At 34.1% G+C, this 144,179-nt stretch overlaps 6 protein-coding genes and 1 long non-coding RNA gene across 14 annotated transcripts in view; 3 read left to right on the forward strand and 4 right to left on the reverse strand.

Annotated features, from left to right (window-relative positions):
* Positions 1-12,984: 12,984 nt before the first annotated feature.
* On the forward strand, positions 12,985-32,864 carry LOC126734808 (peroxiredoxin-like). Of its 2 annotated transcripts, none has more exons than XM_050438559.1 (5): positions 12,985-13,136; positions 22,532-22,638; positions 22,760-22,877; positions 28,433-28,617; positions 32,278-32,864. In XM_050438559.1, exons 1-5 carry the CDS (start codon positions 13,057-13,059, stop codon positions 32,463-32,465), a joined length of 678 nt encoding a protein of 225 aa, XP_050294516.1. In that variant the 5' UTR covers positions 12,985-13,056; the 3' UTR covers positions 32,466-32,864. The 2 variants fall into 2 exon arrangements, with proteins under 2 accessions (XP_050294516.1, XP_050294517.1); XM_050438560.1 differs by lacking the exon at positions 12,985-13,136 and adding an exon at positions 17,878-17,900.
* A 4,493-nt stretch (positions 32,865-37,357) lies between these two features.
* LOC126734807 (pickpocket protein 28-like) lies at positions 37,358-86,546 on the reverse strand. 7 transcript variants are annotated; one of them, XM_050438558.1, is made up of 10 exons: positions 69,385-69,534; positions 64,987-65,269; positions 64,787-64,929; positions 59,698-59,800; positions 58,552-58,651; positions 58,335-58,486; positions 55,928-56,129; positions 52,688-52,958; positions 52,397-52,456; positions 37,358-38,636 (listed from the first exon to the last, which is right to left on the reverse strand). In XM_050438558.1, exons 2-10 carry the CDS (start codon positions 65,259-65,261, stop codon positions 38,209-38,211), a joined length of 1,734 nt encoding a protein of 577 aa, XP_050294515.1. In that variant the 5' UTR covers positions 65,262-65,269; positions 69,385-69,534; the 3' UTR covers positions 37,358-38,208. The 7 variants fall into 7 exon arrangements, with proteins under 7 accessions (XP_050294515.1, XP_050294511.1, XP_050294512.1 ...); XM_050438554.1 differs by lacking the exons at positions 37,358-38,636; positions 69,385-69,534 and adding exons at positions 39,210-43,673; positions 86,387-86,546; XM_050438555.1 differs by lacking the exons at positions 37,358-38,636; positions 69,385-69,534 and adding exons at positions 39,210-43,673; positions 77,959-77,991.
* LOC126734810 (uncharacterized) lies at positions 60,897-63,268 on the forward strand. The gene is made up of 2 exons (XR_007660181.1): positions 60,897-61,125; positions 62,434-63,268. It is a non-coding gene; the product is annotated as an uncharacterized LOC126734810 (long non-coding RNA).
* A 5,354-nt stretch (positions 86,547-91,900) lies between the features above and the next one.
* Positions 91,901-105,022, reverse strand: LOC126734877 (uncharacterized). Its single transcript, XM_050438696.1, has 9 exons — positions 104,782-105,022; positions 103,072-103,283; positions 102,848-103,012; positions 102,516-102,790; positions 102,358-102,464; positions 96,308-96,436; positions 96,124-96,248; positions 94,718-94,872; positions 91,901-92,124 (listed from the first exon to the last, which is right to left on the reverse strand). Exons 2-9 carry the CDS (start codon positions 103,268-103,270, stop codon positions 91,984-91,986), a joined length of 1,296 nt encoding a protein of 431 aa, XP_050294653.1. The 5' UTR covers positions 103,271-103,283; positions 104,782-105,022; the 3' UTR covers positions 91,901-91,983.
* Positions 105,023-111,655: 6,633 nt separating this feature from the next.
* On the forward strand, positions 111,656-112,473 carry LOC126734879 (centrosomal protein 20). Its single transcript, XM_050438699.1, has 3 exons — positions 111,656-111,804; positions 111,856-112,059; positions 112,275-112,473. Exons 1-3 carry the CDS (start codon positions 111,771-111,773, stop codon positions 112,412-112,414), a joined length of 378 nt encoding a protein of 125 aa, XP_050294656.1. The 5' UTR covers positions 111,656-111,770; the 3' UTR covers positions 112,415-112,473.
* Positions 112,474-116,306: 3,833 nt separating this feature from the next.
* LOC126734878 (zinc finger protein OZF-like) lies at positions 116,307-134,673 on the reverse strand. Its single transcript, XM_050438697.1, has 4 exons — positions 133,783-134,673; positions 130,760-130,912; positions 124,994-125,172; positions 116,307-124,938 (listed from the first exon to the last, which is right to left on the reverse strand). The coding sequence occupies exons 1-4, from the start codon at positions 134,374-134,376 to the stop codon at positions 124,611-124,613; spliced, it is 1,254 nt and encodes a 417-aa protein (XP_050294654.1). The 5' UTR covers positions 134,377-134,673; the 3' UTR covers positions 116,307-124,610.
* A 5,530-nt stretch (positions 134,674-140,203) lies between these two features.
* Positions 140,204-144,179, reverse strand: part of LOC126735576 (protein bicaudal C-like) — a 17,725-nt gene continuing 13,749 nt past the window's right edge. The window contains exon 12 of the mRNA XM_050439605.1: positions 140,204-141,123. Coding sequence (XP_050295562.1) covers positions 141,029-141,123 — 95 coding nt within the window. The 3' untranslated portion in view covers positions 140,204-141,028. The remainder of the gene's footprint in view (positions 141,124-144,179) is intronic.

Here is a 144,179-nt window from a genome sequence, read left to right on the forward strand (position 1 = left end):
TTAGAGGAGGACTCGGGAGGCTTGTTTTATTTTCAGTATTACCAACAAAAAATATATTAAGTCACGGTAATAAAGTTGACGACGTTTGACGTGTGATCTGTCATGAACTAAATTAATTTTTTTCATTGTTTTTAAACCAGAATTTGGATTCTAAAATCAGGATCAACATGTTCACTCGATATGATTATTTCTAAATAACATTTTCAATTGTGAGTACAGCAGCGGATTGCCTAGCTTTTGGCGATTTGTAAACGACATGCTTGGGTACACAGAACACAAATATATAGAGGTTGAGGTGGTTGCATACAAAGTGAAAGAAATTCCTCTGACAAATCAGCTAGCGTCCTGTCGCTTGGCAACGGAAAAGCAGCTCTTGTAACTAACTTGACAGTTTGACGTGCCTAATTGAACCAACCTATGTCTCGTCTCAGCGAACACAGGAATTGGTATGATACAAGCATGAAATAAAATTTAAAAAATAGGCAGTGCAAACCTTATGAATCAATTTACTAAATGATTCATGAGGAAAAAAGACAAAATAAATGTTTAAATAAATATGTATTGTAGTGTAAATCCAGTAGTATCAGCATTATTAAAATTTGTGGAGAGAACTGATCAGAAGAAATTCTATAGCTCAAAGTCTTTTAATAAAATTTACATGGCATACCGCTCTCCATGTTTTTCTTGTAATAGGAACTGAAGGAAATTAAAAAAATCTTTTATTACTATGTTTATCAGAACCATTTAAAATATACATACTCTTACATCAAGGAAATTGTTAGGAAAATGTTTAATTGTTGAAGAGAAAATGAGAGGCCAGACATTTTATAATATGTATTTATAATAATCAAGTTAAAAATTAAATACTTGAAAAGTGAAACTTCTTCATTGAAATCAACAGAATTTGATTTTATTAAAGACTAAAGATTGACTGAATACAAAAACATAATAGTAATAAATTTGCATTGCATTGAATTGCTTGTTTTTTAAAATAACATCCTTAAAACAAATAGCAAACGCAACCCACGCTTGTATTCATTAAAATCAAAAACAAACTCAAATGGTATGACAATGACAAATGATGTTCTATCAGTCAATGGCAACAACTGTCTGTCAGCTCCCTTTCAATTTTGCCAAGCAAGACGGCCGAGATGCGATTTCTATTTTCACTTTTCACCATACAAGCTTCATACAATGTATGAAGCTGTATGAAGGAATGTAATGAAATACGTAAAAGTACGAAAGAAGATTTTTTAATAGTAATGTTAAATAGAATTTGTTCTTCATCTGATGTTTTAAAAAATTTAATTCAAAATCATGTTGATACAAACACTTTAGTGATGACAAGCCCTTATACTTATTTAAACCATAATGTTATCTATAATAGTAATAAGGCCCTTTATCGTATTTTTCATGAGAATAATATTAATCTGTGTGGGATTTTGGAGTCTAATCACGCCAGTAACTTTGGTTCAGACTTGGCATCATTATTACATGCACATATTTTCAAATATTTTAAAATTAATATTTCATCGAATAAATTGTCTTTGAATCATCAAATTAATGAGTCTGAACTAGTTACTGATCGTGAATTGGATTCTTCTTTTTTATAGACATGTCCACGAAAGTTGAGTCTCATTCATGTTTATATTCTACTAGTAAAATTGAAATTAACTCTTCGAAAAACTTAAGTATCTTTATTCTTAATATACAATCCCTAAGAAACAAGATGGATGAGCTTCATCTTTTGCTGGACACATGTAATTTTCCTGATATTGTACTTCTGACTGAGCACTGGTTGAGGCCTAGTGAATGTTTTTTAATATCTGACTATCTTCCTATATCAAATTTTTGTCGTCAACAATCTATACATGGAGGAACCATGATCTTGGCTAGGCAAACAATTGAAACGATTTTTTGTAATATTGATAAGTATGATAATCCTCTGTTAGAGAATGTTTTTGAATTCTCTCTTTCTTTTTGTAAGCGTTTTAATTTATATATTCTTTGTGTTTATAGGCCACCTACAGGAGATATTGCTATGTTTCTGGACAAACTTGATTCTATTTTATCCCAGTTGTCCCTACACTCTAAGGTTGTATTGGCTGGTGACTTTAATATCAACTACACTGATAAAACCTTGCCACGTACTTCTCTTTTAAGTATTTTAAATTCTTACGACTTGAAAATGCACGTTCTTTCTCCCACACGAATAACTTCTTCATCTGCAACTACAATTGACTATTTCTGTACAAATTTTGATGACGTTTTATGCACAGTACTCCCATCTGGTATTTCCGACCATGAAGCTATTCTTGCTAAAATGCCATATAATACTGTATCATCTTCATCTCATTATATGGGAAGAATTTTCAGCAGGAGAAATTTCAATGCTTTTTCTGCTGCTACAGCTTCGGTAAATTGGAATGCACTTGAAACGGCTTCTGATTCACTTACTTTATTTTTTCAAGTTCTGTGTGATAAGATCAATCAGTGCTTTCCTAAAATGAGGCTTAAAACCAAGAAACGAAAACCATGGGTTACAAGAGGCCTTAGAATTTCTGCTAAAAACCTCCGTTTTTTGACTAAATTGTGCAAATATACCACAAATGAAAATATCCTTGTATATCATCAGAAATACCGTAGTCTGTACAGAAAGACAATTAAAGCAGCAAAATCTAATTATTATAGGGATCGCTTAAATATGTCATCAAATAGGCAAAGAGAGTGTTGGTCGATTATTAATGATTTTAGACATTGCCATAGAAAAGTATCGGAACCGGAGTTAAGACCTGACATTTTAAACGACTATTATTGTGATATACCTAATATCTTGCTCAAGGGCATTCGTAGTAACATTGATCCCTTACACTATCTTCAACAAGTGTCGGTTGAGCATTCATTTTTCTTTCATCCTGTCGAACTTACCGAAGTAAAAAATGAAATCAAACGCCTAAAGAACCATAAATCATCTGGAGCTGATGGGATATCTTCGAGGTTGTTACTCTTTTTGCCTGATTCAGCCTTAAATGCTTTAGTTTCTGCCATAAACAATTCTTTACATAATGGCATTTTTCCTTCATGTTTAAAAGAGGCAGTGGTTATCCCTCTTCATAAGGGTGGAGATTTGGATCAGCCTTGTAATTTCCGTCCCATTTCTATTTTGTCTACTCTCTCTAAGATAGTTGAAAAACTTGCAAAAAGCAGAATTTTGTCCTTTTTACATCATCATTTTGTCTGCAAATCAGTTTGGATTTCAAGCCGGTAAAGGGACTCATGATGCTGTTTTTAGCTTTTTGGAGAGCGTCTATGTGTCCTTGAATTCTGGAAAGTCATCGGCGGCAGTGTTTTGTGATCTATCCAAAGCATTTGACTGTGTGGATCATGGAATACTGTTATCTAAACTCGATAAATATGGTTTTAGAGGCGTAGCATTGCGATGGCTTGAGTCCTATCTATCAAATCGTACTCAGAAGGTTTCAGTGTCTGGGCGTTTGTCTGCCTCTAGATCCCTAAAATGCGGCGTTCCCCAGGGTTCAGTGTTGGGACCACCGTTATTTTTACTGTATGTGGATGACTTGAGTTCATTGAAACTGCAAGGTGGTTCAGTTTGCTGATGATACCACCATACTATGGAGCCATAAAAATTCTGACTATATTAAGACTTGTATCCTTAAAGACCTTCAGATTTTATCAGAGTGGTGTGCTTCCAACAGGCTCGTGTTTAATGTAAGAAAGACGTCTATTATGGGGTTTAAGTGCGATGTTCAGGGTCTGATGTTTGACGAAAATTCCCTCTTGCAGAATAAAGAGTGCTGCAAGTTCCTAGGAATTACCATTGATGGTGGCCTTCGGTTTGAAGATCATATTTTACATTTAGCTGGGAAATTATCTTCTGGATGTTTCGCAGTAAGAATGGCAAAACAAGAGCTGGGAGGGTTGGTTGCACGTTCAGTGTACTTTTCACTTATTGAATCTCATATTCGGTATGGCTTGCCTTTTTGGGGTTTAACCAATAAGGGGCTACTTAACATTATCTTTGTTATTCAAAAAAAAGCAGTTAGATACCTGTGTTCTGCTAAGTTAAGAGATTCTTGCAAACCCCTCTTCATTTCTGAAAAAATCCTAACTCTTTTTTCACTCTTTATCTTAGAAACAGCTGCTCTTATTTACAAAATTCCCAAACTACCCTCTGACACTGGCCATTTGACTCGTCGTGTAAATGATGTTCCCCTACCTATTCCTACGTCTTCCCTTACCAAAAACTCATTAATTTACATAAGTAAAAAAATTTACAATCATGTTCCTCTGTGTGTTAGACATATATCGGATGTTAAGAAATTTAAGAGAGAATTAAAGTCGCTTTTATTGGCTAAGGCATATTATAACCTGGATGACTTTTTTAATGATAGGTTTTAACCTTGGACATGTTGGAAAGTTTTCTTTTTTTCCTTTTTTCTTCTCTAGTTTTGTCAACAAGTTTACCTTTACTTAGTAATTGATTGTTTTATTTAGTTATCTTTAATTTAAGTATGTTCAAAAAGTTTTGTCTTCTTGTGTTTAATTTTGTTCATTGTTTTGTCAATTTTTGAAATTGTATTTGTGTTTTGTTTTTTTAGCTTGTAGGATGCTTGTACACAAGATTATTCTTACGTAATATAGCACATTTTCTTTCTTTCTTTCTTTCTATGAAGGAATGATATACCCAAGTACATGTCATATGCTTGGGTATATTATCTGCATTGGGCGATATAACTTCCTCCTTATTTAATACACAAATAATGTATCAGCATTCTTATTTAAATGTATTTGGTTCGCTGTTTCTCAAAACCGAATTATTGTTAATTGTCTGTCTGTGTTGTTTATCATAGAATAATATATATAATTATTTACGTTTACTAGAAAAACCCTTGTTAATTACAAACCCTTATAAAATCATCTATATATCTATATTTTACCTTGATTTTTGTAGATGGTTGTACCTATTAACTTTTATAAAAGGTAAAAACACAAAATCTACAGCATTACAAATACATTATTAAAATTATAATTTTATATATATTTAAAATTATAAAGGTTACATGCTTCGCTCGACTAGAGCATCATCAGACCCAAACAATAATTAAAATAATGTAACCCGAAAAAAGGAAAATTCAACAAAAACTTACCATAACATACACAAAACACCTAACATATAAGTAAACAAAGCTTACAATAAAGTGGCACTATCTATGTACAAAGAACTCAAGTAAACAATCAAATGACCTTATACATTTTAGAAATCTAACAATCATTTTGAGAGTCTAGAACTATTTAAGGTTATTAAAAGCTAGGTGGCCATCAAAATCAAACCTTTCATTAACACAGGACAGATCTGGGCTTTTAAAAGCTTTAGTAATTTCCATTGTCTCCAACAAGTCTAGTTTTTTACTTTTGTTGCACTGATGAAGTATGCTAGAAAATCATGGCTGAAACAACAAATCAAATACCACTACAGGAACTTAAACAACGTCAATGTAAAATTAAAGTTTCTATTTTTCAAACTTAACAACGTATTACATTATGCAGAATTTAGGTATTTATTTGGATTGTAAATTTAGAGATAAAGTAACAACTTTCGGCTCTAATACTTTTAATAGATTACACAAGAAACTTAGTAACCTTAAAAAGAAATATATAACTTCACTTAATGATTTCCACGAATATCGAAGTAATTTTAATCATGTTTTTCACGATAGATTTATGAACCTTAGTGGTGTTTCTTTTTCTGAAGTCGAATTAAAATTTCTTAACAACAATTTAAAATTTAGTCTTCTTACTAGAACCGACCGATGTGTTAGGGAAACATTGGCTGTAGAGGCTGAAAATGCTCTACAGTCAACGGATATATTAAATAAGAACATTTTAAGAGCAAGAATAATTTCCTTTTTAAATCAAAATTGTTTCCTTAACAATAAACAGAGAATAAATCAAAATCACAACAAAATATTAAGATCAATAAAAAAGAAAATGAGGGACAACGATATAGTTTTCACAAAAGCCGATAAGGGATCATGCTTACTTGCCTTAAAAAGAGACGATTACATAAATAAAGTAATGGATTTTCTAAACACAGATGACTTTGAAAATGTCGACAGTGATCCGACAGGTCCATTCTTTAATAAAATAAAAAAGTCTTAGACATGACCTTGGTAACCTTAGAATATTTTAATTCCACAAAACAAAAACTATATCCCATACAACCCTAAAACACCTCTATTATATGGGTTGCCAAAAGTCCATAAAACTAGCATGCCAATTAGACCTGTGGTTTCCTTTGTTGACTCCCCTTGTTAAAGTCCAGTGCAACGATATATTAGAATGGCCACCCATCAAAACACCTTACCTTATAAATCATAGTACATATACCTTATAAATCATAAGAATTAATTTAAAGCTTAAAATATAGAAAGTATGAATTAGGAATCTAATTTTTTTATTGAGTCCCACTTCTGACGCTTGTCGATAACAATGCCCAAGTATTTAATATGGGATACCTCTTGCAGAGCTTTACTTATATTTTCAGACTTAATTTGATCAAATATAGGTCTATTTACCATTGTTATGGAAAATGCTATATATTGCGATTTTTAATTTAAGGTTAATTTAAAAGTATCTAAAAAGTTCTTAATCATGGTAAAACCGTTCTTTAGTTTTAGACGCGGTAGTTCCCAGCTTCTTGCATGAAATATCACCACAGTGTCATCAGCATATGAAATGAGTTTTCCATCAAATTCAAGTTTACAGCGATGATTTACATAGACATTGAAAAGGACAGGTCCAAGCACGGTACCATGTGAAACGCCACGTTGAACTGTTTTGGCTTTACTTAGGATAACTGTCACCCTGAAATACTGTATCCTATCTTTCAGATAATTGTATTAGGATTATAAGCTTCAAGTTTAACAGAATAATAAAACAAATATTTTTTTAAGTGCATGCATCTATCCCAAGTTAATTGAAACTTCGTCTCATTTTAGGTAAGGATAACTTTCTTACATACACGAAATTCGTAAAGAAATACATTAAAAATCTTAGATCTAATGCAACTATTTTAAATTCTTAAGTAAATGTCATAGAGTAATTAAAAGTATTTAATATTCATTTCTCTATGCTAAATGTAAATTTCTATTTGGTTTTTGTAAACATAACCTCTCAAAAACTTTAATTGTTTTGTTTCCCTACAATTGGCACAACTGAAATTTGTCAGATTGACCAACATCGAAAGGACACAATCACGCAAAATGGCGGTCCCCTAGTTGTAGTGGTCATTTACTTTTCATTAAATTGGCAGTCCAGGTATAATTATTAAGTTCGTAACTCAATGACACCTGCAAAAATAACGAAGAATCAGGAAAAAGAATGAGAATTGTGTTGACAGTATGCCTCGTCGTATAACAGCCGTGTATAGGAGATTTTTCAGTATATGTCTAATAATATGGCCAGGGACTAAAAGATTACAGAGTAACTTATCGCTTAATCGGATCGGACATGTGGCGAGACAGGAACCAGACACTCTAGAGACTAAGAGGAACAACAAGAAATGTGTGACGATCAGTGTTGCCACAAAAATGTTCTAGTATACTGACCCAAAATTTACTAAATCAATACATTTTGTACCAAAATTTAGAAAACTTTGATTGAAGCAAATTTCTTACTGCACAAGTTTTTATAGTTTTATACAAGTAATAAATCTTGTGTACATAATAATAATATTTACATATCAAAAACAAATATTTCTAAATTGATTATTTATTCTATGATAAAACAAAAATTGCTTAATTTAAATAAAACAACAAAAAATTTACAATTGTATCTATTATTTGTATATAATGCTTAACAAACTAGACACAGAAGAAAATTAACTAATAAGTAACATGCGGGAGATTGGATGATTTTTTCATTTATATGAAAAGAATACATACTAAATACTACCTACTTGTATTTAATATTTTTATTTAAAAGTGCATTTGTTGGTTCCCATTGATAGCAGCTGTTTTTCCCAATAAAGTTTTTGCAACCTTAAAAGGGAGTTATGTGCATGTTTCGGGAATGAATCTGTTTCGAGTTTTACTTTTCATTAGTTTAAGTTGTAAAAATATCCATTTAGCTGTTGCCCTACTGTGCGGTAAAGATAAAATATTAAACACAATAAAAATATTGAATATAAAGTTGTTTATTTTTACTATATCGATGACCCAGTTCCGAATTTTGGCATTTTCGGATTATTACGGAAATAAGTTCTCATTGCAACAACTCAATATTTAATTTTTTGCCTATTCTAATCGACATGTTTCTTTTTTTACTTACAACCAATTTAGTATTTCTGCAATATTTCGAGTTGTTTCTCTATGAAATTGGCTTTTTTGCGTTTTCTTCTTGAGGTTATGTACTCATAATTTTTCAGTCAGGTCTGTCACATTGACAACAATTTTTAATAATAGTATTTTTAAACGCATTTTTTGTGATTTTTCTTTATATAAAGTGATTGATAACTCAAAGGATGGATGAGAATACAAAAAAGGGTCTCCGGGAAACACGTGCACAATATGTTTTACCTTTAGCTACTCAAAAAAATAAGGTAAGTATTTGTTTATTAAGTTGGTGCTTTAGGTGTTATTTTTTAAGGGATAAACAACTCCACAGCCTAATTTAGTTTTTTACCTTATATTAGCTTTCTACTGGAAAATAAAATAATGTGATAGAAGTCAAATATGTTTTTCTTTTTAAATTTTAGTTAGCACCAAAAGCGAGTGAACCAAACATGTTAACAAATATAAATACCGATAACGATGCTTTTGATATTCAAAATAATATTATAATATTATCACCTACGAATGTGGATTTTTCGAGCAATAACCATCCAAATAATATTATTATTGAAGAAATAAGTCAGATGGATCCTGGGCCTGATGGGCATGAATATGTGAAAAGAATATTGGATGGCAATGATTTACAGGTATATTCATTACGTGTACAATGTAATAGAATTAAAATGTTATTTACATTATTTCTTATCATTTTAGGCAGAGTTGCAGTCTAACGGTGAACTATTGATAATTAATAAATATTGTGAGGGCCAAAATTGTTCTTTGGAGCAAAATGTTATAATAGAGGTAGTAACTAATATTGCTTTAGTTAAAATTTTGTGGTAATAATAAATTATTATTTATTTGTAGGAACCACTACATACATTGTTAAACTTGGATGTTCAGAAAATGGATAATATAGAACTTAGTGCTGATAATAATATTATTATGATTGAAAGAAATTCATTTCAAAATTTTGTTGAGATTCAAATTGAAGATTCTTTTGAACAGGTTTGTAAACCATTTTAAATGTGTGTTTTAGTGTTTGACTTATTACACAAAAACAGTAAGTTTCTTACGAAACACTATATTATTATCTTTTATAGGGAACCAACAAGAATTTTTCCAACACACAAGAACAAGAGGTGACACCTGATATTGACGATGATCATTTTATCTCTAACGATTCAGATCAAGGCTCCAATTATGATCCTGAAAATGAAACTTCTGGGTCCAGTGAGTATTCATCTGAAAACGGCGAGGAAGTAAGAGGTGAAAGTGAAGTAGATAGAGACAATGAAGATTCTGCGAAGAAACGAACTAGGGAAGTTTTAAGATACCCAAAAACATGGAAAAGATTCATCGCCAAAAAAAGAAGAAACGAGGGGTTAGAATATGTTAATGTAAAGAATAAACTAGTTAAAAGTCGAAAAGTCGGATTACCTTGCGCGGATAAATGCAGATTGTAATGCAGATATCGGATAAGTCAAGAACAACGTAAGGCAATCCATAAAAGGTTTTGGAAAATTGGAGATATTCATCGCCAGAGAGATTATTTTTTACAATGTATGGACCCAATAACTCGTAAGTATAGAATGCACACCCCTAATAGCAACCGGCCAAAAATTATGCATACCATTTTGAGATCGAAGGGGAAAGAACCAGGGTATGCAAGTCATTTTATCTGAGCACTTTCGATATCAGCAATAAGCTTATTTTCACAGCAACAAAAAAAAGATGGGAGCGGTATTCTGATGCCAGACATGCGCGGAAAGTATAAAAAGGGTGGTAAAAAGGTAACCGACGAAATAAAAGATGAAATCCGAAATCATATAAAATCTTTTCCAACAATGCCATCGCATTACTGCAGAGCCCAAACAAATAAGAGTTACATAGATGGAAGCCTTAATATTGCGTCAATGTACAGACTTTATAAGGCAAACTGCGAAGAACTTAATAAACCGTTTGCCAAGCAAAACATGTACGAAACCATCTTCAACACGGAATTTAATATTGCCTTTTACATCCCCAAAAAAGACCAGTGTATTTAGACTTGTGAATCACTAAACAATTGTACTGAGACAGAAAAGGAACTAAAACAAGCAAATTATGATAAGCACATAAAGGAGAAAAAGCTATGTCGGCAAGAGAAAAAAAACGATATAAATAAAGCAAAGTTAGATAACACTAAACAGGTAGCCTGTTTTGATCTACAGGGTGTTTTGTCTGTTCCCTGTGGAGATATTAGTGCCTTTTTCTATAAAAGACGACTTGCTACATACAATTTCACCATTTATGATGTAGTTGGTAATCAAGGTTTCTGTTTTACGTGGCATGAAGGCCTCGGTAAACGTGGCGCCAATGAAATTGGAAGCTGCCTTTATATTTTCTTAAAACATCATGCAAAGGGTACAAATATTACACTTTACTCTGACAATTGCGCCAGTCAGAACAAAAATAAATGTGTTGTTAGTCTCCTGTTACACTGTGTAAATTCAATTCAAAGTATTGAGGAAACCACATACAAATTTCTAGTGGTCGGCCATACTTAAAATGACGGTGATGCAATGCATGCCTTAATTGAGAGGGAAAAAAAAACGTTGTCTTCGAAGTGGGGCCATTTATACCCCCGACCAATTAATTCCCATAATACGACTTGCAAAAAAAAGGGCAATGCTTATAAATGCATTGAAATGAACTACACTGACTTCTTGGATGTAAAACATTTGCAATCAGAAATTGGTAAAAATTTTAATCAAAACGTTATTGGCGAGAAAGTCCAGTGGCAGGAAATTTGTGCGATAAATGTTATGAAAAGTAACCATTTTAGCATTTTTTATAAAATCTCGTACATAGAAGATGACTACAAGGAAATTGATGTTCGTTATAAGATTAGGGGTAAATGTATAATTCTAGTAATAAGAATAATCTAAAGAAGCTTTACTTTAATCCAATAAAAATACCACAGGCCAAAAAAATGACCTTATAAGCCTATGTGATTCTAATGCTATATCAAGTCAGTACTGAAGCTTTTACAAACATTTGCCAGCTACTTGAAAAGTTTGTAATAATGACCCAGCAGATAGTGATTCTGAATAAATTAGATTTTGTAAATAATAATGGATACTGTTAAACCTGTTTTGTAATAAAAAAAAATCTCTTTTCTAATAATTTTTTTTTGATACAAAACCAATCCTATATTATTATTTACATTATAATAACTGAAATTAAATCATAGAAGTTAATACATTATCAGTGTCATAAAGCAACAAGTCATCAAAATTGCTTGTAATACCATAATTAAGAAAAAAATATTATTTATTGTATCTGACTCCTATTGCTCAGAGTGTCTTCAATAAATCTCATCACCTACAATTTAAAATATACCCATAAAAAACTTTTTATGGAACAATTAAATGTGCTCATTATGTTTAAGAGCCAATAAATAAAAAACATGCATTTTGGACTTGGTGCTTTATGGAACTGGACCATCGATATAAACCCTTGGTAAAGTCAAGTGCAACGATACATTAGAATGGTCATCTACCAAACAATGTCATCCACCTATTTACATTGTTTGAGAAGTAAAATGCTGATGTTTTGACGGGTGACCATTCTAATATATCGTTGCACTGGACTTTAATTACAAACCCTCATAAAATCATCTATATCTTGATTTTTATAGATGGTTGTACCTATTATAAGGTAGAAACACTGGACATAGAAGGAAAGTAAAAGTCGTAAAGTAATAGAAAGAAAATAAAAGTGTTTTTAACTAAATGTAACTTTCTATTTTTTTTTTTGTAAACATAACCTCTCAAAAACTTTAATTGTCTTGTTTCCCTACAATTGGCACAACTGTAATTTGTCAGGGTGACCAACATCGAAAGGACACAATCACGCAAAATGGCGGCCCTCTAGTAGTGGTCATTTACTTTTCATTGAATTGGCAGTCCAGGTATATTTATTAAGTTCGTGGCGTAGGTCTTGGCCCATTCTACCCTTTCTCTATTTCTATGACTGCACAACGCCAGAACTTTTAAATAAACTACATGTCGAAGAAGACCCAAACTGTATTTGTGGCCAAGAAGGAACACTAAATCATCTCATCTTCAACTGTACCTTCAGAGAAAATCAATGCAAGGAAAACTAATCGTAAGCCACACAGGAACTATTAGGACCAGTAGACATCAAGAACATTCTAACAAAACCAGCGTCAATGACCATGCACAAAATCATAGAATACCTAAGAAAAGAAAACATCAACCTTCAAGAAAAGGAAAAAAAAAACAGAAAAAATTGGAAGAGACTACTGCATAAAAAGAATGGAGAGATCCAGACGTACCTCTAAACTACGCCTTTCATGAGTAAGCAGAATATAGGTGGCTATCTGCAAGGACGCGGGCTTAACAAGAAAGAAGAAGAAGAAGAAAAGAGTGAGGTGAGAGAGAAGTGAGGAAGATACAGTTGAAATGTTTTTCTAAAGTCTTTAGTATCTGAAAACCACCATTATTATACATCCTGTATATATTTTAAGCAATTTGAATTTCGGTACGTTTACTATGAATAAACTTTAGTGGTCTTAAGTTTACGTGACAATCTTTCTACTTCATCTCCCTATTAACAAACTCGCGATGCTTGACGCTCTCATGAAATTCTACCTTAATTCATTTCTTCTTATTCACGTTTTCCATTTTTGACGACTCCGATGATTTTTCATTCGTTTGCCGAACCAGAGAGCGAGCGGACCGTAGCGAGTTTCTTAGATTTCAGTCGGCTTTTTTACTGGTAAGTTCTCTTGCTTTCTCAATTACGTTATTACGTATTAATATTCGTAAGCATTTATACTGATAATATAGAGTTAAAATAATTGGCATGCCGATGCCACCATGCCACGTTTAACTACAGAGCATCCGTTCTTTGATAAGTTTAACCGGTTTGTGAGATTGTAACTGCCATTAACATTCACCTTTGTCCCTTAGCATGAAGTAACTGTACTAGGAAAGGTACTCTTTAGAGTTAAATTATTAGTCACGTCTTGCACAACTTGCAATTTTATTACGACTTTTAGGATGTTAATGGTGTGTCAATTAAAGTCAAAAGTTATCCTCTCAATCCAATTAATTATTTAATAATTTTACCCTGGTCGATTTCAGTTGCAATTCTTCATATTCAATATCTGCTATTAAACACAGAGTAGAAAAAAAGGTGACATGAGCAGATCCTTCATGATAAGTACTTTTAACACATTTCATGGCAATATAAATTATACCTATACAATATTAAGCATGTTAACCAACAAGGTATAATAAAACTGTCTTATTGGGTTCATGACATACAGACCTTGAAACTATCAATTTAGCAAGTTTTACTTTGATGGGTGATTTCACTGGTTAGAACATTTATTTATTTATTGTTTTTCCCACTATATCAATTGATACAATAGTGACAACATAATTGCAGCTTTAAAATTCTAGATGATTCTTTTTTTTTACTTAACAAATGATAAGCAATTTGTTTGGCTAAAGTATTTTTATCATGGTATGCAATAATATTTTAGTTCTGGATAAGACAAAATTTGTGGTATTTTTGTTTAAAGATAAAAAATTATTTTAGTGCTAGTAACTGAAACAGTTGTTTTGCTTTAAATTCATTTGAGTTTTAATAAACAAATGTTTGAATGAAAAATGTTTTACAGTTCTATTAGTAATTAGAAATATTATGCATCCATGAGCTGAGTTCTTTTTTTTTAATAAATGAAAATCATAGGACATAATCCTACATGTGATCATTCATAATGATCATACATGTATCATCTTTATTAGGTGCCAAGCTATTTAGCCTATTATTTTTTTAACCTATTAAAAATTAGAAAATTGTATAAATTAATTACCATAAAATGTGGGTGAATAGGAACTGCTTTTCACTTTTAATGACATGTATAATATGCAAAAGTCCGAACTAGTTTAGGACTTTATAATGGTAAGGTATTTTTTTTTCTAATAAATATTACTATGGTAAAAAAAATAATCCAGTATGTTCCTATTCACTTGCCATTGTGGTGAGTTAGAACCACTATTTTGTCAGTTTATTTGTATTTAATATATCGCCAGGAGAATAAGAACAAACATAAAGTGATTTATAATTTATATTTTCAAATAATGCATGTAAAAAAATTAAAAAACATATCAGAAACAAATCTTAACTTATAAAAACAAACATAAAAATGTATTGCTTTAAACAAAAACCAGCTAAATAAAATAAGATTTTTTTTAAATTTACATTTTAGCAAAAAGTCTTATGTTTACCCTTTAGGAGACTAAATTGTTAATTCGAAAATATATATACAGGGTATCCGGAAAGTCAACGATAATACTGAAGGGGCTGATGGAGCAACTCATAAGCACCCAGAAAAACATAAAATGACCTTAGTAAAAAATTGATGGTTTTCGAGATATTGGCACTTTAGTGGAAGTCACCAAAATCCTACTCTTGGATCAGATTTTCGATTGTCACGCCTTAAAAATAGATGTTTTTTAGAATCTCTTTTTAGCTATGCAAAATGGCTATTCAGTGTTGCATAGCTAAAAAGAGATTCTAAAAAACATCTATTTTTAAGGCGTGACAATCGAAAATCTGATCCAAGAGTAGGATTTTGGTGACTTCCACTAAAGTGCCAATATCTCGAAAACCATCGATTTTTACTAAGGTTATTTTATGTTTTTCTGGGTGCTTATGAGTTGCTCCATCAGCCCCTTCAGTATTACCGTTGACTTTCCGGACACCCTGTATATGAGAGTTTTATTTACTTAAGATTTTGTACTCTCTCAACCAAAAGTTTGACAGGTACAAAATTCACTGGTTCTTCAAGAGAAACTTTGAGGTTATGTATCAAAGTTGTTTTTGTTGTTGAATAAATGCCAGGGCTTCTATCTCATAGTCGCAACAGTCAGTTTCATTCAACCAACACAAATGTTTCTGTATATTAATTTATTTAATGAATATGAAAAGGAATACAAATTTAAAAAGTTTTGTTCCTATTACCTTTAAAATTCCCATTCACCCCATTTTATTGTATTTAAAACTTAAAAGTTTCTAAATTTGTGTTCCTTTTAGAAACAACCAAAAATAATATTATATAAAAATTCTCCTAAAAATAATGGTTCTCTTCCTATTGGTCAAATCTCTTCTAAAATAATAAAAATTTTATATTCAAACATACCTTGAAAAGCTGTCCTTATACCTCAAAAAATCTTAACTGTATTTTCTCTTTTTATCTTGGAAATGGCTCCTCTTATTTATAAATATCCTGAATCTTTACACTGGTCATATGAATCATCATGTAGATGATTTTGCTCTACCAATCCCTACATTCTCGTCGCTCATATATACCTTACAATGAAAAAATTTACATCTATTTCAATCATTTTCCTCTACCTATTAGACAAGTATGAAATAGTAAAAAGTTTAAAAGCAAGTTAAAATCACTTTTACTAACTAAAGCATAATATAGCCTTGATGAATTGTTTAACAATACATTTTAACATGTGCTCTAACATAATTTCCATATGATGTAATACCTGTTGTTTTGTTCTATTATTGTTTAATTTCCTTATTTTAACTTCTATTTTTGACAGCAGTTTTACTTATTTTGTTATTTTTTGATAATGTGTTTTTTTTTTATTTTATAATTAAAAAATATGTATGGGTTCTTCTGTGAATTTGTAATTTTTTAGTTTTTAGGATGCTTGTACACAAGGTTTTGTCTTACATAATATAGAATATTTTCTTTATTTCTTTCTAAACCAAAATCCATTTACACATAATTAACCAAAATTTAAAAACAGGCATTGTACCTTCTTACTTGAAAACTTTTATTTTCACATCCATTCATAAATCTGAAGTTAATCTGAATATAGGAAATTACAGACCAATAAATGTAATTTCAAATTTTGCTGAAATCTTTGAAAAATGTCTCAAATCTCAACTTATTGATTTCTCAAAAGCAAGAGTACAACTAATACAATGTATAAACTGGTAAAAAAAACATTTTTAAAAACTATATTATGATTCGTACCCAATTTGTTAAAATCAGCAATACAGGGTGATTTTCAACCTATGAGCATAAACTTGGGAAATGATAGCTGATGAGTAATAATGAGTAATAATGAAATAAAAATGTAGTAAAATATTTTTAGTTTTATAATTTATATAAATGATCTGGAGAGCTGTAACCCTAGTTCTGATCCAGATCAAAGTTTTGTAGTTTTTGCAGATGACACTACAGTATTAAAGAGGACCTTATCAAACTTATCAAAAATACACATTGTGGATGTTATGGAGAAGACACATTATTAGTCACTAAATGGTTTAATTGTAACCAAATGACATTAAACGAGTCTAAAACAGAAAAACTTTATTTTTCAATACAGCCTTCTTCTAGACTGTATGAGTAATCAAAGTCCAAAGCTGAGTACTAATTGGAAAATTCCAAACAGCTTGTGACAGATTTTTGACATCACGTTTTCCCCTACTTTGGTTAAAACTAGAATCGCAGAAACGCATTGGATATGATTAAATATTGTATTTCCAAACTTCTATAGTATACTTCAATTATTCATAAGAAATCCTTTAGAAAAAAAAATTATGTACTCAATGGATTGGTAATGAATAATAAATTAGTAAATCAATGAGTGGAACAATTAGGTAGTGTCAAGTGCATGAAGTAAAACATTCAAGGTTTTATTACTCACAAATTCCATTATTAACTGAATTTTTTAAGATGTAATTATTGAAATGGCCTACAAATTAAATTTAAATCATTTATTTTTAATTTTTGTGATTATGCATGCAAGAATTTTTTTATGAATATTAGGTACCCACAATAAACCAACAATCAATTTATTATGCATGTAAGGTTAATTTACCAATACAGTTTAATTTTTTTATTCTGGGAGCATTAACCTTGATAATGAATTTGAATCTTACATCTTGTTGCTGGCTTACATTGCTCACTGCTATTAATAGCAATAAAGCCATCTTGACTGATAAGTATAAAGTTATTAATCCTGAGTAATTCTTAATTAAAACTAAATTGATAGAAATATATCATGTCATAATCTCTTATGAATGATCAAATAATGACTTGCAATTGTGAGATGACTATGCAAAAGTGTAAGAGTTATCAAAAGCTGTAAAAGCTGTAAAATATATAACCCTATCATGTAAAAATTGTTACAGAACTGTATATATTATCACATTTTTTAGGTTTTATTGATAACTAACATGTGCCTTGTGGTTTACAACTGCCACATTTTCAATTGTATTTAAATCAATAATCACTAGCAACATAATTTTGCCACATTTAATAAGTAATTGTCAAATATATAATAAAATCAATTAGTTAAAAGATTAGATTAATCAGTACACTTAAACTGTAAGTCATGACAATTATTTGTAGTTAGATTATGATGCTTTGATGGAATTATGAAGAGTATAAATGTGCTTGTCTTGTTATGTAAAGGATGCCTATTTATTTTTACTCATGTACAGGTATGAATATATTTTTGGATGTATTCAATTTTAGTTTACTAATGCAATCTTTAATAACTATCTAATTGTTCATGAATTTTAAGATATAAACTTTGTTTAATATGAGACTAGAGGTGGGAATTGACTGAATTAATGAAAATGAAGATTTTCAATCATTGTAAAGTATAAAACCATTTTCTGGGATAAGAGCAGTGGCACTCAAAAACTGCTTGTGGCACAAACAAGAATTATTAGATCCATAAAAAACTCTTTAAACAGATGTAGAGGATCTGAGTTAATAGTCTATTCTCTATAGTTTTCAGACTTGCCAATACGAGACTAAAACAAAGAATTATCTATCATTTAAGGAAATTACAGTTCTCAAACTAATTGGCAGATATAAGAAGTCTGTTTGGATTAAACTAGACTTTCACCTTCTAACAAATGCCTTTGTTGTGCAAGTTTGTGCATCAATGATAATACTTTGTTTCTTTTGATTTTTTTGCACCTAGTTTCCAATTCAGATAATAAATCGTATTTGGCATTGAATATTTTTGCACTGAATCCAACTTTGCCAATTTGGCTAATAAATACAAAGGACTGACAACTGATGCTGAAGAATTTTCATTTACAAAATGAAATAGAAATAATTTTGGCATGTTTGTTTGATATTGTTCTCAGTCTATTTACAATTTCTTATAAACAAATTAGCATTAAAACAAATTTTTTGTGACTAAAAACACTAGCAATTTATTAAACAAATATCTAACCTTAAATAAAAAATCAAAATGGCCAGCATTTAACTTAATTATTAGACAATTATGTTTAAAATATAACAGTTCTTTAAAACCTAAAGTATAAGGGATTCAATTTTAATATAATGTATTTTTTTTTCAAATGGAGGAGGGCTGGCTGGCAACCCTTGGACATCTGTTTACATTTCCCATGACATATATCAAACCATTGAGAAGGCCATTTAACAATCCCGGGGCTTTTCAGTTCTTTTATTCAGAAACAGGTTTCACATACCTAAAGGAGTATATAAAGCATATTTTTATTGTTCAGGAAATATTTTTGTTTAAGGGTTAAATTGGAGATACTTAACAAAAACTGATATATTAATTGCTGTAAATTAAAAGGTGGGTATTAACGGCTATGGCAAGGTTCACCCTTGTGTGATCTAAACTGTACACACTACTGAATATATTCGGTATTCGTAAGAAAGAAATACTTAGACGTTTTCTAACTTTAAAAATCCATTGAGTCTGGTTATACTATTAAGTACTTCTATTGAATGTTGTTGTTAATATATCTCTAAATCTTTAACATTAATAATCTCTTTTATTTATAATAATAATATTTAAAACAAATATTGTTAGTACATGACTGGTTAATTCTTTTAAAAATAGACTCTTTGATAACTGATTATGAAGCTTAAAAAAAAATTTTCTTTATATGGAAGAGGATTTTCACACAATAAATTCGAATTGATCATTGGATAGCCCTTTCAATTTTAGACCAGTTTCTTCTTTATCAACACTTTCAAAGGTTATTAAAGTAGCGATGAAATCGAGAATGATAAGATTTTTAAATCAGTATGAGAATTTGTTAAAGGCTCAGTATATTATTATGAACCCTATTTTCCAAGTTTTGGAATTGATTATCTTTGAGCGCCTATTTGGTGAAATAGCTGGTCGCATTATTTCATGTCCATATTAATCAACTTTCACTAATCTTACCTCATTCTGACAATATGTCCATTAATGGAAAATCCCAGGTTGATGTTATCTATATGGATATGGAGAAAGCATTTAATAGAGTGAGACACTGTATAATCCTGAAGACTTAGTTGTGTCTCCTTCTATTACTTGCCTAATTCATATCGCAGTTGTAGGTTTCAATATGTTGAAATTAAAAATTCCAAGCCGTGTATCTTTAAAAGTACTTCTAGTGTTCAACAAGTCTCCAATTTTGGACCTAATCTGACTTTCAATATTAAAAATGCAACGGAACAATTGTTTGCTGTCGATTTTAAGTGTTTCCTTCAGATTCATTCAGATAATCATTAATTTGTTCATCATTAAAGGTTAAAGAAGAAACTTTAAAGAGTACCCCAGCAGAGGGATCTAGGAGTCATTTTTGACCCAACTCTTTCATTTTTTCAACACATTTTATCTTAAGTAGAAAATGCCCAAAAAAATTCTGGATTTATTGAACCACCAAGGAGCTAAGTGTTAAAGTTAGTCTCAAGTTGTCAATCTTGAAATATGGGTGGTTCCCCCAGTACAGTATCTGGATGGTAATGGTTGAAGGTCTTCAGAGGACCCTTTTGAAGTATGTATGTATTTTGAATTTTTCCTAAATGTATTTTAGGAAATTTTGCATATATCCTCAAAGAGGCTGTCATAATGATCATTTGTTGCAGGTTTATGATAGACTGTCTCTGAGTAAGAGAGGAATTAGAATATTTTTTTGCATTCTTTTCAAAATACTGCAAAAGAAAATAGATGGTCCTGAGATTCTTAGTCAGTTACCTTTTGCTCTAAACAAAATTAACACTCGCCATCCATTAGTACTTTATCTGGCTTCTCCATGAATCAACCTTTATAAAAAAAATCCATTTACAAACTTTGTGAATATTTTTACTTATACGCTTCTGATATTAACATTGATTCAACTAGTCTCAATCAGTTTAAAAAAATATTACTAAATAAATTAAAACAGAACTGAACTGATCCAATGGGTATTTGTAATTGCATTTAATTAGTGTTGGTCATTTCTGGGTTATTATGCGCATTGGGTACTTGTTCATTTTTGTATTTCCTTTTATTATTTATTACGGTACTTTTATGATATATTAAGTTAGTATCTGTAAGTGGCCTTCTAGCAGTTGATACTTGTAACAAATAAATAATTACCTGGAATTGCTTCGGCGGCGTATTTTGTGACTTAACTATGGCATTTGATTGCCTTAGTCATGAAGTACTCCTGAAGCATTATGGATTTAGGGGAATGGCTCATGACTTTGCTCATATCTCTCTGCTCAAAGAAAAATTGCAGAAGCTTCCAATATAAAGCATGCAGTCCCTCAGGGGTCAGTCTTAGGTTGTCTACTATTCCTCCTGTACATAAATGACATAGCCAGATTGAGTATGCGTGGTAAATTCACGATCTTTGCGGACGATACCACAATCACAAAGCATGCAAGCAATGATGTGGAACTTTCGGAGATGGTTTGTGAAGATTTGACTGAAATCAGGTGATGGATTTGACTTCAACAGTTTTTTGTTGAATATTTCGAACACGTTCGTGTTGGAGTTTCATTGCTCCCTGAATATCTTGTTAGGCATACACATTGATTTTAACCTACAGTTAAACACACAGTTTGTTTTGCAAATGAAAGCAGTGAGATATTTGGTGAGAGTGGTATCAGAAGAACACTGCAAGCCATTGTTTATTTCTCATGGTATTTTTACTCCTTCAATTATAATTTTAGAATCCCTGTGCTTAACTTATAAACCCAATAAAAAAATTATTGTCTAATTCAAATCCACACAGTCAAAACAACAGATAAACAAATTCGGGCAATATTCTTTTACCTTTCCTGAGATCAGAAATGAAAAAAAAATCTTTTTGGTACATGGGGAAGGAAATCTTATTGTATTTTAAGATAAAATGAAAGAGCATAAAAATTGATAGCCATCCAATTGCTCAATATGTTAAGTCAACCTACTTTGCTGTGATTGAGTCATACCTGGGGAAATACAGGCAACTAGTTTTTGGGCACCTTGATAATCCAAGATTTTGTTCTGTAGTTCAGCTATTATTTAAAATTTTGTAAGGTAAAAGAAAGAGTGTGTAAGGCCATAACATGTAGAAAAAAAAACAGAAATTTGTGGCAATAACATTTGTCAGTACTGTAACATGAATTATTATAACCATCCTTTTCAGTTTTTTAAGGATTAATTAACAAACAAAAATTGGTGCCGCTGGTCCTTTGACTTATAATTATTAATTTTATTAGTCAAATATGTGTACCTACTTATCAAACTGTATTACTGTAAGGTCTAATTATCTGTAAATTGTTATTTGTCTTTAAGCTGTAATAGTGGCAATATAGAACGCCCAATATTATATTCTAAGGCTTTACCTGCATGCTATACCAAAAAAGGTTATTTAATTAAACAGCAAATTATGTATGTATTTGCTTGCTCTGATATATTGGGTATGGTGTATTTAACACACATTTATTTACTATGTACACCTGCATTCTGCTTTTGTATTGGTAATTAGAAAGGTTTTGTTTAACCTTCAATACACTGAAATTCATTAATGAGTATGGGTAAACGTTAACATTTCAAATTGTAAGGCACAAGCTATTACTGAATAAGTCGACACCCGGATTTTTGTTGCAGGCCTCAATTTTTGAAGTAAATAATTAAGTTTAAAATAAAATCGCTTTTATTTATTTAGCAGAATAAAATTATCCTTTAATTTCGTTATTCTATGATGACTCAAGACCAAGGTTTCGCAAATTATCTTGTATGATAAAAAATGATTCTCATCTCTTGGCAGACTGATTTTAACTGTTGAAGCTTATACTTTTATTATTACTGTAATTTCACTTAATTTTATAAAGGAATCTTTTATAGCAAAATCAACATGTCTGGACTACAACCTCAACAACCAGCCCCTGTTTTCAAGGGAACTGCCGTCGTTAACGGAGAATTCAAGGATATTAGCTTGGAGGACTACAAAGGTAAATATGGCTAATATTTGTGATTCCTCTAAATTTTTTAAGTTTATGCGGAGGTTTATTTTTTGCTAAAAAATGATTAAGTGGGATTTTAAGATGACCTATAGATTCTATTTTTTTTCAGGAAAATATGTAGTATTTTTCTTCTACCCTCTGGATTTTACTTTCGTCTGTCCAACTGAAATCGTTGCTTTCTCAGACAGGATTGAAGAATTCAAGAAAATTAACACCGTAGTTGTGGGGTAAGTTATCAGCTTTAAAAATAATTTTTATGGAACATTTTTCTTTGCTGCAATGTTTGAACTAATAAAAAATTTAATTAAAAGTAATAAATAAAACAGTGGTGGAAAAAGGTATAAAATCTTTTTAGGAACACAAGTAGATTTGCTTTTATAAATTGACTTTTAATATCGGAATGCGTTAAATTACTGCGATAGTAAATAGGTGGATTGTGATTGTGCCACTTAACTACAGTTATGTTTGTTATCAGCAAACTAATCTTTTACTATCTTGGTATAAGTTTCAGATTATTAAACTGCTAAAAGATCTATCTTAATAGCATCATATTTTCTGCAAATGGTCTCTGCTTGAATTATATTATACCTTGCACGTTATTGATTATGACTGTTCATTGTCAAAAAGACAACTTCAAATCAATAAATACTTTCTTTCTGCCTTCCCAGTAGTGCAATCCTGCTATAAGAACCAAATAGTGAAAGTTTCTTTTCTTCAATCTACCGAAGGCAGTTAATTTTTTTTTGTGATCAAGAGAGTTTAGTGAAGTTCATTCGGTCCTATCCTTTTTCAGCAACTCTTCCAAAAAGACCTATATCAGAAGATGGATTATTATAGTTCTACCTGTCACGTCAATGTTAAATTAGTCGATACTTTATTGCCAAGAAAACACCTAGACAAATCCAACTTTTTGAATCAAATTTTGATATTCTTCAAATAATTTCATTAATTTGAAAAAAAGTTTTATAAGATTTTCGCGAATTTGGTGCATTCGTTATATCACCAAGACTTATATTTTTGTTACCACACTTTTAATAATATTTAACCACTTTAGAAGTAACGAATTTTGTTCTCTCAATTTTAAATAAATACTTAATTTTTTTGTTTAAAATGAGATAAAAAATAATGTTGTCTTACCATCAAAAATTAATATTTGGCTTTAAGAATAAGTCCCTTTGGATAGATAAGTCCCATACAAAATTTACTAAATACGTGAATAAATGTGTATGGTTTTCTGAATTTTAGCAATATTTACAAGGCTCCCTTTGAGAGCATATTCATTTCTATTTAGACGTGATTCGAGTACTGCGGATTGAAAGTCGTGTTTGTCTTGAAGCAACCAGATGCTTAATAACACCCATAGCCTTAACAGACGACTTCCAAAATAAAGTTCCATAATTCAATATTGACTGAATGCAAGACACATAGTATAATTTAATAGTATCAATGAATAAATTGTATCTATGTCTGTGGACCAAAGCACAGTTACTATTATGGAAATTAGTGTCTTGCAATGCTGACTCCAATTTAGCAATGGATCAACATGCATCCCAAGAAACTTAAATAATTCCACTATTGGAATTGTTTTATTAACTCCCTTGACATATAAGGATTCATTAGATTGGACTTTATTAAAGTGTATTATTGCAGTTTTATCGGTATTAAGTTACCCATGCACAAATTCTCTATTTCATTCACCATTCCTGAACAAGCATCTGTTAGACCAGCCACAGAGCCACTTGATAGTATAACTGATGTGTCATCTCCATGCTGGCAGATATGTCTCCCTGACAGATCCCCGAGAGCCCATTCACATACAATATAAATAGAAGTGGTCCCAAAATAGATCATTGAGGAACACCCTGTTCCACTGCTGTTGGTTCTGAAAAGTATTTTGTACTATAAAAGTTTTCCCATTCTGGGTGATATTTACTCCATGTAACTGTCTAATAGGGATAGGCAGGTACCTCTCAAACCAACCAAACTGAGCCAAACAGCCCGTTATTTATCATATCAAATGCTTTTGACAGATCAAAATAAAGATCTCAAATCAAATCATTTATTTCCATCGACATCATAACAATGTATAGGAATTGTCAATAAAAAACTATAATGCTAATAAAAATAGTATAAAATTACAAAGATATTTAACTAAATGTTTAAATTTATTATTTTTAAATTTAATTAAATTTAGTTAATAAATCTACAAAGAACTCTGTTAACGAGTAATAAGGACAGTCAGCTAACATGGTCCTAAGAGCTCTCTTAAAAGTTGGAAAAGTCTTAAATCTCTTTATTCTACATGGGAGATGATTAAAAATTTTGAGAGATGTAATTTCCGGACCATCCTGTACCTGTGACAACTGGGTAAAAGGGATACATAATTTATCTGCATTTCGAGTTTTATAAAAATTAAGATCTCTTTTTTTATTTTATATTTAAGATTTTTATGTACTTGACATGCGTACTTCAAGATATAGATGTTAATTACAGTTAGGATTTTTTCTTTTTTAAAAGTACCACGACAAGTTTCTCTGAAGGAAAGTCTAAACATCGTACGTACAATGCGCTTTTGATTTATTAGCACTCTCCCAATACTGGAGGAATTACCCCAAGCTAATAAGGCATATGATAGAGTGGAATGCACTGAGGCATAATAAAAGCTTTTAAGTGTATATGCATCCACATGCTCGAAGTTGCAAGATAGCATAATTGCTGCGGGATAATCTATTGCACACAGATTCCGCCTGAGGATCCCACGATAGATGTCAATCAATTACAATTCCCAAGAACTTGGTGGGGTGTTGTTGGATGAGGCTACTTGATGACTGCTCTCTAAGGCGAGTAAGCTCCGGTCCTGAATAGCTCGAATCGGAGTGAAAAAAATGAAATTGGTTTTCAAACTATTCAAACAAAGATCATTTTTCTGGCACCATCGCGCAATATACACTTGGTGTCTTTTAAATGGATAGGCTGGTAGTCAGTACCCGAGACAACTGCTGATGTATCGTCGGCAAAAAGTGTTATCTAACTGTCATTAACCAGGAGAGGCAAGTCATTAATAAAAAGTAAAAATAAAATGGGCCAAGAACACTACCCTGTGGAACCCCAGTGACGACAGTTGCCCAATCAGATATGGTCACCTGACCACTAACTCTCAATCTAACAGCCTGGGTTCTACCTGTCAAATATGATTCAAGCCATTTATAAGCCGGACCTCTTATACCATAATAAAAGATCTTATTTAATAGTAAAGCATGATTAATGGTATCAAATGATTTAGTAAGATCAAAAAAGATACCAATAGATTTTAATTTCAATGCAAAATTATTCAATATATGACCTGCAACTTTATAGTTGTTTTGTCTATAAGTTAATGATATGGTTTATTGCCCCATAAATTGCTAGCTCCGTTGATAACAAAACTGTACTGACTTTCCGATAAGATATTATGAAATTTTAAAAAATTAAAAATTCTATTGTATAAGGCCCTCTCAATTATTTTGGAAATTGATGATAATAAAGATACAGGTTTATAGTTTTCTGCATTATTGGGGTCCTCCTTTTTATAAACTGGGACAATTTTCCCTTTTTTAAGTTTATTCGAGAAAACACCTGTAGAGAAAATTTCATTTATGTTGTAACTTAATGATACAGATAAGACCAGCAACATATTTAAGAATTTTTATAGGAATCTCATCAAGACCACATGAGAATTTGTTAGGCAGAGTCATCAAGACGTCTAGCAGTAACAAATTCAGCTGTATTTTAACCTTTACGCAAGCGCAGAAGTAGTTTTACATAAGGGGAATTTAAATAACGATACTGCTAGGCTTTAATTGCAGCGAAATTGCGCCATAATCAATGGTTTAGTGTTTTTGCTTCCTTATTTTGACAGTTTTGACATTTAAAGAAATAATCATGACACATGACCTGAGGAAATGAGAGAATGAGGTTATTTTATTTGTTAAAAAAGTGGATGTCTGAGAAGACACGAACAATAATTGTTCATTATAGTGTTAGTCCCAATTTACGTTTAAAATAGACGAAATTTTACCTAGCTCCGTTTTACCTTCGAGGACGATTTGATCTAATTGAAAGAATTTATTAACAATAATTTATTACAATAAAAATTTATAACAATAATAATAATAAGAATTTATTAACCATTAGAAATGAAATAAACAGCTGCAAATAAATAGTAGTTAGAGTTTGACGTCGTCAAAAGCACTAACTTAACGCGCCAATAACACTTCCCATACCCGAGTTTAGGTTTAGCAATAATAAAATACGTTTTACGGTTTTTTTCTTTAAATACTGCTAGCACTATTTGACTGTTATAATACAGAAGACTGAATAATTTCCTATTATACCATATAGCAATTATAACAATTGCACTAGACTAAGCATTTATTTATGTAAACCATTTAACTGGGTCGAACCATGGATTCAATTTTTTTTTAATGGTAAACACAAGCACAAGAGGAAAGTCCTATGTCACTCTTGGAGTGGTGCTTGCGCGAATATATTTGTGGGCATTTATCTTAAATCGCTGCAGGTTGTATGCGTCGGGAAATATGTGAGGTGGAAGCCCGTTCCACAAAGAAGATGTTCTCCAGATGAATGAGTCCCGATACAGCGACGTCCTTGGGGTAGGCAGGTGGACTCGATGTTGATGAGCCGCAACTGCTAGACGCGTCCTTCTTGTCGGAACGGCCCTGGGTGGAATCGGGCCTGCCAGCTCAGAGGAGCACTTACCGTGATAATAACGGTAGAATAAACAGAGATCAGCCACCTTTCTCCTGTGCTCCAGACTATCCAGACTCTTTGTCAGTTCTGGTTTGTCGATAAGACGAATAGCTCTCTTCTGTATAGAATCCAGCAGGTTTAAACTATGCTTGGGTGCAGAGCTCCAGACATGCGAGCAATACTCGAGGGAAGGGCGTATTTGAGCCTTATAAAGAGTCAGCAGCTGTTCTGGTGTATACAGTTTTTTCGTTTTGAAAAGCACTCCGAGTTTTTTGGAAGCCGCCCTGGCGACCTCGGCAACGTGGTCATGCCAGGACACACTGTTGGTGACCTCGACTCCTAAAAGATGTAAAGATGATTTCATTGGCAATGTTTTCCCTGCCATAACCAGCTCCGGGCCACCAAGGTTAGTCTACATCGTAAATACTGCAGCCTGCGTTTTTTTAGCGTTAAAATTGACCAGATTGTTACCGCCCCACTCCAAGCTTGCTGTAATATCGTTGTTGGTTGAAGCTACTTGTTGCTGCCTAAGATTCTGAGAACTTGCGGCCGTCGTTGGTTTGGCGGACTTAAATGTGGAAATAAGAGTGCTATCGTCCGCAAAGCTGTAGATTGAATTGACAGTGGTTCATAGCAAATCGTTGATATATATCAAGAAAAGGGTGGGGGATAGAATGCATCCTTGAGGGACTCCAGCGTTAATGTTAAATTTGTCGGAGAGGTATCCATCGACGGCTACTTGGATTGTTCGTTGTTCAAGAAAACTTTTGATCCAATTCAATAATGAGTTTTGTATGCCGATTGAGGAGAGCTTGGTTAGTAGTCCCTCATGCCACAGTCAAATGCCTTGGAAATGTCAAGAGTGACTGAGCGGGACTCGCCGTGCTTCTCCATGGCCTCCGTCCACAAGTTTGTGACGAAAGCCAGAAGATCCCAAATCATTACACACCTCCCAAGTTAAAAATCCACGAACCGCCACTGCATTTTTCCAATACTAACCGAATTTATTTTTCATTTTTATTTTTGTTTGCAGATGCTCGACCGACTCTCATTTCTCCCACTTGGCCTGGATTCAGACGCCCCGCAAATCTGGCGGTCTTGGAGACATGAAAATTCCTCTGTTAGCCGACAAAAATCTTTCCATTGCTAAAGCCTATGGTGTATTGCACGAGGCCAGTGGTGTCGCATTCCGCGGTTTATTTATCATTGACGGAAATGGTAAGCATATTAAAAACATATTAAAACGTCTAAATTTAAATTTTTAATTTACATTTTTCTGGAAAGCTTTTTTACGATCATTTTTCATAAAGAAAGAAAGAAATCCTTCTTAAACTTTTTCCTATGACCGTGACTACGACACGGGCACACTTTCTCCAACAATTCAATTCAATTCGTCAACCTTGTACTGCAACTATTGGACCTGTAATTGTTCATTAAGAGACCCATATTAGGATTTCATGAATAAAGGAGAATAGGAGTAACCTATATACACTACCGCTCAAAAGTATTTGCCCACATATGACTGTTTTAAAGTTATAACTAAAGATAATAAACCCATCAGTTATTCTTATGAAACGGTTTATTTATAACAAAATAAATATAAACAATACATTTTTCAATTAATTAAATTTAAGAAAATCAAATTTTGGATTCATCTACATGTCCGCCTCGATTTTTAATAACAGCTTCACAGAGTTTCAGTAGTCTTCGAATTAATTTGTCCAAAGTTTCCTGAGGTATCTTGTGCCACTCTTCTTGGATGATCCTCCAGAAGTCTTCTTTTGATGTGGGGCATGATTTTCGCACTTGTCTATTCAGTTCATCCCACAGTAATATCGATAGGATTGAGGTCCGGTGATTGGGGGGGCTATACCATAACTTTCAGAAGATGTTGCCTTTGTAATTGACCTAAATATTGCTTGCACAATTTCGACCTGTGCTTGAGGTCATTGTCATGTTGAAAGATGAAGTTTTCCCCAATTATTCGAGTACCAGAAGGAAGTACATTGTCACTTAAAATTGTTTTGTAACCCTCTTTTCGAAGAACTCCCTCTATTCTAATTAGATCGCCCACTACAGATCCTCCGAAACAACCGTACAGCTCTCAGCGACCCTTTCATTGGTATAACGGCGAACAAAAACTCGCCTCTTCGTTCCAAAAACCTCGAATTTCGACTCGTCACTCCAGAGAACTTTCTTCCAGTCATCAATGTTCTATTCTTTGTGTGATTGGGCCCACTCAAGTCTTTTCTTCTTATTAACATCCTTCAGTAGCGGTTTTGGTCCAGCTAAACGTCGCCGTTTTACTGTCGAAACACTGAGCGCTTTTTTACGCTCCTTGTTGATTTTTTCTGTGATTTCAGGGGCCATATCAGGGTCTATTGCGTTTGCTTGTAATTATCATATTTATCTCCTCCTTTGAACTTGTTGCCTTTGGCCTTCCCGATCGAGGTTTGTTGCTAATAGTCCCTTCTCTGGTGAATTTCCTAACATTATAATCAGACAGTCCGCCTTGGAATTACCAAATTCTTTGAAATTTGACGGTTAGTCTTTCCAGCCTTATGAAGTCCAATACCAAGTACCTTTTGTTTCTACCGATAACTCTTTTGTTTTAGCCATTTTAAAGAGTGTTGAAAAAAAAACAAGCAAAGAAACGGTGAAAATCGTCAATAAGCAAGCGAAATTTTTTACCAATGTTACATAAAATCAATTCTTGAAGACTAAACACCTTAAATGTTTCAAATTTCATCGAACTGTAAACAGATTAGTTTTTTAGAAGAAATGCATATTTTCACTACATTGTTTGTTATTTGCAAGACTATTTTTAAATACTCAGTGTTTTTCAACGAACCTATCAACTATAGGTATGCTGTTTAAGCATATATGCAATTTACAAAAGAGATACAATCTAAATATAGGTATAAAGATAAGATTTTTGTATCTAATTTAAAATATTAAAAAGAATACATGGTGGGCAAATACTTTTGAGCGGTAGTGTATATATATAATTATAATATATATATTATTATATTATAATTATATATATAAAAATTATACTATATCTCTAAAATTGTTCATAACATCACGGAGCATCTGCTGAGGGATTTTTTCGATTTTCTGACGGATTCTCGCGTTCAGTTCTTCAAGAGTACAGGGCCGGGGTTTTTTCGAAAACTTTGCTTTTTAGGTAGCCCCACAAAGTAAGGTCAGGTGAATGGGGGGTCAAGGAATGAATCCGTTCCGGAATATTACTCGATTTGAGAAAACTTCGTTAAACTGTTACCTTGGCCGAATCGAGAGGTTTCTGATGGATTTCTTGAGGACTTTCATCGCTCCAATATCTAAAATTTTGCTTTTATTTATTTTTTTTTGTAGGGGTGATAGTGTTAAACTAACTTTAAGATTTTTTGGAGACTTCTGTCTGAAATTCTAAGGCCAGTACTGTGTTTACGGGCTGATGTCGGAGGACTTCATGTCATAGCGATTCTTGCACGTTCAATATTAGCAGGAGTTCTCACTGATCTCGCACTGCCACCTCTTCTGTTTCCCGTTTCACCGATGTTTTCAAAGTTTTTTAACCATAAATTTATTGAGTTAACAGAAGGCACGGGCCGGTTACGTTTAATTTGGACATGAACATGGAAGCGGCATTGAGCGGCTGAATAACTACCGCTTTGATAAGTGCCTTTACAGCGAAGGAGCGCTCTTGCTTAGACCACTGTTTCATAAAATGCTTTTAACGGGCAAACACAACGGTAACGTTGACAACTCATCCCACTCACTTCTTTGGATCACGCGCTTATTTTAAAATTGCAGGTTTGGCTGCCGCACCCTGTATATGCAGCCTGTTTTTTTTTTAATTGTGAGCGTTTGCCATGTAAATTTAACACTTGAGCCAAGGAATTATTATTCAAATTCAAATTCAAATATGCTTTATTGTTTGAACAAAATATTGTTATAAACAAAGCTTCACCTAATCCTTAAGAGACAGAGTTACAGGGTTAAAATTATATTTAAAAATACAAGTTACAATGACGAATCAAAGTTAAACAGTTAAAATTTACATTTCTTTTTTTTTTTTTCTTTCTCCCCCCTTTCTTTCCTTTTTTTGTTGTTCCTTCCTTTTCTCTTCTTGAATCAATAAAATCAAATATATCTAACTTTTCTTAACTAAGTACAGTTCAACATTTAGGGATAAACAAAAAAAGAAAAACATTTAAAACAAACAGGTTAGGAAAAGAGCTAGGTCTCCCTTAATTAATTAAAATCTGATTGTCGTTGAAATATTCAGCCACAGAGTAATAAGCTCGAGCACTCAGAAATCTCCTCAAGAGAAACTTAAATTCGATGCGAGATTTTGCCCCTCTAATGTCCTCTGGTAGGTGGTTAAAGATTTTTATACCTTCATAAAAAATTGATCTCTTTACCAAGGTAGATGTTGGAATGGGAAGCCGCAAATTATTCCGCTGGCGGGTGACATATCGTGGAATCTGTAGGACAAACCTGTATTGATGGGAGAAAATAAGGCATGCCACCTCCTGTATGTATAGGCAGTAGATTGTAAGAATGCCCTCCCTGATAAGATATGGTCGGCATGATTCCCTAGGTGATATCCCGCATATATAACGCACAGCACGTTTCTGTAGAACAAACAACATCTGTAGAAGATAGTTGCTTGCACTACCCCAAAAGCAGACACCTTATTATTATTTCAAGTGCAATCAACTACACGTGCTTTTCATTTTTTCGCATTTAACTAAATTTAGTAATTAGTCTTAAGCTATTTTAAAAACAATTTGTTGTCTCCTAAATCAAGTTTATACTATAAATAAAAAAAACAATGATGTGGTTATAAAAGAGCTTCGATATTTCTTTCAGGAATTATTCGTCAAATGACCATAAACGATCTGCCCGTCGGACGTTCGGTAGACGAGACCCTCCGTCTGGTTCAAGCTTTCCAATTCACCGATGAACACGGCGAAGTATGCCCGGCCGGCTGGACTCCCGGCAAGAAAACCATTAAGCCTTCAACAGAGGAAAGCAAAGATTATTTCAAAGAGCAGTAAATCGGAGCACCATTGCTCGCCGAAATACATAAACTTAAGTTTAATTTAAATATTAAGGATTAATTCTTCATATCCGAATCATAAAGTAGCGATTCATAAATCATACTCTTGTAAAAGTTGATTTTTGTTCATTCGCAAAACTGAGGTTAAATTTTTTTGTTCTTTGAAGTTTATATGTTCGAAACTAAACACAGTGTGATAGATGGTCCCCTAGTAGACAGGTTAGAATTAAGAATCAAATGTTGTGTCCATTATTCTTTATTTAAAAGTAATTTTCTCATTTAGATTACAATACTATGTCAAGTTAGTTATCACTGTTTTGTTTATTTCCACTAAAATGTATGAATATTGTTGTTAAGTAAACTTTTGTGTTGGAATAAACCAAATATTTAAAAGAAATACGAAGAGATTTTTGTTCTTGCGTAATTACTTGCCAACAAAGGGGAATATTTAAAAAGCTAAAGTCGTCAAAACGTTAAAATCGTTATTTTATTTATTAGAAAACCGTCGATAAATATTTACTTATTTAAGTACGGGAAAACCCCATTAGCTGTTACGAAAATTACAAGTTTAATTTATATTTAAATAACGATCTAAAAAAGCAAATAACAAAAAATAAATTGATATACTAATGAGAAAACTACTAGAGGTAGCATAAGCCCTACAAATAAATAAATCCTTGACAATAAAACATATCGATGGTTTGGTTCGAAATGTGGCTATCTTCAAAAATTGTATTTTTGAGCTATTTACATAGCCTTGTTGAAAATAAGGATTTCTAATAGTTCCAAAAGGGGCTATATCGATAAATTTAAATTTGGCGCCAAAATTGGCAATTTGAAGTGTCTATCTACTCTTCAAATTATTTTATGAGGTCCAAATATGTTTAAAATCACATAGCTACTTTTGGAACTGTGAAAATATATTTCTGTGAATTCCATATCTCTCCAAAATCACATAGCCTGTTTTGGAAATCATTATTTTAAGTAAAATTTTGGTGCGCTTTGCAGTTATACTCTATTTCAGAAGTGTGTGCAATAAAACCTCATTAGGTATGCAAAAGTGGTATCTGGTGATCCACCAATATTTAATGCCACTACCTTAGTTGGGTATTAGTTTCAATGTAAAATTCTTTCTTTTCGTTGATTGCAGGTAGTGCCACCCGGTTTTGGGTCAATTTATGAGTTTTGCCCATTGTTACCCACTGATAAACATTGAAAACGGTTCGCCAAAGGCGTGCAACTGGGACTTGTTTTTTACCTTATAATTAATGTACTTAAATGCTATTTTATTTTAGAAAGTTACTTTTGTTTAAATGGAATAATATATTTTTTTCACAAATTTATTGAAAATGTCACTTTTGGATCTGGCACTTTTTGAACAGTGTATAACAATTTTAAATTATAATAGATTGTAGTCTTCTTCGTCATCTGACGAACTGTCATCACCTCTTGACATTATAATTTAAGGATCGACTGTCTGATCGATGAGGTTGTCAAGATCCCACATTTTGTTCTCTTGCTTAATTACATGCTGGACTGCTTTACGCCAATTCTCTGGTGTCGCTTCCGTAATGGCTTGATCAAACAGTAGCTTAACATCTTTCATTTTAAAAGTCGTGTTTTGTCTTGCTACAAATCCTTTTACCTGCGCCCATATCAGTTCTATAGGATTTAGTTCGCAATGATATGGCGGTAAGCGCAGTACAGTTATATTATATTTTTCGGCTATATCTTCCACGGCGTATTTCATGAAACGAGTTTTGTGTAAGTTTGCTATTGCCAGCAGTTCTTTTTTTATCAAATTTGCTTCAAACGCAATACCTTTTGCAGTCAGCCAATCGATAATTTCTTGGTTTCTCCAACTTGAAGTTGGCGTCTTCTCTATTCGCCGTGAATGATAGCTTGCGTTATCCATAACCACCACCGAATTAGCCGGAAGAAATTTTATCATTTCACCAAAATAGTCCTCGAAAACGTCTGAGTTCATGTCTTCATGGTAATCTCCTGTGCGAGTCGACTCAAAGGTTAGCAGACCTTCTTTTAAAAATCCCTCTTCGCTTCCAATATGTGTGATTATAAGTCTTTTTCCTTTTCCCGAAGGTACTTTAATACCCGTAGACAGGCCTTCTATGAAAGCTTGGCGAGCACTGGTTATATTTTTGTCTTGCCACATTTTTTGGACTATATAACCTTCGTTAATCCACGTCTCATCAAGATAAAAAACTTTCTTTTGCTCCCTGCGGTACTGCTTGATACTTCTCAAGTATTGTTGTCTCCAACAAACAATTTCGTCGCTCTCCAGTAAAAGTGCTTTGCGGTTATGCTTTTCCCAGGCAAAATCCATATTTTTTAAAGTTTTCCATAAAAGTTTTCTACTTATCAACGGAATACTGTCATCTCGGCCAAGCTCCATTAAAATTTTGTCTAGGGTGGGTATTTCCTTTTTAAAATAAAAAGAGTGAACTTTTCTTCGAATTATACATTTAGCATTTTCATCAAGGACTTTTGTAAGTCGTCCTGGCTTTTGCTTGGGAGATTCCACTTGACCTGCTACTTTTCTTTCCGGCAACAATTTGAAAATGGTGGACTTTCCAATTCCACTCATTCGAGAACATTTTTCAACAATTTCTTGCACAGTAAAACTAGGGTAATCGTGTTTTATGCAATCATGTACATTTAAAATAATAACTTTTTCACTCAGCGATAGTGGAGAATTTTTAGTACATCTTTTCGTTGGACTGAATACCTCCATTTTTTAAATATTGGGATTATAATATTGTGATTACACTACAGCGTAGCAGTGACTAATAACGTTTAAAATATGATTTAAAAGTATTTATAGTCTGTATATATTACCTGACCCCATTTTTGCATGTTACAAAGCGTTAAAAGATAGGTACCTATACAAAAGGATTAAGAGTATTTATTTAGTATTTAATCTCTTTCATAATAAAGGCATTTAATCCGTGAAAATTAAATTCATAAATATTATAAGTACCTGCGCCTATGAACTACCACGAAATGTAGCCAAACAGAACGGAATTCCCCAGTTTATTGCTCTATACACTTCTGAAATAGAGTATAGCTACTTGTTTGGACGTGTCAGCTGATTTAGAACGCTTCATTTACGTTTTTTAGTTCGTTTTTTTAAGCGGTCAGTTGTGTTTTGATAAGCATTGCGTTCGTGTGTAAACTTTTTTCGTGCAAAATGAGTTGAGGCAAAAAAGTATTAATGATGCTGCCCAAACAACCATCTTTAGAAAATATTCCTGACGTCATTAACTTTTAGGATAGCTTAAGTTCGTATCTAAAGTTATTCTCAGAAGTACCTAATTATGGCTGTTTCTGTAAATTATTTAGTATTACATTAATTATTTATAGCAATACAAAACGTGTAAAAAAAACTGTGGATGGTTTTTGCGTAAAAATCAATCGTAAATCTATATCTATCTATTTTATGAGTGTGTGTGATGGTGCTAAAGCGATTTTAGAGTTTTGTTTGTCAATATCAATTGTTATTAACGTAATAGTATTATTTTTACAATACGTAGGTACAACAGTACAACTACCTTTTCCTAAGAAATTAAAATTTTCGTTAAAAGATATAGTTTTTTGAGTTTTAATTATAAAAATGTCTTTTTAGAAAATCTTAATCAGGCACCATTTTGTTCGGCCCACTCTGATTCAAATACAGTCTTTGCTGAAGAACCCGAATCCACCAGCCAATCAGTTAACGGTAAATAAGATTAGTAATAATATGAGAATTATCTATATAAATAATAGTAATATTATTCTTTAATTTTCTTTATTCTTCATAAATTCTTTTATTCTATTATTATTCTTATTTATGATTTTTTAGCAGAACTTGACGAAGAACCTTTTGGTTCAGATGACTCCATTAAACATGCAGACTATCTTCCCAGACCAATTGGTAAGTTAATAAAAACACTAATGACTCTTGGTGTTAATTATAATTTTTTTAGATGATGGTGGCTTAGACAATCACGTAGTACTTAGAAATACTAATCAAATACCAAGAGATACATCAGTTGAACCAAAAAATAAAAAGAAAAGATGTCCCACTTTTTGGAAAAAAAAATGTTCGCAGAGACAATAAGAATTCGGGGATTCCATATATAAACTCAAAAGGAAATCACGTTCCAGGCAGGTTCTTAGGTGAACCATGCAACAATTCTTGCAGGTAGGAATAAGATTGACACTTCTTTAAACGTAGATCATAATTTTTTTTCAATTTCGGATTAAATGCAAAACTCGTATTAGCCAGGAAGAAAGGATAAATATTTTTACATCATTTTGGAATCTTGCAAATGTTGATAGGCAACGAGATTTCCTAAATAATTTGCTAGAGGTTATCGATTGTAAAAGAAGAACAACTGGCACTAACAACTTAAGAAGACTCAAATCTATGACATTTTATCTGTGCATTAAGGATTCTAGAATAAATGTATGTAGAACAATGCTACTTAATACCCTTGGTAATAAAAAGGGATTTTTGAATTTTGCCATTAAAAAACGTGTCCCAAATAGTAACACCACAGAAAAAGATAAGAGAGGCGGTTATGGTAACTCTAAAATATCAGATGATGCAGTAAATTTTTTAAAACAACATATTCAGAAACTTCCTACAGTCTCTTCTCATTACTGCATAAAATCCAAAATTGAACCTAAAGCAGATGCACATAGTTATACCAAGAAGTGCCAAAGAAAATATGGAATGTTTAAAGGAGTCATTCTATCCCCATATTTTTAATTCTCATTTTAATCTATCATTCCATAAGCCTCGAAAGGATAATGCCTATGAATCTGCTAACACGGAAATCAAAGTAAATTTGCTGCAAAACTATGAAGATCACAAATAAATATAAATAATATTTTTAAAATATTATTTATTTTATATTTTTTTATTATATTTGATCCGTTATTAAACCACAACGCGGTATATAAGAGCACCCACACTGATAGATTTTGTATTATTTGCTATGAAGTTTGATGTTCCAGAATGGGTCTATGATTTTGTTTTCCGATTTGAGGGATCTTGCTGTGGTATTTTTTGGCAATGGCTTTGACTTTCTCCATGTTTCTATATGGGATTGTGTGACATCCTGCACATTTGTTCGGTATTCCTGGGTTACACAGCTGCAATTCTGAAATAAACTGTTGGCAAATAATCTTTCACTTTATTTGAGTAACATCGCATCCTATATATTTTCCAAGATCCTTTGTTTCAGTTCCCTATACAACTCAATATTTAAAAGTAGGTGAAATGTATCAATATAAACTATTTAAGAGTGCAAATACAATTATAATTATTAGAACCATATCATTACTTCAAAAACATCTGACATTATCATGTAACGGCTTAGGCAACGAAGGTGTTGGGTGCGGAAATTAATGTATTAACTTACTTAATAACTATAGTATAAGTCACAGGTTAAAAGGAAAACGATGGCATTTCTCTTATATCTTCTTTACAACAGTCCGATATAAATGGAACAATATTTACGCGAAGACGTGCGACGTATTATACTGCATTTCCCCTTTCAACGGCAAGCGCAAGTTCGCAAATTCTAATTCCTGCTAAAATATCAGTACCCCAGCAAGAATTCGGCGGGCCGTTATATCATTTTGGTTAAACCTAATAATTATTCATCCTAAATATGTCTATATTTATTTTTAAATGTTATATTAACTAGGAAAATCATAATTTTCCCTTCAGCCAATTAGCCTGACCAATTGTGCACTCCAAACTTTCTAACGTTACAAATAAGTTTTAAACTTAAAAAGTAAAGAACTTCAACGATTGACAAGAACGAAAATCCGGTAAATAACCCCAAAATGCCGCCACAATTGGCAAGAAAATCAACCCTGCCATACAACTCGTTTCGTTCAGATGTAATAAATTGTTGCTCTTTAAAGAATATAGTGATCCTGGTGAGCGCTACGTTGGGAAACTCGGATTTATTGGCCTTAAATGCGTCGAACAGATCAGGCCACATAAAGTCTGCTTGCGATGTTTCTGCGTTGTACACGAGCGACATGCAACCAGGCAAGCAGTCACAGTCTGAGCTTGGAACATCTTTGACTGATGAGGCCGCGTAGTTTTCATACCGGTGCATTGATAATTCGACGGCTCTTTGACGAAGTTCCTCTGGAATTAAAATAGTTCATATAGTAAACAAAAATATAGAGATGCAACTGTCGATTCTAAAGTACACCTATCACAACAGAAGGATTAGTATTATTACAGTCGATTCTAATGTACACCTATCACAACAGAAGGATTAGTATAACGTTATAACAGTAAAACGCACGGCTTTCAAATTAGGGTATGGTGAACATACTGCAACTACCCATTGACATAAATACCTCGTACCTTGGACTCCCGTTTATTGTCAGACAAAGAAGGTAGTAGGTAAGTTATGCCCGAATGACATGGAAAGGGCGAACATAAAAGAATCAGCCCAGGCGCTGAGTTTGAATTCTGTTTCATCGGCCCATGCAATACTATAACATTCAAGCAAACAAAGATATTTATCGATTTTAATCTTAACACATTTTTTTTGTATAGAAACGAAATCATTAATGAAAAGCTTGTGAAGTAATGCTCGTAGAACATTGTGGTTGATTAAAAATCAATTATCTGCTAGTTTTAATGCCGTTCATCAGTTATTGTGGTCATCTACGTACCTAAAATTAAAGAACATGAGATTAAAACAACATGTTTAAAACTGGCTAAGTATTTTCCTTTATTAAGGTCCATCACTTGTGTCATGTCACAGGTTATAATGGAATTAACACTACAATTTTTTCTAAACTATTTCCTACTTAATCTAGTGCTAGTACAAATATAATTCACTTAAAATTAGAAGGTTATAATATCTGCCTACCTCTTACTAATAAATATATCCAATATTTGTTAGGACTAGTCCACGAACTTAATAAATATACCTGGACTGCCAATTCAATGAAAAGTAAATGACCACTACTAAGTGGCCGCCATTTTGCGTGATTGTGTCCTTTCGATGTTGGTCACTCTGACAAATTTCAGTTGTGCCAATTGTAGGGGAACAAAACAACTAAAGTTTTTGAGAGGTTATGTTTACAAATACAAATTAGAAAGTTACATTTAGTAGAGATGTTGATTTTCGTTACTTTTGATTACTCGTTACTAATCGTTACTCGACTATTAAGTAATCATTTAAACTATTCGTTACTTTGATTACTATGATTACTGTACTGATTGTGTTACTTTTATTGGTATTTGCAAGTAAAATATCGGTATCGATTGACAATAATCATGCACAAAAATTAATAATAAATATTAAAAAAAATTAACATTTAATTAAAAATAAAAATGCTGATTTGGTATTTACCTATTAATTAAAATGTATTGTTTTAAAAAAAATTTATTATTATAAAAAAAAACAACAAAATGTGACGTTTAGAAAAATAAAACTTATAAATGTTGGTTATTATGTAAAAAAATGATCATTTCCACGTTTTTACCTTTTAGGCTGTTTCTCCTTTCTGACAATATCTGTCCTGCGGTGGAAAATGTCCTTTCAGATGGGACTGATGTTGCTACTATGCATAAGTATTTTTTTGCTAATTTACAAAGATGAGGATATATTGCCGTTCTAGCTTTCCAGCAGTCTAATGGATTATCTTTTCTGTTCAAAAGATCCTCAGCTATATAAGAGCGACATTCTAAAATAGCTGCTATTTTTGCATCAATTTCTTTTCGCGCAGTTGCAATTTTATCCAAATCTACCCAAATCAAATTTTTCTGTCGTTCCGTTTCGGAATCTGCTTCTTCTAGTAGATGCTCAGTTTCACGTGGTAAATCCCGGCGTTCTGCACCTATCAACCGAGCTACTTCTGTTTCAAAGTGTTCTTTGGCCAAATTGAAATTATGTTCTGATAAAAAAACTTTAAAACGTGCATACATACGTACGGTGGTCTGCGCTTGATGCTGTATAAATAGTATAGAGTATAGGTATTAGGTAGTAATCAAAGTAATCATATGTTTTTGAATTCGGTATTCGTTACTTCGGGTATCAATGTGTAACGAGTACTCCTGTAACGAATAGTTACTTTTTCAACATCTCTAACATTTAGTTAAGAATTTAAGAGAATTGCCTTAGATCTGTGATTTTTCTTGTATTTCTATAACAATTTCGTTAATATTTATTTAAGGAAGTAATCCTCACCTAAAATGAGATAAAGTTTCAATTAACTTAAGATAGATGCATGGACTTTAAAATATTTGTTTAATTATTCTGATAATCTTGAATCTTATAAATCCTAATACCATGAAAATGATGATCTTCATTAAAATTTTTGCTTGTATTTACTTTCTTTACTTTCGTTTCTTTTAATTTTTACTATTACGACTTTTACTTTCCTATTTACAGTGTTTCCACATTAATAGGTACAACCATCCGTAGAAATTAAAATATAGATGATTTTATGAGGGTTTGTAATTAGCAAGGGTTTATATAGTAAAAATATACAACTCTTTATATTACTCTCATCATAAACACAGACAGACAATTTACAATAATTCGGTTTTGAGAAACAGTGAACCAAATATGTTTAAACAAGGATGGTGATCTATTATCCACATCATATATCCATCCCATGTTTGCATCGATATTTAGAGTCGACGATGTATCGATATATCATTGAAAAACTTAACCATTAGCATACTAATGCCGCCTTGCAGAAATACGATAAAATCAAGGATAATCAAAAAGTATGAGGCAATTTCTACTGTTTATAAGGAAAAGTTGGCGAAAATTGATAATTTAGTTTTAACTACAAATATTTGGACCAAGACGATGCAGATGAAAAGTTTTCTGGGCATAACTGTTCATTTTTTGGAAGGCATAAATATGACGTCTAGTTCATTGGATGTCATCGAGCTATCGGAATCCCATACCGCTGATTATATTAGTGACATATTAAATAAGGTTTTACAAGACTGGAATATAAAAAATGACTCGATCACAGCTATAGTCACTGACAATGATGCCAAAATGTTGAACGCAATTGGAAATTTTTTTGGCATGAACAGGCACTTAAGTTGTTTTACTTACACATTGAATTTGACTGTAGAAAATGCATTGCAACGCTCGCGACTTGAAGTTGTTTATGAACCCCAAATCAATAGTATATGTTTAGTTAAAAGAGCTAAAACTATATTTATGGCACTAATTAAAGAAATACAATAAAATACAAAGAGAGTAGAAATCCGACTGCAATGTATATCCAACATTGAACATTGCCCGAATTGGAAAGAAAACAGCCATATTGTACATGAATTTGGTAATCTTCTTAAATTATTATTAATTTTATCAAATTATGGCTAATTTTTTAATCCTTTTTACTTTCTGAGCTTAGAATTAAATATTATGATTATATCACACTGGATTCCAAGTAAACCTGGTACAATCACGCAGATATCAGTATGAAGGACACCTACAAGCTTACGGGCTGTTCCAAAATCATTGCTACCCCTGAACAGAGAAAGCAAAAAGTGGAGTCCAATGCCTCGGATGCCTAAGCATCACAGGAGCTGTGTAAGCGGTATTAACCAGAGCCCGTAAAACTATATTGAACCTTCCGACCTTGAACCTGTGGAATACTAATCGAGATTATGAACTACAGACACTCGCTATGCTAAGATCTGGTCGCAGGAATTACTCTCGTTGTGATGGGGGGTGACGATATATGGAACGTGTGATTGTCTGAGAATTTGTAACGATTAAGGCATGCAGAGAGGATTAGCAGAGCTCTAGTAGGCCTACATTAGTAAATAGGAGACCATGTTATACATAAACGATTTCAGAATGAACTACATAGCTGGTGAATGCTTCTGTTTGCTAAAACTACTGGCTGTGATAGTTTTTTAAGTTGAAGTATTCAGTATATTTAAATGCGGACAGGAAATTTTAAACTGTGGATACCGCAACACAGTCGTCTTTAATTCTATTACAGCAAAAAAGACTAGATCCAAGTTTGTTCTGGAATATTTAAAGGTTCCACACGAATTAGTGACGTGGGGTTAAGAGTTCCTGGCCATCAGGTAATGCTGGTAATAAAGAGATAGACTTGCTAGAACCGGATTTTCAAAACTGCCGGTAACTGCCCTGAACATATAATCGGTATAGCCCAATGTGTATAGCTATCTTGTCAATTAAAAACAATAAACTCCGAAGATATGCGGCTTCCGGTATAAGCCTCCTACTCTGTTAGTCTCACCAGTCAATTATCTCTTTTAAGTCGATCAAAAATCTCGTTTAAATACATCCTAGCACTTGAAAGGCAATCACCACACCCAGGTATTTCGGATAGTCCGGAGTGCCTTTGGGGTTGATAGAAAAAAGAAACTGCTAATTATGTTGTTGGGGAGTGGCCAGTAATTACGCTAGATTCAAATATCTAGGCATTACTTACACTGCTTTACTAACATTACTTACACTTAAATAGCTCAGACCAGAGTAGCTTTTCCAAAATTATTGACGTCTTTGGTAACCCTCAGTGGGGGTAACATAACGAACCTATCAGGAAGTTGACTATATGCTTCCCACTATCCCCACCAAACTTAAATTCAATTTTATAATATGAGATAGTATGCTATAAGTAAAAAGCGTTTAGTTATAAAAACTATAAGTTGGGTGATTTATTTCTCTATTAATCTTTTTAACAAAACCTGCTTAGGTGTTTTGGTTTCCATTTTTGTTATCATGTTTATGGATATAGGAATCATCATTTAGAAGGTCTGGAGATCCAGACCAATAGTGAGGTCCATATTTTTTTACGTTACATATAAGTTTAAGGCTCAAAAAGTAAAGAACTTCCACTATCGACAAAAATGAAAACCCAAGGAAAAGGCCGAGAATGCCGCCACAGTTGGCCAGAAAATCGACTCTACCATACAGCTCGTTTCTTTCTGATGTGATGAATTGTTGTTCTTTAAAAAAAATAGACACTTTAGATATCATCAGGTCAGGTTCCGTCACGTTTCTTTTAAGTGCTTGAAACCACTTTTGCCACATAAAATCTGCCTGGGACGTCTCTGCGTTGTATACCAATGATGTACAGCTAGGGAGGCAATCACAGTCAGGACTCGAGTCTTTTTTTTCTTGATCTGATAGTTTGATGGCTTCGGTACGAATTTCACCTGAGGAAAAAAAATACATTAAATATAATGTAAATACATTTTGCAATTTTGATTTATCTGTAGGAACTTCAGTGATTAATACGATAAGATGAAAACAGTGGGCGAGAAACATTTAAATTACACTATTCTCCTCTGAAAATAGCACCCCTTTAAGAGCGAGAGCGTTATAACCACACTGTCAAGATTATAAAAGACTATGAATTAGAATAAGAGTTAAATAAAAGAGAAAAGAAGCTAAAACAACTCAATTAACAAACTACTTCGGAATAAGGATAAGCGTATGGGACATAACCAATGAGCTGGCTACTTGCGCCAAATCGGAACAGAAGCCAGTAATCCAAACAAGAAGTAGAGACTAGAATAAGGAGATTGATAGACGCTATACGAATTGATAGATGATATCTGGAACTGTTTATGGTTGCAGACTGTTAATTACCAAAGAGAAACTCTACATTTGCAGCATTAAATCTTGCCGGAGTGAAACGATGCTCTAGAATAACAGACGGATATACCCCTAAGCAAGTAGAAAGCTTTGTAAAAACGTTAAAGAGTGTCCAAAAAAAAACAGATGTTGATATGTAGTTCCTACCTCAACTTAATTACCTGACTATCAAATCCCTAAAAATGCGTAAAACAACAAGATTAAATAAAATCTATGCTAGCAGTATAAATACAGGGTGCTCATTTGAAAACTTCCCACCACGGATTTATCGAAAACCACTGTTTAAAAAAAACGCCGAAATACGTCAAAAGGTTTGTCAAGGGGGACAACTTTCTAACCTAAAATTACTTCACCCCCTTTCACCCATTGCCTCCCAGGGTCATTCCCTTAAATGTTCCCTTTAGATTTTACTTCTAAAATGGTTTACACACTAGCCGAAAGAGTGGAAATTATTCTAATTTATGGTGCCCAAAATCAATGTGCTCGGCAAACTGCCGTCACGCTTAACGCCAGACATCCGGAGAAGATAACTTTGCATAGGTATGTTTTGGACCTTGTTATTAAGTTTACTGAAACTGGATCTGTTGCAAATAAAAAACGTGATCATCGGCGAATTTTGGATGAAGCCGCTCAAGTTGAAGTTTTGGGTTATTTTGGAATAAATCCTAATACTTCATTACGCAAAATTGTTGCTGCCACTGGTATTTCATTAGGCTCTGTTCACACAGTTACCAAACTTCATAAATTTCATCCATTCAAAATGAAAATATTGCAAGAGTTAACCGAAGACGATTTCGATAGGCGGGTTGAGTTTTGTGAAAAAATGACTGAAGCGATTAATGATAATACTATTCATGTAAAGAATATCTGCTTCAGCGATGAGTGCACATTTTATCTGAATGAATTTGTTAATAAGCATAACTGTAGATATTGGAGCAATGAAAATCCTCATGCATTTGTAGAAGGGCATACCCAGTACCCTCAAAAAATTAATGTATGGGCAGGCATTTTAGGAAATAAAGTGATTGGGCCATTATTTATTAACGGAATGGAGACATTTATTTGGATATGTTGGAAAATACCATCAATCCGCTTATCACTGAATCCATTGAAAACCAAATCGATGATGATCATGGAAACCCTATACTTGATGAGGCTGAAATATATTTCCAGCAAGACGGCGCTCCTCCTCACTATGTTCTTCCCGTTCGGCAATGGCTAGACGACGAGTTTCCAGATAAATGGATAGGGCGAAGGGGGCCTATAGAATGGCCTGCTAGATCTCCTGATATAACGCCGTTAGACTTTTTTCTATGGGGTCATTTGAAATCTATTGTGTTTACTCCCCAACTTGAAAGTTTGGATGAACTTCGTCAACGCATCAACGACAGCTGCCATGATATTCCACAACATGTTTTTGAAAATGTCCGTCAAGAATTTGAACATCGCCTATATCATTGTTTGGCCAAACACGGGCAACATTTTGAACACTTATTGAAATAAAAAGTGATATTTTCATGTTTTTGTTTTCTATCTGAACAAATTAAGATAAACAAAGATTTTTCTAATTTTCTCGAAAACGAATCGACCGATTTAAAAAAATCAAACGTCAAAATAAAAGACTTCGAAAGACCTTTTAGACAAGCTATTACTCGATACCTCTTGCCATTTAAAATTTTTGAGGGGATGACCCTGGGTGGGGGGGGGGCAGAGGGTGAAAGGGGGTGAAGTAATTTTAGGTTAGAAAGTTGTCGCCCTTGACAAACCTTTTGACGAATTTTTTTTTTTTTTTTTAACAGTGGTTTTTGATAAATCCGTGGTGGGAAGTTTTCAAATGTTCAAAACACCCTGTATATGAGGTGTGTTCAGAAAATAATGGGAATGTTTATTATTTCCCGGGTTTAGAGAGTCACATTCTCATTTTTTTTGTAATGTTGATACACTTGTCTTAAAACATGATAAAATTTGTAGCTGGATTCATTGTTTACTCTGTCAGTGCCAGCTGCTAAGCTTCGATGTGTTCTTATGAACTCGGCGATTTTCGTTTGTTAACAAAAAATGAATCATAAAATTTGTATCAAATTTTGCGTAAAAAATTTATTAAAGTATAAGAAAGTGTGTGAAAGCTTAACAAAGGTTTATGATAAGTCTGCAATGAGTAAAACAAGAGCCTATGAGTTTCCGAGATGGCCGTGAAGACGTTGAAGATGATGAATGCCCCGGACGCCCCAGTACTTCAACAACCGATGGAAACGTGGAAGAAGTCAAAGAAATGGTTATGAACGATCGCCAACTTTCTTTCACTTCTTTCACGTTTCCATCGGTTGTTGACGTACAGGGACGTTCGGCGCACCATGAAATTTTTTCGAATGTTTTGGGGATGAAATCCGTCGGAAGCAAAATTTCTTCCAAAATTGTTGGATTTTCAACAAAAACGAAAATGCTCAGGAGTCACTTAATGAAATAAAAGACGATGCAGAAATACTGAAACGTATTATAACAGATGACGAAACATAGGTTTATGGATATGACGTAAAGGTTATGCTCACTGTGTTCTTCGATTTTAATGGCATAGTGCATCAGGTATTCTTGCCACGAGGTCAAACGGTTAATAAGGAGTACTACCTACAAGTTCAACGTTTACGTTTATATTACGTTATATGACGAAGCAATCCGAAAAAACACCCGGATTTGTGGCAAAACAATCTATGGCTTTTGCACCACGATAATGCATTCTTCATTGCTTGTTCGTGCATTCTTGGCCAAATACAAGACTGCAACGATGCCTAAGCATATTTGCTAGTCATGGCTCCATGTAACTTTTTATATTTCTAAAAATAAAGGGCATCTTAAAGAGTCGTTCTTTTACAAGCATAGATGATATTAAAAGCGCATCGCTGAAACAGATGAAGGCATCCCAAAGATCGATTAATGTAGACGAATAAATATGTTTTTTTCCAAAAAACTAAAATTTCCTTTATTTTCTGAACACATCTAATAGATATATATGTACATGGATAATTATAAGTATGAAAGAAGATATTGCAAAACGACAATAATACGGAAAAATGCGCTGATTTTAAACTTCGTGAAAGCAGTACATATCAAAGGAATGTATGCGAGAGTAACTGAGGATAAAATCAAAACACATAATAAATGCTGAATTCGCATAAATTTATAGAGTTGATAGTCTTAGGTTCATATGCTTACAGTAACAATCATGGTCACATTCAATGTTGCTCCACCCAATGACCAGCCAGCCAAAATGTTTGTTCGTGTTAGTATTTTTTGGTCTTAAAAGTGAATTGAAGCTTCTCGTCTCCTGGTTCCAAAAGTTTTGGGATTACTTACAAAACTTTAGATCTCCGAATTAAGAATTTTATAGTCAATTTAAAATTACATCCGAAAAAGTGATAACTTATTGATACTATAAAGATCTTAACAGCCGCAAATGTACCAACTGCTTTACTGCATTCGGCAATTATCTTGATGGAGCGAGCGAGAGATACAACTTGCGACATCTCGGGACGTACCTAAAAAGATAGTGAATATCTCGGAACATGAGGCAAGTTCAAGTCTGAATATTGGCGCGACATTTAAATTGAGATAAATAATAGGAAAATGAAGTGTAAATAAGTGTTTCTTACTAAAAACACTGGAATAATACTTAGACTACTGTCTTAAGTCATTGTATTTAGTATTTAGTAATCTGTAACGAGCCAAAAGGTTGAACGATGCCTGACCAATTCTAAAGCCAAGATATCTATTTTTAACACAAAAATACTGAAAGACTAGACACTAATAATGACCTTGGATTTCTATCAAAATATTTTAGCTGTGAAATGGAGAAATGCAAAGTTTTAAATTAGGAAAAGCTTCACTGAAGGTGTAACTTCTGCTAAATAAATAATAACAGGTCTGTAATCAACCTCTATACAAACGATTTATCAAAAATCAAACCCTTTAAGTAGCTAGTTGTTTCTTAGTGATATGTGAGTACTGTATCACCTTTGGTAAAGATTATGTCATACTTTACAAAATAGGCACTTTAATTTTGTATCAAGAGTGTTGTGGTTTAAAAAAAATTAAAATAAGAAAGTGCAAAACGTTCTGCTTCATCTTGGCGTCAATTATTGTGGGTGACGCCTGCATGGCTTAATTTTAAAATATCAATATCTCAGAAATATTTAAAAATGTGCACGGTATTGAAACCAAAATTAAAGAGGAACTGTTCTATATTTTTAGTTTATATTATCTATGGTTACGAAACCAGGAATGCAACAAGTCCTTGTACATTTACTTACCTTGCTTTCAATACTTTATAATAAAAAAAATTGTAGATACTTACTTTATTGTGATAAACGATGTAATTTAGAATTCACCAGATTTAAATCATAGAAAATTTCCTCTAAATGTTTAATTTCGCGGTTTATTTGTCAAAGGTGCCGCTCAAAGGCTCCGCCATTGGCACATTTGAAAATAAAGTCAATTGTAAAATAAATTATCACTGTTGCAACTACAACAATGTTGCTAAGTCTCATACGAAAAAATGTAAAGGTCGGAATAAGTTAATTTAAAATATGTAGGTTAGTTTGCAGCAGAGCATTTTTCCAGTTAATTTAGCAGTTGAAAATTAAGTTACACTCTAAACTTTTGTTCAAAACCAAGACCTTGATATTGAAAAAAGTAAGTAAGTAAAAAAAAATTGAAAACTATTAAAATACACTGCATGCCACTTTCAATTGCTTCTGAGATATTGATAATTAAAAACAAACGGATTTGTACATCTAAAGCCATTCAGATAATATGACGAACATGAAACAACATTGGCATTCGGTAATTTGCCATATCGTATGGTTTAAGTACAAATATTAACATTGATACATGATTAACATTGGCTAAGCTTTTCTCCAAAGTTGCCCCCCGAGTGCGATTTAACGCTTGCCAAAATGCAAGCGGTAAACCAAAAGAGTTTGCACTTACCTATCTTAACTTTTTTAAAGCCTCTGTACTGTTATTAATACAATTACAAACATAAGTATAATTAAGGAGGTATTAAAAATAAAAACGACGGCTCCGAGCATTTTTTAAAAAAAGGAACAGCGGAATTTTAAATTAAATTATTACAACCTTTACGTTTATTAAATAAATAGATAAATAAAACGAAAAAATATATGAGCGACTCATTATTTATTATTCAGGAAAAGATTTTTATCTTAAGCACAAACACTCAAATAATTATAAACGTTTTCACTGCATATCACAACTATACTAAAGTGATCGGTCACGAGTGGTAACTAGTTCTTCCGATGCCTAACCTTTGCTATGATACGCACAAATCGGTTTTGCCGTTTGGCACTTATTTATCTCGTAAAGCTCGATAAATAATGAAAAGATATGAGAATACCAGCTATTCTCCATCATTCCGTAATGACAATCTTCCGCCGAGTATATAAGGAGTCGCGTCGCCTCTGAGAGAGTTGACAGCTCAAGTTCAAGTTCAGTTCGGAATATTAGCGCGATACTTAAATTGCACAAAAATGGACTTAACGAACAATAAAAACGCTACATTGGTGTCGGATGCGGCGTATGAATTGGATGTCAGTCAACTGAACATTGGTGAGGAATAAATATTAGTAATAATTATTATAAATCGTACTAAAGTGTGTAATAATGCCAAAGCTGGTGGATTTAAAAGTTGCTGAGCTAAAAAAGGCGCTGGAGGAAAGGAACTGCGATACCATGGGAAATAAAAAAGCCTTGCAGAAGCGCCTTTGGAGAATTATTTGAGGAAGGCGATGACACGGACAACTTTATTTTTGTTATTGTTAGCGATATCGGTCAATTGTTGCAAGGTTCGAAAAAAAATTTATTTGCTGGAAAATTCTGCCAATCTGGAAGAAGGCTCTTCCACAATAAGAGAGAATTAGGCCAGGTTGGAAAAAAGATTTTGGAAGACAAGAAAGAATTAAAAGAAGAAATTTTGGAAAAATATTTTTCACTGGAAAAGCGAATACTTTCATTGAATGATCCAAGATGTTCAAACAAAATTGCAACATAAGACGTCATTATTATCGATGAGCTGCCATGTAGACCTTCAGCAGTGGACAACAAGAACGAAGCTTGTGGCAATTCCGTATTGCCATAAGTGTCGTTCTTGTTGTCCGTTACTATTGGACTGATACGCCTTAAACCGCCTCAATTTAATAATAGTACATTATGGAATATTTGTCAGAGAAGGCTACTGCCCTTTGATTTTTAGAGGAGGTGAACAAGGACTAGGCTCGTATTCAGCAATTGATTCCAGGACAGGACGACTTGACTGGTCATCAGCAAGCCCTAGCAAGAAGATCCTGTTCGGAGATGAGGAAAGAAAGATGCTAAAATGCTTAGAACCACCATCGTATTCAACGAACTAGCAAGCCTCTACAGTCCCAGACGCGTTAATAAAAGACTCGATCTACTATTTGGTGTACCTTTGGAGTTACATTCAGACCAAAGAAAATGTTTAATCAGAACATTTGTGAAACGCTTGGAATGCAGAAAACGAGCATTACTGCATTATGCCCGCAGTCAGATGGCATGATAGGACGAACAAATAGAACCATTAATCGATTTTTGACCAAAGTAGTCTTTAGCTACCAAAGAGATTGAGAGAGGTGTCATCATTTGTTCCTGCTGGCTTATCGGTCAGCCATCTGTGAAAGCATAGTGGTAGAAAGAAAACTCCGTCTCCCATTGGTACAACAACGATGACTTGGTTTGGCTCTATGATCCTAAGAGACAAAAGGGCGGCCTATCACTGCAACTTCAAACATCTTGGGATGGGTCTTACATCAATGTTGTTCTTTCCAGTGTTAAAAGGCCGGCGAGGTGTAAATCTTGAGTCATTCACTTTAACATACTGGCTCCTTATTATGGAAACCATGAAGACGCTAAGCTGTGGCAAATCCATCTAGAGTTGGTGAGTTGACCTTTGATCATCAGTCGACTATCAGTCTAATGGTCGAAAGAGTCCGTACGGCATGACCTTGTGCAGCAAGACCTTGAAAAGTTCGGAAAAATTCAAGAGTTGGGTCTGTCTAACTCAGAGTGGGGCCTCAAGATAACCGAAGAGACTGGTAGAAAGTCACATCAGAAGACAACCTATAAGGACACTTGGTACGCTTTGTGTTCTCTAAAGGAGGAGTTGCTTGCCGATAGTCTGAGAAGCCTAGCAATTTCCAAACTCGCATGTGGATTCGAAAACTTGGACTAGAGGATAATTCGCAGCATGTTAAAAGCGGTCTTCAAGTACGCCCGTAAGGCGTGCGAGTTCTGGTGTGCTGTTTAAACCAAACCCTAAAGTCGTTTTCGAGAAAAAAGCTTTGATTTTTATTTCTACAAGAGGTATAGTTGGAAGAGGGGAACCTTTTGCAGATATCGACATCCATCATCGGGACGAAATAAGCTTAGGAAGGGGAAAGTGTAACGATTTTGAAAGCGCCGAGAATACCAGCTGTGCTTCGTTATTTCGGAATTACTTAGTTAGGTACACCGCACGACGTATCTGGAGACGCATTGAAAATCAGCGAATCTCCCGGAATCATGGTCAGATATTTAAATCGGACATTACTAGTAGTAAATAAAAACGATGTAAATAAATATTTGTAATTGTCGTAAGTGGTCGTGTTTAGTACCCTTATAATGGTTGATCTTGGATGCAGACATCAATGTATTAACTGCTACTTATCTTCTACTATTTGAAACACAAATTAAATTTAAAGCAGGCCTAAACGTGCGCAAGTAGGAAATGTTCTGGTCATTCTCTCTCAAACATTCTCATTTTCTATTTAACTTAGAGCATTGTCGATGTTTTTCTGTTGCATATTAATACTTGGGTATATCGACACCCAACAACGAAATTTGCCGGGCATTTATATGAACTGTTTACGTAACCAAAACCACAAATTACTCTAACCCAAATGCTAGAGACTATTAAAGACGCGAATCGATTTCTTTTTTTCTCGAGAAAGTGTAAATAAACCGCATAGATGTTGAAAAATTGAATAAGGTTAACGTTAATGTAATTCGCGTAATAGCACAAACATATGTTGTTTAATTAATTATATCAATAAATTAAAACATCAGTTCTCGGTTTATGATAAATCATTCGATAGTATATATTACTTAAAGCGAACATTTAATTAGTAAAAAAAGCTAAAATAGGCTACTTTTATCTTTAAATCATTTATATATTTTAGCCATGTGAATATATAGAACACAAAATTATTTTACTTACCGTTGGCATGAAATGCGCATATAATATTTCCAGAGCCGCATATTGGCGTTCCTTTTTCATCTGTAAAAAAAATATAGTTTTAATAATTGTATATTCTACGACATAAATTTCAATGCCGCTTATTATTAGAGTGCCCTAATATTAGGGTGTATTGATACAAACTGGTGATAAACGAGGACATTTCGAAAAAGGAAAAAAAAAAACCATTTTCTTGTAAAACTTCAAATAAATTTGAAAAAAGAAAAATGCACCCTTCTTGTATCAAGAACCCTAATTCTTAAGATTACTTACGTGGCATGTAGTAGGACACACATCCGCATTTCTTTAAAGTGTAGTTCGTCAGGCATTCAATCTCGCAATTTTGCTGAGTGTAGGTTTGGAAGAACGCAAGATTTCGTTCGGTTGGAAAATAACACTGCCTCATATGAGGCTCGTAGCTTTTTAAATTTTCGGATGTAGTCATCATGTCTGGTTTTATCGCTACTACTACTTCCTGATTAAGTGGGGCACGGAAATATTGCAAGCTAACACGAGGTGTTTCAGCTGGATTATGAAGAAGAATCTAAAAAAGGAGATTACCATGAGAGAAACAAATTCTGTTATTATTTATAGTATCCGTTCGTGTAAACGATATGACTTTTATTAGTCTTAAGAGTCAAACTAATGAGAAGGCGGTGGTCTTGGTTTTCTAATTTTAATATTATTGACTCACTGTCAGTGGATTTATTTCCATAAAACGTTTGAAGAAATTCAACAAAAAAGTCAACATTCAAAAATAGTTATAAGATGAAGGGTACACGGGAAAAAGGGGGAATGTCAATTTTCTCCATTTTTCAGTTTTGCATCGCTGGATGCACCTTTCAATATGATCTTTTTTACAGCCTAAATTGCACTGCAATAACGAGGATGGTCAAGATTTTATCGCGGTTTAAAAATATAGCATACACGTAAAAAAGGGGGAATGTCAATTGGCAACATTGGAATTTATGATTGGAATCTGTAGTCTGTACGATACTATGCAGCGTAAAACGTTTTGTTTCGTCAGTACACCTTTGTTTTTAACCTTGCTGTTACTATGGCATTTTTTTCTGAGTTTTCGTGATTTAATTATTGAAATAATGGAAGAAACAGATATGAATAGTGAAGTGGACCATAAACAAGCAAAGACAAGTAAGAAAAAGAAAATATTTGGGAGAATGAGTAACAAATAAAAAAATTGCTGGCATCAACCCACGAAATTGGACCTGATTGTAAGTGTGTACGATTACATTGTTTCCAAATTGTAACAGAAAGAGCTAGGATTGATATAATAACAAAATTTAATAAAATGACGGTAAATGAACAGAACAGTTATTTAAGTAGGCTTATACAAGTGAGTACAGTTTTTCAACATAGGCCCAGACAAGCTGAAGAAAATGCTTTGTTACATGACTGTTCATATTTATATCGTGTGCGAGTAAATAGTGAAGGAGGTATCATCGAGGTTCCGGTATGTTATAAGGCGTTCCGTTCTTTACATGGAATTTCAAAGAAAAAAATTGAACTTATTCAACGATACATTAAAAGAGGTGTCCAGCCTAAAGACGGTCGTGGTCAACATCAAAACCGGAGAAATCGTATAACTAAAGACACCTTTGACGCAGTTTGCACCCACATTGGGTCTTTTTAAAGGTCGAATGAGTCATTACAGTCTTAAAGACTCAAAGAGGACCTATTTGCCACCTGAGTTGAATGTCCCAAAAATGTACAATATGTACAAAATAAAGTAACCGGATAATAAAGTGTTGTACAAAAAATACCGCAAAATTTTTACTGAAAATTTTAATATAAGTTTTGGGTGTCCTAGACAAGATACGTGCAGCACTTGTGACCAACTGAAAATGAACTCAAAAGTTATCCCGATGGTAGCTGAAAGGAGAAACTGAAGCTGAGGGAAAATTAGGAAAGCTATCAACAGAAAACAAACTAAACCTGATAAAGGCCAAGACGTTCTATGCTCGAAAACGCCAGTCACGGCTAGACAGTCAGAAGTCAATTAGTCGAGAATCTATTGCAATGGACTTCCAAAAGAACTTACCTGTGCCGAATAATTGACGTTTTGTATGTTTAACATCCATGTCCTTTCTAATGGCGAGTCGTACTTTTATGCCTATGACGAAACGGTTGCTTGCAAAGGAGCAAATGAAGTTTCTTCTTTTCTTTTGTAATGGTGCAACTGGATCCCGACTTTAAAGAACTGGATATTTTTTGCGACTCCTGCTGTGGCCAGAATAAAAATTGGACGATTTTTCGGATTGTTCATTATTGGGTTCACCATGCCAAACGATTGAAAAAGATTAAAATGCACTTTCCAATAAGAGGACACTCATACCTGGAGTGCGATCGTAATATGGCTAACATTAACCGAAATAAATGGGTTGAGTTACCTAAAGAATGGGTCGAAGGATTTGAAGGTGCTCGCTTAAAGCCATCGCCTTTTCGTGTAACTGAAGTTGAAAGTAATTTTGTTCGTGGATGGACTCAGTTCTTAGACCAACACTACTTGAAGAAATGTCTATTTCAGTCTAGGCCTATAAAGGAGTTAATTGCTGAAAAGGAGCATCCACGCATGTTGAAACACAGACTTACGTACAATAGGTATTGGGATGGTTCTGTGATTAATAAACCAGGTTCAGTTCTACGCTCATCCTGAAGTACAATCAGGACAATTTATTCTTCCTGACGTTGCATACCAAGGTGAGCTATATTATTATTTTTGATTAGTTTTACGAACATTAAATACCTACCATTTCTTTGTCAGGGCAACATACAGTCTTTAAGTTAATTGAAATTTGTTTTGTTTCGAAACTTCATAGATCCTTTCTCTTTCTTTATAGAACCGTTGCCAAAAACGTTTGAAAAGTATAAGGACCTTCAAGATCTTAAAAAATTCTGTGGGGAGGAAGCTCAAAAGTTTTATTCCCATCTTCCATGCAAGGCTCCAAAATCAAAAGCTAGGAGGATGCAAAAGGCTACTCCGAAACCAGAATCTACAAAGCAGCGGCCTAAACAAAGCAAACCCACGGTTGCAAAAGGGGCATCAATACGAAAATCTAGAAAATAGGCCATTCATTTTCTTTTCCAAACGGACATCGGACGGTGGCAATTTGTTGTTTTTTCATATTTTTCATTTTTTCTGTAATAACTTATATTTTCGTTAGTTTCGTTGCTTTTTTTTAAACATAAATACCAACTTGTTGAGTTATTGACATTCCCTCTTTTTACATTAAATAATTAGTAAGTATAAACGTATTTTTAAACAATCAAAACAATAATTACTTTAATAAAAATACTTTTTTAGTAGCATTAGATTGAAAGTTTAAAAACCTCTTTTCTCAAATAAGTTAAAAATTGACTGTCCCGCTTTTTTCCGTGTACCCTTCAGATAATAACGTTCTTACTGTAATAATTGATAAGTGGAAAAAAGTTTTTTTTTATATTAGAAAAATTAACCTCAGATTTCTAAGACTAAGAGAATTTGAAATATCTTACTTTGAACCCTTGCACAGGACCTCTGCAGATGAAATCCAAATCGGTTTCATAAGCACGTAAAAGTAAAAGAAATCCAGAATTAAATCCCGCCGATAAAGCACGTCTAGGATATGTTTCCAAAGAAGCCCCGGGAGGATATCCGTTCTCTAGATTCCAACCATCTGATTTTTTATCATGAGACATGTAGTCGCCGTGTGTATATCTAAAATAAGTGATATATCTATAACGGTATAAAAATCCAAGACGGTTAAAAAATGGTGAATCATTCAGAGGCAATTTTGTTCTTGGTTTTAATCAACAATATCACGATCACATACACCACTTAAGATAAGTAATGTTTCTTGATGATCTGATGCTGAAGGTATTTTTTTGTGAGGTTGATTCTCATTTGGCCTCATTCTTCAAGCAGACTTAAACGCTCTATGGCAATGATTCGCAAGTAGATACTCTATTGCTTATTCTTTGGATCGAATGTTTTTGTATTATTCTAATAAAACTAAGTACCTTGGTGTTTTATTTGATAAACAACTTACCTTCTCGGATCATTTTACAAAGATTAGTCTGAGGGAGGTTGCCGGGCGTTAGTTTATAGAATTTGTATTATTTTTTATTGACAAGAACTAATTTAGAAATAATTTATACAGGTCCGGACAACAAGATTCTTAGGAGCGAAAGTAACCATTTAAAAAGAAACAAAAAGCGATTCTCTTATTCCCTCCCTACTAACTACAGTCCGGCTCATATTAAACGTAGAGATGGCTAAGATTCTGAATCCACATTGATACGTAATTACGGATCCGTTGGGACCACGTGATTGATATCAGCCAATGAGAGACCCAAAAGGTTTCACGTACCTACGTGAAGGAAAACACGGATAGAAGTTGGATAATTCGAACTTCATTTCGTATTTTTGGTCCATTGTACTATTTGTTTTTTATTGTTATTTATGAATTTTTACCTAATTCTTTTTACTAGTTGTTATTTTGTACCATTGTTTTTAGAATATCGAGTTTGGATTCGACCCCGGGTTCCACATATTTTAAGTGTAACTATTGCGGCGTTTTAATGAATAGTCAGTGCCAAAATTATTTGGAACACCAAGGTTTCCTAGTATATATGGAGGAGAACTAGGAGGAGTCATTTTACGGATACGCTTATCTCTATTGGATGGGATAAAAGTCAAGGATACGCTTGACAGCCTCACGTATCCGTAATTACGTACCAATGTGGATTTAAGATGAATCCACATTTATACGTAATTACGGATCCGTTGGGACCACGTGAATGCTATCAGCCAATAACAGACCCGAAAAGTTTCACGTACCTACGTGAAGGAAAATACGGATAGAGCCCAAAATCGAGCTTGCTATTGGCTGATAGCAATCACGTGGTCCCACGGATCCGTAATTACGTAACAATGTGGATTTAGGCAGAAGTTGGTTTTGAATGTCAGTCCGTATTTTTGGTCCGTTCTACTATTTGTTTTTTATTGTTATTTTTGAATTTTTACCAAATTTATTTTTATTAGTTATTTTGTACCATTTTTTTTTAAATGTCGAGTTTGGGTTCGACCCCGGGTTCCACAAAGCACTGCAATAGTCACATTTTATCATTTTAAATGTGACTATTGCGGCTTTTTAATTAATAGTCAGCGCCGAAATTATTTGGAACACCAAGGTTTCCTATTCCTTTCATACGAGGACAATATTTTAGCTTTAGCTTTTAACTTTAATGGCCTCTATGGGATCCGAGAAACCCTTTACAATCAAGGCACAAAAATAAGTTGAAGCAATTGCGGGAGGTCAAAACCGAAAACACCAAAAACACCACTAAAAATATAACGTCATTTTACGGATACGCTTATCTCTAGTAGATGGACTAAAAGTCACACATAGATAGGCTTGACAGTCTCACGTATCCGTAATTACGTCCCAATGTGAGTTCAGGCTGAGACGTATTGCATTTGCTCGTCATCGGTAAGTGCAAGTGGAGAGTAATAGATGAAGCACTGTGGTTTTTTCTTAAAGCTTTGTCTTTGAATTTTTGTTGCATGTTAAAGCATAAGTATTTTTTAAGTACCCAAGAAAGGAATGTGTCAGGCCGGTATACTTCCATTGTTAGATGATTTCTCGAGTATAAACTAGTTATTTGGTCATCCTTTGACCCAGTCTTACGATAAGATAAAGAGAGTGTGCTTACATATTACAAATTTTCCTAAAATCATAAACAAATACATGATAAAATATAATTTTACAAAAAAAAAATATATAAATTCGATTCCAATTACTAACGCACGAATATATGGACTAAGGCAGTTAATAATGATTACATTAAGAGGTTCACAAATTTTAAATAATACAGATTTTTTTAACAAGTACTCTTTGGGTAATCATTTGTTTTGACTTACACATTTTCTTTTAATAGTTCCGATCTATCGAGCATGTTGAATGTATAGCAAAGTCCTTCTTCAGTTAGTATAGGTGTAAAAAAGTCTGCACACGATCCATTTATAAGATTATGTTTACACGACCATAACATCTCGTCAAATTGTGGAGCAATCTACAAAAAAAACCAAAAGTAAACGGTTAATATGAAGTGTATTCCCAGGTGGTTTAAGCACTTACACCCATTAAAAATTCAATAGTATCATAGTTAGTAGTCTTCTTTCCTTTATTAAAAAGATGACTTTCACAGACTAGAGCCAAATCAGCAAATTTTTTTAGTCTGAAAAATATAGACGAATAGTTTATTTTTTAGTATTTAAGTCTAATATATCTTTGCTTATTTTGTGTTTAGCACATTTTAAATGAATATACTTGATTAGGTATTTTCCATAATTATCACAGATACTTTGACAGAGAATACTCTGACCGTCGAGGATATGTGGAATGGCCAGCTCGCTCGCCAGATTTGACACTTCTAGACTTTTTTTTTGGGGCTATTTGAAGCAAAAGGTGTACGAAACTGAACCTGCTTCAATATTGGATTTACCACAGACAATAACAAATATTTGTAGAGATATCGATGTTAGTGTATTTGAAAATGTTCGGTAAGAAATTTCGGACCGACTGTTCTTGTGTCAAGAAGTTCAAGGCAACCATTTCCAGTACCTTCTCAATTAAACTCAATGTATTTACTCGATATATCAAGTTAAATGCTAATGTATTCAGGGGATTATTAAATGTACCACCAGTTTGTAGTAGGTAAAGATATCGAATTTTTATTCTAGGGTTATAAAGTACTCGTCAGAAGGTTCAAAATGATGTGCCACAATACTACCCTTTCCGTAAAAATTTTTTTTTCAAGATGACGCCCAGCAGTTATCTTGAAATTTTTATCTGTAAATTTTCCTTTAAAACATAGTATTCATTCGTCAATTGCATTACGTTAAGTTTCAATATTTTGAATTGATCCGTTCAAAATATAAAAAGGGGGGAGGGGCATTAAAGAAAAGCACTGTATAGATATTTAGGCTGTATATAGTATGGTACTTTTACAAGATGATAAGTGATTATTAGGCAAACGTACAACAGTGCTTAATTGCTTTAAACGTGAAATTAAAATTTTATATTTGGCATCATTCTCCTAACCCAAAATACGACATAATAAATAAACTGTATTTTACATTGCTTAATACCTATACTTTATAATATTATGTAGTATAGTATGATGTAGAATGGTAAACATTAAAAAACATAAGTTGGTAATGATTGGTTTGTCCTTTAAAGAGAGTACTTTAGTTTCTCAACTCTTAAGTTGATAATACTTACTCGTCTTCAGTCATGTTATTTTCTGCACTTTGCATCCGATGGTAATATTCGGTGAAATTGTAAGCTCTTTGTCTAGCCTTTGTTTCTGAACATACTGTTATAGCTAAAATGAGACATAAATTGTTTTAAAAAAATCATTCATTATTCTTATTATGTTTTAACTTATTAAAATAAAAAATAGTAAAACATCGTTTATGCCATCGTATTTATGAATGCAAGCAAAAATTTGTTCGGAAAAATTTATTTGGAATTAAAATATATCATATAGTGGGAAATGTGAATTTGCAATGTGAAGAGGATGAAACGAGGTTTCTGTGAACTTCTCAAACTGACTTCTGACTGAACGTCTCAAATAGAATGGTTTACTGTTAGCACCGAAAAGTTTATTGCTACACGCTTAAAAATTAATCACTCAAATAATAAAAATCCTTAAAGTGCTCCCATAAAAACTGATAGTCAATCAATCAAAAATTAAAACTCTACACATCGACAATAGGTTAACAGCTTATCAGCAATAAATTGAAATCAAATAAATAATAGTTTTACAAAAACTAAAACTGCACGCTTTTATTGCTAATCGAACTAAAAAGTAGAAAATAATTTTGAATTACAAAGAGTTTTTATTACAGTAGTAGAAAGTCGGACAATTAATCATAATTAATTTCCTCAAATAAAAATCATCATAAAATTTATGTTATTAACAGAACAATTCAAATCAGACTAAAAAGCGTGCTTTTTAAGTCGATTAGCGATAAAAGCGTGTTTTTTTTGTTTTTTTTTAACTATTAGTTATTTTAATTAATATTCGTTTATTGTACTTTATTCAATAAAACTTTATAAATTAAAATATTTTGATCACGATAAATTCCTTATTTACTTGACAAATTTTGTTCCGTAAAATAATTTCGAAATTTATATTCTGATTATTTTGTTGTAATTAAGCCTTTGTAAATCACGGTTATTATATTACATCTTATATGAATATTAATTAGAGTAATCTGCGTTTATGAGACTTATTTGTACCCACGTATGTGTTAAGCACTGTTCAGAGTGGGAGCGACGAGCGTCGCGTCGAGCGACGCGACGAAAGTAAAATAATCTAATCAGAGAAAAACAAACCACCTGTGGTTGTTGGCACCAGGTGGTTTGTTTTTCTCTGATCTAATGTTACTAAATAGAAGCATTCAGAGTGAGAGCGATTAGCGCGGCGACGAGACGCGACTGCGACGAAAACAAACGAAATTGTTTTTCTATTGCGATTTGCGATTAGTCGTCAATATGGCTTCAACAGAGGAGGACGTTTCTGAGGTTTTAATTGCAGAAATTCAAGCAAGACCTGCAGTTTGGAACACAAAACTGACGTCATATAAGAATAGACATTTAAGGGACAAACTTTATATAGAGGTAGGAGAGATTTTGGGATTAAAAGTAAGTAAAAAAAACACTAGTATAACATAGAAATTATTTTATTAATTTTAAGTTACAAAACTTATAAATTCTCCTCGGCAAAATACTGTTTAAATTTATTTCGAATGTTGATCGCCGTATTAGCTTCTCTATTATTTCGAACTGTCATTCTTCGGTTTAAGTTTATATTGTTTTGTTTATTCTCTAGAACATTAACGTAATGCAAATCGCGACCTCCATCCTAGTGTCTAATGAAATTGTGAAGTATACATGCGGATTTATTAACATTAATAGCGGTTTGTTCTTTAAGTAAAGTACTTGTATCAAAAATTCTAAATTTTTGATATAATATACCAAATGCATTTTCGTGCACATGAAAGACGGTCATTGAAACGTTGCTTTTCATTATCTAAAATTCCATTTCTTGGTCTTGGATACGGCCTCATTAGATAGGTTTTTAGCGGATATGCTTCATCACCTGTCAGGACATTTGGCATAATAGTATTAGAATTTGGTAATGCTCGATCTAGAGGTACATTTAGTCCATTTGTCTTTAACAAATTGTAAAGTGTCAAAGACTGAAAAACACCACCGTCACTTCAGATCTTTTTGCACCCACTTCTATAGTGATAAATTTTTTGTTAGCATCGGCAACCTCTTGTAGTCCGAGAGAATAATATTTCAAGTAATTAAAATATGTCATTCCACTTTTGGGAGGACATTTTATTTGGCAGTGCTTTCCGTCAATAGATCCAAAACAGTTTGGAAAATTCCACAATGCATTGTATTCTTCGATTATTGTTGCCAACTGCTCTTGACTAGGAAATGACATGTAAACTTCTTGTAATTTTCCTCAAATAATGGCACTTGTTTCCTTTACGATCTCAGAAACTATGGAATATCCCACTCTGAATTCATGTCCCAAATGTTTATAGGTGGTTCCCGTGACAAGAAATCTGTAATAAAAAATTAAAGCTGAGTGAGATGCAAATTATATTTTTATACTAGCGCCTAGTTAATATGCGACAAAGATGCTTATATGTTTTTATTTTTTTTCTTAGTTTCACTTATTCTTGTTGTTTAAAGAAAGCATTTTTCTTTTATGTATCTACAATTTTATCTATTTTTTCACCCAATTTATTTTTATGTAGTATATCGATAAAATGTTTTAATACTTTTTGTTTTGTACATTTTCAGTCTAAGAAAGATCTAATAAAAACATCGCAAAACAAATAAGAACTTCTATTTATTTTGCTGTCCGAATTCCCATTATTTCATTTACTATAGAATGGTAATGCTTAAGAACTAATGGACGTAAAATTATTTTAGACGAAACTGTAGCCGCTCGTTGGAACAATAAAAAGAATACGTATCGCCGTGAGTTGAAAAAAATTCCAAAATCTCGTTCTGGAGATGGAGCCAGCAACTTTTCATCTTCTTGACCATATTTTCATATGATGTCGTTTTTAAAAGATATTATGACTCCGGCCACCAAATATGGGAACTTATCTTCTGCCCAGCATGAAGATAAGGATAATTCTGAAGATGACAATGATGAGGAATCCAATCCAATGTTGATCCAAGATCTCGGGATCCGGTATCAGAATCATCAGCGTCGCAACCTGTGACCAGACCATCATCTTCGGCTTCTTCTAGAACGACCAAGACGAATAGAAAAGAACTGCACCAAAAGAGACCGTTTTTTTGAACTTGAAAACAAGAAGCTGCAGCTCTTATCCCAAACCTTGGTTCAAGATCCACCTGTAGCAGCTCCAGAATGTGATGATTTAATTTTTTAAAAGTCTGATACCATATATGAACAAATTTCAACCGATTCAAAAAATCCAGCAAGTCATTATAGACGAAATGTCGCGCACTGAAACCTGGAGACCTGAACCACTACAAACCCATTCTGCCAAAAAATTTAACACCACTGCAGCCACTATATCCTAATAATAGCATTATTCAAGAGAGTACCATATCAGCATTTCCACCGGGATTTTACCCATATACATAATCAATAAGTAAGTTCCCGATATATGTATCTATATAGGTAATACATGTATATTATGTATATTACGTATATTTTGTTTTTTGAGTTGTTTTTTTATTACTTAATAAGAATTCATGTTTTTTTTGTTAAATATATTTTTATATACGAGTATGTACATTTAAATGTTTTTTCACTTACCTTATAGTAATGACAAGTCGTTCTGCAGGTGATATGTAGCGGCTTCTGACGAAGTTTGTTTGTGTCTTCTCCAGATAAGGACCAACGTTTTTCAGCAAATTATCAAACGTTTCGATGGACATTCTCAGGTAGTTCCAAAATCGGTCTGGATATTTTCCTAATTTAGGGTACAGATGGTGAAATACACCAAACCTATATCTTTCCCTATTTATGGGGTGAATTCCTACTTTTTCGTTTAATCGTTTAAACTTATAAGAGGGCGTGTCCACTAACAAAAACAAACGAACTGCTTTCGTTGGAGCCATTTTATGAACTGATGAAAATAAATTTGTAATTTTATTAAATTTTCGACGCGTCGCTCCGTCACTCTGAATTACTAACCGCGATGCTCGTCGCAACGCTATCGCGACGCGACGCTCGTCGCTCCCACTCTGAACAGTACTTAAGGAATAAACAAGGCGAGAATGCAACTACCGTAAAGACATTTTGGTCTCCAAAATATACCCGATTCTTAAAATAACGATTTTATCGAAAAAATGCTCCGCAACTTCGGGTATTCTGGCTACTTTATCCTCATCGAATCACAGTGCCGTGTTCGTTGTGGAGGAATAAACTTACCTTACTTCTTTGAAGTCGCTGCAGTTGTTAGGACATGTTAGTACGGGTATACACGATCCCATTTCAAAGTATGCTGTAGAAACAAATCCGTTTCTACCGCACTGCGTTGAAAATGGATAAATTCCGAAAACTGTGTTTAAGCAAGATATTTAATGTAATAATTTGGGTGAAAATAGCTAAAAAGGCGCGTTATAATCGTAACGTGTATTGCGACACATTTAAGTGCGTATGTTGGCTAGAGATCATCCCGTCGTCCGTTGCTACCATTGGTCTTCCGTCGATGCGGTGCTAACGTATCATGTATCGCCTCCTATTTAAACCTATGTGTTGTCGTACCAATGCGGTACCGCTCCGTTCCTACCGCATCCATTGAAACCAGATCGTGTATACCCGCCTTTAGTTGTCCATTTTAAAATATTCGTTGTTCACATACACCACTGTATGCGCTTAGGGTACAGCGCTGCACCTGCGAGTTTTTTGACCATAAGAGTTACAGCATCATCCAAGTCAAAAGAATTTAAACATGCAAAACATGTCATTCCACAGTACGTAATAACTTGTCAAACATCTAGGCAAACCACGATTTTTTATCAAAAAATATTTCCAAAAGGCTTAATCTCTCGATTTAGTAATTTCATTTGGCTTTAAAAGTCGCCTGACTTAACGGTTCATGGCTTAGTCAAATACTATAGAACAGCTAAATATTAGTATAAAGGACGCGATTCAAATAATTTCCTTCGAAACTAGTCAAACTATAGAGAAAAGATCAAACTATTATATATTAATTTGCATAAAAATGAATATATGAAAAAATGATAAAAGTATGTTTACTTTGTTATTTTTTCAATCTATATATGGCTTTAAACTATTTACCTGGAAAAGGTACCTGCCAGACAGGCGTGGGGCTTCTAGCAAAACTCACAAGTACAGGTGCAGTGTCCCACTTAATGTAAGTCTGTATTATCAAGTTAATACAAATATATAAGGATACACAGAAAAGTGCAAACCACCAAAGCCTGCAACGATGAACATTTTTTGTGAATTATTAAATTTTATATCATTAATGTGCTTACCTTTCTGCAACAGTCATGTTTGGATCTCCCATATATTTGAAACCATGTATGCCAGTATTATTAGAATATTCAGCAAAATACTTGTAAAAATTCTTGCGGAAGCCTGGGTAAGGTCTCTTATTTCTTTTAAAAATTGACGCATATTTTGCAACAGGATCTGCTGGTTGCGAATTTTGGTCTGGATGCCTATGTTTAAGTTCGGTTGCGCCCATCTCAGAATCGCTATACCTAATTTGTTCCAATGGAATCGTTTTTTCTTCTGGAGCTATTGACATGGTTACTTCTGAAATTAAACGTTTAAACTGGTTACTCTTTTATTAAATTTAATTATTTAAGTTTTTGAATGACTTTTAATTTTATTGGTGCCTTTTACTTAAAGTAAATTTCTTTAATAAAATGAGTGTAATAAAAGACTTAATGATCTGGTACATTTTTAAGCAATACTAGTTGAGAATAAACAACTGGTGGTGCCTTTTATTTCCTACATTGATTAGAGAGTTTTTTTATTCCAGCAGAAGTGCTCGATGTTCATGTTGCTTGGATTCATCATATCATCATTCATAGAAAAGGTGGAATAAAAACCATGAATTGGTTAGCGTATAGTTTTAATCTAAGTAGCTTGCAAAAGTCATGGTTCAAATATGAGATAATTTATACCATATCCTGGCTATGGGAACTAAACACTTTTCAACCGTACAAGTTACCGGGAGTGGATGGAATTTTTCCTGTTCTCCAACAAAACGTACAAGAGAAAATGTTTTCTCACCTGACAAGAGTCACTTTCATACCGAAAATAGGAAAAAAGGATGGGACTGACGATTTTTATAGATCCATCAGTCTTTGTGTCAACAGAACGGGCAGATTTACAGAACCGCACTATATCAACTAACCCAAATCATCAAGAAAAGCCTGAACGAGAAAGAAATAGCCATCTGCGGCATTTAATAACACGTCACATTTAGCGGTAAAAAATGCTCTAGAGAAGAGAAATTTGAACTAAATACATAATTCGACGGATTTGTCAAATGTTTGTCATACGTACACCTTAGATAACTGTGGGTGGATAGACCACAAGCATCAGAACTCGTGTCACCCTTCTCAAGGACGGATAACCTTTCCTTCAGAGTCTAGTAGTCGATGGAACTATTCAAATATTGACAAACCATGGAGAATGACCTGCATAGGGTATGCTGATGACATCATCAATATATCGAGATAGGTACGATCTTATACAAAGAAGTACTTATGCAAGTCTTATACAAGAAATACCTAAGTATTACGGAAGAACTGAGCATCATTCTGCAAAACCTACCATTATACCATTCACTCGTAATAGAAAAATGCAAGGGATGGACAACCGGTAAATACATCAAATAAAGTAAAATATATGGGAGTGACACTGGATAGCAAACTTAGTTGGAATAAACTTGGAGAAATTACAGTAAATAAAGCCAATTATGTTCTGTAGAAATCATCGGTTAAAAACTGGAAATGTTCCCTTAAAATACTGCAATGGATGGAAAACCCTTAATTACTTACGGGGCAATGGTGTGGCACGACTCAATAAAGTTAAGCACATTAAGGCGTAAACTTAACAAAGTGCAAAGACTCGCATGCATATGTACCACAGGAGCTATGAAAACATGACCCACAGCAGGACTGTAAGTTATAGTTGACGTAAAACCTCTTCATCTGGCGGTAGAGGACGCTGCTAAAAGGGCCATATTTAGATTAGTCAGGGATAGAACGAACAGCAAGTATATCAATCAGAGAGCCTGGACTTCTCAAACAAGATCTATTTTCCTGTTTGATCTTCCCAAGAGCCAAGGAATTTCACTACAAAAATGGATAGCAAAAGTGACTGGAAAAAATGAAAAAGTCACCCAGTCGCTTAAATCGAACCATCAAATACCATCTGTGTACCAAGCTAAAAAAAGAACAGAAGATGAAGTATCCGAGCCTGGTACTAAATACTCATAGTCGCTGGGTAAACGCAGCAGCGTGTTTTAAACAGAAATACACGTTATAGATAGAGGCGCTCAATTAATCCTGTACAGACACTATCTCAAGTTGAGCACATCGCAATCTTCACCGACAGCCAATATTTTGGCAAAAAAGGATTCCGGCTCTCAGTGTGTGATACTGGAGCATTTCTGCGATATAGGCAAAAGTACTTACCTATATGAGCTTTTAAAAATTTAAAAAGAATTCAAAAAACGCCTCTGAGATGATCATTCAGGGTTGTTGGCAATCCAAAATGTTTCTTCCAACCATCGATTCAAAAATATCTAAAGCTCTAATACATTTAACCAAAAGTAAAAACTACGTATTCTCACAAGCTTTTAACGGGGCATTATCACCTTCGAGAACACCGCAGGAAATTAAAACTAGAACAGACAAGTGAATGCAGCTTCTGCGGGGAACAGGAAGAGACCTCAGAATACCTAGTAGCTGTAAACGAAACCGTTGTGCCATAAATCTTGGTAGCTATGTTTAGCTAGTAGTAAGTTTTAGAAGGAATATCCACTAAAGCCGTCTGAATTACCAGCCTTTATCAGAGCAATAGGATTGTACAAAGTAATTTGACTTCAGACTACCAAGGAGTAATTAGAAAGGGGTACACAATAGATATTATGGGTGGCAGTGTCACTTTATTCTTAATTTAATCTAATCTAATCTAACTTATTATCCTTTCTTTAACCTTATCAACTATATTATTAGAAGTTTATTAATCTTCTTCTACCATATTCCAGATGATCTAGTCATATTATCCTTAACGTCATTCCTAATTCTGATCCTACAGTTCATTTAAATAAACCCGTTCTGTAATTTCGCATTCATGGTAGAGAACCGTACACAAATCGGAAATGTTAAAAACCTTCGTTGGCTAATTTTAAAAAGTAGAACCTATGATTCGGTCGACTGTTGATTACTATGTAATTTTCAAAAGTACTGTGAAGTTCAACCCTAGCCTATGCAGGTACTTTTGAATGTTTATATTAACAGTATTAACAGAGTTTTTTGTACAAAAGCAAGAAAGTTGTATTTCGCCATGAGTTATAAATGAAGTCGTTCAATTTAAATGTTTAGATTTTAATATTGCTGCTACAACTAGCTCTATTAAATTACTACTTTACAAATAGCATCGTTAGAAATTTACAATATGTCAAGAGCGAACTGAAGCTGATTTTGATAAGAGAGTTTTCTTTTGTGACCAAATAAAGTCATAATTATGAATAAAAAAGTACGTGTAAAGAAGGATTACACTACGGCCTGTAACACACTTATGCTAGTAACACATTTATTACAAACTTCAAAATATAACACTTTCACCTGACTCGCGTTGACTGTCTAATTAAAATGGTCAAAAAACGTGGTCTCTTTTGAAGACCCATGGAACAATTTGGAAACTTCTACATTGCTTCTACCTATTTGGATAATTTCCATAGAACACTGATAGTTAAAACAATCAAGTACATAAAATCTAGAAAATTTAAAATGCTAAATGATTTTTCAATAAAATAACCTAAATTGGGACCCTCAAATAAGTTGAACTACTAAAAACTAAGTCCCATTTATATAGTAAAAAATTTCTATTTGAAGACGTCACCAACAAGATTCTCCTGGAGCTTCTTCTTGGTATTGGACAATAAATTTCTTTCTTTTGAGTTATGTAAAGTCTACTGCTTACACTTCTGAACCTCAAAATTTAAAAGAATTTTTTTACATATTTCGTCAATCAGCAGCAGTTTCAAACCTTCAACTAGAACCAGATTTTAAGAAATTGTAACAATATTGGCAACGCCGCGAATATAAGCTGTTTTCCGTAATTCTCGAATGACACAAGTGGGCACACCGCACGACGTTTTTGGAGACGCGTGAAATCTTTCAGCGGAATCATAGTCAGCCGAGTATATAAAGAACCGCGTCGCCGCTAGGAGGCAATTTTATTGACAGTTCAGTTGAAGTTTGGTTTGGAATATTGGCGCGATATTTAAATCGGACATAATTAGTAGTAAATAAATATTTCTAGTAGCCGTAAGTGATCGTGTTTAGTAGTTTAAGTGTGTAAATAAATCAAACGAGTATTTTAATTCACACCTTAACAAATGGTAAAAATACTACAATATTTAAAGTGGTTTATTCTTGGTTCTCAGAATATTCCAATTTCCGATGATAAGCACGTTGAAAATGACGATGATATTAATGCTCTCAAGAAATACCGTAAAGTTTCATGATTTTAGTCACAGATATAAAGAGATAAATTGTCTCGTGTATATTATCGATTTAATTTGTGAAACAGTCTCGTTCTTAATCTGTAATTTAGTATAACCTGGAGGCTTAATAAAAGCCTAAAATTAGAATTTAGTTATTATATTTGATACACATAAGCAATACCTGTTTTTAGTACTTTCTTCCTGATAGATACGAATAATACGGATACTATAGTCCTAAATTATTAAAAAACGAACATAAACATTCTAACCTTGTGATTTAACACTACTGCACAATACAACACACACATAAAATTACGGACCTGATAATAACAGGGAGTTAATAATATGGTATAATTTAATTAATACGATTATGGGTGCATTTTTATTTATGTATATATACGAGTATAACTAAATTAACCTCTGATCTTTAAGTTATCTTATTTTTCTTACAATATTTATTATTTTTGTCAAAATGTACGAAATGTTTTTTCAAATAAATAAATAATTCAATCATATTTTCAGGGAATATCAGTTCAAGGGTTAAATTTTTGATGCCGGATTAGGAATATTAATCATCGAGCCAATTTCTTCTGATATTTCATTACTAATTCTTAGAAGTTAACAATGATATAGGTAACTATATCTCCATGTCTCTCATTTTTCACTGAACAGAACCCTTTTTATGATATTACTAAAGGGTATTTTTTTTAGAGGCGGAAAACTTTAAATTGAAAATAAACACAAAATATTTTATTGATATGAACGAATTTGCTTTTATATTAAAGAGATTTTTTTTTGGCATTAATATTTAAAAATGATTTCGGGGATGTGACCCCCACGGCTGGCGCGTACATGGCGTAATCTAGAGGTCCAATTTTCACACACTCTTTGCAGTACTGCAGGCTGTATTTCGGCAATCACGCGTCGTATGTTGGCTTCCAAATGCTCAAGTGTTTCGGGTTTATCAGCGTAGACATACGACTTAACATAGCCCTAAAGAAAATAATCTAATGGCGTCAAGTCGCACGAACGAGCTGGCCAGTTTACAGGTCCATTCCTTGAAATTATTCGTTGCTCGAATGTCTCTTGTAGTAAATTAATTGTTTGGCGTGTTGTATGGCACGTGGCACTATCCTGCTGAAACCACATTTCTACAACGCCTGCAACGGCTTCCAATTGAGGCACAAAAAAGTTGGTTATCATGTTTCTGTATCGCTCACCGTTTACTGTAACGTTCTGACCATCAGCATTTCTGAAGACATAAGGACCAATGATTCCACCGGCCCATAAAGCGCACCAAACGGTTAGTTTTTCTGGATGTAACGGTTTTTTGCCAATAGCTCGTGGATTCTCATCCCCCAAATTCGGCAATCCTGCTTGTTTACATAGCCATTTAACCAAAAGTGTGCTTCATCACTGAACAAAATTTTCATATGAAATCGTGGATCAACAGCAATCTTTCCTTCTGATGATCCTGGGGTTTCAACTCCTGGACAAGTTGAATTTTATATGCTCGCAATCCGAGATCTTTGCGCAAAATTTTCCATAAAGTGGATGGACATAAGTTCACTTGTTGAGAACAACGACGAATTGACACATTTGGATCATTATCAACACTATCGCTTATTGCGTGCGCACTGTACGGCGTCTTACGGGATGCGTATTGTCGACTAGAGTAAAAGTATTTCGAAAACGATCAACAGTTTCTCGAAATAATTTCTCTGAAGGACGATTATGAGCACCATAAAACTCGCGTAATGCCCGATATGTTTTTCGAATAGAACCATGTCTTTCAAAATAAATTTGAACAATTTGGAAACGTTGCTCCGGCGTGAGTCTGTTCATGAGGAATTGCCAAACCAAACTAATCTAAAAATAACCCAGAACTGTCAGGTCGGCTGTCATAAAAAACAGTATTGCCAAATGAAAGTTCTCCGCCTCTAAAAAAACACCCTTTATAACAGGGTAGTACCAAGTTATTTACATGTTTGGACAACTTATTGTAAAAGAGTGGACAGTAATAGTTTGCGGTCGAATCAACCTCTGCAATCTCAAAAGGTCAATCCTCATGGTGGTGATGTGGTCAAACATCGCCACCCTGCCCAATGGTGTAGTTATGGTAATGCTTCTTTGTGGTAGACCGAGCAACATTCCTGTAGGCAAATAGAAGACGAGCTCAACACCTAGTCTATAAACCTTATTTTTCTTGGATTTCTCTTTGAAGTTTTCAGTAATCATCACGGATTTCCAATGCAGCTAAATATCTCGACGCTATTATACAGAGAAGCTTTTAGCGAATATAAAAATATTGCAATATGCATTGGCAATTTTGCTGTGATATTCTATCTAAGGACTGGGTTCTTGCAAATGCCAATGTATAATAATGATCTATTTGATTTTAAATTTGTTTGGATTTGGGTGTATTCGTATTTTCTACAGGCTCTATGCATTTTTATTTGTAATGACAGTACACTGTAAAAAATCGAGTGTTAATTTTAACACACAAAAGTGGTCTATATAGGTCCACACTAGTGCGTGTTAAAATAACCACTGGCAAAAAGTGGTGAAAAGTGGTTGTTTTTATTAAAAGAAAAACATTTGTTTTACCCAATTTAGCGTGTTAATAAACGAACGAAAATAAAATTTAAAAAACCCCTTCCGTATTGTTTAAAGTATATTTTGAGTGTCAAATGTATTTAAATAAAAGTAAAATTTAATCACCCACTTTGGTTTAAATTAAATTTACACAGGTGCTTAAAATATTTATTTCGGGTTAAATATATTTAAAAAAAATAAAAAAATACACTTAATTTATGGTTAATTGAGTTATAAAAAATGGTAAATTTAACTTACCTAGGGTTAAAATTATTTTTATTAGTGTAATAAAGAATCTATTTAGGTGCTAATTTATACTTTAAATAAAATATATTTTTCTTTATTTCGTGTGATAAGTATTGAATTTAAGGGTTAAAAGTAATTTTTTTGGTGTATTTTTTTTTAATTGGAGTGTGTTAGCCGAAAAAGAACCAAGCACAATTTTTAATTTACAAAAAAAATATTTAAAGTATTTATTTGTTTAAATAACAGCTTGAAACTATTTCTAAATAATCTTTGGTACATATATTAAAGATTATTAAGGAAGAGTTTTAAACTATTCATTTGAACAAATACTAATTAATAAGTTAAAAAGTAATTATTTGGCGCCTGGTTCCTTTTCGAATTTATCACCCCAATTATTACATATTGCAACTATTTCGGTTAGTCTGTATATAATTGATAAGAATTAAAAAAAAACTAAAAAAAAACGCAAAACTTCGTATTCCAAACGATTAAATCAAAAAAGTTATTCTAAGAAAGGAGAGCAATTTCTTTTTAGGAGAAATACAAATAAAAGGCATAGCAATCAATTTCTTAGACATTATCTATTAAAGAATAATATAATAAACATAAAAAATATATATTCTGCAACAAAAATATATAGGAACCCATATTTTGAAATGTAAAACCTTAAAAAATAATAATTGGAGATCAAATTTAACCTTATAACAAGAGTAGATCTTATACAGATGAAAAAAACACTTATGGCTTATGGCACGTATGGCTTATACATAAATCTCTGTCGCTTAATTCCATAAGCTGCAAAAAATGTTATTTTTAAGCTAAGATGTACTTTGGCACTATAAAAAAATCTGTTTTTTGAAAAGCCTCGGAGCACGCTTACCTTTATAACTCAAACAAAAATCCAAACTAAACTAAACTAAACACTAAATTAAATTAACGACGCGGAGACGAGATCAGACAGGTCAGGTTCAGGTCGAAGCGTCAAGAAAGTAGAGAGACACAGGATTGGTAATTTCACGACTTGTAGCAGTGAAACACGCACACGTTTAGTGTTAATTTAACCAGTTTTAATGGTATATTTACACTGGACGCATTTTTTTACCAAATAAAAATTTTTAAATATTTTAGCACGGCGCGAAGTATTTTAATAGTGTTAATATAACACGCAAAAAAATAAAAATAAATTTAAGTCAATTTAACCACTTTAAAGTCTTCTTTAAGTGTTAAAAAATACTACATAGTATACTTCATAGTGTTAAATTTAACACTCAAGAAATTTACCACGCTGTTTATTCTTTTTACCACCCTATTATTTTTTACAGTGTAGTGTTATTGCTATTAGCTTTTATATGTTATATTTTAGAATGTAATGACTATTCAAAACCTATTTCGTAAAGTTGAAGTACAAAAATTACCAAAAGAATTATTCGTATTTTTTTGATTTTTTGTTATAAAATCCATTTCTAAAAGTAAGACAGTAAAATAAATTATTTATTGCATAAAACCTTTAATAACAATTATGAACCTCTCTATACGTAATGATCGATTCCCCAACCTGTATAACATCGATTATAATTTTGACGGTATACAACACCCAAAATCTCTATTTTTCTTCGATTTTTTCCTCGTTTTACACGTTCCCAAAATCAATCTTGTCTAAAACATTTAAATATTTTAAGAGATTTTTCGTATCGGTTTCTTGGTTGATCCTCTAGTCTTTTTCTATACCTATTCTTACACATAGTTTTATTTATTTTTGAAGATAAGCTATGTTTTTTTTTTAAAAACAAGATCAAATCAAATGATGAGGTTCTTTTCACCAATAATGTATTTTGCGGTTTCTTTTAACATCAAAGGTGCCGTTAAAAGGGAAACGCCGCCAAAGTTGCCACTGGCGGAGCCTTTCAGCGGCACCTTTAACAAATAAATCTCAAATTAGAATAGTAGTGGAGGCAACTACATCTAGGTCAGTAAGTGCCGTTTACTGCACTCGAATATTAAAGACTTCCACTAATACTACTTGGCGTTAAAGTAGATTTATGGTTTTTGGTACATGGCTTTGATTTCGAGGTTAGGAATAATTAGTCAAAGAATAAAAGGATAGAAGGAAATTTCTATTAAAATTTTTGATTTTCATAGGTTTTCAATCTATGGAAACATAAAGTTGTGGTTTTTTAGTTTAAAAGGGCCAGGCCCATAATAAATTCGGTTAAATAATTCAGTCAAATAAATTCTGATTAAATGTTATTCTGCTGCACAGGGGTTGGTAGAAAATGGTCAAATGCCAACCAAAATGTCAACCTCACCTGCTCGTGTGTTAACCAAAGTCATCCGGTATACCCTGCTACAGTACCAACTACTCTGACTACCGAGTCACGACGGTATAAACGTTCCAATGGCCAGTGAAAAAATGCAGCAGAAAGAAGAAATGTCACCACACAGATCCCACAGTGGAGGCTAAAATCCCCTCATATGACCGAGAAATACATAAATTGGGACAAGTTTACAAACTTGTGCTAAAAGCTTCCTAATCATAGAATTTATGATACAAGTATTTATTTGGTTATACGAAATACAAGACAAAAACAGAATACAGAATCGATTTTGATTGTACATAGAAGCATATTTTATATAATCAAAGAAAAAACCAAAAAAGAAGAAAAGGAAAAACGAGAACCAACATAAAACAAGAATAATAAAAAATAAAAAAATAAAATAAGTCTGATTAACAGATATGTAATTAATTTTAAATATTAAAATTAGTCGTTAAAATACTCTTTAATGCTGTAGTAAGCTTTTGGTAAGATTAATTTTTTAGTTCTCTCCTAAACTTTTTAGGGTCTGTAACAGTCCTAATCGAAAAAGGAACATGATTAAATATTTTACGACTAATAAATATAAGAGAGTTCCTCGTAAGTGAGGAGGTGGGGATTGGAAGAGATAAGTTGCCCACTTGACGAGTATTATGACTGGTGCAGGATGGTGGACTTACGGATTTATGTATGAGTGTTGCAGTTTCCAATATAAAGAGTGAGAAAACTGTTAAAATTCTTTCAGCTACAAAAAGAGGTTTACAAAAGACTTTCAGATCAACACCACACAGATACCTTAATGCTTTTTTCTGAATAGTAAAAATTACGTTAAGGAGTTCCTTGGAGCACAAACCCCAAAATGGCAACTCATAACGGATATGAGAGTCTATTAAGGCGAAATAAAGTGAACAAGCAAAGAACCCCCCCAACTCATGCCTGGAAACCCTGACTGCAAAACAACCAAAAGAAAGTTTAGCAGCGAGGCCCAAAACGTGGTTGTCAAACCTTAAACTCTCATCAATGAAGAGGCGGAGAAATCGTCAATAATCCCTACCATGTAGTGGGCTCTGCTCATCAAACAAAAAACCCTCTACATTACACTTAAAGCCCAGAACAAAAGTCTTATCAACATTGAATACAAGCTGATTGCAGATGCACCAGTCTTTAATTTTGTGAAGGTCCTCTACTATGAGAGATCTGACTACTTTTTGATCTTTGTTATGCCACAGAATTGTAGTATCATCGGCAAACTGAACCACTAGTCCATGCAGTGATAGAGAGCTTAAATCATTAACGTATAATAAAAATAAAATAGGACCCAACACTGACCCTTGAGGTAAACCACATTTAAGATGTGCTATCCCTGACGAAAATCCAGATGCAACCATCCTCTGGGTGCGGCCAGACAGGTATGACTTTAACCACCCCAAAGCCACTCCACTAAATCCGTAAAAATCAAGCTTTGTCAGCAGTATTCCATGATCCACATAATCGAAGGCCTTAGACAGATCACAGAACACCGCTGCTGCAGCCTTCCTGGAGTTCATAGATAGATACACACTCTCCAAGAATCTGAAAATGGCATCCTGCGTGCCCTTAGATGACTGAAGTCCATACTAATTAGGGGACAGCACATTGTATTTGGTTAAAAAAGAGACGATTCTCTTTTTTGCAAGCCGTTTGAGAACTTTGGAGAGGGTAGACAAAATTGATATGGGACAGAAGTTAGAGGGTCGGTTCAAGCTACCACCCTTATGAAGAGGGATAATCATAGCTTCCTTTAAACAGGATGGGAACTCGCCCTGAAGAAATGACTGATTGTTTGCCCAAACCAAAGCACTTAAAGCGCTCGCAGGCAGAAGTGCAGCAGACGTGAAGAGATAACATCGGAACCCGAGGAAAGAGAAGAACATCTAACCATAAAGTCGGGTTACCAACTATTCTTCAAGGGTAAAAACGAAAGAGCAGGAGGTGTTGGTGTTTTTATACACATACCGAAAATATCCAACAACTAGTAGGTACAAAGTCAAAAATAGCATTTTGCACTTGAAATTGAACTACAAACATGGCATTAAACTAATTCAAGTATATGCACCAACAACTGGTCATCAAGACGAAGAAGTATCTTAACAGGATAACTGCTTTTAAACTTTTTAATGTAAAATGGTTTCTTCGCAATGAAGAGCTTTTCAAAAAAAAAGTAACATGGGCTAGTTCAGACAGAGTAACTAGGAACGAAGTAGACTTCATAATTACAAACAAAAATATGGTGCACGATGTACCGAAACTTAACAACTGCTCAATAGGAAGTGATCATAGACTAGTTAAAACCAAAATCACAATAAATCTTAAAAAGAAAGAACTAAGATAAGAACCAAAAAAACTGAAATAGGATGAAGCATAAATATGGTATGGATGGATGTATAATATACCAAGACCTACAAGTAGGCCGTTCGAAATAATCTTGAGAAAGCAGACTTGGAGGAAATGGATGTAAAAAAAAAACAATCGCCTATTAGAATCCGTAAAAGGTATAGGATGAGGGGCAAAGGAAAGGAAGATAAAATCATCACAGATAAAAGGAACCTTATGAAAAAACGAAGAGAGCTAAAGAACATGAACGACACAAAGGGGGATGAACTACAGTTTAATAGAGATATCAACAAGACGGGAAGAAGAGACGAAAGGCAATATAACACCAATCAGGTAACGACTGTCACTGTTATTGGAGAAAACAAAAATTTAAGGGTGCTAAGAGGAGACAGGCAACAGGTCCCGCTACAGGCAAGAAAAATGTAAACTAGCAGAGAACAAATAACATCAAATAGTAATAAGATCATCAAGATAATGGAAGAGTTTTACAGACAGCTGCACAGAGAAGATATCAAAAACTAAGATATTAGGATCAGGTAGGTGAAAAATATAGGTTCAGATGGCATTTCAGATATAAAAACAGCGGAAATCTCAAAATCAATAAATGAGATAAGGAACAATAAAGCAGCTGGAGCCAAATTTTTATTGAGGCAATTAAGGCAGGGGGTTTTAGGTTACTAATAGCAAAGATAATTATACTAACGAAGTTAACTAGTTTACTATTATTTTCTTTGCTAATAGCCTGATGAGTAATTTAGATGAGTTTCGATTTCTTCAGTTAATTATACACCTAAAGATAATTTATTGTACGTTGTATTAAACGATGAGAGACTTAATAAAAATATATCCAGAATTGGGACACATGAAAAGGTATGAAATATTTTATTTGGTATAAATATGCTCACAACTTAGTCTATAAACAAAAAAAAAATTGTGATCGGAGAAACTAAATTGTGACGATAAAATGGCGAAACCTCCGTTTATTGGCAAAGACAATTGGTTAAAAGATTAATTAACTTTGAAACTTATCAGAAACATTTGTAAAAAAACAAAAGGTTTTAACAAAAAATTAGAGCTACCTCAGTTTGGATACTTTCAAGATTTTTAATAAAATTTATGCACCAAAAAGATGAGTACTCATCAATATTGATAACAGATAAACTTTAATTTTACCTTAATTATTTTTAAGGTCGAAAATATCTACTAAGCTACTTTTAATCATACACTACCTTCTGTTAGAGCTTATGCCCTCAATAAACCACATTTAACTAAGCATGTATAAACGAGCCTGATCCCATATATATATTCTTAATGGTTGTTTTTATGTGTAAATCCCTATTGGGTCTCATGGATTTTCTGCACCAACACATTGAAGTATCGAGTGAGGGATAGCGACACACACAGTGTAATATCGAAAGTGAAAAACAAACGGAAAAAAGCTGCTATTATAAATATAAATCAGGTTCTCATCACTACACAAACTATCTTGATAACTGATTTTGTATTTCAGAATGCGATGAAATTATCGATCTTATGATTCGGACCTATGCTACAACTAATAAAAATTTTTTGTATAAATTTGTTCGCAAACTATTCTTCTTAAGGGAAAATAAATAATTAAAGACGATCCGGGACTAACAAAAAATTAATTAGAGATTACTAATGTATTGAAAAAAAGGATCATACCTAATATGAAGAATGCAACAACTCTAAATTCTATTTTTTTTTATCTTACTCGATTTTTATTTTAAGTTGCGCATTATTTCACATAAATGTTTGTATACAGGGTGGAACAAAAAAAAAGATATGACGTCATCGGTAATTTTTTAAAATAGAATGCTATATTTTTTATTGCATTTATAAAATATAGGCAAAATTCCAAGCAAGTTTCGTATAACAAACCTTACCTCAAAACTCAACTGTTTCAGAAATATTTACATTAAACCAACAAGAAAGCAAGTAAGTACGTCTATTTACAAATTAAGATAAAATGGAGGATAAAATGTTATAAACTGTGAAAGCTCTTATTAATGTATCAAGTGTTCAAACTGATCCCTATTTACTTCTGGGCAGAAAGCAAGACGGTTTAAAAACTCATGTAAAACACTATCAATTATTTGGGGTGATATACGTCTAATTTCATATCTAATTCTATTTTTCAAATCTTCTACGTTGTTTGGCTTCTCAATATAAACTTTACTTTTCAACTACCCCCATAAAAATAGTCGCAGGGATTTAGGTCTGGTGATCTGGCCGGCCACTCTATTGGCCCTCTTCGTCCTATACATCTTCCTGGAAACACTGTATCCAAGTAATTACGGATATCTCGAAAGAAATGTGGCGGTGCGCCGTCTTGCTGAAACCACAAATTATCTGTCGAGACAGCAGGGTCTTGTTCGTTAGGGCAGTCAAAGCAGTGATAAGAGCTTATTGAAGAAAATTCAAATAGCGTTGTCCTGTTAAGTTTTCTTCGAAAAAGTATGGCCCTATTACTTTATTTTTTGCACGATACCAGCCCAAACATTAATAGATTTACGGTACTGTGTATGAGCCTCAGTTGCCCCGTGTGGATTTAACACTGACCAGTACCGACAATTTTGCCGATTTACGATACCGTTTAAACAAAAAGTTACTTAATCCGAAAACAAAACTCGTAACACAAACTGACGGTTATTATTGCAAATGTTCATCATTTGCTCGCAAAATAGGTTTCTTCGATCAGGATCGTGTCCTCATTTAATTCGTGTATTAGTCTAATTTTATAAGGGTGGTATTCATTTGCATTTAAGATGCTTCTTACTGATGTTCCGGCTATATTATTATCAACTTAAATCTGTGAAGTTGCATTGTTTGGATTTTCTTCGACGGAGAGCAGAACGTTTAATTTTGTTTCTTCAGAAATTTTTGGACGACCTGATCTTGGCAAATCCCTAACATAACCTGAAGTTATGAATTTGTGCTCTATTCTATTAACTGTTGACTGAGAAAAAGGATGGTTTGGGTATTTGGCATTAATAGCATCATCAAAATTTCAATTCGTTGGGTTTCCGTTAAATTAGCCATAATTTATTCTGATAAAAACTATTAATTTTCGAACTGACAGTGACATTCGAAAATGGAGTTTCTTTACAAGTGCAACCATGGAAATAGAAACAATCGGCAGTATTTATAATATTATTTTTATCCTCGATTTTACCTTAATTTGTAAATAGACGTACTTATTTCTTTTCTTGTTATTTAAATGTAAATATTTCGGAAACAGTTGAGTTTTGAGATAAAGTGTGTTATACAAAACTTGCTTGAAATTTCGCCTATATTTCATAAATGCAATAAAAAATATAGCATTCTATTTAAAAAAATTACCGATGACGTCATATCTTTTTTTGTTCCACCCTGTATACAAAAATTTATGTGAAATAACGCGCAACTTAAAATAAAAATCGACGGGTCCGAGCGTTTTCTCAGAAAATCATGTCTCTAATTTTTAGCGAATTTATGCGGAACTTTAGGCGGTCACTATTGATAGTATGCGATAGTGACTCAGAGCAAATAATGTTTACTCATTGTTTATCACAACCATGAATTTACAAATATACCTGGACTGCTAATGCAAATGGCCACCATTACTAAAAATGACCGCTGCCTGTTGGCGGCCATTTTTATTGTGATTGTGTCCTTTTGATGTTGATCACTCTGAACATTTTCAGTGTTACCAACAAAAGATGTATTAAATAAAGGTAATGAAGTTGACGACGCACTGATGTTTGACATGTGATCTGTCATGAACTTATATAAAAAGTCGTGACTCGTACAGTGTCGTGAACTTTCTTTACTCATAAATAATGAAATCATATTATATAAAAATCGTAGTTTAAATATTAACAAAGGTACATTAATTTTAAAATGCCTTAAATTTATATCCTTAAAATACGACTTTGCAGGGGGATATTGTTGTTCATCTTCTGGAAAGCTCTTCTCTAAGGAATATAGTAGGTGGCGAAACTACTTGCCTACTAAACTACTAATTTTCCTTTTTATAATATTATTTAAATAATAAAACTAATTTTTTTTAAATAAATTGCTAAAAAGCTCATTTGTGTTTTGTTATCTAAACCACAAAGTACATACTTTTTAGTTACATCATTTATCAACTGGTAATTTTCATTGACATTGTTTTTAAACCATATTCCAATTTAAAACATATGTAGCAGAGATTTGAATTGTTGAAATAGATATAGTAAAAACCAAATGATATGGTTTCAATAACCTTTGTTTCTAATTTCAAAAATTTAAATGTAGCACATATTTTAAAGTGCCATGCATCTATCTATGTAAGTTAATTGAAAGTTCATAAATTTAACGAGAAAGTACAAGAAAAATATTAGAATTAATGCAACTATCTTAAATTCTTAACTAAATGTAAATTTCTATGTGGTTTTTGTAAACATAACCTCCCAAAAACTTTAATTGTTTTGTTTTCCTACAATTGGCACCACTGAAATTTGTCAGAGTGACCAACATCGAAAGGACACAATCACGCAAAATGGCGGCCACCTAGTAGTGTTCATTTATTTTTCACTGCATTGGGAGTCCAGGTATATTTATTAAGTGTCTGATTACAACCAATAACTTCCATTCCACTTCAAAATTTTAAAAATGAAGAGTTTTGACTAAATATTTTTGTCAGTCCATCAACAATTTACGTTGCGCAACAAAAGATTTTGGTTTTTTTTAGTGCACAAAGTGAAAATTGTGATAATTTATAAATAAGCAGCTACGCCACGTTAGCAGTAGTTTCGGAAAGTAGGCTCATTGGTTGAATACTAACCGAAGATGCACGAAAGCCAACAAAGCAATGTTGACGATACCGAGTTGTGGTAATTGTGGCAATGGCGAATAAAAGGACAACGATATTTATATGTGCACTAAAATTGCTCTGAAGACATCTGGTTTGATTAATTTGTATTGTCCTTCGAGCAACACAGCCACTTCCCTCTTCCAAAGATATTTATGGTCGGCAATCATATTCATCGCTACAAAAAACTATTTACTAACATGCCTAGTTAACCCCTGTTTCTGAGTGTACTTGGAATTATTCAATATTTTCGATATAACAATAATCTTGATGACTGATTAATTATGTTTACTACGTATTTTGATATTTTTCCTCATTTTCTTGTTCGAGTTTATAAATTTATATGCATTTCTAGAAAATGGCGATCTTCGTTGCATCATCTCACTTGTAGCGTGTCTCTCTCAAAACAATAGTTTTTTATGTGCTTTGTGTTAGTATATCTTTCGTGACTCCGTTTTTTAAATTGTTAGAAAAATTTAAATATACATCAGCATATTGCTTAGTGTTTTGCTTTTTTTGTACTAAACGACTTTAATTACGCCGCATGCAATAGCTTTAGGGGTCAGTTTTAGCTGTTTCTATTGTCTCGATGCCTCTTTGAGAATTTGGATCTCACTTAAGGATATGTATTGAACAACTATCCTGAAAAACAGTTTAAACTTTCCAAGCAGTTCAACTTTTTTTGTAAAAAGACTGGACCTGATTTTACATAGTTTTATTAATTTTTTTTATTACAGTCAACGCGGGTAGGTTGAGAGTCTATATATAATAAGTCCTTAACGTTCCTGACAGAAGGGTTTTCTTTGGCCAAATTGCGTTATATTATAATACACAATCCACAAAAATTACTTATTACTTCTTAAATATTTTAAATTTTTTGCCGATATTTTTATTGATATTGATGATTAAATCACCAAATAATGCGACTTTTGCAACATTTATTTTAAATCAGTTCAACCTACAGAGGACAAACATTTTGATTTACCAAAACATACAAAAATCAAAAAAAAATGTACAAAACATGTATACAAAAAAAAAATGAACTTTATTTAAACCAATAAATTTCTAATAGCGTGTGTTACCGCCCCTGGCTCTAATTACAGATTCCATTCGCCTTCGAAGCCTTTTAAACAGGTTCTGGAGGTATTCTTGAGGCACGTTTGCCCAGAAGTCAAAAAGAACATTTTGAAGATCATCTAGTGTTCTTATTGGTGCTGGATGTTGCTGAATTTGCCATCTTAGATGGCCCCAGACATGTTCTATAGGATTAAGGTCCGGGCTACGTGCAGGACAATTTAGGGTGGGTATCTCGACCTCTTCTAAGTTTTGCCGAACAACTCTAGCAGCGTATGGACGAGCATTATCATGCATTAGCACAGAATTATCATCGATATATGGCATATAGGGCACTACATGGGGTTCTAGGATATCGGTTATGTACCTGTCAGCATTTAGTCTTCCATCATTCACTGGTATTAGCTCCGTGCGACCCTCAAGAGAAATTACTCCCCAAACCATGATAGAGCCACCACCAAAGCTTTCAGTTTGACAAAAATTAACCTGACCGCACTACGTCGCCTATATACTGGTACACGCCTATCTGATGAATATAGACAAAATCTTGATTCGTCCGTGAATAAAATATTGGGCCAATCTTGAATATTCCAATTTCATGTTCTCTAGCAAATTGCAATCTTGCTACTCGATATTCTCTGGTAAGACGTGGATCTCTAGCTGGCACTCTGGCTCGTAAACCTGCTTCTCTCAGCCTATTTCGAACTGTCTGTAGGCTTATTCGGACATTACGAGCAGCCAACAGATCTGTTTGCAGTCTTTTAGAGGTGGTATGCCTAATTCTTAAAGCCGGTTAACCTTAAGTAACGATCATCTACTATCGAAGTTACCCTTCTGCGGCCTTATCCGGGTCGTCTGGATAGTTGTCCTGTTTCTTGGTAGCGATTAACAACTCTAGATATGGTGCTTTGTTGAACTTTCATTATCCGAGCGACGTATCTTTGACTGCGGCCATCTTCTATGAGCGCAATGATTCTAGCGGCTTCTTCATTAGTTACATGTCTTGTTAAACGTTCAGGCACATCCATTATTAACAATAAATTTAAGTTTCACTTACGATCTCAATGCATTCGCCATCACAGGAATAATCTACGCGAGCATTTTTGCTTCAAAAAAATATGTAAGAAATTCCGATCATTTTTTGTCTATGATAAGAAACCAGAAATATCTTTTAAGTTGATACATATACAGATTGTCCCAAAAAATATTAAAAATATCTTAAAATACTAGTGATAGTGATTTTATTTATCTCAGGTTTTGCTTGCTGCAAAAGCTACCGCATCTTAAAAAATTAAATATTATATCTTTACTAAAATGATTTTTTAAACTGCATACACACGTCTCTCTTTCTTTAAGGAAACTACTTTTTAAACTAAACCTTAATATGGGAGGTAAAATGCACTTAATAAATATTCTATCAATGTTCTAAAATATCTGTGAAAATATAAATCAAGACGAATCCTGAACATGCCTAAAAAAACATTCTCTCAAGCTTCAGAACATTCAAATACTGGCAACTTCACATTATAAAACTGAAGAGCAAATTATGTTTACATCAGCTATTCTTGAGTTACTGATGCAATGCTACAGAAAAATCCGATTGTCGCACTCTAGGTTGAAAAAAATTATTGTAACGATGTTGTAAACACCGAGAAATTAGCTGATTCTCTGATAGTTAGTTGTCAGTTCAGTAAAGTAAAGCTTGGAATATTAGCATGAGATTTAAATAGTTGTAAATAAATACAGTAAAAATAAATATCTCTAGTAGTCGCGAGTTATCGTGTCTTCGTAATGAAGTGTGTAAATAAATTAGTTCACTATTTCTGCATGGTTTTAAAGCATGGTGCAGTTCGGCTGTAGCCGCTATTAATTCCATATAAAAATTACAAGCAATATCAAGTTTAATTTTGCATGTTCACAAGTTTTTCCAATAAAAATGAGAGAGAGGTTGGTCACATCATAGCGTTGCGACGCCGACGCTTTTGACCTCGCCCTTCAGTGCCCATGGGGAGCGCATCGCAGCTCCCCTAATTTATTCTGAGATAGAATATTTTAGCTTTAATTATTAAATGCTTAACTATATTATTTTCGTTGTTATCATTTAAAAGGCACGGGGTATAAACCGCACCCAATTTGTTGATTAATTTTGTTCCACGAGACTTCAGGGAGTCTTAAATTTAACACTCCTTAATTAAATTATTGGATAGAATTATATATAGTATCGTTTTATTTTCCAACAATCGGACAACGGCCGGGAGTTCGCCAACCATGTCATTGAAGAGTTATGTACGATGTGGAGTGGCCTTAAAATAGTCCATGGGAAATCACGTCACAGTCAACCACAAGGCAGCGTGGAAAGAGCAAATCAAGATATACAGAACATGCTTATGACGTGGGTGGACGATGAAAATTGCATACGATGGTCAGAAGGTCTAAGATTTGTTCAGTTAATGAAAAATAGGGCATACCATGATGGGATAAAGCAAGCTCCTTATGCCGCCATGTTTGGGCATGATATTAAAGTCGGCCTATCCACATCAGCTTTTCCAAAAGAAGCTATTGAAAATCTATGAACCGAGGAAGAACTCGAGAAAGTGGTAAGGGAATTTGGTTTAGGTGAACAGCCTCAACAAGAAATAAATATAAACCAGTCTATGGATAGTGACCCAGAACCAGACAATTTGCAAGAAGATATTACTGAAGGTGGCAATATGTAAAATGGCAACAATAATTATCGAGAAAACGCTGGTAATACAGAAACTTCAGAAAATCAAAGCAAGTGTAGAGTGTGACAATTTAAAAACATCAGGGAATATAAGGTGTGAACTTTGGTTGTACTAAAGGAATATACAGTCAAACAGACTAGACGCAAAAAGAAATTTAGAAAATCAAGCAAAGAAGATGAAAGCTTTATCTAATTCAAAGTTTCCCCCATGTTCTGTTGGAGATACAGTGAGAGTAAAAATTCTAGACGTTGATCGAGGAAGGGGTGATTTTAGAAACATTCTTATGACAGTTATCGAGAAAACGATTTGTATAAGCTAGCGAACAAGAGAGGAACTATAGAAGAAATGTTTTCCAGGAACCAATTTTCTGTGTGCAGTGAAAAGCTTATTGAGATGGAAAGTGTATCACCGGAAAAGAAAAATTTACGACAACTTGCAAACGAACAGTTACTTTTAGGAGGTCAAGGTTATAAACGATGCAACTGTAAAACTAAATGCATGACCAATAAATGTAAATGTAAAGCTATTGGAAATCTTTGTAACTCGAAATGTCACAGCAGCTTGTCTTGTCTGAACAAATAGATTATATTATCTTTTACTTTGTTAGGATACAGTTTTAGTGTAACCTTTGATTTGTAAAATCTGTTTTTTTTTAATTAAATAAATTTCTCCCAATATTTATGGCGTTATTTTTTAACATTAACCACGCCAAGGCGGATAGAACGCGGTTTACCTGGGTAAAGCCCGAAACGTGTACAATTTTATTAATATTTTGGACTTTACCCATGTTTTCTAGGTATTGTGCAGTTTATCCAGGTAAACCTAAATTTAACCGTTATTGTAACTTTACCCGTAACATATGTACTTTAAATATTGGCGTCAAGCGAATCTATTACACTTTGTATACAAAGCTTTATTTGAAATGACATGTAAGGCGTGTAAAATAAAAAAATACAGCACTTATTTAACTTCACGACCTACTTTTTGCATATATGTACTTACATGCTGTACTCGTAACCAAAATACTTAAAGAAAAAGATTTTCAAAGCAAAACTATGGTCTCTATAGTTTTTTTTTTAAATAAATAAAGTAATCACACATTCACCAAAGTTGCTACCAGATTTTAAAACATAATATTTGACCGACGCGATGCCGACATTGGCGCATCTCTGTGAATTTTAATTTGTATACCACTAATTATAGTTATTAGCAAAATTTTTTTCTATATTATACCCAAGATGAACGCGACAAAGAATAGTCGTAGGTTTAAAAATATATTAACTCGTCAACAATTACTAAACACTAAAACATTATTGGATCGTTTTTTCAAAAAGCAGAACGACAAAATTTAGACATTCCAGATGAGCCATCATTCTACTTTTTATTTAAGCTTTTTAATGAACATCCTGTATACCTATAAGCTGCAGTGCAACCAAGGCCAAAAATGTTAATTAATTTAAATAGAGTGTTTCCGTTAGGCAAACTATGTGATAATTTATTTACTAACATTTAATTTTTATACATGTCGAATATCATTATTTTTTATAAAATATAAGTTGCCTTAACCATTCGATAATTTGGTGAGATCAGAGAGAAATTTTACATTACCTAAGTGATTTGCATTTTGATCCAACATTTGTAATGCTTAAAATAAATAAAAATACTGGGAAACAAATACAGAAAAGCTATAAATCATTAAAGAAACACTACACACTAAAATTCTAACAACAAATCTGACAAGTCAAAACAGAGATGCTAAAAGAAAGCAAACCTGAGGTGGAGACCAGAGTATTCCACTTTTGTCAGAATGTTGCGTGATTGAGCAAACTAAATTTGACACTAATAGCTTCTCTAATTCCTTCACCTGCGGCATCACTAAATCTTCTTCTTGGGGTACCGGACCTCTAAGTCTGGATTGAGAGGGAGGCCATGGCGGCGTATACGAGGATGAGAGATAGCGGAGGGTGGCGCAATGTTTACTTAGGACAAGGCCTTATGACGATTGCTCTCAGGATGTGTAAGAACATACCAATTCTGACATCCAGATGCACTACAGAAAGTGGCAAACTAAGGTTAAAAAAGGGGTTTCAAGTCGAAATCCGACAAGGGAAGAATGGTCGGCGAACCAAGTGGTTTCCAGGCCTGGTACACAGATGGAACATGGATGAAAAGCACTACTTCAGCCGGAGCCGGAGTGTACAAGATGGAAACGAACACAGGGGAATCCTTGCCGCTAGGGAAACACACCACAGTTTTCCAAGCGGAGGTGTTTGCTATACTCGAAGTAGCGAACAAACGAGAGGCATTGGAAGGTAACGGGGAGATTTGCATCTACTCTGATAGTCAAGCTGCTCAGCGCTAGTCCAGGAATGCAAAGACGCATTGGAAAGGCTTGCAGCACACAAGGAAGTTAGACTGAGGTGGGTCCCAGGACACCAAGGTGTTGAAGGCAATGAGCGGGCCGACGAACTGGCAAGACAAGGTTCCGTTAACCCCTTCGTAGGCTCCGATCCTTGTCTCGGTCTTAGAAAAAAACAAATCTCCCAGGCACTTAATAATTGGGCTAGGCCTGGGAAAAAACAAGGAAGAATTGGAGAAGGACAGAAGGATGTAGACAGGCCAAGGAAATGATACCAGACTATGACGGCTCTAACGCAAGGCGACTACTAACAAAGACCCGACAAAGTATCAAAGACTTGGTGAGAATCCTGACCGGACACAACAGTCTAAACAGGCATCTACACCTTCTTGGTATAAGAGAAAGCCCACTCTGTCCGAATTGCGGTACAGGGGAGGAAACTTCATACCCCATACTAGGTATCTGTGATAGGTGGAGTCACCTAAGAAGGAAAATTTTCGGAGCAACGACACTCCAGCGGGAAGATCTTAAGGATCTGGACTGAGACAAGTCAAGCCTTTATTAAAAGGACGGGCCGACTCAGTGAAGACCGCGCATCAGGGGTGGGTGATTCTAGGGTTGGCGAAAAGGGACTGCTCAGGCGTACTTGCCGAGCTCTAGCTCCCCCACCCTTACTACTACTATTACTACTTCTCTAATTCCTTAAGTCCTAAGCATAACAATAACATTAATATTTGATTTGACTCATCAACATATTTAAAACACTTTTCTTTTTTATTTACACCCTGTAATACTACAGTCCAATGGTTCTCTCTCACTTACTTCCAGTACTTAATTAAAATCTGTTAATCTGAGATTGCTCAATTTGTTGTAATTTTAATTAATTTTTTACTAAATGTCGTACAATGTACCATTCGAGAATTATTTGTTATTGTTTATATTTTGTGAATGTGTTAAGTAACTGTCTGTAAGTTTTTTACAATTTTAATTTAAATTTTTTGAAACCATCTGTCACAATATATTTTAGTCTCTGATGATGGCAAGAATACTTGCCGAAATGCATCACTCTTGAAATTTAGATTAGTATTTTATTTGTGGAGAAAAGATTTCCCTATTAACTTCTTACATTGACTCTACTTCAGAATGAACTTTTTTCTTTAATATGAGTTAGCTATTTTAATAGAGTTCCTCAAGAGTCTATTCTGCATTCTCTTCCTTTTTAAATAATGTAAAGATCTTAATAGCCGCGAATATACCAATTGCTCTTTGGCATTCGAGAGTCATACTGTCCGCCGCCTAGACCCGAAGGTGCAACAAGGATGGAGCGAGCGACCTCGTGCCATTGTGTATTTAGCAAGCCCCAGTAAAAGTAAATACCACCCAGGTCTTCTTGCTGCAGCACCATAGCAACAGTGTTTTCGTGTGTTGATGGAACCTTCCGCACTGTGCTGCGGTATATAGGCGCGACAAAGACAATTAATTATAAGGCCCGATATAGTAAAATCTCCAGCTAAGATGCGGCAATCAAAATGGCGTCTACGGACAGCGATCAAGCAAGTATCCATGGTGAAACAAACATCACGTTCATCATAGGAAAAGCTACATTTGAACATCCTTTGATAGTGGCTTAGACTGAGGATGACGTGATCATCGGGATGAACATAATGGTCACCAAAAGCTTCGAGTAAATTTTTAAGCAGACAGTCCTAAAGATAAACGGAAATTGTTTTGCATTGTTGGAATGATTAGAGGGATTATAGTGTGGAAGCTTTGATACCAGAACGGAGCGAGATCGTTCTGGAGGGCTGCGTCGATAGCAAGACCACAGCCGGTGAAATACTCATGAGGGATAGCAGTCGGAAAGACTCTTGTACGCGCTGCACTGAAAGGAGTATTCCTGTGAGGGTAATGAATGTGAATCATTATCCCTATGTTCTTAAAAAAGGGCACGAAGTTTGGAAGAGACTTTGCAGTTTTAGCAATACTTCGACAAGTTGCGGCTGTAGACATCAACCGGGAAGCCATTCCGAAAGAATTAAAATAGAGGAGGCTGAGGCCTCCAAAAGAGGGAGGCTGAGGCATTTAGTCCATAGATATCAAGATGTTTTTGATACTGGGAAGAAAGGAAGGACCAACATAGTCTAGCACAAAATCAAAATGGAAAATGCTCGTCCTATCCGGCAGACTGCTCGAAGACTACCACTGGCCAAGAGAGAAAAGAGTATGGCCAAAGCAAGCGTCATATCTTCCGATCATTCCGAATTGGTACTAGTAAAAAAGAAAGAGGGATCGACATGATTCTACATAGATTATCGTCAGGTTATTAAAGTGACTAAAGAGACGGCTAGCCTCTTCCTCGCATTGATGATACTTTGGACATCCTGGCTGAATCGAAGATCTTTTCCACTTTAGTCTTGAAAAGTGGATACTGGCAAGTTGAGTTAACCCCTAAAGATCGGGTAAAAACGGCTTTGATGTTGATGTTGATGCTATTCAGATTGTGCAATGTCTCTGTCACTTTTAAATAGCTGATGTAAACGATTTTAAGAGGACTGTCCTGGAAGACTTGCCTGGTTTATCTTGATAATATTATTGTAGTAGGAAAACCGTTTGAGGACCACATGAAAAAAATTTAGAAGTGTTGCCTTTTAAAATTAGGAGGTTCGTGTAAGTAACGTGATCTGTTTCACAGAGTTGTGTAATATCTCGATCATATCGTTTCCAGTCAAGGAGGTGCGGTTGACAAGACCAAGGTACAGACTATCAAAGATTGGACAATTCCCAAACATAAGCATAAGTTACGCAGTTTCTTGGGATTATGTACTTATTTATCGATGCTGTGCATAATGCCAACTCAGATAACCCCTACCTGAAGGAAAATTTCATAGGGAACACTGACGCTAGCAATGTGTGCGTAGGAGCCGTGCTGTCAATCAATAAAAATCTGTAGGGTCAAGTGGCAAGATAGATAAAGAGGCTACAGGAGTTTAGTGAGTCAGATGCTTTATCAAGAAGAGGCGTCACAGCAGAACAGCAGAAACCAACCTATAAGGATGTTTGGGACACTTTAAGTTCTCTAAAGGAGGAGTTGCTTGCAGAGGATCTGAAAAGCCTATCAATTCCCAAACTGGCATGCGGACTCGATAATCTGGATTGGAGGATGATTCGCAGCAAGTTAAAACTGGTATTTAGGTCTACAGGCGTGCAAGTTTTGGTGTACTGTTAGATTCTCTAACGTCGTTCTCTGGAGAAAACCGTTGTTATTTCGACGAGAGCTCTAGTGCACAAGAGGGGAATTTTTTGTTGATATCGACATCCATCTTTGGAATTATTTTTGGACGAAATGAGCTTAGGAAGGGGGCAGTGTAACAATATTGGCAACGTCGCTAATACCACCTGTTATTCGTCATTTCGGAATGACACAAGCGGGCACACAGCACGATATATCTGGAAACACGTAGAAGGTTAGCGAACGTTTTGAATTGTCTTTAATGGATCATGATCTAAATGGGCTTATCAGTTATCTCGATATTATTGTATTTCTGTTTATTTGCTTTTTCAGGGCAAAGCAACCAAAAACCAAAGGTAAAGACAAAAAAATTATCAAAGCAGCACGAACAGAAGCGAACAATCGATTTATTGCTGTTTTTTTCTTCCCGCCTTAGTCCTCGAAGTAGATAATCATGCCTAAAATATAATAGAGAAGAGACACTATAAAATAATTATTAAGCCGACTTAGCGGAAAGACAAATAAAAACTTACAGTTTTTGGATTTTGGACTCAATTAGTATAAAATGCTAATAATCTATCATAATGTCCAATGCTTAAAACTTCTCATCTCATAGTACAGTACTATGGAAATATCCACTGAGATCCCATTCTTCCTTAAGCAAAAAACACTTTAATGTCATTACACATTATTAGTGATGATTATTAATGATTCACAATGCCAGTGATGTATATGAATATATTTTGCAACTAGCAATCCAAGGTTTAAAATTATTTATATCATTAATTCACTTCATTAATATAATAGAAATTTATTATTCTTTTATTTAGAAATTTTCATAATTATATTTACATGTAAAAATAAGCCATTGTTATTAGTTATTTATTGAATGCAAAATGCTGTAATGCTAAATAATAAAAACAACCTCTCCATATTAATTCTTTATTTGTCACACCTATAACTCTGAAGGAAACATATAACAAAATAAATTTTTTAGTCACATTTTTTAATTCATTGGCATCCTCCTCCACATCCACCACCAGGTCTTCCGGGTCGTCTCTCTTTACTGGTAGTGACAGTATGGTGTACCGATCTCTCTTGTAGCTGAGCAGCCGAAGTTACGTCAGTACTTGCGTAATCAGCTTTAGACGTCTGTAGGAACAAGAAGAATGTTAGAATTATTATTATTGTAACGATCTTAACCGCTGTGAATATAAAATGGGTCCCAATTGCAACGCACATTTTAAATTGCGCCTACTGCGAACATGAAATTTGACTTACTGCGTTACAACAATGAAAAGAATAATGTAAACATTTTCCGATTAGTAGCCATGAAATGGTATACAGTCGAACAATGAATTATTATGGTTAAAACACACTACAAATATGGAGAATGTCTTGCAAAAATAGTTCGTCAATTACGCTGCATTTTTGGTCGACACAATGCGCTAAATCATACGACCGTTTAAAGACTACTTAACAAATTTAAGCAAAATGGTTCTGTCGTGGACGTAAAAAAATCAGTGCGTTACCGTACTAGTCGCTTTATTGAAAACATTGCCGTAGTGCATGAATGTGTTGGCAAAAATCCGGGAACATCTATCCATCATCGTGCACAGAAATTGGACATTTTAAAAAGCACTACCCATTGAATTCTTACAAAAGATCTGCATTTCCATGCTTATAAGATTCAACTGGCTCAAGAACTAAGGCCATTGGACCATGCGACACGCCGTACATTTTCTTCTTGGGTATTACAAAAACAACAATCGTCGAATGTCGATTTTTTAAAGAAAATTCTGTTTACCGATGGAGGACACTTCCACCTTAATGGCTTTGTTAATATACAAAATCGCTGAGTTTGGGGCGAAGAAAATGCATGAGTCAATGTTTGGTTCGGACTTTGGACATGTGGAGTAAATTGACCGTACTTCTTCAAGGACGAGCAGAAAATGCAGTTAGCGTGAACAGCGAACACTGTTGTAACATTTCCACCGAATTTTTATGGCTTATGGTATGGATACGGAAGGTATGTAGTACCAGCAGGTTTATGCGACAAGTCGCATTACACGCGAAACTATTCAGTTGTCGCAAGGAAAGTTTAACGGTCGTTTCATTTGACGGAATGGATATCAGAATTGGCCTGCAAGATCGTGCGATTTAACGCCTTGTGTCTTCTTTCTTTGAGGTTTTTTAAAATCCCTCTTACACGCTAATAACTCAACAACAGTTGAAGAGCCAAATTAAACCTATTATTAGCGAAATTGAGCCACAATTACGTGAAAATCTAATGAAAAATTTCTCAAAACGAATAAGAGTCTGTCACCAAAGTCGAGGCGGCTATTTGCCAGATATTATTTGTCACATTTAATTGCAGTATTTTAGCTTTATATTAAAATATAAATGACACACGTTTAAAATAAATGATGACATTTATTTCACAATTAAAATGTGCGTTCTTATTAGGACACCCTTAACCAGGTTTTCTCCATCATTCGGGAATCATTTTGATGGAACAAGCAGCGGCGGACATATCTCGCGACATCTCGGGGCATAAAAATGATAAATAATGAAATAAATAAATACAGTATAAATAAATATTTCTCACAATCTTAAGTGATCGTGCTTAGTGTGTGGATATAAAATAAATCAGTTAGGTATTTTTGTGAATCGAGTAATTTAATTCACACCTAAACAAATAGTAAAAACGCTACATGATTAATAATGTCATGTATCCCATCATGGATAGCAAATTAATTGAATCAATAAGATATGGAAAATGTCATCCTAATATTATTACAAGAACAGATTTATAGGGCGTGCGTTCCAGTAGAATGGAAATATTGAATTATTTCAACCTAGATTTACCGTGTTTTATGTTAAAACAAAACCGAACTCAATAACAAATAATAATAGTAACTTTTCTAGAAGGTAAAAAAATGATCTCGTACTGTTTCTCCGATAGTTGATTTGGAACAATAACTAATGAAGAATGAAGTGTATTTATTGCGTTTAATATTTTTAATGTCTAATGCTCTTAAAGGTGAGTAGTTCTTGGTTGGCCAACCCTTGATGAAATCAAATAGAAACACATGTTAGTGAGTACCAGTGGCGGCTCGTCAGAGGAGGCAAATAAGGCTAAACTTGCTACACCTCTTCTTAAGAAATTTACATAACAATGTTTTTTTGGTTATTCAATGTCTCTTCCAATGTAGACCCACAGGATATCATCTACATAGAATGATTTAATAATACAAATACTGGCTGCGTATTCTGCTTTTCTCTCTATTACTGCTTTTATTTCTTTCTCTCTTTTTTATATACCCATAAAAAAGAAAGACGGATATATCCCGCTCCGAATCAAAACCGCGCAGCGCGCGTGTGAAATAATAAACGCCATTCGTAGCAACTGAGGCTGAAATATTACTGATTCGCACTTGATTTTGCTACGATAAATGTCGTGATTCGCAATCTTCTTTATGGTAATTCCACAGATGTAAATAGCTCCGCGCGGAGCTATTCACATCTGTGGGTAATTCAAGCACCCGGTGAGGATACCCTCGTTTATGATTCGTCGGCGTTTTAAAAGGAATAAATATTTTTATTTCAATGCCTCCATTGGTGATTACTATCTTTGATAATATTGTCTTCGTGTGTAATATTCATAAAACTTTATTTTACAATAAAATTGTTTTTTTTCCAAGATTTCGATCTTATCATTCTTAAAATGATTGTTCCAACTTACCCTTCTTACTAACAGCTCCTTCTTTCTTGTACGTTTTCGCTCATCTGCCCTTGCACTTTCTGCTTGCTGCAGCTTCTGTGCAGATTCCTCTTCTATACTTTTTGCAGTTTCGACGGACCATTCCGGTTTCTTTTTACCCGTTCTCTTTCCAGCTTCTTAAAAATTAAAATATTTTATTTCATAAAGAAAAATCATCATTAAGTTAAGAAGAAGATTAAAACTAAATTTACAGATTTTAGTCTCACAATTTCTGTTTAATTGTTACTTTAATAATCATTATACTTTTATTGATTTCGTTATTTCATTGGCTAGTATTTGTAAATTAGTGACTTTATTTTAATTTAAAGTCTTATCGTTTGCCACATAAACACCTGCTTAGTTTTCCTTGTGAATAGGACAGAGTTTATTCGTATGTGAAGAGTTTATTCCTGTTCTTTTCTTAATGTAATTTGTCACAAAAGAGAAAGCGTTTCAAATGAATTTAAATTTTGTATTTGCTCTGATATTAGTTTATTTATTTAGAAAACAGCCCAACAGTGAATTGGGATGGTACAAGATCACATGAATCAATACAGAATAATAATTAATCTCAAGTACTGTAACAGTATAATTATATCAGTTACATAACTAAATTGTATAGCGCACAATGACAAAGAAACAATATTCATATTTATAACAAATCTTTAACTGTTTGAATGAATTTCGAGTAAGGCCAACTTACTATTACTATTAAGTTACTATTAAGTTACTATTGAATACTGAGCAGAGTCCATACACTGGTGACGTTATCTATAGTTATTCTGACGCTATCTAAATAAATCATATCTCTTATCTCCTATTCTCTACTAATTGAAAATAGAATCCATAACAATTTTATTTATCTCTGGTTGCATTTACACCTATCAAGTCTTCAAATATCGTTAGTTCTCGATAGAGAAGATAATAGAGATTTTAATATAGTGGATCTATTATTTTGTCAGTTAACATTTAATTGAACAGACAAGTCAATTAAATGTTCAGGCGACCTGAGTTCTCTTACCTCTTGGCCTCTTAGATTCTCCCTATTTTATTTATTGTAATGTTTGTTCAATGACAGTTGTGTTTTCTAAAAATACACGTACTAATACACATACAAATACAAATTGATTCAATTTTTGTTCAAAGGCCATTGGTGTCAAGCCTGCTTATAATTTATGAAATAAATAACTTCTTCGGTAGTTTTTTCCCTAAAACCTTCCTTTTTTGACAGATTTATGTCAGTAGATAATGAAGAATATAGAAATAGATAGTTATCAAGCAAGAATAACTCTAAATAAAGCTTAGGGTAAATCGGCATTATTTCAGGTGCACTAAGATGAGAGTCAGTTTTTAAAGATATTATTTGAATATTATATTATTAAATTTACTTGATTTTGAAGGTGCATCCCGAGACAACGGCTTAGCCATTCGGATTGCTTCGTCTTCTTCTAATCTTATGTAAGCTTCCGTTCTAATAATGTTCTTGCCTAGAAGATCTTCTAACTGGTTAAGGCTAAAATGTAAAAAAAAAACATGGGATTTTTATACACTTTTCTTTTCTAATTTACGTACTGTTTCTGCTTATCTTGTTCCTCCTTTTCAAGGTCATGTTGCTTTTGTTCCATAATTGTCGCTTTCATCGTTGATCTTTGAGTTTCTGTCTTATGCTCATATTTCAACTGCTCTAATCTTTCCTCTAATCTAAATTTGTGTAAAGAAAAAGGCTTATTAATTTATTTACTTAACAGAAAAATCGAATTACAGAGATAATAAAAAACGCTACCAAACTTTCGAAGACATCATCAAACATCATAGGATACCAGGGGATTAATAATGTATAACAATGTAAAGAAGAAAAATATCGAAAATTCAAGAAAAGTTAATGAAAAAAAGCATCAACATCAACATCATCAAATAGCTATACACTCAGCCACTGCTGGACATAAGCCTCTCGTAAATATTTCCATTTCTCTCTATCTCGTGCTGCACTCATCCAATTCGTGTGAATGCACCTTAGATCATCCGACTAGCTATAGTGAACGGTTTGCGATCGTTTTTTCTAGCCACGTGCCCTGTCCAATTTTATTTGACATTCGATACTCTTACAATGGCATCCGTAATTCTACTTTTTCTTTTCACTTCCGCATTTAGAAGCCTATCACTCAGAAAACATGGCCCAACATATCTCTTTTCATGCTTTTCTGTGTCACTTTTATTTTGTTTGCTATTTGCTCTGTTAGAATTACTGTCTTGCCTTCTTATGTTAATACAGGCAGAACACACTGGTTATTAGGTGGGCCGATGTTTTTTTTCCAACGCAGGTAATTCAGACAGACATTTTTATTTCAGTGCTTTGCCGACTGTCGAGTAGGAAGTAGTGGCTGCGAAAATGGCTAAAACAAGAAATTCGTCGCGGTGTCCAATTTTTAGTGATCCGAGTGAATTTAATGACTCGCAGTTACCAACATACAAAGATGTTATCAAGTGTTTTTTGTGGGTTCGTTTAGTTTTGGAAAAAAATGGTGTCAATAAGAATCGACTTGTTCCGGAAGCCTTGGAAATTGGGGCTCAGAAAGTAAAAAACGTTTGGGTCAAGGCTTCAATTCCAATCATAAGCCACCAAAGGATTATTTTCTTATTGAGAAAATAGCAAGAAAAACGAAGACAAATTCTTAAACCATTTAATAAAAGACAAAATGTTCCCAGTTACAAATCTCAACTGGAATCATTTTTAAGCGTTTTTAACAGTGAAACTTTGTTTGACATTGCGACTTGTAAATGTAAAGGTAAAGATGCTGAAACCATTTCATGTAATTGCCCAAAGAAATACAAGGTAAACTTTTATTCCTTATTAGTTTAACAAACTTTGTTTAAAAATTTATTACCCATTTTTTAGATACCTCGACTGCAAAGAGCATTTCTTCTAGACCAGAAAACTTGCCGCAAAATAAAGATTGGTTCCCTTGATTTAGTTGAGTCCCAGAAACTTTTGCAAAAGGAAAAAAAGCTTTCACAGTGGCTACGTCACATACTTCAGAATCAACTAGTGTAATAGTCAATAAAAAAGATTTATCGTCTTCTGAATTACTGACAGATGTGTGTGATAAATCTGACAGTGAAGATTTTGACTCAGACTTTTCCAATTTGTATGCAAGCTCTTCCAGTGCGACGTTGCTCAATGTATTTAATTTCCCACCTAGCACATCAAATTTGCCTAGTACTTCAGAACGCAATTTAAAGGCAATACAGAGATTCGCTGAAACACTAGACGGTATTCAGTTTCCGACCGAGCAGGAGCAGCAATTGCCTCAGCGATGCTCCTAGATTTTGGTGTTATAGGTCCACAAAGGAAAACAAATGTCATCGATAAGAACAAAATAAGAAGATCAAGAGAAAAGAAAAGAACTGAAGTTCAGGACGATTCTATTTCATTACTTTTACGTGGTCTCTACTTTGATGGACGGAAAGACAAGACTTTAGTGTTCCAGGAAAATGCAAGGAAAACTGTGGTGGAAGAGCATATTACAATGACAGAAGAACCTGGTGCTAAGTATCTGGGTCACATTTGTCCAGTATATTCACATTATGTGAATATAGTAAATAAAATCTTGGAGTTTTTACAAAAATGTAATTTGGACCTCAACAGATTAGATGTCGTTGGCTGTGATGGTACTGTCACAAACACAGGGCGTAAGGAAGGCATTATAGTGTTATTGGAGAATAAAATTGGAAGGCCGAAGAGAGTCCGCTTCCTCATTACCTGCATGGCCAGGTATCCAGACGAGCTGGACCCTGCAGCCAACCTGCACCAGTTTTTTCAGGACTTTTATGCACTCTAGTACAAGCTTGGAGCTTACCTTTGCGGCCTGATAGCCGTAATGACAGCTCTGCTGTCCGAACATATTGATACGACTGCGGTGTCCGCAGCTTAGGATTTTCTGTCCGCATTTTAATACAGCAAATACTTCGGCCTGGAAGACAGTGGCGTGCTCCCCCAGCGAGTATGCCCTACTGGTATGTGGGATCCCACCACAAAGCCCTGATCCAGCTCTGCTATTCATTCTGGAGCCATCTGTGTACCAGATGGTCCCCATATTTAGCAATGCAGGTCTGTTGGAATGCTGCCACTCCTCTCTGCCTGCAATGTGCGTCACGAATCCCTCGCAATCCACAGTCACTGGAGCCATGCAGTCACTGCCCATCAGAAGGAGAGGACATTCCTGTATGGCCCGTGACCAAATTTTTGCGTGACCGGTCTCGCCAGCACGTAATTCGCCGAGGACGTATAGCCTGTACGCAGTCCTCATTGCCTCGAATTGCACAACGAGGTTTAGAGGCGGAAGGCTCAGCAGAGTCTCAAGCGCTCTAGTTGGCGCCGTCCGCATGGAACCCTTTATGCTGAGACATGCAAGACGTTGGACTCTGTCCAGTTGAGCACGAATTTTCGCTTTCTCCGTACATGGCCACTAAACGATAGCCCCGTATGTGAGAAGAGGTCTCACAATGTGCGAGTAGATCCAGTGGAGGATCTTGGGAGACAGACCCCAGGTATTGCCGAAAGCCCGCCTCCTTCATTCTGATGTCTGCATGATCGTGCCAGGAGAGTTTGGGATCTAAGTTGATTCCCAGAAATCGAACTGTCCTGGAGTAATGCAACTGCACGCCACCTACAGATATAACAGGGGGCGTGCCAAAGTTACGTCTCCTCGTGAATAGTAGGAGCTCTGCTTTTTTGGGGTTAATCCTGAGACCCCCCGAGAGGCACCATATGTCCACCATACGCAGGACTCTCATCATAGGGCCCCGCATTGAGACGGCGTCTCTCCCTGGGCAAAGGATTACCAGATCATCAGCGTAGGCCTGTGTGTATAGGCCAGCATTGTTTAAAAGATTTATCAGGCTGTCGACCACAAGGCACCACAAGGTAGACAATAAGGACAATACTCCTCCCTGCGGGCAGCCCCTAGCCGCCAACGTTTCGACAATCTTGTTGTTGAGCTGGGCAGATACATGACGTTTCGAGAGCATGGCCTCTATCCAGCTAACCAAACAGGGTTCTGAGCCGCGGCTCTCGAGTGCTTGGCAGATTAATGCGAAAGGGGTATTGTCGAACGCCCTTTCAATGTCTAGAAATGCACCCAGACAGGCCTTGCCACTACCCAGAGCACCCTCCACCTTCCTCACGAGGTGGTATAGGGCCAGGCCCGTGGATTTGCCCGCCTGATAGGCGTATTGGTGCACATGCAGTGGTTTGTTGACCAGGATGCTTTCCTTAAGGTACCGATCAATCAGCCTCTCCATTGCCTTTAGCATAAAGCTGGTAAGGCTGATAAGTCGGTACGATTTGGGGTTTGTAAAATCGCTTTTTCCGGGTTTCGGAATGAAGACGACTTTCACTTGACGCCATAACTTTGGGACGTAGCCCTCAGCAAGGGACGTCCTGAATAGTCTGACTATGTGCGGGGTTAGTACTTCTAACCCGTTTTGCAAAAGGCATGGATATAATCCATCCATGCCCGGAGATTTGAAGGGGGGAATGTCTTGATTGCCCATTTCACCCTCTCGTAGGTAATTATTCTTCTAGCAGTCTCGAACTCTAAGCGAATCGGAGCCTGAGAACAGCTAGGAGGATCGCGAGATGAGTTGGAGTCTGGGAAGTGAGTGCGCAGCATGACCTCTAGTGACTCCCGCTCATTGGTAGTAAAGCCGCCATCTGGAAGTGATAGCGGCCCCAATTTAGTGAAATAGGCTTTATAATACACAAAACACATATTCGAAATGTTCTGCAGTTCAAAAATAAGTCTTACAGTAGTCTATCTAACACTCAAACTAAATAGTAGATACACGTTTAAGATATTATAGACCTATGCACGCACATCAACGCAGGCTGAGCAAGTGGTCGAAGAATTCTACGAAAGCTCTGCAACAGACCTCTTCTCACTACACCTTAATAATAAGAGATTTTAATGCCAAACAGGTCAAAAGCAAGGCAATTGTGAAATCTCGCTAGGAGATCATGGGTTTGGAATAAGGAATGACAGTGGACAGACTCTGGTTAGCTTCATACAAGAAAACAAATTATAAGAGATGAACACTTTCTTTTAAAAGGCTAGAGTCGAAAAACGAAATCGACCTAATAACGTAGTACAAGACGTCACAGTTCCTACTAATTTCTTTATAGGTAGTGATCACAGAGCAAAAATCTTAATAAATACAAGAAAGGAAAGGTCGAAGCTAGTTACAAAATAAGGAAAACAACATGTAGGACGTCATTGATGGCGCAAAATGCAGGCCAATACGCACAACTGCTAAATTCACTCCTTTCACAGCAGCAATGACAAACGATGATACCACAGATATCGAGAAAATAAATAGACAAGTAACAGCAGCAATGAAGAAAGTGGAAAATAAATGCAAATTAGCAAAAACTGAGAAAAGAAAAAAGCCGAGCAGTGATACTAGAAACCTGATGAAGAAAATAAGAAATTTAGAAGAAAAACACTTAGAGAACGCTAATAGAAATTGCTTGGTCCGAAGTTCTAGCGGTTCTTGCAATATGCGGATTGGATGCATTGTCGTAGACAAGTACAAAATTTTTACCAAATTCTGCAGTGGGTGGATGAACAACGACTTTTAGAAAAAACTATTAAAAACCCTTCAATGGTAACCAGATTAGTCTGAAAACCTATCAAAACTTAAGGCCAATCATCAAAATTTTGTCTTCTTCGTTAACTTCTTGAATGGCTTACAAGAAAGATGCGTTGCCAGGTGTTCGCCACAGTTTCAGCCATCTTGAATCAGAACGTAAGCTAAGTTTTGATTGATGAAAAATGCAATCCCACTATTGCTCTTAAAAATTAAAAATCTGATGTTCTTCGGCTCATCCTAACCTCCTTGCGTTATTTCCACCGGATAGTACTGGAGCCCTAACGAAACGTTTGGCGTAATGATTGTTATTTGAGTCACAGACACTAACACCATGAACATTTTAAAACATACTTCTTAGTTGGTTGGGAGTAGTAACGGGGCTTCGTAATGTTTGAAGGTGAATTAACCTATCATGTATAGGTTCAGTTTAATTGTTGAACCAGTACAATACCATTTTCAGCTTATCAAATACGCCCTGAAGAATTTAAATGATTTATTTAATATAAACCAGTATAATTTTGTGATGATCATAAATAAACATAATTTATCTAGGGAACATTTTTTTCCTTGTTCCTTAGACCATTTTGATGTGTGTATGAGAACGATTCGCAAAAATACACATACGAGTTAATAACACGTAGAAGAGATGCAAATAAAGTTAATAAATACATTAAAAATTGATAACGTCAATGGTTTTTATATTATCTATTCTAAATTTGATATTAATTCATCTTCTAGTTGGCTTTACGTTTTTTGTACGATCGTTCTAGCAAACTTCATACATTTTCGACTTTTCATTTGGCTGGGAAAAAACTCAATGCACAAATTATGTTATCAATGAACAAAACTCTGATATTCAATCATTAAATTAAAGAAAACTTATAGAAATAAATATGGTAATAAATAAAAGCTACTTTGAAAATCTAAAATTATTTCTAAATTTGTTACGTAACCTAAATAAATTTTAAAATTACCTCTTATTCTCTTCAGCTAACCGATCCTCTTCAATCTTCAACCACTGCAGTCTATGGAAAGCTTCTTGTCTTCTCTGAGTTTCCACATCTTCATCTGTACGTTTGATCTATAAAATATTGAATGTGAACGATGGAAGTAGACTGAAATTAAATGTTACCAGTTGTGGCATGGGGCACACGTAATTCAGGAAATCATCTTTATCTCTTGCATATTTTTCAAAATCAAATTCTGGTATCATCTGGAATATTTCACTAATCATAACTAGCATTTTGTTGTTGTACATGTCGTAACGTTCTTGGTAAAAATTGTTTGTTTGAATTTGTTCGTTCACTAAAACGTCACTGACATCCTGCGTCATGTTTTCGTAAACTTTCGTAACCATTTTTCTGAACATGGCTAAATCTTCTTCCAAAACCCGACGCATACATTCTCCTAAAATACATGTGCATTAACTATATTTCAGGAGCAAGATGTTACAGGCCATCTTACCATTATCGGAGGTGAATTTAGCAACAAGATTTACAAATTCGAAGACTTTTATTCGAACTTTGGAGTCTTTTAAATGCTTTAGGATACTTGCTAACTGCTTCTTATCTTCACCTTCGGGATTACCCCTTCTTATTACCTTTTTCCTTATATACTCAAAGTCAATTTCTAAAAATTAACATTCATTTCTATGTATTTTTTTTTAAATTTAATGTCAGTAATTGAACCTTTTTTCTTCCCTACTACACTTAGGGGCGGTAATTTAAAATTTAAGGTCTTGTCCGTTTTATTGGCCGCGGTCTTTTGATCCTTGCCATCCTTTTTGGTAGTATCCGCTCCAGGTTGCGCTTTTGTAGTTGAAGGTTGACGCAAACCTGATTGAGAACTTGATCCCGGTTGTCTTAGTTTTGAACCTGGTCTCTGCATTTTAGTTTTAGTTCTAGTTACGTGTAAATAAAAAATTTTTTTTATTTGCTTTTTTAAATTAGTAGGTCTCCCGCGAGGAAACTGCTAATATGTGGGAATTCGCTTTTGTTATCTTTACTTTTACATTTTATTCCTATTTAATAAAATTTTAGGCATTTTGGGATTTTTTTAATGGTTTGGTTTACATTAAATTATTTTATGGTATTGATAATTAAATAAATAATAAGTTTTGAGATGCCTATGGTGGCCCCGCCTTCGCTTTATTCTGATTGGCCCAGTGATGTGTGGTTGAATAGAGAAAGGCGTATATGATCACTGGCGTATCAGGTTTTTTTTTTAAATCGATCCCATAATATTCTTAATTGAATCGATGTAAGCAGAAAGGGCACATGTCAAAAAAACACATTTTGGGAAATCGATAAAAACTGTTTTTTCATCAAATTAAGTAAAATTATTAACATTTATTATTATAATTGATTTGTAGTTTGAATACCACGATTTGTCTCCTTATATTTTAAATTTAAAAATTGATTTTAGCTCCCCCAGAAGACTTTGAAAGAATGAAAGAATGGACATGTGCCCTTTTTGCAAATAATGCTATTTAGTAAATTTGAAAAATTTTTATTTTTTTAAATACAGCTCTGGTTATGTAAAGTACAAGTCAAGATGAATTTAGGAGTTTAAACTGTAAAAGGAAACCAAAACCATCTCAAATTAATAGAAAAATGCCCAAGTCTTTGTATAAAAGCAGAATACCTATAACTAAGGAAAAATACATAGATCTTTTGTCATTCTTTAACACTAAACCTCCCGCAATTCCCATTGAAAATAAACCTTTTTTTGAAAACCTTCCATTTAAGCAAACAGAAAAAGTTGTACCTGAATCAGATTTAAGTGACAGTGAGTGACGAAGTATAGTATTTAAGTAATCATGAGTTATGTATTTGGGTTGTTTTTACATTTGACAGAAATGTAAGTATTAATAAAAGTATTTTCGATATAAAAACTTGTTCTTACTGCTCAGTCAACAACTAGATATTTGCTTTTTTTCTTTTTGATTTTTTTTATTGTTAAAACTAGATATCTCATTTTTAATACCAAAAGAACTGAAAAAAAAGCTGACAATCTCTAAAAATATTAAGTATATATATTTATTCAATGTCCATGCGGTATAATTAAAAAGAAATTCAATTCGCTATTATATTAAAAGTTTAAACTGCTCCCCTGAAAAATTACAGTTTTTGAGTTACTTAGTTGTAGTATTAACGGGACGATATGTTTATATCAAGTATCGTGACACGACAATTATCCTATCAAAATACTACTCAACATGAGTTTTGTTAACGATATTAAGATATTCAAGAGAAAATTAACTTTATAACCAGTTTTGACCTTTAATTCGCACTATATCAATTAATGTCATAACGCAACAAGCAAATTTAAATTTTTTCATATTTTATTTAAAACTGACTACTTTTGAATTGTTTATAATAGAATAAATTAATGCTTACCGTAAATTTTCCTATAGGCAACTCATGCAAGGAGAAATCCTTCTCATTAAACAACAAACCGCCGAAACCGTAATCGCAGTGACTATACAGGCGATAAGAGTTACATTCATTTTACATCACCAAAGCTTGAAGAAACACATTAATTTTGGGCGAAATTATTTAAATTATGTTGATTTTTTATATACTCATTTTGTTTGTTACAAGAATTTTGACAATATTAATATTTCAAATTTATACATTTTAGACATAACAGGTAAATACTACCTGATACTGTATGCGTACCACAATACACCCAAGATGGTCCTAAATATATAAAGGGATAAATTGTTATGTTAGACTCAAGGAGACTACGAGTACTTCCAGTCTCCCTGGTACGACGTTTCTTTTCTTACAGCTAAAATGTAATTTAGTAAGCTACTGAAATATTTATTTTTAAAGATTAGGTGAAAATAATTGAACAGCATCTTTCAATAGAGTTTTTACCGTTCTTTAAGGTGTGAATTAAATACTGGATGCACAAAAATAGTCATCTAATTTATTTACACACTTACACTACAAAACACGATCATTTACGACTACTAGAAATTATTTTCACTGCATTTATTTACTACTATATATGTCCGATTTAAATATGTGAGTGAGCCGGCAGACGAGTTTGGATTTGACAATTGCTAGGCTTCTTAGATGTTTGGCAAGCAACTTCGCCTTTAGTGAACACAAAGCGTCCCCAAAGGTTATAGGTTGGCTTCTGATATGGCTCCTCTTTGGTAACCAGATAGAATATCTTCCTATCCGTCTCTTCATCGGTTATCTTGAGTGCCTGCTTAACTCCAGACATTTGTAAATAGATACACATAACTTCCTTAGCTACACAATTTGTCAGAGTATACTTAGGTAGACCAGTAAACAGACCTTGCTGCACTTCACAGGTCATACCGTACCGACTCTTTCCGCCATTAGAATATGATGGGCCATGAATTTATAGAATGTCAAAACCGACTCTGGTTGGATTTACCGGAGCTCTTCGTGGTTTCCATAATAAGGAGATATTCTGTAAAGAACATCGTCGATGGCGTCCAGCACTTTGTATGACCCATTCCAGGATGTTTCCAGTTTCGGTAACGGACCCTTCTGTTCTCGTTCCAGTAGTGATTGACCTCAACGCATCTCCAATTGCCTCACTAGACGGTGGTAGGCTTCTTGTTCTTTGGGGGACATTCGTTGTAGGATGTCAGCGACATCTCCTCTCAAGGCCAATGTAAGTGCAGTAGCTCTCTCCCTGGGTGATTAACCGTTTGCTTTTGCATCCACTTCAAACTGACACTGATAAATAGTCCATGCTGTAGCACCATCAAATTAAAGTGATTTGAGGCGCATAAGATTGCTAAGGCTCTATAGGGAAGCTCACCGTGAACGTCCAATGTTGTAATTATGTTTTTAACTTCCTGAATTCTATCTTCCATTAATGAAAGAATATCCTTTTTCAGTAAAAAAGCTTTTTTAGAATCTTTTCTTTTAACATCTTTTTTCTCCTGCATTTTAGATTCTAGTTTGGCAGGATTTTCTTTTTTACCGTTCGTTATATATTCGATGGACAAAAATAGTCGAGACTTGGCCATTTACTTAATATTATTCTCAGTTCTGTACTCAGTACTGTTTATGATAAAAAATAGTATTAAAGTTTTAAACGCTTTCTTATGTGGGAAATATGATGACAATCATTAGCGTTTTTTATAAATTTTCCATTTTTTAAGAATTTTTTTTCTTTGGCCAGTTTAGTAACATTTTTTGAAAACCGTTTTGGATATTTCGATATGTTTAAATAATTAAATAAGAATTTGCTTAAATTAATAAGTATTAAATTTGGAATGTACATATCAATAATATCATTAATATATCTATAAAACATTTACATTTTAACATTAGCACCGACATGGCCAACCTTAAAAACATAATACCAGTGGTAATTTAGCAATATACGAGGGTGGTCCCAGAAGTACCCGGCCTGACCTAGAGATGTCGGTAGTAGTTTGAAAAATATCAGTGTATTAGAAAGTATACAATCTATAAAGCATATGTTTCAAGTTTGAAGACGCCACGTTATTTAGTATTTGTTTGGCAGCCATCAATAGTGAACGTTTTCAGTGAATTTTATGTGATACAATACTTTTATTTGAAGGCCTCAGCCCAACTAATATGAAAGCTGAACTGGATTCTACTCTGGGTGAGTCTGCTCCTTCGTTAACAACAGTAAAATATTGGGTAGCAGAGTTTAAACGAGGCCGTATGAGCTGCCAAGATGAGCATCGCAATGGTCGACCAAATAAGCTGACGACTCCAGAAATTTTAAAGAAAATTCACAAAGCGATACTGGATGATCGCCGACTGAAAGTGAGCGACCTAGCGGACATAGTAGGCATTTCAAAAAGTGCGGTACATCGCATATTAACTGAAATTTTTGACATGAGAAAGCTGTGTGCAAGATGGGTGCCGCGTTTGCTTACACTCGAGCAAAAACAGTGTCGTGAAGATGTTTCAATTGAGTGTTTAGCGAAATTTAATAGCAACAAAGCAGAATTGTTGCGTCGTTTTATAATTATAGATAAAACATGGGTCCATTACTTCACACCTGAGACAAAAGAACAATCAAGACAATGGACTCAAAAGGGAGAACCGGTTCCAAAGAAGGCGAAAACCGTTTCATCTGCAGGCAAGGTCATGGCGTCAGTTTTTTGGGATGCGCGAGGGATAATTTTCATTGACTATCTTGAAAAAGGTGAAACTATCAGTGGCGAGTATAATGCGAACTTATTGCAACGTTTGAGCGAAGAAATCAACCAAAAACGGCCGCATTTGGTTAAGAAGAAAGTGTTATTTCATCAAGACAATGCACCAGCTCACAAATCCGTTATTGCAATGGCCAAAATTAACGAATTAAAGTTTGAATTGCTACCTCATGCACCCTATTTTTTTTCCAAACTTAAAAAACTGGCTCAGTGGTCAAAAATTTTCTAACGATCAAGAAGTGATGTCTGCAGTTAATGGATATTACGAGGCGTAAGACTCTAATATCCATTAAGTAAGGGTATCGAACTTATAAAACATCGCTGGGAAAAGTGTATAGAGCTGAAAGGAGATTATGTTGAAAAATAAATACATTTTTTTCCAAAATTTTCGTGTTTTCTTTCTTGGGTCGGGTACTTCTGGGACCACCCTCGTATTATGTATGTCAGTATAATCAGTTTCTAAAAATTTTATTTTTCTATAAGAATTACAATATTTCTGACTGGAATTATGTTTATTATAATGTCTATTAGCATATGGTAAGAGTCCTCAGGTACAAATGGAATAATTCTATAATAATCGTTTTTTGAGTTGGTGAAAACAACTCAAAAAACGATTAAGCCTTTACTGCCAAAATGTTGGTGGTATGCGCACTAAAATCGAACAATTTCATCACGGAGTGCAGCTGTCTGACTATTCTGTCATAATCCTAGTTGAGACTTGGTTGAGTGAGGATATCTCTGACAGTGAAACCCTTGTGCCTGGATATACCATCTACCGCACTGTCCGTAGCCTGGAGTCAAGTACAAAGATTAGAGGTGGTGGGGTGCTTATAGCAGTTAGTAATAAATTTAGTTCTAGAAAAATTGCTACTCCTTACATCTTAGTGGAGCAAGTATATGTAGAAGTAAATATTTGCAAGAAGTCATTTGTTTTTGGTGGAGTGTATATTCCACCAAATGCTACACGCATTAAGTACGAGTTACATGGAATGTCAGTTCATGAAATCTGTGAAAGCTACCAACATTCATCGGTGCTGGTGTTCGGTGACTACAACCTACCTGAGGCGGTTTGGTCAAATGATGTTGATGCGGTTTGTGTAGCTTTCAATGAACACTATCCAGCCTGAGTATTAGCTAAAATGTCTTATCATAATATGTTTCAATGCAATAACGTACCAAATAACAGAAACACATATTTAGATTTAGTATTTTCTGATTTGCATAATGTTAATATTTCAGCTGCTGCTGACTGCATTTTTAGTAATAGTTTGCACCACGTTTCTTATCATATTAATATGCAAACTGACTCATCTCCACTAATGCTTGATGAATCTTATTTCGATTTTCGGAATGCCGACTTTGGGGCTATTAACTTTCATTTGGGGGCTATTGATTGTTGTATGAATTTTGATGGGTTGAATGTTGATGGTGCTGCGGGTAAGTTAAATGATATTTTACAGGATTGCCTTGATTTGTATGTTCCTAAAAAGAGACTAAGGTCTTCATCTTTTCCTAAATGGTTTAGTCCTTTACTTAAAGACTTAATTTGTAAAAAGAAGGCTGCACACAGGAAATATACGTCTACTCCCTCACATGACTCTTATGCTCGTTTTTCGACCCTTAGATCTCGATGTAAAGTAGAACACGATCGTTGCTTTCGTGAATATATTGGTAAAGTGGAGAGGTCAGTGGTGGATGATAGTCGTTACTTTTGGAGGTTTGTCAATGACAATAGAAAGAGCAATGCATTTCCAAATTCAATGTTTTTGAGCCGGGAAATAACAGAGTCTAGGGAAGCAATTACTGATTTGTTTGCAAAGTTTTTTGCTACAGTTTACGACAACTCTACTTATCCCATTCCTGATTCTCTTGAATTTGGTTCCCAGAATATTGTTGATGGACGCTTCACTCTCTCGGAGGTATTTTCTAAGATCCAGAATTTACCTAACAAGTTTATCTGTGAGCCAGGTAATATACCTAATGTCTTTTTAAAGAACTATATTTATACAATTAGTAGGCCTCTCCAGATGATCTTCAATATGTCTTTACAGGACTCTACCTTCCCAGAAGCTTGGAAGCATAGTTTCATCATGCCGATATTTAAGGCTGGCAATAGGAGGGATATTGCCAATTATCGTGGAGTATGTATTCAAAACTCATTGGCCAAATTGTTTGATAGTTTGGTTTGCGGCCAGCTAACATGGCAATGCAAAGAAATCATTAGTGAAAAACAGTCAGGAATCTCTTCTGGGAAATCCACAACCAGCAGTTTGGTTCAATACGAGTGTGATCTGTTGGGGGTTTGGAGAGGGGGGTTCAGACAAATGCGGTCTATACCGACTTCTCCAAGGCCTTCGACAGGGTGAACTTTGGTCTCTTGCTGGCCAAGTTGGAAAGTGCTGGTTTTCATGACTCTCTCTTAAAATGGCTAAAGAGTTTTCTGATAGGAAGAACTCAGAGTGTGAAGGTGTATGGCTGCACTTCTGCACCTACTAATGTAGTCTCAGGGTTTCTTCAGGGATCTCACTCTGTATTTGTGAATGACATTGTTAATGTGATCAATCATAGTTCTGTAAGTATGTTTACTAATGACCTGAAGCTCTACATGTAGATTAAGCAGGTGAATGATATAGCTAAACTTCAGGAAGACCTTGATGCTTTGTGTGAGTGGTCTGTGATGAACGGATTGAGGCTCAATATTTCCAAGTGTTGCTCTGGTTTAGTCTCACTGGTTAGATCTAATCTTGAATTCTCTTCAGTAGTGTGGTCTCCTCTATAACAGAATTCAATAGATATGATTGAGAGAGTGCAAGATGGATTTTTACGGTGTGCTGCATTTAGAATGGGCATTAGCTTTGACGAGTACCATCGTGAGGACATGAGAGTAAGACTTAACCTGGATACATTGGCCAAAAGACGTGTGAACGCTGATCTTTGTTTTGTCTTTAAGCTGGTTAATGGCATGATTAATGCTCCTGATTTTCTTTCTAAAGTGGGTCTCGATGTTCCAAATAGAACTCTACGCAATTTTGACCTTTACCATGTTTCTATGCACAGAACTGAGTATGGCCGTCATTCTCCTATCGATAGATCTCTGAGTGTCTTAAACGCTCATAACATTGATTTATGTAGTAGTTCACTGTCCGTTTTTAAGAATAGCCTGAGCAGACTATGGCTGTAATGGTGTCAACTCAGTTCTTAGATATATATATATTTATTTACATTGTATCAACTCACTAGGTTAAGTTATCTATTATGTAATAATCTATTTTGTACATTTATTTTGTAAAATGGGGATTCCCGTAAATTTAATAATAAATACATTTATTTGTACAACTGCTTACAAGATATTATAAGATTATTAAGAGATGCAAAACAGACAAAATGATGACTAATGGGATCAGAGAAATTGGAGAGAAACAATTTATTTCCATTATGGCTTTGAATCCAGTTGATATTTTTGTATTTTTACTTTTGTTGGGTTTAGATTTGGCAGTGAATAAATGGTAACTATCAACATTAAAAATTTAGTGAATGTTTATTTCATATCGAACTTAAGCATTATAATAAGGGCTCTTATCAGTACGAGTTTAGTCTTTGTTTAACCTTTTCTTATCAGTTCTTTCGTTCTTAAGTGATCGCAAAGTATCGCATACTGACTGTTTTCTATTCTTCGGGCCGGTGCTGAGGCCTCTTGTTTGAATTTTTTCCGTTTTACAGCTGTAAAATATTTCTGATGTTTAAATATCTAAATAAAAATGTTTAATTTGAAGTAATAATTTTTGTAACTTTTATTTTAATGCATGGTTCTTTCTCTAGTTGGTATATTTCAAGCTAAAGAGGATTGTTGCTTCTAACAGTATATACTGCAGAAGAAATAATTTGACCGTGGTTCGGTTTCCGCAACAAAAGCAATTATTAGTATACCAATTAAATTGTCAGTTAAGATACCATCAAAATTGTCCACAGAACAACGAAATTGTTGATATTAACAGTGATGTGTTATTCTCTGACCATATACGTCTCATATAATAGGGTTTAAAAAAAATAAAGAAAGAACACCCGTATATTTAAATTGTGATCGGTGCCACACGACATATGGTTACCTAGCAGCGGATGAATGATACAAACAAAGTAGAAGATGCAATAACCGTTTGACGGCGTCAAAAAAAAATGACATTTTTCTTCTAAATTTGTGAAAATATGAGTGAAACTGCTGAAGCAGATCTTTTGGAAGGTATTTAATTTGTATTACATTAGTAAAGAAATTAATGAAGGTGTGTTTCAGCTATAAAAGAGTCACTACAAAAAGACGGGACCTTGGGTCGCTTCAAAGGAGAAATTCGAGCAGCTGTTATGAATGTCTTAAATAAAAATTCTGGTAGTGGAGATGCGCCAAAAGTGCCCGACGAAACAAGATTAATTAATGAACTAATACGAGAATACCTTGCATGGAATGGTTATTTATATACAGAACAAGTTTTAGCAACAGGTAAAATATTATTAGTTAATTTCAGTATTATTTATTTAAATTCAAGATTTTCTGTTTAAGTTAAGATATTTACACAGTTATGTAATAATATTCCATTTGTCTCAGAATCTGTGTAAAAAGACTCTTTTCTAGAAACTGTATTAAAGGGGTGCATAATATTATTATTACCTTCTGCATCCTGCATTTTTTCTTATATTTCGTATATTCGTTTCCAGAATCCGGTCAAAATGGTGAACGGGTCGCCAGAGACGTGCTGACAACAAAATTAGGTGTAATGGACGACGCAAAAACAGCAAAAATACCTCTTTTATACTATATAGTATCAGCTTTTCAAGTATCAGATGATAAACCCTAGGCTTAGAGACTTATTTAATTATATACAAATAAAACCACTTTAATTTATTTAATATTAAATCCGTGTCTGAATAATGAAACAAGTTTTTGATTCTCAAAAGTTTTCCAGTTTGTCACCTTGTCTCAGCCACTAGCAGGTCGGATCGAAAGTATTTTATTACGTAAACAGAAATATACAAATATGGCACCAATAATATTATAATTGATGATTAAGTACATATTTTTTAAATTTAAAATCACTTTATTGTCAATATTTAGTTATTTTTTAAATCGGTGAACCTTTAAAATCACGACTATGATTTTAAGAAGAAAATTATTCTAACGTCATTAATAAAGTTTCAAATCAGGTGTCGTACGTTGAAATCTTTCATAGTAAAACTTGATCTAATCTAAGTATTTTTATGATAAAATTAATCGTAAAAAGAAGCGACTAAATTCACCAAAAATACAAAATAAATTTTCCAAGACTCTCCAAAACTTTCATCATGTTGAATGTTTTAAATCCAAAAATGAGAATGAAAGTAGAAAACGAATTAAACTTGCAGTGGAGTTAATATGTCAATGGGTAACTAAAAATGCTTCGGTCATCCTCCACTAAATTTATTTAATAATTAATAATCCTACATGTTTCTGACATATAACATGTCCATCAACAGGGATATAAATGGAGGGTTTTCGTCAATACATATTAAAGATATAATGCAACAATTAAATAAAAAAAAACAATAATAAAAGTGGCATATTAAGATACAACTCTTAAACCGTTCTTGTTTACATAACAATTATCGTAGTGTTGTAATCATGTGATTTTAATGTTTGGGTAGATCCAGTTTTAGACCCATTCTCATGCATCTTAATATGTCTGCCTGTTTGGAGCGGTGCGTTGTATGTGCGGAAAATAACGGGAAGCAGAAGGTTTTGATGCATCAGGACAACGTGGAAAGCCCCAGCGATTCGTATTAACGTTGTCAGTCCGTTTCCTAAATCACCAGCAGGGAATAAGTATATCGTGGTCGTAATATACCACTTCAGCAAACCAGGAAACCTCACACGCCTCGTCACTGTCGGCGACGGTTTAATAAAAAAATCGATTTGGCGATTTGATGTACCTTTGGAGCTACATTTTGACCAAGCATGAAATGTTGAATCCAGCTTGTTCTTGACTGCTGCATTGCACCGACAGTCAGATGGCATGGTGGAACGAATGAATCGAACAACTAATCGGTATTTGGCCAAAGTAGTCGCTATCCACCAGACTGTGATAGGTTTCTTCAATTGTTCCTGGTGACCTATCGACTATACATTCATATAATGAATACATATACAGGAGAGTCTCCAACTGAAATAGACAAATCCAACCAGAGTGAGATTTGACATTTGATAAATTCATGGCGCATCATTATAATCGCCGAAAGAGTCGGTACCGCGTAACCTGTGAAGTATTTCAGAGTCGGATAAGCACTGAAAATAACCAATGAAGAGACTGACAAACTTTCATGCGGAACCGATAACTTGGATTTCAAATTGATTCATAGTATGTTAGACGTGATATTCAAGTTTACAGGCGTCTAAAAAGCATGAAGCGGATTGTTATTTCTTCAAAAGATCCTGTCTTAAAAAAGGAACCTTATACCAATATCGACCATCTTTGAGATCATATCGAGACGAAATTAACTTAGAAAGGGGCAGTGAAACAATAATGGCAACCCCGCGAATATCAACTGTTTGTTGTTATTCCTAAAGTATCGCGCTGACGTAAGCGGACAAATCGCACATCTCTAGAGACGAATGGAAGGTTCTCGAATCTGCTAGAATCATCACTACCATGGTCTGCCGAGTATATATGGAGCCAGCGTTGGCAGGAGGCTAGTTCAGAGAATAAGAAAGAATATTGGCGCGACTTTTAAACTCACAATAAATAGTAGTAAATAAATACAGTGTAAATGAATTCTTCCAGTAGTCTCAAATGATTGTGTTTAGTGTGTACGAGTTTGCATAAATTTGTTGACTAGTTTTGTGCTTTGAATGTTTTATTCACATCTTAAGGAACGGTAAAAACGCTTCAATGTGCTGTTTGCAAAACTTTATATAAAACATCTAATCTAAATCAGATATGAGAGTACTTACAAATTCTTTGCATAGGCTGTCAAATCTTTTAAAAGAAGACTTATTTTTAGATTCTTTTGATATACTGTCATATCATCAGTTTGGATTCAGGTATGGGCTCTCTACAACAGATGCTATATAATATCTATTTATACAAATATATTGAATAACTCTGATTTGAAATTAAAATCTGTTGGTATCTTTTTTGATCTTACTAAAGTATTTGATACTATTAATCATGTTTTACTATTAAATAAGAACTTTCATTATGGTATAAGAGGTACGGCTTATAAATGACTTGAATCATACTTGACAGGTAGAACCCAATCTGTTAGATTAAGAGTTAGTGGTCAGGTGACCATATCTGATTGGGCAACTGTCGTCACTGGGGTTCCACAGGGTTCTTGGACCCATTTTATTTTTACTTTTTATTAATGACTTGCCTCTCCTGCTTAATGACAGCTACTTTTTGCAGACGATACATCTGCAGTTGTCTCGGGTACTGACAACCAGTCTACCCACTTAAAAGCCACCAAGTGTATATTGCGGGGTGGTGCCAGTAAAATGGTCTTTGTTTGAAAACCAATTTTATTGTTTTCACTCCGATTCGAGCTATTCAGGACCGGAGCTTACTCCTTAGAGAGCAGTCATCAAGTCGCCTCATCCAACAACACTCCACCAAGTTCTTGGGAATTTTAATTGATAGACATCTATCGTGGGATCCTCAGGTGGAATCTGTGTGCAATAGATTATCCCCCAGCAATTATGCCATCTTGCAACTTCGAGACTATGTGGATGCATATACACTTAAGCTTTTATTATGCCTCAATGCATTCCACTCTATCCTATGCCTTATTAGCTTGGGGTAATTCCTCCGGTATTGGGAGAGTGCTAATCAAAAGCGTATTATACGTACAATGTTTAAACTTTCCTTCAGAGAAACTTGTCGTGGTACTTTTAAAAAAGAAAAAATCCTAACTATAATCAACATCAATATCTTGGAGTACGCATGTCAAGTACATAAAAATCTTTAAAACTACAGGAGATCTGGAGATTTTAATTTTTATAAAACTCAAAATGCAGATATAATATACATCCCTTTTACCCGGTTGTCGCAGGTACAGGATGGTCCGGAAATTACATCTCTCAAAATTTTTAATCATCTCCCATGTAGAATAAAGAGAGCTAAGACTTCTCCAAGTTTTAAGAGGGCTCTTAGGACCATGTTAGCTGACTGTCCTTTTTACTCGTTGAAAGAGTTCTTTAACTGTAGATTTATTGACTAACTTAAGTTAAATTTGTTTCCTTTCATATCTTTGTAACTTTATACTATTTTTATTAGCATTGTAGTTTTTTATTGACAATTCCTATACATTGTTATGATGTCGATGTAAATAAACGATTTGATTTGAAGGGAGTTTGTTATCTTAATATAAGGCCTAGAAACCTGACACTGATTATACCATCATTAACATTCTCATTGTCTTTACGAGAGAAAATATAATTGTTGGTGTTTGGTTCATACACATTTATTTAATAACAAAGCAAAAAATATTGCTTCTCCAACACTTGCCAATTTGTTTACGTGCGCCAGGTGTCAGACTTTGATCAAACAACAAGCCAAGTTACAAGGGAATAATATTTTTAAAAAATACATTAGTGACCCCGATACTATTTCCAGGACTCTTGTTATTTTCTATGAGGGAGAAAACAGAACTGAAGTGATAAACAAAAAACAGACTCATTTAAAACAATTTTGTACTAAAGGTAAAATAAAAATCCTGCAGTCTCCTTCCACTTATTTATTAAACATGATTCAGTTTTTTTAAATTCCCGACATGTTTCGGACACAGCAGTGTCCATCATCAGGGGATAAAATTGGTATCAGTTATACGGACCAGGTTTTGATTACATGTCAAAAGTCCTCTTTTTTTAAAATTTTACAATCTACTAAATACCAATACGTAACCCTTGGAGATTAAAATATCTTATCGGCAAAAAATATTAGGCATGGGTAACCCATCAATCATTGCGAACGAGGGCTACATAAGTTTTAAATAGATTTACTACAACGTTCCTGGATATACTTTTTTTAGGTGTTCCAAGACACAATCCAGCTAGTCAACAAAAACGTAGCTCCAGGTTATTCCGTCTTCGGTTCTTCCTGGAGGACACTGATTATTTCATCCTGGGGAAAAGTACGAAAGACACAGACCTCTTATGAAGGGTCTGACTACCTACGGAAATATCGCTACCACCGTAAAACATCTTTTTACGAGTCTCAAAATCCCACTTTTGAAAGATTTGACTTTTTTTTAGGCTGTTTAACCACAGCAAGTTGCCTTTTATATCAACTTACGCCATCACTTCTTAAAATCAACTAAACAAAAATTGAATGTTTTATTGTTTCTTGTAAATTAAGGGGTTGATAATAAGAAAAATAGAAGTATTATTTAAATCTATATATATATATATATATATATATATATATATTTGCTATATATATATAACTTTGAAATATCACTTTTAAAATGTTATAATACAGTGTGTCCCACTTAAGGGTTAACCACTCCTCTAAAATTTTTGTTTCTTCACCAATTTTCTTTTTTTTTGTTGGATAGATGGTCAAAAATGGCACTTATGAGCCAAGTTCGATATTTAAAGAAAGCAGGTCATGGCCTACTGTATTCAAGTTTGAAGTGCGAAAAATCGAGAAGTAGTATTAGCGATATTTATTTTTGAAAAATGGTACCGGATTATTGTTCAGGACCACTTAAAACATAAGTGTACCAAATTTGGTTATGATAGTATACAGGGTGTTGAAATAAATTCGAGTCAAATTTTTAAAAGGCGCAATAACATTCTTAATCAAATACGAATATTTTTTAAATTTTTGTCTAATTGGCAAGCGTCTTGAGAACACAAAGGTTGGAAATATCCTTCAATAAACAACAATCGATCATATTATCATACTGTTGCAGGATTAATTACGCTTTAGACGGGATCTGGAGAATCCTAACTTTTATTCATTTGGTTAAAATATTTAAAAATGACTTTATTCTAAATTTTTCTTTCAAAACTGAGACAGCCACCATAATTACAATTGCCTTCGACTCTTAATTGAATTCGCCAATATTTTTCATTAAACCACTATCAATATTATCACCATTTTAATTCTTTGTTATTGTTTACAATATGCTGTGCATGGAGAAGATTTCACGGCAATTGAATTGGTCAACCGGTTTACTAAAGCGGACGCCAGTGGCGCCGCGTGTCGAATTATTACGATTTGGCCCGTAATTGTACTTTCCACTAGGCACTCTATGGTTTGCTTATTAGTGACCTATGTATGGGTTTTGGTTGGGCCCATAGCGGCTAAACCCATAAAGTAACGAGTGAAGTTCCTCAATCTCCGGTCTTGCGCCCAGACGTCTTTTGGACTACTACTTAAGCAGTTCCGCGACGCATCTGGGGGTCTTTCCAGCTCCTGCGTCCGTCAAGAGTGAACCGTGCTGCCCGCTGTGACGGAGAGAGGTTTGAAATAAATCTATTATCATCTCTCTCCGCCAGCACCTTTTTTTGTTAAAATAACATCTAAAACTAAAATGCATTAGTGTTTCTTCAGTTTCAACGAAATATTTTTGAAGCAGGATGGGTTTTAGTAGTTTGATGCCTCTCGAAACTTCGTAAGTAGTTTTCACCGTTGGTGACATTTTATTTGGTGTTCCGTGTTTCCATTGAGAAATCTCTCTTAGGGCTTCTTAAATATGACAGTGTAAACCGCCAGCCGTGACCCAGCAGTGATGAGGATTTCGCCCTGAGGCCTGAAAAATAATTTCGCCGCCCTTAGCCCCGTCAACACACATCATGCCGTAAGCCCTATGTGGTGAAAAATTGCCCATCGCGGGCTCTCGCCCCCGAAAGAAGAACACCATGGAACTTGACCCGTAAGCACATTCTTTTAATCTTAACCATATTCTTCTTTTGATGTTTTTTGTATGATTTAACATGAATTTATTATAACTTTCTCATTTTAATATTTAAAACTTAAGTAACTATATTTATGGTATAATTATCTAAATTAAAACAATTCAATGTTACGCCTTATTATGTAATGCTTCCGAAGTGATCACTGACGAATTCAGGTATCTACCTTTGGGTTATAAACTTGTATATTTACTTATATTTACTTACCATGTAGATTTAACTCCTTGTTTCTGATAAATTAAGCTATTGAGTATGAAGACTTTAATAAACACCCTATTTAAATTAAATTAAGGTGTTTTACTACTAAGTGAGTGAGTGTGACTGAGGCAACTGACCATACAGAGAACCCACGAAGCCGGCCTGATAGGTTCTTTTTTTTGTTCCATCTTTTAAATTTAACAGGGTTTCTGGAACCTATCAGATCTAGGGAGTTGTTCTTGTTGTTTAGAACTCTTAAACCAAGACTGTCGAACAAACTCAACTCCCTAGAAATAGCCCCTGTAAACCGGATAGTCTTGCCGGGATAATATTTATAACATAACAATACTATTTTGGGCTTCACAATAATACAACTTTATTTATAAGTTTTTTAGTTTTATTTCATTGTTAGGTTGCAATTCACACTTCACTAGTTACTTAATAATGTAATGTAGGCTAAGCAGCAAAAACTGAAAATAATTACCTTAAGGAATTACCTAACACCAAAGATAATAATACTACTAGTATTTTATCTTTGCTAACACTCAAATTTAAAAATTAATGCCACAAAACTAAATATTAATTCCTTCAATACGTCCTTCATTATTTCTTATACATTTTTCTATGCATCTTCTATTGTTTACTACCACCCTTCTTAACTGTACCCTGCTTATTTCATTAAACTCTTGTCTAATGCGCTCACAAAAATCATGTAGAATTTGCGGTCTTGATTTGTACACTTTGTTTTTAAGGGTTCCCCAAAGAAAAAAATCTAAGGGAGAAAGGTCGGGGGATCGTGCTGGCCACTTAATTAATGGACTGTCTCGTCCTATCCATCGATTCGGATAATTCTGATTTAGCCAATTCCGCACTACCACTGCATTGTGGATAGGCGCACCGTCAAATTGTATATGTAAGTTTTTTGTTTCGGCTAACGGCAAATCATCGATTACGTCACTAAAATCACCTTCCAGGAATCAAAGAAAATTAAGTCCATTTAGATTTTCATTAAAGAAAAACGGCCCGATTATACGTTCGTTCAAGATACAGCACCATACATTAATTTTCTGCGAATACTGCCTTTTACATTGTATCACCCAATGGGGATTTACGTTACTCCACATTTTAATATTTTGAGATGACACAATGCCGTTTGTAGTAATTGTTGCGTTTGGTGTATAAAATATTTTTCAAAAATGTAGGGTTAGCCAAACACTCGCAATGCAACTTTTGGAAATATTTAAGTTGGCACTAGCGACTCTAATGCTAGATTGCGGAGTAGCATTAAAGTATTCAAGAATTATTTGGTTATTATTACTTGCTCGATTACGATGTAAATGAGGACGTACTCCGCCTACTGAACCAGACTGATCAAACCCGTAGTTTATTCTGGCTATTGTTGGATGGTGGATGTTTTTACCAGGATGTTTCCTGTTAAATTTCGCTGCAGCTTCACGAAATGTTCTAACATCGCCAGCTAGCCGCACTACTTCAACTCTTTCGTTTAAATTATAATCACCCATAATTGTTCGACAAGCAGTCAAAATGAACTAAATGCATGAAAACTTTGACAAACTGTCAGGAACATTTTCTTTCATAGCATACTTGGGTAAAATTCCCACAAAATAATTTTTAACCAGACACAATCATATCTATGGAATTTAACAAACAAACTCATAAAAAAACAAACAAATTGAGCCCAAAATAGTATGATAATATGGTCGATTGTTGTTTATTGAAGGATATTTCCAACCTTTGTGTTCTCAAGACTAATTAGCCAAAAATTTTAAAAAATATTCGTATTTGATTAAGAATGTTATTGCGCCTTTTAAAAATTTGACTCCAATTTATTTCAACACCCTGTATACTATCATAACCAAATTTGGTACACTTATGTCTTAAGTGGTCCTGAACAATAATCCAGTACCATTTTTCAAAAATAAATATCGCTAATACTACTTCTCGTTTTTTCGCACTTCAAACTTGAATACAGTAGGCCATGACCTGCTTTCTCTTAATGTCGAACTTGGCTCATAAGTGCCATTTTTCACCATCTATCCAACAAAAAAAGTTTTTGAAAATTGGTCAAGAAACAAAAATTTTAGAGGGGTGGCTAATCCTTAAGTGGGACACACTGTAAATTAGGAAAAACTTCAAGGAGAAATTCTAAGGTAGGATCTTTTATCTTATTTTATATAGAGCATTTCGTTAAATCAAAATGACTTATTAAGTATTCCGATCAATGCGGAGTACAGAATCATAACATTAAGCTATCATTGCTGTGTAATTATATTACCGCATCTTCAGATTTTACCGTGGAGGAAATAGATCACAAATATTAACCACATATCTTTGTGCCTCAAGACTGGCATACCATCATAAGCCAAGCCAGAAAAATAAATACTTTTAGATTGATTGACATGAATAGGTTCATTTTTTTTCTGCAAAAAAGCTTGAAGTTGAAGCAAAGAACTCGAAGGTGCGGCAGTCAAACCTGCAATTTTAAAATAAGCGCGTGAAGCCTAAAAGTGAGTGGGGCGAGTTGTCAACGTTACCGTTGTGTTTGCCCGTCAAAAGCATTTCAGTTGCCATGGAACAGTGGTCTCAGCAAGAGCGCTCCTTCGCTGTAAAGGCATTTTATCAAAGCGATAATTATTCAACCGCTTCCGTGTTCATTTTTTAAATTAATCGTAACCGTCCCGTGCCTTCTGTTAACTCAATAAAGTTATGGGTAAAAATCTGTGAAAACATCGGTGAAACGGGAAACAGAAGAGGTGGCAGTGCGAAATCATTGAGAACTCCTGCGCTCTTGGATGGCACTTTTGTGAAACGCTTATAGAAATGATGGAAGGAAACGACAAACTTCACACCGAGGCGCATTTCCATCTCTCCGGCTTCGTTAACAAGCAAAACTTTAGGTATTGGAGCGATGAAAACCTTCAAGAAATCCATCAAAAACCTCTCCATTTGGCCAAGGCAACAGTTGGAGGCAACAAGATGGAGGCAACAAGATGGAGCCACAAGCCACGCGGCTCCTGTGAGTATGTATCTCCTTAACGAAGTTTCCCCAAACCGAGTAATATCCCGGAACGGATTCATTCCTTCCCCCCCCTCCCCCCGTTCACCTGACCTTACTGCTTGGGATTTTTTCTTGTGGGGCCATCTAAAAAGCAAAGTTTTCGAAGAACCCCGGCCCCGTACTCTTGAAGAACTGAAGGCGAGAATCCGTCAGGAAATCAAAAGAATCCCTCAGCAGAACCTCCGTGATGTTATGAACAATTTTAGAGATCGCCTTCATAAATTTTGCAGTGCGCACAACTACCCGACTTTTTAAATTTATTTTTGTTGAAATACAATGTTTTTTTTTTTTAATTGTTTCAGATGCCAAAATATAATCGCAAATCAAATAAGGGCTCCTGGGATACAGAAAAAATGAAATTAGCATTAAAATTTGTCGAGAATTGTGGCGCAATTAGAGATGCCGGAAGGAGGTTTGGAATTCCCGAATCTATCATTCGCAAAAGAAAGAAGGACTATGATGAAGGGCGTGATATAAGTGGGCCTCACATGGGACGTCATTCTACTTTTTCAGAAGACCAAGAAAAGAGTCTAGCAAGTCATGAGTTAAAAATGGCAAAGTTGTTTGATGGTGTCACCAGAACTGAACGTCGTCGACTAGCATATGATTTCGCATTAGCCAACAACATCCCAAACAACTTTAACGACACAACGAAAATGGCAGGTAAAAATTGGTACTATCAATTTTTAGAAAGGAACAATGAGTTATCGCTAAGAAATCCTGAACCAACAAGCATAAACTGAATATCTGCGTTCAACGAGGAACAGATTAACCAATTCTTTGCTAACCTAAAGAAACTCTTAAAAGTATTATTTCAAAGATGATAAGATTTTTTTGGAGAAAAACGGACCGCCGCGCCGCATGCAAAGTATAGTTGCTCTAAATCCGGCTGGAGCAATGAAGAGTTATTTTATGAGTGGCTTCAGCATTTAAAAAAAAATTGTTAAACCTTCCACAGATCAACCAGTTTCGGTAATATTTGGTGTAATCACTCAAGCCACATTTCTTCACAAATTTAAGAATTCTGTAGGCTGAATGGGATTGAAGTGCTAACAATACCACCACATACCTCGCATCGCTTACAGCCTTTGGATTAACATTTTATGGTCCTCTTAAAGCAGCTTTTAATCGACAATGTGACAACTACCTGTTATACTATCCAAATTCGGAAAACGTCTCTCAAATTCAACCAGAAACACCTGTTCCAAGCACTTCCACAGCTTTTCAGCAAGTTGAATTAGACTCCACTACTTCAACTTCTGCACAAAAAAGTTCCCTTCTAAATACCAGTTCCAGTCGCTCGCAGCTTAAAGTGTTATTTGAGGAATTGAATCTAATTCCTCAAAGTACCTGATGTACAGGGAAAGTTCAATGTCATTTTAACAGAAACCCGAAGTAAAGAAATTTTGTTAGTCGCCACATTAAAGAAAAAAGAAAGACAGACAGCCTTGGAGAAAAAAGTAAAGGAAACAAAATAAACATTAGAAAAAAAGGCTAAGCAAGCTAAATTTAGATCATCTAGTAAAAGTAAAAAAAGGGTTAAAAGAAAAGTTTTTGAAGAGGGCGAGTCTATCTCCGATAGTCAATTATGTGATGAACATGAATGTAAACGATGAAGAGATGCGTAATTTTTGATGACACAACCAAAAAAAGATAAATATTGAATTCAATGTTCAATGTCTCATGGCCTTTGCACTGGTGTCGATTCCCCGGAATCAACAAAGGAAGGAAAGGTTTGCGATTTTTGCGATGTTTAATTTGTATTATTTTTATGTCTTTTGGATCCTAATGAATATATAACGCAATATGTTTTTTATTTCTCCTATTAGACTATTTTAATTTACCATGTTCTGCTTGCGCACAATTAGGCCGTCGTCCCACCAAAGATACGCGACGGCGACGCGAAGGCGATACGATTTCGACTGGACACATTCAGACGACATGCAGTGGCCCCACCAAAGATACGCGTTTCGTGTTTCCTACGTTTAGTTGTTCAGTTTAGTTCAAAATGTCATCGAGTGAAGACGAGGATGTGGTTGCAATGTATTGGTATTTGCGAATAGAAAAAAAAATAAAATGGCAAAAAAAAGAACATGGTGTGTGCATCCTTTTATTGAGAAAAAAAAAATGTTTGTTGTTGCTAAGGAGCTGCACAGACATCCATTAAAATCCAGTTCAGCATTTTGTTGTACCATGATAAACAAAAAAACAAAACTTCGATAAATGAAAAAAAACGCCAACACACACAGCTTGAATGTTGCTTCGCAACTGACACGTCCAGTCTCCCGGCAACACGAAGGCGACATGCTTTTGGATGTGTCTTCGGCGCAGCGTCGGTGGGGACAAAATGATTTTAAAACATGGGTTCGACACGAAAGATACACGCTGGCGACATCGCGGAGATGTGGCGTCGCTGTCGTGTATCTTTGGTGGGACGACGGCCTTACCCTGACTGGTTCGCCCAATTAACCACTGGGTAATCGTGCGCACGGCAAGATTTCATTCAATCTTGTCCTTAATTTTACAATATATTTTTTGATACTGATTCGCTCGGCTTATAGTACACAAAATGAAGAACATCTGATCCAAATTCTAAATTTTTATATGACATATTTACTAAAATACCAAGGTTTTTTTCTTAGGTGCGCACAATTTACCGACATTCCCCTATGCATCGATTATTTTGGGCAAAACATTAAAAAAAGCAGGCCTGTAATTGAGTACACCTAATGTGCGATTGATTTCGAGTTTCAAATTTTCCTTGTACAACACTTTAAGATTAATTGAAAGTGAATTTTAAAATGTAAAATTTTTAACCTACAGTCTCTTATAATATATTATGTTTGTGATTAATTAACTCATTCTTATCTCGAAAACTCTTACTACATATATGGCATGAAAATATATTTCCGCCAATACTGTGCTGCCTTTTTTTATGCTGCGTTAGTCCATGTTTGGCGCCAAATTTTCTAAAACAAATATCACAAAAGAACTTTTTGTTAGGCTTCGGCACTTTCAACGTTTTCTGCTTTACGCCTGGTTTGATTAATTGCGATTTTTTGTCTCCGCTACAAAAATGGACAAAACTCTCGTTCGAATTTTGTGGTTTCGGAAATTGTTCACCGCAGTAACGGCAGGTTTTTGTTTCGTGAGTTCTAAAAGTTGCACCTTTAAACGTGCTGTTCATGAATCAAAAAATAATAAACTTACTTTAAATGTTGCATTAAGGTTCTCTTTTGCAAGAACTCTTTGTTGCAAGTTCCACAAACCAAGGGTTCTTTTCCATGAAGTCGCTCGTGGTTGTCGAGTTCAAATTTGCGAGTAAATGTGGCACCACAGTCTCGACATACATAAGGACAAGTTGAGCCATGGAACCTTAAGTGCATAACCTTATAAGAAAAAGTTGGTAAGAATATTTATTATTGCATATAATTAATAAATTAGCGATCTTCAAGGACTAATAGGGCAAACAGTTTTAATGTGATCAAAAAAGGCGATCCTGTGTTAAAATGCGGTGAACCCTATTTTCCTCAGATAACGCACAGTGGGACATCAGGCAGTAGGTGAATGAACAAACTGTAAAATATTGATTTGCCGTTCCGTCTGTACTAAATAGAATATTGCTTAGTTGAACAAACGTGATACGACTCAAAAAAAGTCAAATTAAAATTTGTTTCCCTAAATATATCTAAAAATATTAACAGATGTTGCTAGAATGGGGATTCCTTAAAACATTTTTTAAGAAATGGCGTTTGTGTCGTTTGGCATCCAATCTCAACGGCTCCATCTTTTGAAGTGGGACTGTCATATGTTCAGTTGTGGACTAGCTGCCAAAATGCAACTGTCTGGTAAACGGTTGCATGTTTTGTAGAATGTGACATACCCATGAACTTAATAAATATACCTGGACTGCTAATACATATGGTCACGATACCCAAAAATTGTTGAAATAGCTTAAAATATTCATAATCTGTTACGCCACTGGAAAGGTTCCAGCAAACCCTTTTATGGACCACATCTGTTTTATACGTTTTATAGATGTTTATGTAATCGATGATGTTGTAGTGGAAAATCCTACAAGCATGTCAGTAAATACAGAGGTGCCTTTGGAAAATATTAGTGCGAAAGAAATATCAGTTTCAGTGGGAGATTTCGAGAGTGAAACTGATATAGAAAGTCAAAGTTCAGGGGAATTATATAATCCTACTGATAGTGACAGTTCTTAAATGGATGGTGATTCTCAAGATATTTCGAGAGCGGTACGAAGGTCAGAACGAGTTCCTAAGCCCATGCAGATCGATGGTGGTGTAAGCTATTTGTGCTTGGGCAGTTCCGATTTGGCAAACGATCCAACGACGGTCGAAGCTGCTTTATCGAGACCAGATAAAGAATTGTGGCAAGCTACAATGGCAGAGGAACTGCGATCATTTGAAGAAAACGACGCGTGGGAGCTGGTGGACATACCACAAGAAAAGACTATTGTACAGTGCAAGTGCGTTTTTAAAAGAAACAGTGACAGTGAAAATAATGTGCGATACAGGGCTCGTTTAGTTGCAAAAGGTTTTCCGCAAAAACCAGGTATCGATTATGACGAAACTTTTTCCCCAGTTGGGCGACACTGCACTCTAAGATTGTTAATGGCTTTGTCTGCAAAACTAAATTTAGACATATCCCATTTAGATTTAAAAACTGCTTTTTTAAACAGCTTTCTAAAGGAAGATGTTTTTATGGTCATACCCGAGGGTTATAAAACATCTTGGTTACACTTGTCACGATATGGCTTTAAAGTTGAAAAGGGCAGTTTATGGGTTAAAACAATCTTCGAGGGCATGGTACACAAGTGTCGATGAATTTCTTGATATAGCAGGTCAAAATATGAACCTTGTTTATATACAAAGGGTTCTGGTAATTTTTTAACCATTGTAATCATTGTATCGCTGTACGTGGACGATTTTTTTGTTTTTCGAAAATGAACAATGTAAAGTGTAAATTAGGACAAGTTTTTAATGTTAAGGATTTAGGACAGGTTAAAGATTGTCTTGGAATGAGAGTAATGGTTGATAAAAGTAGCAGTAGTATTACTTTAGATCAGGAAAAGTATATTGATAGTTTACTTAACAAATTTAATATGCTTGATTTTAAAACTGTAGCTACACCTTTAGAGACAAATGTTAATCTAATTAAGGATCCTGTAAATACTTCTAGAAAAAATCTAGAAAAAATGCCATATCAGCAATTAATAGGTATTATTATGGTGTTAACGATACCTGATATTGCATTTTCGGTTAGTTATTTAAACCAATTTATTAATTGCTTTAACGAAAGTCATTGGAACCAAGCCAAACGGGTTCTTGGGTACTTAAAAGAAACAAAGAAACTTGGTTTAAAGTTTAGCAAGGATAGTGAAGAACTAGAAGGTTTTGTTGATGCCGATTGGGTAAGTAGTTCCTGTGACAGGAAGTTTTATACAGGATTTTGTTTTAAACTTTCTGGGTCTGCAGTATCCTGGGAAGCTTGGAAGCAACACACCGTTGTGTTGTCAAGTACTGAGGCTGAGTACATGGCAATTTCAGAGGCTACGAAAGAAGCGATTTATTTGAAAAATCTTCTTTCAGCCGGCCCTGGCAGCGCGGTTGGTATGTGCTTGCCTAGCAGTCGTATGGTTCTGGGTTCGAGTCCCAGATTTGGCATGGTTGGTTGTGAGTGTCCGATTTAGTTTTTAATTATAGAGGTTGTTCCAATTGGAACTCGTGACTAAATGTGCTCAGCACAAGGTCAGTAAATAAATAAAAAAATAAAAAAAAAATCTTCTTTCAGAGTTAACTGGAAGCGTGTAAAATTGTGTAAGGTTATAAAACGATAATCAGAGTGCACAAAAGTTGTCTGTTAATCCTATTTTTCATAATAGATCGAAACACATAGATGAAAGACATCATTTTGTTAGAGAAGCTGTTGCTAACAATTGGATTGATTTAAAATACTTACCGACAACTGATATGCCCGCTGATATGTTAACAAAAAGTCTGTTCAACAAACAAAAAACAGTTCTAACAAGCATTACAGTTTTCTAAATATGTTAGGCATTGTAAGGTTAGATTAAGTTGTACATATTTTGCGCTAGTGGGAGTGTTGAAATAGCTTAAAATATTCTTAATCTGTTACGCCACTGGAAAGGTTCCAGCAAACCCTTCTATGGGCCACATCTGTTTTATACATTTTTGCCTCTTGAAATTTACTCTTGTTGATAATAAAGTTAGTCTATGTTTAGAAACCAACGTGTGCGTTTTATTTCAATAAAAATGACCACTGCCTGGTGGCCGCCATTTTTATAGTGGTTGTGTCCTTTTCATGTTGGTCACTCATTTTTAGTGTTACCAACAAAAAATATATTAAATAACGGTAATGAAGTTGACGACGCTGACGTTTGACGTGTGAATATAGTGGATTGCCTAGTTTTTGACGTTTTGTAGACGACGCTTGGGTGTACCGTCTGGAACAGGCGATATAGCTTCCTCCTTATTTAATACGTGGATAATGTATCACCATCCTTATTTAACCGCATTTGGTTCACTGTTTCTCAAAACCGAATTATTGTAAATCGTCTGTCTGTGTTGTTTATGATAGAAGAATATACAGAGTTGTTGATAGAATAATATATTTTTACTATACAGTGCATTTTTTTTATCTCGGCTCATAGGGTTTTACGTGTAATATTTTCAACCCCATGTCAGAACCTGGTCTATTTAATCGATAGGATGGAAACTTGGAACAAGTGAAGTTTAAGTTAACAGACTTTAAAAAATCCCATTATTTTGCAAAAAAAATTACGAGAAACCTATTTAAAAAAGTTTTTCTGATGAAAAAGTTTGCTTTTTCTGCACCTCGTAACTTTCATTACCTTTACACTTCAAAGCAGGTAGACTAATATCTGACAGTGACACAAAATAATTTTTAAATTGCTCCATTGAAATTGTTCAAAAACTCTTTAAAATGTCGATTTACACTACGGAGGAACGTATTGAGATGGTTTCAAACTACATTAGAGGAATGTCGGCGTAAGAAGTGGTAGATAATTTTGCCGTATCTTATCCTAACCGTCCCGTCCCGTCTAGATCAACTGTACAACGGTTTCATGAAAAATTTATTACGATTGGATGTACGCCAGTTCTCACTTAAAACGAAAAAGAACCGAAACTGTAGTAGACGAAGAATTTAAAATGGAGGTATGCTTGGCCGTTGAAGAAAATCCAACAAATAGTCTTACTGAGTTTGAAGTTACCGTAAAGTTACCAGAAGTTACTGGAAAAAGTAGGAGTAGTCGCTATAAGGCAATCAGAAAAAAAAACACAAATCTTTTAAAGTTAGAAATGTTCAAGAACTCTTGCCTAATGATTATTTTCTTAGAATGCAGTTTTGTGAACAGTGGATAAAACGAATTAACAACGACCCCAAAATTACAAACAAAATACTATTTTCAGACGAAAGTACTTTCTGTACAAATGGTACAGTCAACAAACAAAATACTCGAATATGAGCGCAAGAAAATCCTCACGTCATCCAGGAAACGCATACCCAAACAAGACAGAAACTTAACGTGTGGGCAGGAATTCTTGGAGATCGAATAATTGGGCCATTTTTCATAGAGGGTAGCCTGAATACTGCGAAATATTTAGAATTACTTCAGGTGCAGGTCATTCCCGCATTAGGAAACGCTGTTCAGAATGGCAGGATAATTTTTCAACATGATGGAGCCCCCGTTCATAGTGCAGCGACTGTTACCGAGTTTTTGAATGCCACGTTCCCAGGACGCTGGATTGGACGTTTTGGGCCATCTAAATGGCCGGCGCGAAGCCCCAATCTTCCACCTTTAGATAACTTTTATTGGGGCTATCTATCATCGAAAGTGTTTGATATTGTTAAAGGCAGATCCAACAATATCGAAGAACTTCGTAATAGAATTATCGAGGCTTCGCGTACCATTACTCCCCGGCAGCTCCTAAATGTTAGAAGACATTTCTACAATTGTCTGGGCTTTTGTTTGGCTCAATTTGGAGGTCACTTTGAACAATTTATTTGAAAGGTTTTATTTGTTTTTGTTGATTTTTGAAAATATATTTTTGAGATTTTGAGGAAATTATTTTGTGTCATTGTCAGATATTTGTCTACCTGCTTTGAAGTGTAAAGGTAATGAAAGTTACGAGGTGCAGAAAAAGTAAACTTTTTCATCAGAAAAACTTATTTTAAATAGGTTTCTCGCAAATTTTTTTGCAAAACAATGGGATTTTGAACTTAAACTTCACTTGTTTCAAGTTTCAATCCTATCGATTAAATAGAACAGGTTCTGACATGGGGTTGAAAATAGTATACGTAAAACCCTATGAGCCGAGATAAAAAAAAATGTACTGTATAAACCCTTGCTAATTACAAACTCTCATAAGCTCATCTATATTTTGATTTTTATAGATGGTTGTACCTATTAATGTGGAAACACTGTATATGGAAGGAAAGTAAAACTCGTAATAGTAAAAATAGAAAGAAAATAAAAGTGTTTTTAACTGAATTTGTTAAGTTAATACAAGCAAAAATTTAAATGGAGATCATCATTTTCATGATATTAGGATTTATAAGATTCAGAATAATAAACTAAATATATTTTAAAGTGCATGCATCAATCCCAAGTTGATTGAAACTGACAATATAAAAATATTATAAAATTATTCAAGGATGTTTTTATATGTTTTTAAAGTGAATTTTAAAAGAATATTTCAGAATCTTACTCTCTTTACATTTCAATTTCTTAAGGCAATTTAAGAACGAATAATAAATACAAAAAGTAAAGGAAATGTGGTACTGAAATACTAAACTCTTTTGCTAATAATTTTGAACAAATTGTTTTTTTTATATGTCCTCATCAAAATGTTATTACATATATTAAAATAATACTAGTATTACTTCTAAACAACGACTTATTCTTACCAAATGATTTTCTTGGGCAAAGGTGTCCCCACATTCTTTACAAACAAAAGGTCTCTCTCCTCTGTGATATTTTTCATGGGTTATTAACTGCTTCTTTAAAGGGAAGTTCTTCCCACATTCCCCACAAAAAAATGGTCGTTCCCTTTTATGAACCTAGAAAAAAACTAAGAAGGTTAACTTATTTTATTTAGAGTACCAAAAATAAAATTAAGAAAGTAAGTTTTACATTCATTTACAAAAAATTTAATATGTGATATGAGGCCATGTGATCCCAATTATTATAAGAAATATGAATTTAGTTAAAACTTGTAAGAAAATATACAATAAAATATCATGTAGCTAGAGTTTTGAGCTATGTTTAGAATCTCTTGAGAGCACATACCACTGAAGGAGTTTGTGTCTTTCTTGAAGTGAAAGCCTGCCATTAAAGTTGCATTGAATATCTCTCTGACTTGAGCCTCCCAGATATTTGTATTTGGAATTAGATTTATTGATAAGTGATAATTGACGATTAAAGCAGATTTTAGGCAAACAATTTTCATTTATATTCAAGATTTTAATTGAAAAGTTTAAAATGGTTTTAAATTAAAAGATTAAGGTGAATTGATCCTGTTTCAAGACGAATAAGTGCAGAAGATGTACTCCAGTTAGACGAAAACATATACTAGAGACCTCCTTACATTTGGGAGAAACAAACTCAGAACACTGATAGGTATCAGAACAGGACACATGGCCCTTAAAGGACACCTGAATAGAAGAAACAATCCGTCATGTCATTTGCAACTGTGAGGCCTTGTACCGCAAAAGGCAATATTTGGGAAAGATATACTGGACCCAGAAGCACTAGCCTGGCCATAATAATGTAGAAATTGAGGAGCAAATACTGGAAGTTTTTACCGCAGACCCTACTGCAAGCGTCAGAAAAGTAGCTGTAGACCTTGGCCTTTCTAGATGGAAGGTGTGGACGACCATCAAGAAAGATGGACAGTATCCCTTTCATGGTAAGGGGGTGCAGGGCTTACAAGAAGAAGACCCTGCAAGACGAATTCAGTTCTGCCACTTTTTATTGAACATGGACATTGAGGACCCTTTATTCTTAAGAAGTATCTTGTGGACAGACGAGTTCAATTTTTCCAGGGAGGGTATTTCCAACTTCCACAACCTCCACGAATGGGCTGCCAAAGATGCAAATCTGCACTGGAAAAAACAAAAATCATTTTAAAACAGATTTTCGGTCAATGTGTGGGCCGCAGTAATAGGCAGGACTATTATTGGGCCACATTTTCTACCAGAGAATTTAAATGGTGCCAACTATTTAGATTTTCTACAAAATAATATCCCCGTTCTTCTAGACGAAGCTGGATTATTGGAACGAGAAAGATCAATAATCTTTCAGCAAGATGGTTGTCCAGCGCATTGGTCCTTGGCTGTCAGGAATTACTTAGACGACTGTTTTCCGGACGGTTGGATCGGTACAGGCGGAACCTTTCCTTGGCTTCCCTGATTGCCTGACCTAACTCCGTTGGATTTTTTCATATGGGGCCGGGTGAAGGAGCTTGTATACACCACCGAAATAAGAACAAGAGAAGAGTTGATTCGCAAAATAAATGAAGCATTTGACAGGATGAAAGAAGATATGACTATAAGAGTAACCACCACCAAAGTAACAAAAAGGGCTCGTGCCTGTATTAGAAATAATGGATTGCATTTTGAACATAAACAATGAATAGTTTAAACAAAATTGTGTTTGATTTAACATTGAAACCTAAAATAACCCCACAATCGAGGCTCTAATGCTTAGTAGGCTTATGAGAGATCTCAGTCTAATAATTTTTGTTTACATGACCTGCCGCACAAAAGAGGCCATAATTCTGAGAATTGGCCAGGCATTGGCATGAGTGATATCTAAAAATAAAGGGCGTTTCAATGTGTCTATTTTTTCTAGGTATAAGTTTACACAGAAGTTTGGAATTGATCATATTTTTATTAATACACATTAGACAAAACAAAATAAACTTTGAAACTCCGATACTAATTGTAACTTGCGCTCTATACCGTTTAAGTGTGAAATTTTGATATTTCTTGAGAAAAATGCAAAAATTGCCATAAAAAATTTATAAACAAATTTCGACCTACACATATTTAGCTTAAAATGTTTGAAATTAAGTCAGCTATCACCCCCTTAAAGGATTGCATCTAGCTTCCGGACACCCTGTATATTGCATTTGCTTCTTGTAAAAATAACAGCTGTTTATGTGCCAAATTAGCTTTTGCATGTTGTAAAATACTTAAAATGTTTTGGAAACCCGATAAAATTTTCTGACAAATTGCCCAATATTGAACAAAAACAATTGATACATACAAAATCAAAATTATCCTTCTTCCTCTTTTTTTCAGGTGCTTCTAGATTATGTGGACAATCTCCTGGATTTAGGTAGCTTCCAAGAAAATAAATGAAAAATATATACATACATAACTTACTTATAGCAGCTCCCATGGAGCTCTACATTTCTAAAGGATGCCTCTAAGAATTGTGTTTTTGACCATACTTTCTTTCGACTTTCTATTATTATTTTTATTTAAACCTTACAAAGCAACACTTTTAATATTTAAAAAGAAATTTATTTTTTCTTTGCATGAATCCTAACATTAAAAAATATTAATTAAATTGATATAGTTTTACTCAGTTTCCAGATACCCTTTTTTAGTAAAAACCCTTAAAAACAGGAAAACATTTTATGATATGGTTTTTGTTTCACTGTGCTAAACTGATTGTGTGACTAACAAAGTTATTAGAGCTAAATTACAGGTCAGTTTTAGAGGCTTTAAAAGGATTTCATTATAGAAAAAATTACAGCTACTTGAAGGTGTTTCCTATATTGATTATGTTTTGCTACACTTCCTGGTATACTTAAAAATAACTTTCTGGGTTGAGCAATATTTAATATACTAATTAAAAGTTTAGCACAAAGTTGGACACTAACATTATAAAAAATTTAATAAATAATATCTGAAAATCTTACATTGATATGGCTTATCAGATGATGCTTTAATGTGAATCTCTTATTGCACTCAGAACACTGATGTGGTCTCTCCTTGGTGTGCAACACTAAATGTGTATTCAAACAGTATTTATGAGTAAAACTTTTGCCACAATGCTTGCAAACATGAGGCCTCTCCCCAGTATGTATCTTTTCATGGTTTGCTAAATGATGTTTTAATAAAAATGTCTTATTGCAATTAGGTTGCTCACACTTATATGGCCTTTCTTCAACTTTAAATTTGTCAGGTTCCTTTATCAGTAACTGAGAAGGTAGTTGAATTTTATGATTCTCATCTGTATCTAGTAAGTCTGCAGACCCAAGTCTTAAAAAATGATCCTCAGTATGGCTCAATATACCATTTGATGTTTTAAGGTTTCCAGCACATGCACAACCTTGTATAGCACAATGATGACTTGTGAAGTTATTAACTAGTGTAGGATCATTTAAGAGACAGGTGGCTGCAACTGGAAAATAAGGTCTTGGTTTTAAAGAAATGTCTCCTGTGTGGGCTAAACCTGTATCTAAATTCCACAACCCTGTCTCTGCAGGATTTCCAATATTGTTGTTATTCATATTGAGTTATCCAAAAACATCACTTTATTAAAAGGACTAATGAAAGTCACATTTTGTTTTAAATAATTTTGAATTCAGATTAAAAATTAGAACCACAGTCAGGTCATATCCCCAAATTATTATTACAGATCTCTAAACAGCTGTTTTGTGTTTTGATGTTTATGAATGACGGTTATGTCAGGTGACGGGCATGCAAATACGTCGGCAATGTTGTCACTCTTCCATACAATTTCCGAAATTTTTTTTTAGAAATATAATTATTCGGGAGTTTAATTATACTTTATCGTATAAATATAAACATAATCTTAAGAGTTCGGCACGTAATTGTAAATGATTTTTTCTATATAAGGATATATCTCTAGACTAGAACATCGAAAAATTCCTAGACGTGGGGAAAGTTTTCTACATTTGACATAACCGCCTATGTTTGCTTATGACGTTTCCATTTGTTTCACCCAGTACAAGAAGCAAAACCAGAATCTTATTACGTACGAAAGAGGCTATTCACACGTGTGCGTTCTTACAGATCCGTAACTAATGCTACCATGAAATAAAGAATGGAATATATATTATAGAAAAGACAGGAAAGTCTATTAAATTGACTTTAAATTGAAATTAATATTCTTAAAAAACCTTAAGATTAATGGGTACAATATAATTTACAATGAGAGTCAAATAAATGAGAGCGGTGGATTTATTCTATAGGTCAAAAACGATTTACTGCAGGAATATAGCATCATTAATGTCGGTAGTAATAAATTTCTATGAATACTAATTAACAAATCTAAAGCATTTATTATATATAAGCAGTATTAATAGACTACCCTCAACAGATAAACAAGACTTTTTACAGGATTTAAAATCACTCTAACCCGGAAAAAATCAAGAACTAGGAATTTTTGTAGGGGATATAAACTTTAATATTCTGAATTTGTAGCGATTTATTTAAATATCATGCATCAGAATGGTTTTAATTCCATGATTAATAAACCGACATTGATAACTTGATGACATTATTGTGGTAGGAAAATCCTTTGAGGATCACATGAAAAATCTAGAAGAATTGTTCCTAAGGCTATACGAGATTCTGAATTTAAGTTGATCCAAAAGAAATGTCATCTGTTTCAAAGGACTGTGCAGTAATTGGGTCACGTCTTTTCTAGTCAAGAAATTACGGTTGACAAGGCAAAGGTCCAGACTGTCAAAGATTGGCCGGTTGCCAAAGACAAGTATAATATAGTCTAAGCGTTTAAGCGATGTAGGAAAAAAGCCGCAATCTCCCAATAACAATTATATTTACAAATATCCCAAAAAATAACTTTTGAATAAATAATAATTCTTAATTTATGCATGTCTTATCACTTCGAGTCGAGCGAATATAAATTATGTAACGATACTACGGAACTCTGTTTTTGAAAAAACTTTATTCAAATTAGATATGTCTTATACAGTACAGAGTTAATTCTAGACTAAATAATAAATTTACGTACAATAAAAGCTAAAGCTTATAAAATGCTGAAAATAGGAAAAGGCAAAATGATGATTCGGCAAGCTGGTTGGTATTGTACAGTTTCTTATAAGTTAAATAGGGATATAATATATAACTCCTCCCCTCTTAGAACGAAGCATCCCCTGGAAGATTTACTCTCGGGCATCTTGGCTGTAGGGGAATATCTTGAAGGGTACGATCTTCGACATTAATTCTGGTCCGTTTCCAACAGATATTTCTCTTGTAAACAAGGTAAAAGAGCACTGCGGCTATAAGACCAATATACAGAGCGGTTGTCCACAGGCTTGGTATATAATACTGGTCGGCTGATGTGCTGTTTTCTACTGGGATAATTGGGTTTAGCGCTGAAGTATCTAGGCGCAGATTTTCCAACTGTATGTGAAACTTCGGGAAACTTTTAGGTGTGAACTGAAGCTTGGGGGCATCAATGACCAAAGGGCTTCCATAGCTCGACTCTTGAAAAATTAGCATTTGTTTCCTGTAAAAGATTTTGCAAGCTCCTTCTTTAATTAGGTAAATACCTTTAAGTTCTTTTACGTCTATTTGCGACTGGCAGTGAATTTCTAGTTTTTCGGCTTTGGGAAATACTGCCAAAAATTGGTTTAATTCAGAAATAATTTCTATGTGGTTTCCTAAAACATGAAGTTTGAGGAAGCGGCAAGTACTGGTTTTTTGCTCAAACAAAATTTTACTTTGGCAAGTTGAGATAATTATTTTGTCAATTATTTTGTTATTGTTATTATATATTTGTTAATTATTTTGGAGTTGGAAATAAAAATATAATAAATTAAAATTGTCTTTATATTCTATGGGAAGTGATAAAAAATACGATATTTTGTTAGAATCGATTTTACATTTACAACCGTACCAATATTTAATGGAAGTCAATCTAAGGCGCTTGTTCCGCGTAATAAATTTTTGCTAAAAAATGAATTTTACGAGCGAACTCTGCAAGAAAGCTATCCCTCAAGACTACATGTCAAAGGCTTAGCCTCGAAGAAAATGGAGTCAATGAACCTTGCGAGATCCGAGTACTGGACAACAAAAACACCTCCACATGCCAAAAAGTCCAAGTTCTTGTCACAAGTTCCAGAGTCCTACCTATTGATGAAACTAACCAACTGATTGGAGTTTTTCCCGAACTCGAGGTTATTAACCTTAATTGTACTCATCACATTGAGTCTATTCGTTTGCAAGGCAGTTTCCTTTTTAATGTTCCACAAAGTTGTGAAGTGCAGACCAGTCAAGGACGTTTCCTGATTAATCAACCAATATTCAATAGCCAATCAATGATCCTGCCAACAATCGAAGAACCAACGGTCCAAGATAAATCAAGCTTTCAAGTTCACCTCGAAGACATCAAACTGGACGTACTTCATGCAGTCAAGTTTCAAGTTTTGCAGAATCCACCCTTTAATCCCTTGGCAGAACAGTCGATTATTGAACCCCCAAATTTATGGACAATATGTATTTATTGTTTAATTGCTATTGCAGTTAGCTATTGTTGCTATAAAAGGTTCCAGTCTACTAAATGCCAAAAGAAGCCCAAGATTCCAGAACAGATCAACCTAGGAGATGTTCCACTTCAACTTTAGCCCGTTAAGTTGAAGCTTAGGGGGGAGGAGTTATGTGACGAGCCACCCTGTAAACTACACAGAAGCCAAGATGCTGACCCTGCAGTTCTCCCGAAACAAAACCATTGTGTCCGCCATTTTTCAGTTAGTCAATTGTAGCCCGTTATTCATATAGCATATACTTATTGTAATTTTAATTAATAACTTGTTTTTAAAAAGGAAGTTCGGGAGTTTAAGAATTTAAGTCGCGTTACAGTCAGTAAAAATTGTAAAAACGTGCCCTGTTAAATAGTATCCAAATTTTTCCAGACCAAAAATTTTTTGACTATTGCTAATAGTTCCAGCACAAAAGAATGGCAGTTTTTTTTTGGTATCGGTCGTTTGTTGCTGAAAAATGCTACAGGGTGTCCCAAATTATGTTTTTTTTGTGTCAAAATACCAGCGTAACCATCTCGGCTTGCATCAGTATATACAGTTATTGGTAATTCTGGGTTAAATAAAATAAAATAAAATTAATGATTTTCTGACCATTTCCATTTACAATGTTTTTTTAAAAGCTTTGTAAGAGGGGCTGTTTTGCGTGCAAAGTCTTAAATGAATTTTCTAAAGTATCCCACAAGGCCCAAAAACTGTCTTAACTGATGTTGGTTTTTAGGACGAAGAAAATTTTGAACGAATTCAATTTTGGTGTCTGAAGGACAAATTCTATTAAATGATATTTCGTATCCTAAATAGTTTTTTTTTTCAATAAAAACGCTGATTTACTAAGTTTTATAGTTAAACCGTATTGCTTAATTATTTCTAAAACATTTTCTAATTTTTCTATACCTTCAATCACTGTTTTTGTTTACCAATTTTCCTATGGCTCTTGCATTCTTCACTTGATGTTGATGTTGATGAGGGCGACCGATGTCGCCTATCCCTTTTACTATTACGTCCCATTTTTTAATTTGGTACGAAATACCCTAAATTAGCTTTTTTCAACACCTCCGGTTCTTTTCAACCACTTCTGATGTAGTCTGAGCGTTTAAGCGATGTAGGAATAAAGCTACATTCTCCCAATAACAATTATATTTACAAATATCCCAAACAATAACTTTTGAATAAATAATAATTCTTAATTTATGCAAGTCTTATCACTTCGAGTTGAGTGAATATATATATATCTATTCTCTTTTTGTTATCTCGCCCTGCAAAATATATTAAAGAATGTGCCGATTGCCTGAGTCATTCCAAAAACATCCGATCAGGTAAGTCATGCCGTTGAATACTTTAAGTTTCAGTGGTGGGTTAGGAAGGGTAGTACGTTAATATAAGCTACGCAGCGTCTTGGGGTTATGCACTTTTATTCCTATGTGGAAGGATTTGCCAACATCGCAAAACCATTGACCAGCCTGACAGAGAGATAACGATAATTTCAATGGTCCCAGAATTGTCAGAAAGCTTTCGATCACCTAAAGAAGGTGGCAAACAAGCGCTATTTAGTAAACAACTATCCTGAGCTATACCCTACCTGAAGGAAAATTTGTCTTGGATACGACGTTAGTAATGTGGGCATAGGAGCTGTGTTGTCCCAAATCAAGGATGGCCAAGAAGAAAAAGTCATGGGCTATTTTGGTAAGGCTGTCCAAGCCAGAGCACAACTATTGTGTCACTGGCCGAGAGCTGCTAGCTATTGTAAAAGCGATGGAGCACTTCTACAAATACCTCTATGAGAAAAAGTTCTCACTGCGAACTAACCATGCTGCTTTAAAATGGCCCCTTCAGTTTAAAAATCCGGAGGGTCAAGTGGCAAGGTTTTTAAAGAGGTTACAGGAGTTTGACTTTGACACTAAACATCCTGTCCCTGTCCAGAAGACTGCAAACATTGTCAGCATGCAGAGGGGAGAGACGTTCAGTTATTAAGAATCACCATATCGTCGACTATACTTGGCAAAGTGGGGACCTTATAAGAGACCAAGACGAAGATCCGGATATCCAGACAGTCCTAACCTGGATAAAGGGAGGGAAAAAACTAATTTATGAAGAAGCTGTCAAGTATTCTCCCAGTGTCCAGTCATATTAGACTAAATATAAAAGATACAAAAAAACATCACAAACAAAATAAATACAATCGATTGTTAATCAAATCCAACCACTCTATGTAATATAGAAACAAAAGTTGCAATAGTGTTCCACTTAACCTATTTCTTGTCTGACTTAGAATATTTTCTGCTTAAAGAAAAAAAAAACATTTATGATTACTCACTTCAATGCTTTAAATAAGGTTTAACGTCAACTCACATTTCATTTTAAGTAGAAACTAAAAAACATTTTTTGAAACTTTTTTGGAAAATTATCAGTTTTTTTGCAATATGACAATATACTGTCAGTATTTTCATTTGTATTGTTAGTCACTTTAATATCAGTCAATTTAATAAGCATTTGGATTACCAAAGTGGATATTCTTAAACTTTGAGTCTAAAAGGGTAGATAGGCTTAAGATATTGTTATCCTCAATAGCACCAAGACATTTTGAAAACTCTGCTATGGAAATTTGCTTTAGCTGTTCAATCTCTGGAGTTAGAAGGTATAGTTTTAAAATAATATATTTTTTTTAAACAGTTAACCATTGGAATAATTTTGCTGCATGTTAAATATTTATCTTCACTAATTTGTTTGGGTTTTTTACGGTGGTAAACCCTCTTAATTAAATAATATTGCATTAAGAAATAAGCATTATTCAATAAATAAAACTCCATGCTTAAATATATCATAATAATTTATCAAAAATAGATATTCAAAAAACCATAAATATAATATGTATCATAAATAATATAATAAATACTTAATAGTAACAATTTTAGTATAAATACGGTACAAAAGTTTTAATATTAGAAAATAGTTTACTAATAGTTAATCAAATACTTTCGTTCAAAAAAATGGTTAGTTATAAATCTTATCCATAATTCCCTCTGCAGTACCTGTCAAATCTCAATATTCGTTCTTATTTGTAAGGAGGGATATTTTTTACTCGACATTTACTACTCACTGCTATACAATTAAAACTTTTGTTTACATCAGTGCGCGCACTAAAACCTTATAATATAGTGTATAAATTTATCAGGTAAAATATCACATATTTTATTTGTAAATGTATACGTTACAAAACAGGAACAATAACCAAGTTAAAAATCTTCAATCGCTTCGACAACACAAAGATAGGAAAGAAGAATTTAATAAATTTTCTTTCTATATTTTTAGTAAGTTTACAAGGGCAACAAGAGATAATATAAAACTTTTTAAACTGGGCATGTAAACTCTATACAATAAATAAATAAATACATATATATATAAAAAATGAACAAACATACAAAACTATTATAAATGTTTTCGTTTGAGTTTTAGATAAGATTCACGTAAAACAATAGTATAATTTAGTGTTAAAACTCGCGGGTCGATAATTTTTCTTTCTAAAACTGCGTTTTTTTTTTAACAAATATTTTTCGATCGCATTTTAAATATAATTTTCAAATAATTTGATTATTTGAAGATTTTTTTATTAAACTAATATTTTTGTTACTTACAATTAATGAGTTGGGCTATTATTTGGACTATTAGTTGATGAGTGTCTTCTCTCGGCCCCCGGGGCTGCAGAGAACGGTGAGTTTTTTTTGTTAATTTCTGAAAAAAATTGGAAGATTAAAAAGTTATATTGCATTGTAAGAAAAAGAAAAGTGCCCGCCAGCGGGTAAAAATGCAACAACGACAACTTCGAATTGGAAAAAACAACTAATGTAGCTCTTTTAGAAAATACTTTAATAATAATATTTTAAGTCTCTAGTATTTTTTATAGTCTTCATATTAGGATTCTCTGATTTTTGGAGGGTCAATGGTGGTTCAAGAGAGAAGCTTAAATTTAAAAAGTTAAGAGCTCCCTCCCCCTTTTTTTAAGAAATTCATAAAAATTTAGGATTCGTTTTTCTGGCTAAACCGTAGGTGGGACAGAAAAATTAATCGGACATAAAATGAAGAGAATCTTATTCTCTACAATTCATCTTATAGGCCGCCCAAAGCTGAAGAACAAAAATTGGAAAAGCTAGAGGGCGCCAAAATCACCAAAAATTCCTTTTTCCGATTTTGAATTGTGAAATCATTTTTTTACCATCGCAAGAATTGCAAAAATGTAGAGGGCAAAAAAAACTCTATAATTCATGTAAATTATGTAACGATACTACGGAACTCTATTTTAAAAAAAAAACTTTCAAATTGGATATGTCATATACAGTACCGAGTTAATTCTAGACTAAAGAATAAATGTACGTACAATAAAAGCTAAAGCTTATAAAATGCTGAAAATAAGAAAAGGCAAAATGATGATTCGGCAAGCTCGTTGGTATTGTACAGTTTCTTATAAGTTAAATAGGGATATAATATATAACTTGCATTTTTTTGTAAGATTAGCCGTTTTTGAGATATAAAGCATTTAGTACTAATATCACAGTCTAACAATGTTGTTGAAATCTATATACTTTGCTAATATGTTTCCGTTTGTGTATGTACATTGCATAACATGTGTTGCAGATGCGGTTTTACGTCGCCTAAAGTTTGCGCATCGTAAGACTGAAGTAATTCTAATATTCTGCTCTCAAATTTTGCTTTTAATATTTCAATTTTGCCTTATTTATCTGCAGATGCAGAAAAGAAATTTTCACAAATTAATTTATTAAAAACAAAACAAAAGAACAAACTACCCACTAACAGTATTGTTGGTCTGATGCTTTAGAAAGGATACATCAGTTAAACCTTATCTATGGAATATATAGGCAGCAGCTAATGCTTTAACTAAACAGTGTGGCTATACGTCCGCCGGCGGTAAGTTACAGATAATATAATTATTCCGCCGCACGGCGGACTTACTACGATATAAGTAACTTATCCGCCGTAAAACTTACAGTAACGAGTAAGCGCGGCGGAACGTAATGGTTGAAAAAATAGCTTTCCGCCTTTCGGCCGATTTTAGTGCACAGTCGCTGAGATCCGCCGAAAGCTACTGTGCACTAAAATCCGCCGAAAATATTCAGAAAATTCTATCAAGCTTTAAGTTCTGCTAGTATGTAAAGGGTAGGTATGTAAAGAAACAACTATTATCGACTTTTATTATAATATATTAGTTAGACAATATATTAGAATTTATTTCCTCAATATTTGTTTGATTTTTTTAGTCAATTTTCCAGTTTTCCGGGTACTTCTCTTTGATTTTTATTCATATTCATATTCATATTACGTACATCATCGTTCTTCTTAGGAGTGTCGCTTTTGTCGTTGTTGTGACCATTTTCTGATATAGATATCGAGTTGTTTTTAACCATTTGTTCATCTGTCATACAAATCTCATAGTTAACAATATTTTCTAAGTCATTAATATTATTTATTATGGTATGGTATGTATATTGTCTAAAATTAAAGTAGTCTTCAGATAGTTTTGGTTGTTATTAACCAATTCCGAGGTGTCAGCTAGTGATTCTTCGTCCATTACACCAAGAGCACCGGTAATTGGTTCCACTATTGTTACTTGCTTGTCATTTTCCCATGCTATTTTTAACTGATAACTTTGACTGAGCTGTAATTGCCTAAGTGTAGCATGATATCTCGCGTCACCTTCTTCCGAAATTAGACTAGCTACCGATTTTAGTAAAGTCCATGCTTTACTAAACTTCTGATGTTGATTTAACAAAATAGGAGCTCTTACAACAGTATGACTGTTACCTGGAGGTTGTAACTGATCACAATCTGGTTCATTTAGTATATCATCTGGTATAAATAATCGTTGATTAGAGTAATAGTGTTTTCTTGTCCAACGTTCATTGCATATAGTTTCTTCGTATGTATCCAAACCAAGCTCTTCTCGCTTTCTAAAAATATGCTTGCAAGGTAAAAGCATCGAAGTAGACAATAACAAACAAAAACTGTTTTTTACAAACTGGAAAGCGTAAGTGGTTAAAAATTGTAAATATTTATGAAGTGTAATATGATTTTTGTAGTAGCTTATTGGAACTTTGTATATAAAATTAGCAGCTTTATGGTCTCTTTCATCGTTCATAACCATAATCAGTTTAAAAAAATCATCAATAAAATCAGGTAGTGAACTGTATTTTTATACTAGTGACTTTATTTTTCCATTAAGTGATTCGAGTCTGTTATTAGTGGTATTCAAAAAGTTGGCCTGTGTGTGAACAAGTGTCCATTCATCTTTAATATCATGCCAATTTCTGTTAAAATATTCAATAACCGTCAGTGGACAATTCTTTAACAAATCTTCAGACAAAATATTATATGTGTCTGGATCGCGAGAATAAACCATTTTCTGTAAAATATCTAAAGCTGTTTGTCGTTGGGATAACGTTATACCTAATTTGTTTATAGAAATTTTTTTGTTAAAAGTTCTGATCGCATGGAAAATGCAGATTAGAACATTTGCTTGAGGGAAACTTTCTTTCAGTTATCGCCTCTCATTTAGATCTTTGTCGGCCATTATCGACTTTACTTCTGTCCATCTTGGATTACAAACTTTAAATGTAGATAATAACCATTGCATTGTGTCAGTGTTTTCTTCAACTAGTATACCTACGGCTACAATTTCAGAAAGTCCATTACCATCTTCATTTATAATTAACTAGCTAAATGCCCGCGGCGTTGCTCGCGTGAAAATAAAAGCAAAATCGAAGAAGGCCTCCAAT

The sequence above is a fragment of the Anthonomus grandis genome, chromosome 4 (genome assembly GCF_022605725.1).
Source record: "Anthonomus grandis grandis chromosome 4, icAntGran1.3, whole genome shotgun sequence".
Lineage (NCBI taxonomy): Eukaryota > Metazoa > Arthropoda > Insecta > Coleoptera > Curculionidae > Anthonomus > Anthonomus grandis.

What these genes read in the sequence shown, in the direction of transcription:
- LOC126734808 (XM_050438559.1), top strand. Translation starts at nt 13,057, where the DNA reads ATGATTTTTCATTCGTTTGCCGAACCAGAGAGCGAGCGGACCGTAGCG. An exon ending in TAGCTTGGAGGACTACAAAG is followed by an intron (nt 22,639 to 22,759) that starts GTAAATATGGCT and finishes ATTTTTTTTCAG; the next exon opens with GAAAATATGTAGTATTTTTC. An exon ending in ATTTATCATTGACGGAAATG is followed by an intron (nt 28,618 to 32,277) that starts GTAAGCATATTA and finishes TATTTCTTTCAG; the next exon opens with GAATTATTCGTCAAATGACC.
- LOC126734807 (XM_050438554.1), bottom strand. Translation starts at nt 65,261, where the DNA reads ATGTCAATAGCTCCAGAAGAAAAAACGATTCCATTGGAACAAATTAGG. An exon ending in AATAACATGACTGAAGACGA is followed by an intron (nt 58,652 to 59,697) that starts GTAAGTATTATC and finishes TATATTTTTCAG; the next exon opens with ACTAAAAAAATTTGCTGATT. An exon ending in CTATTGAATTTTTAATGGGT is followed by an intron (nt 58,487 to 58,551) that starts GTAAGTGCTTAA and finishes TTTTTTTTGTAG; the next exon opens with ATTGCTCCACAATTTGACGA.
- LOC126734877 (XM_050438696.1), bottom strand. Translation starts at nt 103,270, where the DNA reads ATGCAGAGACCAGGTTCAAAACTAAGACAACCGGGATCAAGTTCTCAA. An exon ending in TGTGCCCCATGCCACAACTG is followed by an intron (nt 102,465 to 102,515) that starts GTAACATTTAAT and finishes AATATTTTATAG; the next exon opens with ATCAAACGTACAGATGAAGA. An exon ending in GAACAAGATAAGCAGAAACA is followed by an intron (nt 96,249 to 96,307) that starts GTACGTAAATTA and finishes TTTACATTTTAG; the next exon opens with CCTTAACCAGTTAGAAGATC.
- LOC126734879 (XM_050438699.1), top strand. Translation starts at nt 111,771, where the DNA reads ATGAGTGAAACTGCTGAAGCAGATCTTTTGGAAG. An exon ending in TGAAGCAGATCTTTTGGAAG is followed by an intron (nt 111,805 to 111,855) that starts GTATTTAATTTG and finishes GGTGTGTTTCAG; the next exon opens with CTATAAAAGAGTCACTACAA. An exon ending in AGAACAAGTTTTAGCAACAG is followed by an intron (nt 112,060 to 112,274) that starts GTAAAATATTAT and finishes ATTCGTTTCCAG; the next exon opens with AATCCGGTCAAAATGGTGAA.
- LOC126734878 (XM_050438697.1), bottom strand. Translation starts at nt 134,376, where the DNA reads ATGAATAACAACAATATTGGAAATCCTGCAGAGACAGGGTTGTGGAAT. An exon ending in ATCTGATAAGCCATATCAAT is followed by an intron (nt 130,913 to 133,782) that starts GTAAGATTTTCA and finishes GTTTTTTTCTAG; the next exon opens with GTTCATAAAAGGGAACGACC. An exon ending in TTGCCCAAGAAAATCATTTG is followed by an intron (nt 125,173 to 130,759) that starts GTAAGAATAAGT and finishes TTTTCTTATAAG; the next exon opens with GTTATGCACTTAAGGTTCCA.